At 51.2% G+C, this 134,026-nt stretch overlaps 33 protein-coding genes across 33 annotated transcripts; 17 read left to right on the top strand and 16 right to left on the bottom strand.

The window, feature by feature from the left end:
* Positions 1 to 810: 810 nt before the first annotated feature.
* On the top strand, positions 811 to 2,663 carry J7T55_000236 (uncharacterized protein; the record flags this gene model as incomplete). The annotated part of the gene is made up of 2 exons (XM_053133852.1): positions 811 to 1,159; positions 1,210 to 2,663. 2 exons carry the CDS (start codon positions 811 to 813, stop codon positions 2,661 to 2,663), a joined length of 1,803 nt encoding a protein of 600 aa, XP_052988432.1.
* Positions 2,664 to 4,117: 1,454 nt separating this feature from the next.
* On the top strand, positions 4,118 to 9,015 carry J7T55_000235 (uncharacterized protein; the record flags this gene model as incomplete). Its single annotated transcript, XM_053133851.1, has 6 exons — positions 4,118 to 4,407; positions 4,467 to 5,855; positions 5,951 to 6,197; positions 7,660 to 7,900; positions 7,960 to 8,103; positions 8,162 to 9,015. 6 exons carry the CDS (start codon positions 4,118 to 4,120, stop codon positions 9,013 to 9,015), a joined length of 3,165 nt encoding a protein of 1,054 aa, XP_052988431.1.
* A 1,698-nt stretch (positions 9,016 to 10,713) lies between these two features.
* J7T55_000234 (uncharacterized protein) lies at positions 10,714 to 11,649 on the top strand (the record flags this gene model as incomplete). The annotated part of the gene is made up of 1 exon (XM_053133850.1): positions 10,714 to 11,649. The coding sequence occupies one exon, from the start codon at positions 10,714 to 10,716 to the stop codon at positions 11,647 to 11,649; it is 936 nt and encodes a 311-aa protein (XP_052988430.1).
* A 207-nt stretch (positions 11,650 to 11,856) lies between these two features.
* J7T55_000233 (uncharacterized protein) lies at positions 11,857 to 14,666 on the bottom strand (the record flags this gene model as incomplete). Its single annotated transcript, XM_053133849.1, has 4 exons — positions 11,857 to 11,876; positions 11,932 to 12,115; positions 12,182 to 14,283; positions 14,438 to 14,666. The coding sequence occupies 4 exons, from the start codon at positions 14,664 to 14,666 to the stop codon at positions 11,857 to 11,859; spliced, it is 2,535 nt and encodes an 844-aa protein (XP_052988429.1).
* A 164-nt stretch (positions 14,667 to 14,830) lies between these two features.
* Positions 14,831 to 18,953, top strand: J7T55_000232 (uncharacterized protein; the record flags this gene model as incomplete). Its single annotated transcript, XM_053133848.1, has 6 exons — positions 14,831 to 14,948; positions 15,196 to 16,261; positions 16,544 to 17,020; positions 17,168 to 17,209; positions 17,763 to 17,780; positions 17,894 to 18,953. The coding sequence occupies 6 exons, from the start codon at positions 14,831 to 14,833 to the stop codon at positions 18,951 to 18,953; spliced, it is 2,781 nt and encodes a 926-aa protein (XP_052988428.1).
* Positions 18,954 to 19,314: 361 nt separating this feature from the next.
* Positions 19,315 to 20,116, bottom strand: J7T55_000231 (uncharacterized protein; the record flags this gene model as incomplete). The annotated part of the gene is made up of 2 exons (XM_053133847.1): positions 19,315 to 19,888; positions 19,986 to 20,116. The coding sequence occupies 2 exons, from the start codon at positions 20,114 to 20,116 to the stop codon at positions 19,315 to 19,317; spliced, it is 705 nt and encodes a 234-aa protein (XP_052988427.1).
* Positions 20,117 to 20,424: 308 nt separating this feature from the next.
* J7T55_000230 (uncharacterized protein) lies at positions 20,425 to 21,351 on the bottom strand (the record flags this gene model as incomplete). Its single annotated transcript, XM_053133846.1, has 1 exon — positions 20,425 to 21,351. One exon carries the CDS (start codon positions 21,349 to 21,351, stop codon positions 20,425 to 20,427), a length of 927 nt encoding a protein of 308 aa, XP_052988426.1.
* Positions 21,352 to 21,652: 301 nt separating this feature from the next.
* J7T55_000229 (maleylacetate reductase) lies at positions 21,653 to 23,032 on the bottom strand (the record flags this gene model as incomplete). Its single annotated transcript, XM_053133845.1, has 3 exons — positions 21,653 to 21,987; positions 22,048 to 22,794; positions 23,011 to 23,032. The coding sequence occupies 3 exons, from the start codon at positions 23,030 to 23,032 to the stop codon at positions 21,653 to 21,655; spliced, it is 1,104 nt and encodes a 367-aa protein (XP_052988425.1).
* A 429-nt stretch (positions 23,033 to 23,461) lies between these two features.
* J7T55_000228 (aromatic compound dioxygenase) lies at positions 23,462 to 23,914 on the top strand (the record flags this gene model as incomplete). Its single annotated transcript, XM_053133843.1, has 1 exon — positions 23,462 to 23,914. One exon carries the CDS (start codon positions 23,462 to 23,464, stop codon positions 23,912 to 23,914), a length of 453 nt encoding a protein of 150 aa, XP_052988424.1.
* A 568-nt stretch (positions 23,915 to 24,482) lies between these two features.
* On the bottom strand, positions 24,483 to 25,787 carry J7T55_000227 (uncharacterized protein; the record flags this gene model as incomplete). Its single annotated transcript, XM_053133842.1, has 1 exon — positions 24,483 to 25,787. The coding sequence occupies one exon, from the start codon at positions 25,785 to 25,787 to the stop codon at positions 24,483 to 24,485; it is 1,305 nt and encodes a 434-aa protein (XP_052988423.1).
* A 521-nt stretch (positions 25,788 to 26,308) lies between these two features.
* On the bottom strand, positions 26,309 to 28,610 carry J7T55_000226 (uncharacterized protein; the record flags this gene model as incomplete). The annotated part of the gene is made up of 6 exons (XM_053133841.1): positions 26,309 to 26,594; positions 26,710 to 27,663; positions 27,717 to 27,754; positions 27,806 to 28,033; positions 28,086 to 28,422; positions 28,474 to 28,610. The coding sequence occupies 6 exons, from the start codon at positions 28,608 to 28,610 to the stop codon at positions 26,309 to 26,311; spliced, it is 1,980 nt and encodes a 659-aa protein (XP_052988422.1).
* A 5,256-nt stretch (positions 28,611 to 33,866) lies between these two features.
* On the bottom strand, positions 33,867 to 34,728 carry J7T55_000224 (uncharacterized protein; the record flags this gene model as incomplete). The annotated part of the gene is made up of 3 exons (XM_053133840.1): positions 33,867 to 34,304; positions 34,356 to 34,436; positions 34,480 to 34,728. 3 exons carry the CDS (start codon positions 34,726 to 34,728, stop codon positions 33,867 to 33,869), a joined length of 768 nt encoding a protein of 255 aa, XP_052988421.1.
* Positions 34,729 to 36,171: 1,443 nt separating this feature from the next.
* Positions 36,172 to 37,047, top strand: J7T55_000223 (uncharacterized protein; the record flags this gene model as incomplete). The annotated part of the gene is made up of 1 exon (XM_053133839.1): positions 36,172 to 37,047. The coding sequence occupies one exon, from the start codon at positions 36,172 to 36,174 to the stop codon at positions 37,045 to 37,047; it is 876 nt and encodes a 291-aa protein (XP_052988420.1).
* Positions 37,048 to 38,533: 1,486 nt separating this feature from the next.
* Positions 38,534 to 39,925, bottom strand: J7T55_000222 (uncharacterized protein; the record flags this gene model as incomplete). The annotated part of the gene is made up of 4 exons (XM_053133838.1): positions 38,534 to 39,311; positions 39,373 to 39,496; positions 39,562 to 39,688; positions 39,743 to 39,925. 4 exons carry the CDS (start codon positions 39,923 to 39,925, stop codon positions 38,534 to 38,536), a joined length of 1,212 nt encoding a protein of 403 aa, XP_052988419.1.
* A 1,524-nt stretch (positions 39,926 to 41,449) lies between these two features.
* On the top strand, positions 41,450 to 43,264 carry J7T55_000221 (uncharacterized protein; the record flags this gene model as incomplete). Its single annotated transcript, XM_053133837.1, has 4 exons — positions 41,450 to 41,506; positions 41,562 to 41,819; positions 42,158 to 42,420; positions 42,499 to 43,264. The coding sequence occupies 4 exons, from the start codon at positions 41,450 to 41,452 to the stop codon at positions 43,262 to 43,264; spliced, it is 1,344 nt and encodes a 447-aa protein (XP_052988418.1).
* A 1,403-nt stretch (positions 43,265 to 44,667) lies between these two features.
* Positions 44,668 to 45,161, top strand: J7T55_000220 (uncharacterized protein; the record flags this gene model as incomplete). The annotated part of the gene is made up of 2 exons (XM_053133836.1): positions 44,668 to 44,749; positions 44,818 to 45,161. 2 exons carry the CDS (start codon positions 44,668 to 44,670, stop codon positions 45,159 to 45,161), a joined length of 426 nt encoding a protein of 141 aa, XP_052988417.1.
* A 2,797-nt stretch (positions 45,162 to 47,958) lies between these two features.
* Positions 47,959 to 49,229, top strand: J7T55_000219 (uncharacterized protein; the record flags this gene model as incomplete). The annotated part of the gene is made up of 2 exons (XM_053133835.1): positions 47,959 to 48,025; positions 48,115 to 49,229. The coding sequence occupies 2 exons, from the start codon at positions 47,959 to 47,961 to the stop codon at positions 49,227 to 49,229; spliced, it is 1,182 nt and encodes a 393-aa protein (XP_052988416.1).
* Positions 49,230 to 51,494: 2,265 nt separating this feature from the next.
* On the bottom strand, positions 51,495 to 52,705 carry J7T55_000218 (uncharacterized protein; the record flags this gene model as incomplete). The annotated part of the gene is made up of 3 exons (XM_053133833.1): positions 51,495 to 52,078; positions 52,153 to 52,347; positions 52,405 to 52,705. 3 exons carry the CDS (start codon positions 52,703 to 52,705, stop codon positions 51,495 to 51,497), a joined length of 1,080 nt encoding a protein of 359 aa, XP_052988415.1.
* A 2,038-nt stretch (positions 52,706 to 54,743) lies between these two features.
* On the bottom strand, positions 54,744 to 56,619 carry J7T55_000217 (uncharacterized protein; the record flags this gene model as incomplete). The annotated part of the gene is made up of 4 exons (XM_053133832.1): positions 54,744 to 54,917; positions 55,210 to 55,235; positions 55,731 to 56,230; positions 56,408 to 56,619. 4 exons carry the CDS (start codon positions 56,617 to 56,619, stop codon positions 54,744 to 54,746), a joined length of 912 nt encoding a protein of 303 aa, XP_052988414.1.
* A 521-nt stretch (positions 56,620 to 57,140) lies between these two features.
* Positions 57,141 to 59,655, top strand: J7T55_000216 (uncharacterized protein; the record flags this gene model as incomplete). The annotated part of the gene is made up of 5 exons (XM_053133831.1): positions 57,141 to 57,211; positions 57,538 to 57,593; positions 57,849 to 58,207; positions 58,313 to 58,909; positions 58,996 to 59,655. 5 exons carry the CDS (start codon positions 57,141 to 57,143, stop codon positions 59,653 to 59,655), a joined length of 1,743 nt encoding a protein of 580 aa, XP_052988413.1.
* Positions 59,656 to 60,491: 836 nt separating this feature from the next.
* On the bottom strand, positions 60,492 to 61,936 carry J7T55_000215 (uncharacterized protein; the record flags this gene model as incomplete). Its single annotated transcript, XM_053133830.1, has 4 exons — positions 60,492 to 61,184; positions 61,235 to 61,382; positions 61,601 to 61,696; positions 61,770 to 61,936. The coding sequence occupies 4 exons, from the start codon at positions 61,934 to 61,936 to the stop codon at positions 60,492 to 60,494; spliced, it is 1,104 nt and encodes a 367-aa protein (XP_052988412.1).
* Positions 61,937 to 63,864: 1,928 nt separating this feature from the next.
* Positions 63,865 to 65,220, top strand: J7T55_000214 (uncharacterized protein; the record flags this gene model as incomplete). The annotated part of the gene is made up of 5 exons (XM_053133829.1): positions 63,865 to 64,014; positions 64,073 to 64,150; positions 64,225 to 64,534; positions 64,604 to 64,662; positions 64,723 to 65,220. 5 exons carry the CDS (start codon positions 63,865 to 63,867, stop codon positions 65,218 to 65,220), a joined length of 1,095 nt encoding a protein of 364 aa, XP_052988411.1.
* A 30-nt stretch (positions 65,221 to 65,250) lies between these two features.
* Positions 65,251 to 67,180, bottom strand: J7T55_000213 (uncharacterized protein; the record flags this gene model as incomplete). The annotated part of the gene is made up of 4 exons (XM_053133828.1): positions 65,251 to 65,323; positions 65,979 to 66,413; positions 66,624 to 66,735; positions 66,826 to 67,180. 4 exons carry the CDS (start codon positions 67,178 to 67,180, stop codon positions 65,251 to 65,253), a joined length of 975 nt encoding a protein of 324 aa, XP_052988410.1.
* A 3,298-nt stretch (positions 67,181 to 70,478) lies between these two features.
* On the top strand, positions 70,479 to 70,862 carry J7T55_000212 (uncharacterized protein; the record flags this gene model as incomplete). Its single annotated transcript, XM_053133827.1, has 1 exon — positions 70,479 to 70,862. The coding sequence occupies one exon, from the start codon at positions 70,479 to 70,481 to the stop codon at positions 70,860 to 70,862; it is 384 nt and encodes a 127-aa protein (XP_052988409.1).
* Positions 70,863 to 73,294: 2,432 nt separating this feature from the next.
* On the top strand, positions 73,295 to 75,136 carry J7T55_000211 (uncharacterized protein; the record flags this gene model as incomplete). Its single annotated transcript, XM_053133826.1, has 3 exons — positions 73,295 to 73,790; positions 73,861 to 74,794; positions 74,848 to 75,136. The coding sequence occupies 3 exons, from the start codon at positions 73,295 to 73,297 to the stop codon at positions 75,134 to 75,136; spliced, it is 1,719 nt and encodes a 572-aa protein (XP_052988408.1).
* Positions 75,137 to 75,339: 203 nt separating this feature from the next.
* Positions 75,340 to 76,946, bottom strand: J7T55_000210 (uncharacterized protein; the record flags this gene model as incomplete). Its single annotated transcript, XM_053133825.1, has 2 exons — positions 75,340 to 76,706; positions 76,769 to 76,946. The coding sequence occupies 2 exons, from the start codon at positions 76,944 to 76,946 to the stop codon at positions 75,340 to 75,342; spliced, it is 1,545 nt and encodes a 514-aa protein (XP_052988407.1).
* Positions 76,947 to 77,761: 815 nt separating this feature from the next.
* Positions 77,762 to 78,958, bottom strand: J7T55_000209 (uncharacterized protein; the record flags this gene model as incomplete). The annotated part of the gene is made up of 1 exon (XM_053133824.1): positions 77,762 to 78,958. The coding sequence occupies one exon, from the start codon at positions 78,956 to 78,958 to the stop codon at positions 77,762 to 77,764; it is 1,197 nt and encodes a 398-aa protein (XP_052988406.1).
* A 1,846-nt stretch (positions 78,959 to 80,804) lies between these two features.
* Positions 80,805 to 83,157, top strand: J7T55_000208 (uncharacterized protein; the record flags this gene model as incomplete). The annotated part of the gene is made up of 7 exons (XM_053133822.1): positions 80,805 to 81,030; positions 81,093 to 81,260; positions 81,315 to 81,426; positions 81,583 to 81,985; positions 82,054 to 82,539; positions 82,672 to 82,788; positions 82,993 to 83,157. 7 exons carry the CDS (start codon positions 80,805 to 80,807, stop codon positions 83,155 to 83,157), a joined length of 1,677 nt encoding a protein of 558 aa, XP_052988405.1.
* A 405-nt stretch (positions 83,158 to 83,562) lies between these two features.
* On the bottom strand, positions 83,563 to 85,697 carry J7T55_000207 (uncharacterized protein; the record flags this gene model as incomplete). Its single annotated transcript, XM_053133821.1, has 4 exons — positions 83,563 to 83,926; positions 83,982 to 84,478; positions 84,983 to 85,111; positions 85,257 to 85,697. The coding sequence occupies 4 exons, from the start codon at positions 85,695 to 85,697 to the stop codon at positions 83,563 to 83,565; spliced, it is 1,431 nt and encodes a 476-aa protein (XP_052988404.1).
* A 6,564-nt stretch (positions 85,698 to 92,261) lies between these two features.
* J7T55_000205 (uncharacterized protein) lies at positions 92,262 to 94,814 on the bottom strand (the record flags this gene model as incomplete). Its single annotated transcript, XM_053133820.1, has 2 exons — positions 92,262 to 94,401; positions 94,498 to 94,814. 2 exons carry the CDS (start codon positions 94,812 to 94,814, stop codon positions 92,262 to 92,264), a joined length of 2,457 nt encoding a protein of 818 aa, XP_052988403.1.
* A 733-nt stretch (positions 94,815 to 95,547) lies between these two features.
* Positions 95,548 to 96,828, top strand: J7T55_000204 (uncharacterized protein; the record flags this gene model as incomplete). The annotated part of the gene is made up of 1 exon (XM_053133819.1): positions 95,548 to 96,828. One exon carries the CDS (start codon positions 95,548 to 95,550, stop codon positions 96,826 to 96,828), a length of 1,281 nt encoding a protein of 426 aa, XP_052988402.1.
* A 518-nt stretch (positions 96,829 to 97,346) lies between these two features.
* On the top strand, positions 97,347 to 98,655 carry J7T55_000203 (uncharacterized protein; the record flags this gene model as incomplete). Its single annotated transcript, XM_053133818.1, has 3 exons — positions 97,347 to 97,468; positions 97,997 to 98,410; positions 98,484 to 98,655. 3 exons carry the CDS (start codon positions 97,347 to 97,349, stop codon positions 98,653 to 98,655), a joined length of 708 nt encoding a protein of 235 aa, XP_052988401.1.
* A 21,783-nt stretch (positions 98,656 to 120,438) lies between these two features.
* J7T55_000202 (uncharacterized protein) lies at positions 120,439 to 122,222 on the top strand (the record flags this gene model as incomplete). Its single annotated transcript, XM_053133817.1, has 2 exons — positions 120,439 to 120,538; positions 120,595 to 122,222. 2 exons carry the CDS (start codon positions 120,439 to 120,441, stop codon positions 122,220 to 122,222), a joined length of 1,728 nt encoding a protein of 575 aa, XP_052988400.1.
* Between the last annotated feature and the right edge of the window lie 11,804 nt (positions 122,223 to 134,026).

Here is a 134,026-nt window from a genome sequence, read left to right as displayed (position 1 = left end):
TAACCCTAACCCTAACCCTAACCCTAACCCTAACCCTAACCCTAACCCTAACCCTAACCCTAACCCTAACCCTAAAATATAATTATAAATTTAAAATTTATATTATTTTAATTTTATTAATTTAATAAAATAAAAGTTAAAAGTAAGTTTTAAACTTTTTACTAATATATTTTTAATACTTTTATATAATTTTTATAGTTTTATTATTATTAATTGCTTTAATTATTTTAAATTTTAAGCTTTAGAAAATCTAATAATATTTAAAATCTGCTTTTTAATTCTATATACTATAAGTGCGCTAGCAAGATCCAGGTTCCATAGCAATAGAGTCTTGTTAAGACTCAAGTGTAAGCGCATGTGATAAGATAAGTAGGATACTTGCCCCACTTAAAGTCTTGTTACTGTCGACTGCTCCAATTTAACATCTCATCCTTTATAAATCAAAGCACAATTGCTCACCACTCGCATTTTCCACTTTTTTAGCCCAGAATCAGACTAAGTGCATGAAATGCTAATATTGAGAGCTCAAGATCTAAGTGTAAATACAGAAGTTCATGATGCGCTTCTTGATATCCAGAAATTGGCGCAGCAGACGGCCCTTACCCTCGAAAACATGTCTACAAACGTCGGACACGTGCTTGTGGCCTATAGTCTCACATTCATACCCCGCACCCTCTCGATATTCCACCCTCACATCGCTCTACGAAAAAGATCTGCTTGACCACCATCGATGATGCTCTCATCGGACAGCCATCTGCGTGTTGCTGAGTTTTCGCGTCCATTTCTTTCCCAGGTAACACCTCTGCAGCCATGACTGCTCTCGAAATCACCGGGAAATTACAGAAGCGATTCATGGGCGATGCCGTACTGCTCCACTTGCTGGATCCAGTGCGGGGAAGTCCCACTACGTACGGCCTCGACCGTCATCCCCATGATAACGATGTGTCCCGGGAGATCTTGCTCAAACGGAAATTCCTCGACTCTGTGGCCCTCCTAGCCTCAACACATAAGGATGGAGATAGAGTGTCAGCAGCAACTATTGAGGAAGGATCTCCTGAAGGAACGATCGTCCGCATTGCCAGCAATGCTGGGGTGTGCGATTCGACGCTACTACGTCTCCAGGACTTGGTGAGAGAGCTCAACGATGTATCTGCTACGGGTAAAGCAGTTTGTTCTGCTGACAAAGACAACGGCTAATACCTGTACTAGCAACAACATCAGAACGGAAGCCGGAGATCCTGAGTAAAATTATCAGTCTCGATATACAGAAAATCCGTCACTACTTTGCGAAGCTGCGGAGGGTTCGGTCGGAGACCTCTGACATCGAGAACATCGAAAAGATCTTGCCGCAATTGGCTTCGACATTAGAGCCTGTTGAGGTTCAGCCATTCTCCTTGTGGATGAGCAATCTCGCTGTAATCACGGCAGTCTCAGCAGATGCGTCACCTTCGCAGCTGATGCCTCACATCATGTGGGCTGAGCAAGCAAAATGGAAATACTCGAACTTTCTTGAAACTGTCTTTTCTATTCAAGGAACTCGATTGCCGTCCTGGATATATAATATCTACAAGCTTGGCAGGTACGCAGTTGCGTCGAGAGCGCTGTGTCAACTCGCGACGGAATGTCCCGCACTGTTCTGTCCCATGCGGCTAGACACCGTCCACTCTCCCGCAAAGCTCGCCTTCTCCATACCGAGTACCGAACGGCCATTGAGTCAAGTCCTTCGCAGAGTTGTTGGAGATCGTGAGGAAGAGCTTGCGACTAGACTGGCTGCGGTATGGAGTGTCTCGAACCCCGAAGTGCACTTCAGTGGGGCAAGTCATCTCCGCCTGGCTGTGCATGCTGAGATGCAGCTTGTCAGCTTCTACGATCAAAACCCCGAACTGACACCTTCCTTCCGGTTCATGGGTGTGAGCAAGAAAAGCTGTTACTTGTGTCAAATATTCCTCTTGGGCCATCCCTTATCCTTCACAGTCTCCTCCTGCCACCAGAAGTTGTATCTAACGTGGAGACCGCCACCATCGGCAAAGGCGAAAACATACAAGGCCTACAAGTCGATAGTCACCAACCTTTGTAAATCGATGGAGTCGACGGCGCGACAGGAGTTGCAGGGGCGATTGGGTAGTAACCGATCCATTCCACTGGATTCAACGGCTGGGGTGTCTCTGTCGGGCTTGACAGACTACAACCCGATGAGATCCGAGGCTGCTCCCATCATTTCCTACGACACCCGCTCAACCGATGTATCTGGTTCTGAAGATCATGAAACAGCAGGCGCGCCTCTCATGCTGGACGGTGTTACGTCTCCTAACAGCGACGTTGCTTTCGTGCCAACTCGAACATCAGGTGGCCACAAACTTTGCTCGCCCTCACTTGTCTTTAACGTTGTGCGAGCTGATAGCGTCAGCCGGCGGGACCTCATTTCCCTCGAAGACATAACAGATTCCACTCGGAGGCCTTCGTGGCGGGTCTTTGTTGAGATATTAAGTGGTAGTGATCAATTTGGTGTTTGCTACGACGTGGAAAAGGAGTTTTTGACTGTCAATGACTCCCTGCGGGTTGGAAACGAGCGTCAATTCCACGCTTGCTTGCAATTCTTGCGGAACTTGGACTGCCACAACGTTAGTGTTACAGTACAAACCTATGCATCGCTTGATCAATGATCATTGTGCCTAGGTGAGATAGAAAACATAACGGAACGGTAGCAAAGAGCCAGGCACAAGAATGGAAGCGAGGAGGCTAAGTTCCGTAACTTGTTTCATTACTTTCGCAACATTGCTTTCATCGCTCGAAACGTTTACTTGCATTTCCGAACACGAGACACGTCTTGTTGCTGCCATTATTCGCACATGCTCGCTCGAGGCGGACAAAACTCTCTGGGAAGGATCCTTCGTCAGGTCGGGAGAAAGCCTGGCGCAAAGTGTCGGTCAGGAATTCTAGCGTGAGACCTCTTAGTAGAAAGCAGCTTAACCTATAGTGCAGCAGTTAAGGCGCTGTCTTATAAAATAACAAATTACCTTTAACTCGCACACCTCTCAGGCAGGAGCACTAGGATTCTAATTAGCTACGGCCAGGTTGGATTTTAGCATAAATGTTGAAAATTAACTTACTGTCAGTCGTTAGTGAGTCCTCGTCTCCTGTGGCATTAGCCATTTCCTCCTGAAAGCCTTTAATGCGGTGTTAGTAAATTGTCGAACAAGCACATACCACAGAAGAAGCGCGTGCTGTGCGGCGAGTTCACTACTGTCTAAGTGAGTTCCCTAAAGCGCTTTGAATTGAATTAACAGCGGGCTCGCATGTTGTGTATTACGCAATAGGAACCTTTTGAAACCACTTTGGTGACGCCATTGGTGAATATTGGCTGCGTTCGGCAGGATTTATACCCGGGATGCTTTCGATCCAGGGTTTATACCTCTACTATGAAAGAGAAGAACCTGACAGCCGCCCAAGGTCTAGCAACGGTTCTCGCGAAGGGCTTGTTAGATCTCGACTGATCGACAGATGGTTGATACGATATGATTACACACTTGATTTGGGAAAAAATGAGTGGTTATCAAAGATGGGAGCTTAACCAGTTCAGAAGGATCGTTAGGGCCAAATTAAGATCTGAGGACAAGCTTTCTACTAAGCATTGCCAAGTTAAGGTAACCAGCCTCACGGCAAAGCGGCAGAGACGCAGGGGACGCTAATGTGGAAAACCAATTCATGACATAGACGACAGGTTCATCCGAGCATTGACCTGCCATCTGCGTCCTAAGGTTCAATATTATCGACCGCTAATGGGGTCGGGGTGCCGTGCTAAACGGTTGGCCGATGTTACCTCGCTATCGGGATGCATCATCAGCGTCTCAATAGGGACGTTGGGGAAACGCGGTCATCACAAGAAGCGCGTGTATTCTTATCTGAGCACGCTGCAAGGGAGATGAGCCCGGATCTCTGGTGCCTTGCAGGCAGACGATGGGAGCACATAACACCATAAAATAAGATGTGGATCCAGCAGATATGTGCCTGCATGAGGTATTTCTAATGCGCCATCCGCATCGGAAATTCCACAATTGGGAGCAAGCCAGGTCACTCGCTAACCGTCTACAAGTCCTCCTTTTGGTTCCTTTTGCCCATGACGATGCTCTATCCTAAGCTCATCCTCGCAAGCTGTGCTGCTTCAGCAGCAGCGTATGCGTTTACGGGTGCTTCTCACTCGCTACATGAGAAAAGGTCCGAGATACCAGATGGGTGGACGAGAGCTGATGCTCTGGACCGACGAGCAGTGCTGCCCATGCGCATTGGCTTGAAGCAAAGAAACTTGGACATGGTGTCGGAATGGCTCTCAGAGGTATCGCACCCACAATCCAAGAAGTACGGCCAGCATTGGTCTGCAAAAGAGGTTGCAGAAGCATTTGCTCCGGGGTAAGTCACGTCTCGCCCTTTAGTTGTCGCCTGCCGGAATGATTCTGAGATTTGGATAGTGAGGAGACAGTCAAATCCGTCAAGTCTTGGCTCACTTCTGCGGGAGTAGCGGCAAACCGAATCAAGCATTCGCAAAGCTTGGCTTGGCTTGAGTTCAATGCCACAGCCGACGAGGCCGAACAGCTGCTGAATACGAAGTACTACGTATATGAGCACGAGAGCGGACAACCGCATGTGGCTTGCACCGAATACAGCATCCCATCCTCTCTTAAAGAGCACATCGATATAATCTACCCCACCGTACACTTCGATGTCAAGCCTAGACCTCAATCTCGTCATGACACACAAAGGCGTGACATCACGAAGCGTGAGAAAATCCCGGGCTTGTACAAGGGCCTCGGTGCACCTGGATCCGGATCTCTTCCCAAAGGGGGCCACCGCATCGGTAGCCACCACAAAAACATGTCCGACCTCTCGACTTGCGACGAGTTCATCACCCCAGACTGCCTGCGTGCACTGTATCAATTCCCTGTCAACCGCAAGGCAGCTCCTGGAAACAGCTATGGTATCGTCGAGTACACGCCACAAGCCTACGTGCCGTCTGACCTAGATTTGTTCTTCGCAAACTTTAGCCCCAAGGCTGTGGGCGTGCGACCTATATTCGACAGCATCGATGGCGGTGTGGTCCAGCAGACAAACATGAGCTTCAATTTCAACGGCGAGAGTGATCTGGATCTAGAGTACGCGATCGCACTCGTATACCCACAGAAGGTGACCCTTTACCAAGTTGGCGACCTTGTGGAGGGCGCTTCGTTCAACAATTTCCTCGATGCTATCGACGGATCCTACTGTACATACGAGGGCGGAGACGATCCTACTCAGGACGGCATATATCCCGATGTCCTGCCAATGGGCTATAAGGGACCCGAGAACTGCGGCGGTTTCGCGGCGACTAAGGTGATTTCGACCTCCTACGGTTACAACGAGCACGACCTTACGCCATTCTATGAGATGCGGCAATGCAACGAGTACGCGAAGCTTGGCATGATGGGGATAAGCGTCTTGTACAGCTCTGGAGACTATGGGGTCGCTGGAAACGGTGGTCAGTGCATTGACGGTCCGGGCATCAACGCAACGTACAACAACGGCACCAGTGGACGCTTCAATCCTTCTTTCCCTGGAGGATGCCCGTACGTCACGAGCGTCGGTGCCACGCAGGTCAAGCCGAATGCCTCTATCACAGCAGACCTAGCAACGGGCGTTCAGCCCGAGGAGGCGTGCGAGACCGTCATCTATTCTGGTGGAGGTTTCTCCAACGTCTTCCCCCTTCCAGACTACCAGGCTGGTGCGGTTCATGAGTGGTTTGCTGATTATCCGCCTCCATACGGTGCGGACAGGTTCAATAACAGCCAGCAAACGCGTGCTTTCCCGGATATCAGCGCGAATGGGTGAGTTCTTCGATGACTTTAGATTTCTCTACATGTCTCCCTTGAATTCGCGGCCATGGAACCGTGGGCTGATGTGAGCGTGCTACTCATTCTAGTGCTAATTACGTGATCGCAATCGATGGCACTTTCTCTCTTGTCTACGGCACTTCGGCCAGCTCACCGACTCTCGGCTCCATTCTGACTCTCATCAATCAAGAGCGTCTGGAAGCTGGGAAGAGCAGCATTGGTTTCATCAATCCCGTTGCCTACGCCAACCCAGACATATTCAATGATATCACTGAGGGCACCAACCAGGGTTGTGGTACCGAGGGCTTCTCAGCTGCGCCAGGCTGGGATCCGGTGGTGAGTAGTTCCACGATTATCAATGCTTGATGGTGTGGCCTTGAATATTAACCGGAGTTTCATTAAATACAGACCGGCTTAGGTACTCCGAACTACCCCAAGATGGTGGGACTGTGGCTGTCTCTAAAGTAAAGTGCAAAGCCAATTCCGGGCTTAAGGGCGAACCTAAGAGCACATTCAATGGCAATGAAGCACCAGAAACATGTCTTTGTAAACAAGACAACAAATTATACTTAAATGTAAACGGGGTCCTAAAGCTTGAAGAACATCATGATGAGAACTCAGGTCTCCTATATTATATCCGCATGGACCACACTTGGTTCCTTAAAGTTCATAGTATGTAACTATTTGTTCTGCATCATCGGCACGTCAAAGGCAACTCGTAAATCTTATAAAGGTTGCCCCATGGTTCCACCGCAGCAGGTAACAGACGGTCTCCGAATCCTAAAAAGTAGTTGGCGCGAAACCGGATTGCCTTGGACTCCGTCTTCATAGAAAGCTCACAGCGGGTCAATCGCGAAAGCTTTCTCAAGCTTTTGAAATCTAGCTGGAGTGGAGCGCAGTGAGTATTGTGGAAGAAGTTCGAGAGTGGACGAATGAACACATTCCTTTTATCAAGGAAAGAATATCATTTACAGCATCTACTTGGTTAGATTTTCCGTCGAAAGTATTTGGCTCAACCGCATGAACTTGATCTCTGTATGGTCGGACAATATGAAAGTATATTTACAATGTGCGACGTGTTTGCGCTTAGACTTGCGACTTTCCTATCCGCCGTTTTACGGTTTACTCAGCCGATCAAGTGTTGGCTGATTTCGTACTTGGCAGTCCCACCCTGAGTCAGACTGATTTACATTATACCGCTCAGAATGAGCCGCTGTAATTGCCGGGCCAAGACCGTCCAGATGTCCTGCCTTATCATTTGCGGAGCAATTTTGTTGATTAGTGTATGATTGAAGAACACCTAGCCCCGTGGATCTCGCGATCAAGGATACTGACCGCTATAAGCGGCTTTTTGTACTCGAATTAGACAGAGGGGGACGAGGGGCAGCCTGACCTGGACGATGTCCGGTGCTCGTGATGTATTGTACCCCGCTGGCTGTTATCTGAGAACCCTCAGGCTCTTCGTTAGCACATCACAGGTATTTAGAGCGGTTTCCACCTCAGATGTCGTTTACAGGACAAGTTAAAACATCACTGGAGGCGAATATATAACCCTAAAAGTGAATGTTATATTAAGCCCTGTCGCTCTCGCTGGGCTGTGGCAGACCTTTCCGACCTCATTGCACAGCGCCTTGCTCACCGGCAGCCGACCTTCGCAATAGTACCCTGTGCTTCGCTGCCGTGCTGATCAAAACATGGCTTTGCGGATCCTGAGCAGTTGTAAACTCATTCTCTGCGCTATTGGCCAAGTTTCTACGCATTCTTTATCGTCTCGGCAGTCCACTGACAACCAAACAAGCCCATATTCGAACGCAGTATCAACTCTATAAGCGAGACTCTCTGGCCCATCAACACTGAGATTCACGAGAACCCGGAGCTACAATATGAAGAGTTCAAGGCACATGACCTGCTGACATCGTTTCTTGAGTCTCAGGACAGCTGGAACGTGACGCGGTCTGTATATAATATCAGCACTGCTTTCACCGCTGTATTCCAAGGGAATGGCGACGGCCCAGTTGTTTCATTCAATGCCGAGTATGGTGAGCGTTAAAGACCCCGAACGTTCAACAGGAGATACTGACAGTGCTCATACACGCAGATGCATTGACCGGGCTGGGACATGCTTGCGGACACAATCTGATCGCCATGGCATCACTTGCTGGAGCACTCGCTACTGCTGAGATCATGCGCACGGAGAAGCTAGCCGGTTCAGTTGTTCTCTTCGGCACACCTGCAGAGGAAGGTAATCGACCAAGTCTCTGATTTTCAATACTGAAGTGTAAGCTGACAATTAATTTCAGGCGGCGGCGGCAAGATCAGGCTCCACGATGCTGGTGCCTTTCGAGACCACAAGATTGACATCAGTCTCATCTCGCACCCAGGCGTCGGCGGCGACTCTCCATACATGTCTACCACGTCAACAGATAGATTCGAGGTTGAGTACTACGGTAAGGCGGCCCACGCGGCAGCCGCCCCCTGGGAAGGGGTAAATGCCCAAGATGCATTGATCCTGGCCTACAACGCCATGTCTATGTTGCGCCAGCAGACGCGCTCTACAGATATTATCCAGGGTTTCATCAGCTCCGCCGGCTCGCGGACCAACGTCATTCCCGACCTGTCACAGGCCTCGTTCGCAGTCCGTGCCGTAGACGACGCCGCTCTGCACAATCTCACCGAGCGCGTGTACGCGTGCTTCGAAGCAGGCGCACTGGCCACTGGCGCGGAACTCAACCTGACTATGAGGCCGTACGGGTACTCGAACATGGTCACGAACGATGCCCTCGCGGAATCTTACACCGCGTGGTTCACCGGTCTGGGACATGGCGATGACCTGATTCCCACGGAGATCGCGAAGAATGCCCAGGGCAGTGCAAGTACCGACCAGGGTAACCTCAGCCATGACTTTCCGTCCATCAGCGCCGCGTTTGAGATCACCAATGAGGATGGCAGTGTCCCGGAGACCGGGCCCCATACTGCAGCATTTGAGGTAGCCGCAGGTAGCCGAGCGGCTTTTGACAAGTCTCTGCTGGTTGCCAAGAGTCTTGCGGGGGTTGCTTTGGATGTCTTGACTGTCAATGGTCTACTTGACAAGGTCAAGGAGGAGTTTAGTTCTTTGAAGAAGGTACCTCGCGCGCGAAGGAGCATACATACATGATCGAGCACAAATAGCAACAAGGCGGTACCCAAGAATACAAAGCAGTTGACAGCCGACAGCTGAAGTTTATCTCGATTTTGTATCAAGTGTTTATAAAGTTGATAAAGTAAATGATTAAAGTTTTTACATTTGAAACTAAAAATAAAATAGTTAAAATAAAACTCTTTAAGATTGTTTTATTATTATTTTTTTATAAAAGTTTTATTTATTAGCAAGTCTCTTTTATTTGCTGTTTATTTGCTATAATTGTAAAAGAAACTCCCGGGCGATTTAATACAGCAGAAACAATTTTTAATGAATGATTTAGGGTTAAATCAACGCAACAGTGCTTGAAATGCTTCTATATCCCAAATTTCACAATTCTACTGAAATTCTTCATACTACTTTTCTTTAGAAAACGGCAATGGCTATATTAAACTGGTTAAGAAATAGAGATTTTGCCGCGGCAATGATCAATCGCAGTATCTTTCCTGTTTCCTCCTGATGACGCCCCGTGCTGATTCAGGAACGATGTTTGAAGTAGACCCCGTGGATGTCCAGGGCGTCCAGGAGGTTCAAACTTGAGAAGCCAGCTCTGGCTGCGTCCAGCAAGAGACCAATCCTCACCGCCGCCCGTAACAAGGTCCGGTCCATTTTCTCGATCCGAGTTTCTTGCAGCCAAGAGATGTTCTCTCCTGGAAGAGTTTTATAAGCAAGATCTCTAATCTGGTTGCGGATCACCATCTCCACGTCGTTGCTGATACTTTCAGACTCGTCTTCTTTATGTGATCAGACGGTTGCCACCCTAATGAATGTGTCTTCGATGATGTTATCGGGCCGGCTGAGAAGGATAGAGTTGGGGAAGTGTCCGGCATCATTGTGGCTTCTAGACCATTCCTGCAGGCTTGAAAGCAGTGGCTGTTGAGATTTAGCTTCAAATTTGTCGAGGGCCTCAGGCTCATTATCAGGTCCTTTGCCGCAAGTTTAACTGCGACTTGCAAGAATATTTCTCATAAGCTGTCGATATCATCCACTATTGCAGCGTCTTTAGATTCATGATCATGAAACGCGTTCTGCAGCAACACCCTGTACGAGTCTATCAAGCAACGACTGTCAAGCCTGGAGAACGAACAGATTGCGAAATTTGGTTTTTCGAGCTCTCAAAGCACTGGACGCGTACCAGGGAATATATTTAACAACAACTCAGTATTCAAGGCTACCCTGGACGTCAAGTGAAATACTAGATTTGCCAATCATGACAAAGTTGGCCAATACTTTACTAATGTATACTACGGCGGTTATGGAACGCCTGCATCTAAGATCTTCGAGTTCGCAGAAGGCGATCGCCGCATAGATGCGGGCATCGGCAGCTCTGAAATAACACTAGATATCGGTTGGAATGTTTTAATAGATATTAATTTAAGATGTAAGTTTCAAATTTGTTTTTATATGCAGTTCTTATTTGCTCTGTAATTTTATAAACTTAGATGAGTTATTATATTAAGACATAGTCGTTATTGTCGGCAGAGATCTTAGCCGCTGAATATGACAATCGCGCTGCCTCCTCTGCTCCGGGTGCCAGATTATCCGCACTGATATTTAAAAAGTTAGAAAATAAATAAACATGTTCTTGAAATATCACTATTCAATGGAATATCTTACAGGTCAACCTGATCCAGTGTGATTAATTAATCAAGGCTCTCAAGCTCGGCAGAAACTATGACAGTGCCAGATGGCTCTTCCGGTGGACCGCCGGCCGGTGTCACGTACCAAAAGGGACAAGGTAGGGAGCCTGCAAGCACCAAGAAGTTCTACATCTTTGGTCACAACATCTCTCACTCGCTCTCCCCAACGATCCACAATGAGGGCTTCAAACACACAGGTTTCGACGGACACTACACTGTCCACGAGAGTCTGAGGGTGGACTCGAGAATCGCAGCCCTGCTTGCGGACCCCAACTTTGGCGGCGCATCCGTGACCTTCCCACACAAGTTGCAGGTTGCGGACCTGCTCGACTTTGTGTCCGCGGCTGCTAAAAAGATAGGCGCTATCAACACAATCAGCAAAAAAGACGGAAAGTTGTGGGGGGACAATACCGACTGGTCCGGTGTCAAGTCATGCATTGACAACGCTGGGATAACCGGGCTCGCGGACGCTCCAGCGATTGTGCTTGGCGCAGGGGGTGCGGCGAGGGCGGCGTGCTACGCGCTGGTTGAGCTGGGGATTCCCAGAATCCTGGTGGTCAATCGCACAAGGGCCAACGCTGAGGCCATGATCTCGAGGTTTCCGGAGGCGAGCTTTGATATCTGTGAGACACTCGAGGAAGCCGTGGAGGCGTCGAAAGCCACACCACCGAGGGTCGTGATTGGATGTATACCTGCGGACGACCTCACCGAGGATAAGATTCCTGCAAGACTCTTTGGAGGCGCAGAATCCGGAATTCTGGTTGAGATGGCATACAGACCACCAGTCACGGGTATGGAAAAGGCAGCTGTGAAGCATCTGAGCTGGAGGATCTTCAAGGGCGTTGACATTTTGAGGGAACAGGGCTTTGCGCAATTCTCGATTTGGACCGGAACAGAGGCGCCCAAGGAGGTCATGTCAAGAGCTATGGAAGAAGAGTTAAAGAGACGGGCTATCACTCAGAAACAATAGGGGATTATGTTTTGAGAAAATTATAGAGATACATGCTGTGTCGTTGGACACGTCGTACTAAGCTTCGCATCAAGGAATAGAGAATGCCATTTGACTAGTCTAGAACAACTATAGATACATGCTATAAAGGCCTCGCAGTTGAAAGAAGTTGAATTAAATTAGATGCCATTTTCATAAATGATCGTTCAAAAGAAAAGGAAAATTTCCTTAGGGTCGGGTCACGGCAACTGATGAGCACGACCACTGAAAGTCACGACGTTTGGCCACGACCTAGATGCATACTTTTAAATCTGCGCAACATATCGGTGCGCATCAACTTCTCTGGTGCCTTGCGACCGGTGAAAAGCTCAAATTGAGCAATTCCCTGTTCGGGAAGCACATGTAAGCCGTGAACTCTGATCCACTCATGCCTTCCCAGTTCCCGCACTTGCTTCAACAGAGGAGTCTCGAGGCGGTCGTAGGCTAGCTGCAAGCCTGTTAGAACTGGTGCTCGGGATCTGTACGCATACACATAGAAATATCCAGGACTCACCTCGACGACTACTCCCCCAGTTTTACTTGATAACCATGACGAAGGGATATCGATATCTGGAGAGGGGATGCATGATACAATTATGGTGGGTAGTCTGACAGAGGCTTCCCAGTCCTCGTTTAGAGTTTCAACTACCCTGACGTTCGCCGGGCCGAAATACTTGTCTTCTTGTCGGTCTTGCGACTCTTGCAAAAACACCATATCGGGTCTCGGGACAGAGTATCGCTTTCCATTGTACCTCGCAGCAAGAGTCTTCGCATGTGCCATAGTGCGATTCCATATCCATATGTTTTGCACTCCAAGTCGTATCAGGCTGTATACAGTCGCATGGGCCATGCCACCCGCGCCTAGTACCAGGCTAGATGTCCATGGCTTGACGGCATTCACGGGTGACAGGTTCCGGCGGACCATAGTGTGAACTCCAATCCAATCCGTGTTCTCGCCGTAAAGAGCCAACACCGGCCCTCTCGACGTCCGATCTAGCAGCGCGTTATCGCCAACACTCCGCAAAGGTATGACTGTGTTGACAGCTCCGATCGCCTGAGCATCAGGGCTTAAGAAGTCGATCAAGGGTATGATCTCCTGCTTAAACGGAGATGTGATGCTTGCACCACCAAAGTTCGTAGACTTAACAAAGAGAGCCAGGTTCTGGAGGGACGACGAATCGAAAGCCTGGTACGTATGGGGCATGGCGGAGTATCGAAAGGCGGAACCTTGCATTGCCGGGGAGAGACTGAAAAAGATCCCACGACCAAATATTCCAAATCGCATAGGCTCTAGCGTGAATGAAGAATATAGGGCGTTTTGCGCCTCCTGAACAGTGAAAAGCCCCTCCTTATCTTGGTGTTGAGAGAATGTAGACGCTGTGCATAGAGTGCTGACGACCGGTGATAGTATCGGATTAAGGACCCGAGACTTGCGACCGAGATGGCCAGTATTGTATGCAATGACAGGAGTTCGGCTACCTATAGACTCTCTCACAGTCCTGAGAAATTCTTGTGCTTCGAGGTTGTCAGCCTCAGACAGAGCCGGCTGGCTAATGCGCACAAGATCGCACCCAAGATCTTGGGCTTGAATGACAAGTGAGATGCGGTGCTCGTCCCTCCAACCGCTGGTATTGGCATTACTGTCATGGTAATTGCCGATGATTTTGGTATGTCCCTTGGCTACAATTATGCTCTCGACGAGCGCGGTACCGAGACCCAGGTCAACGGTCAAGTATTCAGGAACAAGCCGCAAGGCGAAGAGCGCAACCTGACAGTAAAGATCCGCCGCATTAGCAGGATTCGAAGTGTCGTATGATGCTCGCGGGGATCCCGAAGGGGGCAAGATATGAAAGATCAAGGGCAGTCTAGATGCGTTCCGAATCAGCCAGAAGCATTTGGTGATGTGGCTGGCTGCAGAGTGATCAAATGATGAAGATGTTCCTGAAACGGTTGAAATGTCTACCCTAAATTCGATTGCGTCAATGAGGCAATCTCGTTGACGCAGGATCGAGGCCATCTGAGGTGCCTGCTCCAACGGCAACTGAAGGGCGTATGTGTACAACTTGCGTTCCAGGGCTGCTAACGCGGTGGGCGTGCGAGCTTGTGCTGTCCAAGCCGCTGCGCGGCCTTGAATGCTATAAACCAGGTGCAGAAAGTCTTTCTGGACCTCCTTCAAGGCCAGTGTCGGTATTTGTGAAGGAAGGCTTGGTTCGCGCCCATTGTAACGCTGGTCTGCCCGACTTTCGGCAAGATTGAAGAATTCAAAGTTGGAAAGAGATCGAAACGTTGGGTTGCCGGCCTCTACTATGCCGGAGACAGTCGTCGCAGGGCATTTCAAATGCTGTGAGATGCCTTCCGAGTCCCTGAGAATGTAGATGACGGGGTGGTCCTTCGCAAAGGTGCGAAGAAGAGCTTGGCCTGATCCATCAACACAGATTGGGCCGCAGACAATGATGGATCGTGTCGGGCTCTGAACGAGGACGTCCTCCAACAGCTTCAGCTCTTGAGCGCGGCAATCGCTGTAACCGTGCTTGGATGCGTAAGCACGTCTTGAAAGGCCCACTGTCTGTTGAAAGATGGTGTCGGTATCGATGAGACGGAAGCCCAGTGAGCTGGCTGCCAAAAGCCCCAAGGTCGTTCGCCCTGTTCCTCTGACAGAAATAAGGACAAATGAGGCGTCGGGCGCGAAACTGCGTCCTGGCATGGCCATTCACTGGGCTTGTTGGCGCTTAGCCAGGAAGTTGTCCAGGACTGCAGCTTCACTTGTCACCTCTGTTCCTCTGTTTGATAGAGGAAACCATTCCCAGCTTTAGATTGGAGCCGACGCGGACAGGTGGGGATACTCGAGCCTCATCCAGTGCGAACTGCCACGAGGAATCTTCCTTGCGGCAGTTGGAACCTGAGGTGGAGAGCACCTGCGTCCAGCGCCCGGGTCCCGCTGTGGCTTCGGCTAAGACCTTTGCCGGTCCTGCAGTGGGGATGCGGTAATCGGGGATCATGGCAGAACTTGGCGCTTCTCCCCAAAGTACTCGGCGACTTCGCCATGCGAGGTAGCATTACTGCGTACAACCACTTGCGATTTCCGAAGGTCTGAGACTGCACCTTTCGGACTGCCTGCCTGCTTGCCTGTCCACGGGATGGACTTAGGGGAACCTGACCGAGCATGTCATCCAGCGAGACGTCTTCGAGAAAGAGAGATGCGGAAACAATTCACGTCGCGGGGAGCCCTAACGCGAAGCGGACCAAACGCTTCCGTGTCTCTATAGCATGTGCAGAGGTAAGTAGACGCTTCCGAGTTTGCGATCGCCGTCAAAAAATGCAGGTGGTTTGGTGATGTCCAAGTCTGATGTCAAAACCTGCTGTAGTGCCGCCGAAAAAAAGAACGCTGTGACGGGAACCAGCCAGTCTGTGGATCCTGCAAATCTCAAGGTCGCGATTGCTCCTACGTACCAAGCCCTAAGAAACGCGGGCTTGCGACAGGCTACGTTAGAGGTCTTGAGATACTTCTTGGGCTGATCTTCCACTCAGTCGAGGGATGCGAGCACTCTATCGTGGCCATATTAAAAGGCGAGTCCGCTATCGCTTCCCCCGGTGGCCGGGAAGAAGAGACTGTCTCGACTGTCAACGTGTTGGTAGATGCATGGCGTAACAGCCCGTCATGGAAGGAGCTGGAGACAATTCTCTCAACGGTCGAATCCGGGGAAGATGAAGAGCTCACTGCGCGTGATCTGCATGACAGGCTCGATGAAGCCCTGAAGAAGTCATTATCTATTAAGGAGGAGTCGGCCACAAGCGCGATACTTTGTGCGGCTTCACCACCCGACAGCCTGGCTGTGTTGCCTGACCACGTCAACACTTCAGATGTTGTTGGGTCTCCTCGAGGGGACGGCGGCATTTGGAACAAGGAGACCGGCGCCATCGAAAATCTTTCGCATGAAATTCGACCTGGAAGATTGGCTAGCCTGTTACAAGATTGGTCTGAACTTCTGGATTTCTATTTCGCAAATACGAACTGTTGGATACCCATTGTCTTGAGGAACGACGCTTTTCGGGCGGCATATATTTTCTCTACCGAGCCTAACTGTAATAATGCGAATCAGTTACCGCTTGGCGACCAGGCCTGCCTTTTATCAATACTGGCCTATGCTAGATATACACAGTGTATTACCATCGGAAAGAACGGCTCTCGGCAAGATTTACAGGATCAGTTCGCCAGCCTCTTCGCCCAAGCCTCACAGCTGATAACAACCTACGAGAGTCGAAGAGAGATTGGCCATATTCAAGCCATGCTGGTCTTCACTCTTCTCCACTACGCCCAAGGAAACCTGGGGCTGGCGTGGTCCTTCGTCGGCAGAGCTGTATACCACTCTGTTGAGCTAGGTCTCTTGACATCGGGAGTCACACAATCGCCGCCTCTGGATGACCGAAGCAAACGAGTTATACTAAGTTGCTTTGTCCTCGAGACTTTGTTGTCAGCTAGGCTACACAGACGGCCATATATGCGGCCCTCCGACGTTCAATCTGTGGGCTTACTCGACGCTGATGGTATCGAAGAATGGGAGCCGTGGCGACCGACGGGTCTATCATCATCCGCGTTAGCCTGCAATCCACCGCGGCCATCCCATCAACCTGCAAGAGTATTGAGCACTTTCAACCTCCTGGTACAAACATCTATCGTACTGAACGACAAACTTCAGTGTCACGCTAATGACACCGAAAAGAAAGCCCCACAAGAACACCTCGATATATTCCACATCTTGCAATCGCAAATTCGTCTTAACAACGTTGTTGCTCAATCAGAAGCACTCGCTGCATCCCCACAAGCACTTAATCTTATGTTAGCTACTCTTGCTTGTCTTTCATATTTGTTTTCCAGGGGCGCCGATGCCGAGTATAGGAACCTCCCATGTTTTAACCCTACTACCCCCGATGTGCACCGGATTCTCGCACGCGTGGCCGAAGGACTCAAGCAACAAGGTGCCGTCACACTTTCGCCCATTTCCGATGTATATCTTCATATGATCGAGAGCAGAAGCAGCAACGTCACACCAACGTTTCCGCCTGAAGGACTTGATCCCATCAAACCCATGCGGGAAATCAGGGCGAGATACAATGAAACCTGGCGTAACCCCAACATGGACCCTCGTGACCCGGCTCAAGCAAGTATGCGCAACGAGGCTGAGCCCATCGCAGTCTCCAATGAACCCTTTGGGGTTCCGGGTGAAAGTTCAAAGACTCAACCTGGTTCAAGAAATCAGTCCTCGGCTACGAACGTCATGGACAGTGCGGCGAATGGAGTCGGCACATATGCTTTCAGAGCTCCAAGCGCTTTAGTTCCGGCCCAGCCGGAAGAGTAGGTGATCCTTATAATACCAGAAGTGAGTTGTGAACTTACTGAGAACAGATTAACTTTCCACCGTCGGTCGCCTCCGAATGATGCAAAATACACGGGTGGTTCATGGTCGCCTCTAATGACCCCATTACAGCTGACAGGCTCCAGCGATCTGTTCAACAGCCTTGTGTCTCTGGACAATGATGACAGGTGCGGGCTTATAGGTCCCTTCCCTCCCCTCGGCGCTAAGAGGTTATTTGTAACTCAAGCTTGTTTGCTGACAGAAAATTAGTAGAACGGTTCTATCACAAGAGTTTGCAGGGAACCTAGGGATGCTAGGGGACATCAGCATGGATTCTATAGAGTTTCAAAATCTTTTCACGGCCTCGTGAATTAGAAATTGGAAACACGCGTACGAACTCCACCAGTTGGCTACAATTTGATGCCAGCTGATCAATTCCGATGGAAACCTGAAAGCCGTTGGACTTTGAAATCCGTGAAGGCCAGGGGCGGTGCAAGTTGAAGTGGTGGGAGGGGAAAAGTAATATTCCGAAGGGATTGCGGAGGCGCAACCTTAGGCAGACATCGATTCGCTCGCTATGACCCAAGTACACCACTGAAAGACCTAAAGTGACCGAGTAGATAAAGTATCACTTCCGTTGGAGGTCGTACGATTGGAGCACAAAGTCTGTCACCGTTTGCAAAAGGTCTTGCCACCCCGCAGAAGCTGCGTGACATCATATCATGATTGACTAATTGATAGTGTCTTGACCGTTCTGCTGTGGGTAATTGCTTACCCGGGAGGCTGTATCATCCCGGCTCTAGAGAAGCTACATAGGTTTTGCCCGGCTCACCTGGGTCAATGAGATTATCAGTCATGCTTCGAGACCTCAGCAATATCGTCAAGCCACGGCCAGAACCAATGGCTACCTATCAACCCGCTATTCTGTCTGCTTCGTTGGGCCGTGCATGGCTTCATGACCTCCACTATAAACTGAATCAAGCTGCTGCAGATGGCTTCAAGGGAGTGGAAATATTCTATGAGGACCTCGAATATGACGCGAGACGAAAGTTCCAGACTGAAAGCCCTAGCCCAGAGCAGCTGATCAAGACCGCAACTGGGATCCAGAGGACCTGTCAATCAGCGGGACTTGAGGTCATCTCCCTCCAGCCGTTCCTCTTCTACGATGGTCTACTTGATCGAGCTGAGCATGATCGACTGATTGATACGATTCATGTGTGGTTCAAGATCGCCAGGGAGCTCAAGACAACCACGATCCAGATCCCAGCCAACTTCTTGTCCGCTGAAAAGCTCACCGGCGACTTCAACCTGATTGCAGATGACCTAAGGCAATTGGCAGATCTGGGCCTCAAGGAAGAGCCCCCCGTGAAGTTTGCATACGAGAGCCTCTGCTGGAGCACGCATGTTGACACTTGGGAGAAGGCCTGGAAAATCTGTAAAATGGTCGACCGCCCTAACTTTGGGCTGTGTCTCGACACGTTCAACATCGCCGGCAGGGTCTGGGCCGATCCGACGTCGCCGAACGGCAAGACGCCCAACGCCGACGCGGACCTGCGGGCGTCCATCGAAGCTATGGTGCGGGAGGTGGACCTGGCCAAGGTGTTCTTCATCCAGGTGGTGGACGCGGAAAGATTGGCGTCGCCGCTCGTCGAGGGCCACCCTTTCCACGTGGATGGGCAGCCCGCGCGTATGAGCTGGTCGCGCAACGCCCGCGCGTTTATCTACGAGGAGGAGGATCGTGGGGCATATCTTCCAGTCGAGGCCGTTACCAGGGCTCTCATTGTCGACATGGGATACGAGGGCTTCGTGTCCATGGAGCTCTTCTCGCGGACCATGTCCGAGGAGGGGAGCGAGGTCCCTAAGCAACACTCACAGAGGGGAATCCAAGCGTGGGAAAAGCTGAAGAAACGCTTGCAACTGGATTCTAGGTAGAACCATAGGGGTGCTAGACTTCCATCTTCCAGCTGGCCAATACTGACAGTCTCATAAATGTCAATATCTCCGTCTTGACGAATAGCAGGCTATGCTCGCGATAGTTTTTGCACCAGTAGCGGACGACCTGTTTGCTTCGATTCCATCGCTCCCGCAATAAGACGGGTCATATAACAGATATAGTAGAATGAATCAAATTAAGCAAATCCTAGTAGGTTTTATCTGGTCTCCCGGAGACCTTCAAGTGTCGAAGAAAATTTGATCAACAGGCTTTTAAGCGATCTGAATTTCACACCTATGTAAGGGCCCCGAGGCCGCCATTGCTACCTGATGCAGCACCTTTTAGCGGCTCTGCCAGAGTCTAGACTTCTATTTCACCTCCTTCCAACCAGGCACGTGCCTGCCTGTAGAGAAGATCGTGCTTGTCACCGGACGCTGTCCCCACGTGGCGCCGATGACCAGGCATATCCTTAAGAACCGAAACACCCATGGTGGCTTCTTGACAGTAGGCCAGTACCTTATACCCATCAGGGTACGATCTGAGCTGCTCTTCGTTGAGCACCGGCACCTTGGCAGGGTTGACGGGTATCAACTTGTCTTTCTCGTACCAGTGGCGTACGAACCGGGCACCCCACCGGCCATTCTTCTTCTCAAAGAAGAAGATGAACCGGCAGTCCGCCTCTGCGTCGACCTCACACCCGTCTATGACGAACCTCTGTGTTATGGTCGCCTTCATCTTGGTGACTGCACGCTTCGCGTCCGGGGTGATGTCGCTCGTGGTCCCATGACACCGGTGCATAATAAATGCTCCATTGTCCATACCGGCTTTCGAGCCCGCGATGAAGTCGGTGTACTTGACTCGCCCGGACCACGTCGTATATACGTGAGCATCCTCGTGAAAAATAGATTCAAAGTTCTCCCACTCGCATGCGTCCCTGCCGCAAATTGATTGTCAGCGTCAACGCGGGACATCACCAACCTATACGTTTTGATTGGAGGTGACAAGGCTCCGTGAATAGCATTTCCACCCACCTGTAACACGGCCAGCCCTCCGCAAGTTCTCGCAACTTGAATCGCTCGATCACAAGGTGATCTGGACCATTGTTGCGCAAGATATCACTTCCTGGCACCCAGCCATCAGGGAGACTGTGCAAGTCGGGCATGTTGGGAGAAGCGCTGCTGGGTTCTGACTGAGGGCTCGAAGGTGATGAAGCCAAAAGACAAAATACACACTACTCTGTGATGCATCAGGAGATTAAAACTTGCTAGTTTATTTGGTATTTTCGAGCTTCGCTCGGCATATCTGCGCATTCGCTACGTAACATTCTGAAGTTGGTGCTGCTCGTGACCGCTTATGCGTCCCGCGATTAGACCCCGAGATGGGCCGAGATGGGCCGAGGTGCTTAGGTCCGGTTGAGGTCTTTCCCGATCTGCCCAACCACTACTCACAAGAATTCTAGCACCGTCCTCCTCAGAAGTTGATCGCGGGGCTCTCTTCGGCAGCCTGGAGCAAAACTTTCCAGGCGCCCTCGCTGTCTAGCTTGGCGGCTCGTTCTTCGCCCGCCCAGAGCCGCCATTGTGTCTCAATTTGGTACCCAATGACGTGCGTCCCCTCCACCGTCGGCCATCCGAGCTGCTCTGCCAACTTCATCATCCGTGTGTGCCTCGGCTTGAAGCACATATCGAGCATGACGCCCTTAGGAGAACGCTTCAGAAAATGCTCCAGGACTGCTGCCACCGTCTTCTCGGCCTCGGTGGCGGGTGGGAAGTCGGGAACGGTACCCACGACATAGTATGGAGTATCGAGGCCTGAAGCCTGCTCCATAGATTTGATATGTATGATGGTCGGCCGTGGTTCGATGCGTGCTGTATCCCTGGACAAGTCCTCCACCTCCTTGTCGTCGCGGTTCAAGACGTAGATGGTCGTCGAGAAAAGCTGCGTACTCAAGGCATACACGGCGGCGCGGCTCGCACCACCGGCACCGACGAGCAGCGCTGGCTTGCCGCTGTCGCCTAGCTTTGGACGTGTGTCTTGGTTGCCCTTCTCGAGGAGGCATCCCTTGATCCCCAGCCAGTCTGTATTCGCCCCCACGAGCTTGGAGTGATCTGTCGGATCGTGGTATACATTGTTGCATGCCCCTATCGTTGTGGCCAGTTCGTCTAGGCGATCGAGACGAGTCATGATGGTGTTCTTGTAGGGCATGGTGACCACCAGGCCGGCAGTGTCCTCCGATCTAGCAACCGTCATCAAATCGTCCAAGGTAGGGCATTCGGTGCTGCAGAAAGTCCATGGTAGACCCAGAGATTCGGCGATGTGGTCGTGCATAGGCGGGGCGATCGAGTGCTTGACTCCAATACCGACAAGATGAAGGGTTTTCTTTCCGTCCGTGTAAGCCATGTTTGCGTAGCTGGACCAAGTCAATGGGGAAATAGAGACTATCTGAAAAATTCACTACGAACTCCACGTGGAAGCACTTGACCGGTGGGCGAATTTATATAAACGGGGGGCGGGGTTACACGAAGAGGGCAAAACGTTGAACCCATTGGACCGTCGGGGAAAAAAGCTCGTGTAAGCCGGCCAGTATACATACAGTGTTTGACGACAAGTTTACTAGTAGACCGTCATGTCATGCATTTATATAATTACATTGCAAGTTACAATGAATTCAACTTTAACTAGTCGCATCTATAGCAGACTGTTACAAATCAACTTTCGCGTCCTCGCCTTCCCAAGCCCGTCTTATCAATTCTCGGATTGGCTCTCGCTTAATCTCTCTGGGATTCTGGTAAGGGTTGTTAACAGCAATATCCGCAGCCTTATCAATATCCTCAGCCCTCATGCCCAGCTCCTTCAGTCCCTTAGGAACTGGTAGCCTCTTCAGAAGATTTTTTAACCCCTCCAGTGCGTCCCCGTTACTATCTGGTAGAGCCACAGAAAGCTTCTGTGCCGCCTCGTACACCTCAGGTGTATTAAAGGCAAGCGCGTGTGGAAGTACGATGGTATGTGTCTCCGCATGTGGCAAGTCGAAACTTGCTAATGTATGACACAGCTTGTGATGCAAGGACATACCCACGCTTCCCAGGCAGGTCCCACAGAGCCAGGCACCGTAGAGCGCCTGTGAACGTGCCTTTATGTCTTGAGGATCTTTCACGACATCTGGTAGAGACGCTGCCAGAGCTCGGATTCCTTCAAGTGCAACAAGATCAATGATCGGATTTCTATCCGGGGAGTAAAGCGCCTCAATAGCATGTGCAATAGCATTGATGCCACTAGTAGCGCTTAAGCTGATTGGCAGAGATGTCATGAGGTCGACGTCATATATGACTGTGCCTGGAAGAATTTTTGGGTTGGAACGTGTTGACTTCCTGCCATCTTCTGTTTCTCCCAAAATTGGAGTCACTTCGCTCCCCGCATAGGTAGTGGGAATGGCGATATGGTGCAGACCAGTCCGAATACTCAGGGCTTTCCCAAGCCCAATAGTGCTTCCCCCGCCAATGGACACCAGGCTATCCGCTACCCGGCTTTTTACGAATTCAAGAGCCTCCATCGTGACAGCCACCGGGGTGTGCATGGTAGCTCTTGGGAAGATTTCTGCAACCTCGAAGTGGCCCGCAAGAATCTCTTGTAAGCCTTTTGCATGTTTCTCCTGCTCAGGAGTCGAAAGAAGGAGTGGTCGAGAAGCTCCAAGACGCTTCAGTTCATCTGGGGTTTTGTTGATGGATCCACTGCCAAAGACAACGCGGATACTGCTCGAGTTGTACGTAAAAGATTCCATTTTAAAGAAGAAGAGGGTGTTCAGGATCAGTTGCTGAGATGCTAGCTGCTCCTTGCCATCGATGGCTGCGGGTTGCGAGCTATGTGTAGAACCTCGAATTTGCACAGCTCCAACGACAGTGAATCCTTGTCCGCAAAGATACTTCGGTCCAATTACGCCGATTTGGTCCCTTAAGGCATATTTTGGCTCGGTACTTTGAAGTCTATATAATCAACTTCTTGTCCGGGTGAGTTCCGGTCAAGCCGGCTAAGACTTTTTGCTTCTCGGAAGGGCCGCCGCACTGCAGGCGTCGAAGATCCGCATTATTGCGGTTTCAAGTGGGGTCATGACTACACCACCAAAGTTTTGGAAAGAGTCTGAACGAGGTAGTGCAGCAAGTCGTGTGATTTCTGGAGATCATTTCCAAGCTACGGTCATTGGACAATACCACGCTTTCAAATGTAGCTTCCTTAATCTTATTCCTGCCGATGCCTAGGCCGCAACAGCTCTCAAGCCCCAGCTTTTAGTACTGCAAATTCACTTTGGATTATCAACATCTATAAAATTAGTCTAACTTTAAAGGCACGAGCCCGAGGAGCATTTTGTGCTCAGTTCCGAGAGGATCCCCGTCGAGATTGCGGCAGACTGCACAAAAGCATTCCCGTAGCCGGAGTCCCGATTTCCTCCTCGAAAATTCATTCATCTCCAGGAGGCACCATGGCGTCAAACTAGGGAGTCGTGATCGCGCCGCTCATGAAAACCCTCACCATTGACAGCATCACCGAGAATGTTCATACAATCAATTCACGCTGCGCAGATGACCGCACTCGCTTCCTGTTGGAGAGACTCGTCAGTCATCTACACGACTTTGCGCGGGAAACACGGTTGAGCACTAATAAATGGATGCGTGCGATCCGTTTCCTCAAAGATTGCGACAAAATTGCAGCGACACAAGGCAGCAACTTATTCTGCTCTCCGACTCAGGACGTGCTCGGCCTCTCGCTGCTGGTGGATTCGATCGACCACCCGAAGCCCCCGGCATCTACCGAGGGAACAGTGTTGGGCCCGTCCCACGTCAAGGAGGCTGTTTCTAGCGACCTGGGTGCGCGGATATCCGACGATCCTGACGGTGAACCGCTCTTGGTGGTCTGCTTAGTCAAGGACACCCAAGGCCTTCCGATCCCAGATGCTGCTATCGACGTGTGAGAAACAGGTTCCAAGGGTTTCTATGATGTCCAATACGTAAAGCAAGGATTAGATGGCCGAGCCGTGCTGAGAAGCGACAGCAACGGATTGTTCCACTTCAAGACGGTTGTGCCAGTGCCGTACCCGATCCCGGACGACGGGCCAGTAGGGTATTTCTCAAAGCTGCTGAAGCGTCATCCTTATCGTCCAAGTCACATGCATTTCATGTTCAAAAAGGCGGGTTATCACCCTCTCATCACGTAAGTTTCAGCACCTACTGAATCCTCAGTGGCTCACAAATGCAGGGCATTGTACCTACGTAGCACCATAACAGAGCTTGCTTGCACAATCGGCATACGGGTTTACCGGTTATTGCCAGGTGTGAGAAGAATGCAGGTGACAGACTTGCAGAGAGATGGTTATAATTCCGATAGAGAACCCAGCATCATTCCACCCAAGCATCAATGTAAGAATGAACCGTGGTGTCACTTCCTCGGACCCTATCAAGTGAGGCTCAGCACGGTCATCATATTCTTGACTTGCTCAATGAGAGCCGAAGAGTCGAGCTTTGTCGGCATTGTTAATCAGCTCATTCATCATCGCTTAGAATACTCCTCACGCGTGCCCCCAGCCACTCCACGTTGCCCCAAAATCCCCAGCTCGCCTGAAAGCGCAGCCAATCGACTAACGCAGTCTCCCAATGCTGAACGAAGACAGCCCAGTCGTACTCCTTCCCGCTAGTCTCCTTTAGTCGTGTCCAATATCTCTTCAGTAGCACTTTCTCTCCGTGTTGCATCTTCAGCTCACGAGGAATTTGACTATCGGCTACAAGCATGCTCAACGGTATTGAGCACGTAAAGAGCTTAGCCAAGTCACAGACACCCAAACCGAGCCCGGTGTACTGGAAGTCGTAAAACGCAACTTCTGCTCCCGAAACACTAGTGAACAAGTTCTCGGATTTGACATCACCATGAATAAGTGTTTGGTACTCTCGAGTAGGCTCCCATCCCGATAGCTTCGGTTCAAGATATGCAGCCACGATCTCAGCGATGGAAACGCTTTCTCCGTTGATGTAACCAGTGATTGGCTTGCTCCATTCGGCACGAGGATTGTTTCTAAGTTTGTTGTATTCTGTTCGGCGTGTCGCAAGGTATGTGTAGCCACCGTTGAGCCAGATGGTCTTATCAGTCGCGTCTTGACCATCACGCCGAACTTCTTCGAGAGGCGGTAACACTAAAGACGAGCGCTTAAACTCTTTCGCGCGTGGCCACCAGAAGCCGTGGAATTCCGAGAGCCAGTCTAATGCTGCGTGCGCTTGAGTCACGGAGAGCACGTCGCGCTTCTCTCCTGCAACGGGGTATTGCACGAGGAGATCGCTCAACAATGTCGCTGTAATTGTTGATCCATTCTTGTTATGTTGTTTAATGCTCCCAAGACATTTAGCAACTGGAAGCGATGGGGGCATCTGTGGAGCAAGATGGCTGTAGAAAAACTGTTCAACCTGATAACTCAGGATTTTCCTGGTGTGACCTTCATCACCTGATTTGGTCGGCGGTGGAGTGACCAGTTTCAATATGTATGTCTGTAATTTTTGTGGTATAGAATTCGTCGAGTTGCTTGTCGATGTCGTACGCGATGATTCCACTGAAGAGTTTCGCGAGCTGTCCGGGGTGGCGGTGACGCGGCAGATTTCGCCATAGCCAGCCCACAATGACTGTATAGTCCTAAGCGATTGAAGCTTCAATCCATGTGAAGCAAGCAGGGACGCTGCGACTTCATCTGGCGACGGGGTTTCAGGCATGAGGACAGCAGACGAAGAGCGGCATTTGAGGCTCAATGCGACGAGGAGTACCAGTGCCGGGATCAGCAAGGAAAGTCGCAAGGGAAATCGCATTAAGCGCGGAGGAAAGATGCCAAGCAAGCACACGTAGAAAAGAGCAGCCAGATTTTCTCGCAATTTGAAAACACTCCCAACTTGAAGTAATAATAGGAGTGATGCCAGATTATTCGTACTTTGTCGAGTATCTGAATTGGATCCGCTGAGGACAGACTGTTTTAATGGTACCGGGCCCTGCAGCCACACTTCAGTAGCCACATTGGTGGCTGAAACATTCACGAATCAAAGTTTTTCCGTTCGTGGAGGCCATTAAATACGATAGGCCAGTGGGCTAACTTGTTCAAGACCCTAAGCCCCGGTCTAGCAGTTCAATAGACGAATAAGCCGTCAAATAACAACATTTGTTAATATAAAATAATAATTAAGAAACTTATTTTTCAAAATAAATAATGCATTGTTAAAGACATAATACTTTATAATTTTTTCTTTGCTTCCTTGGTTTCTTTCCAAACCTCATCTTACTATGCTCCCCCCTCATACTCCTACCCCCTCCCTCTTATTTGAAATGGCTAACGATCCTAATTAGAAAACCCTGACCCGAACTCCGCCGCCCACGTCGGACCCTGTGCCTGTTCCATGTCGCCGGGACCGATGTATGACGGCAACGCCATTACGCCCTGGCTGAGGTCCATCTGACCTAGACCGGCGTTTGCCGTGAAGCCTATCATCGTGTTGGCCGTCTCGTTAGTCGTGAACAGCGAACACAATGTGCCCCAGTCGTCCTTATCAGCGCCGATAGGGCCTGCGATGTTGTCGTCGTGATCATGATCGTAAGCCGTCACGTGGAATGCATCCATGGGATTACTGGGTGTCCAGTCTAACTCTCATACATCGTGTCTACCTTGAAGAAACCAGCCACTAACCCATGAGGCCAGATTACATGGGCACCTTGGGAGCCATCCGCCTCCAAAAATCACACCTCGTTCCTCTGCCTCCCTCCCACGTTCTGGCATCAACCTCTCTAAATGCGTTCTCCAGTCCAGGCTCAACCTTGACAGCAATCTGCCCAAGACCAAATCCAGCATCTGCTGTTGTCGCCGTCCCGCCAGTCTGGTTGAAATTGACCATCAAGTTGTTTCCCCATCTTGGCCAGTTCGACAACACGTCAGAATCAGAGTTATTCGCAACTTCGTTTGGTATATTAGGCGATCCAGTAGTGATGTAAGCACCCCACATGCTCTGCCATGCCTGAACAAACTCGGCACTTTGAGTTGCAATGGACGGGCCGAGATAGCCCGTGATATCAGATCCGTGGAGAGCAGGCGGGCTGGTGTATGTGAAGAGGTATGACGACTTCGCCGAGTTGCCAGTGTAGCCGGTTGCTATCCAGTAGGAGGGGCACTGGAATGTCACTTCCGCGTAGATGGCGTCGGCGCGTTGTTGGTTGCCAATGGCGAAAGGTGACACGTCAACCGCGGTAGGACCGCTGTCGCCTGCCGTTGCGAAACGAGGATTGGTGGTGTCCGTACCATATGCGGAGAGAGGGTACGTCTCGAGCACAGATGCGATGTCATCGTCTTCAAATCGTGGAAGGCTGGCACGCAGAAAGTCGACCAGTGCCTTCTCGGTGGTGATGTTTCTGGGTACAAAGAGAGGGCCTTCGTCTGCATTATGACTGGTCCACATGTGGTTTCCGTTCACTGCCCTCTGGTCCAGCAATTGCGTAGACGGGGCATTTTGGATGAATGATCCATCCGTGACGGGGGCAAAAGCCCATGTGCCGTATGCTGCAGCATTGGTGACGTTGATGTTCGCTCCCTGGAGAGTATCGACATTCTGACTACGAAGACAAGACAGTCTGTCAAAATCGCCTTCGCATCCGCTCAAAGTGACAAACTGCTTGTACAAGGAAGTTGGGAAGTCGTCGTCATACCTGGAATTGTTATCAGTTGAAGAGCAGCAGAACAGTCTCAGAATGTAATTTACTTGTAGTGTCTGGGGAGATAAGGCGAGGAAGCCATGCCCTAAAAAGTAATTAGATGGAACTAGCTGTATAGGCATATGAAGGGCCTCACCTTATCGAAAAGCTTGTCCCCGTCAGTACCACCATTCGCCATAGACTGCAGCATGACTGAGCCACCACCTGCAGAGACGCCATGGATAGTCACTCGTGACTTATCTCCACCAAATAGATGGATGTTCTTTTGTATCCACTCTAGAGAGAATCTCTGATCTAGTAAACCGGCATTCAAAGCCCCTTCTGTCTTCACATCTTCAGACGACAGGAACCCGAAAGCGCCGAGCTGCAAGGCATTAGACATCTTGGAAATCATATCACCCGAGTAGCTTACTCACTCTGTAGTTCATGGAGACTGCAAGAAACTCGTTTCCGTTGGCGTTAATAAATTCCGAAAGGTCATAACTCCCATCGGCCTGGCCATAGCCTCCGCCATGAATCCAGACATAGACAGGGAGCTTTCTTGCTCCCCTAGGAGCATAGACATTCAGAAATAGGCAGTCCTGGTCCTCTTCTGCTCCCAGAGGCGGCCAAGCAGGAATGTTTCCTCCTGCTGCCAATGTTTGAAGGCAGGCGGACCCAAAGGTGTCCGCTAGCACGGTCTGGCCAGTGTATTCTGGCTCAGTAGGGGCGCTGAAACGAAGGTGTCCAATCGGAGGAGCAGCGTAACGAATGCTTCTCCGAGGTTAGCTGCTAGCCAGATGTGCCTGAATCAACGAAACTCACCCTCTCCATATGTTCAAATCCGTGCTGTCATTGTAAGCACCTGTGTATCTCTCGTATCCGAGGTCAACCGTAAGTTGTCTAGGATGGGCGTAGCTAAGCAAGGCGAAACTTGCTATCAGAACTTTTTCGATGCGCATATTAGGAGCTGTTATGTTGGACTCTCCTGGCTGAACAGACTGTAAATTTTTCAATGGTTTCTTATTTCAATGAGCCGGATCTTCAATGATTTTATATTCCACCGAACCGAATGATCAAGTCTTTTCGTGTGGCATAAGCATACTGCGCGAAAACGGGATACATCGAGGAAAGCCACAAGGTTCGTCCATTCTTGGCCTACGTGGACAGTTCATGAACTCCGACCCATGCACCTAACTGGTTCTTCTTCACAAATCCGACTCGTGATTAAGAAAACCTGCATGATGTAGCACTAGTCGTTTGACACAAGACCGACTCAGCGAGGCGCATTCGATCAGGTTTCTTTACACGTGGAGGTCCAAAGCCCGGGTAGGAATGGGGCGGAAATATGATAGACATCGGGCGACTGAGATAGGAGAACTACCTGAACTGAACCTTCCCGTTGAAAGGATTCATTGCTGTGGCTAAGCAGGCCCTAGCTATCAATTTTCTTTAAGTAGAATCGAAAAACGCTGCGGTTTCGATAAAGCTTTATGTCACGTCAATGAGGAATTGGAAATCTGCAACTCATTTCACGGCACAGAAATAGAAGTCGTATGAGTTGTCAGTACTCAGCCACCCCTGCTACAGTATCAGCATATACGAGGTGGATGCTTCCGAATCTATACCTGCAGAAATTCAGGTTCACGTCAGCAAGCCACATTTTATCCTCGTGGCAGCATATGGTTGCGCTTGTCCAGTCAGATACCGATGTTGCAACTGCAAAGACGAAAATCATGCCTGAGTGAGTGTCAGGCAAACAGGTTCAAAGGCAGGGTAATAGGGCCGAAGTCAGTGTGACCAGTGGAACGTGATGATGCTGCCGGCACGCTGCTTAGCGAATGGTCCGAGCGCTTGAGTTTCTAAAACAAGCCCGATTCAATGGCCGCCGTGGGATGCATCTTGTGTCCTATATGAGATGACATCTAAACTAACGGATACGATTGCTGCGGGCACAGAGTCAGTATCCTCAGTAGCCGTTGGCATGTATTGCAGAATTGCCGTTGTGAATTTTACTAGGCTTCAATTCGTTGAGATGTTGGCACAATCGGAATGAACTTGTGACAAATAGGATGTATGCCCAGTCCGCAAGCCGGGAGGTACGCTAGATGACGAGAAGAAGGATTTACTCATTGCATCCTTTCGCGGGAAGGCCGTGTCACATGACGCCATCGACATCTGCTGATACAGACAAAGCATGGGCGTTTGCAGGCACGTGGGAGCCAAATCCTAAAGAGTGTGATGCTTATTGTAATCTTACTTCCGGATTCGAAAATACATAAACTACGTTAGAATCTAGCCCTATTTGAGAATTTATAGTCTTATGTGAGAAAGACGGTTTTTCATGTGATTAAGAATATTCGGAAAAGGTTAAGTTTCTGAAGGGGGTGCTCAAGTGGGGGGCGATACAGTATATACGTGTTGAGGAGGAAAACTGGAGCGTGGGTCCCTACAACAAGGTCAACGTCTAGGACTGCACTCATAGGGGAATATTTCAATTCGACCAACTTTTCCGAACATGGACGTCTGACTTGGGTAAAAAGAGATTTTATTTAGATAAGAGTGAGATGTGGACGAAGCGGTATTGCCGTTATTGGGCGAGAAATAACAAGGTTAACAAAGCTAGGATCCCTAAACGTGTCTTATAACGACATGCGGTAACGGAAATATTTCTCGTGGGAATCATCTCAAGCAGTATCGTTGGAGTCTTTCACTACGGTGTATCACTGCCAGCCGGCAGAGAAGCGCAAAACATAGAGACGCGATTCCAAATGAGTAAAACTGCAGCTCTGCCTGTTTGCCCCCCCCCCCCCAACGCGCGATATCAACAGACAAGAAAGCCCATAAAGCGAACTGGCTACCCTTCAATCCCTATGTTGAATAAGGTCTGAATCATGGGTACGTGTCTAATCCGCGCGGCGCCTGCTTCAATTCGTCGGGTGTGTTCTTTCCATGACTTGGACCCAAAAGTCGGAGATTGAGAACAGCCCGTAATATATTGATTTCCATGGCCTGTAAATCATCCAAAATCAATAATACTCACGATCAGTGGCGTTGCCTCAAACATGTACAAGGAAATGTCCCGAGGACAGAACCATCTGTGGCACATGAAGCAGAGGAAATCATCAGCTCACCTTTCTGGCCTCAACAGGGCCATATCAAAGTTACGAAAAGTCTGCGAGGTTAATACAGGTCAATCAAACATTGCTTTCAGAGTGGGAGCAACCTCGCCTCACCTCAAATATGATTTTACCAAGCTCTATCATGGCTACCGGTTTCCCCAAGCACTGCCACTGTCCATCTCCAAATATCAAGTCGTTGGTCCTGGTCATTGCAACCAGCTTTTCGACATCTTTCTCGAACCACCGTTCAGGTCGGAAGCTCTGAGCATCATCCCCAAATAGTGCCTTGTCGTGATGCATCGCACCGGCCGAGTAGCCAATGCAGGTACCACCGGGAATGAAGACGGATTGTCCATCGACAGTTACTGTATCTCCTCCTGGTGGAACATTTCTGCTGAATATGTTGACCACGGGTGGTCTTACCCTCATCCCTTCCCGTATCACGGCCTGCAGGTAAGGGAGTTGTCTCGCCCGCTCGTGGGAGATAATGCCTGAGGCTGATAAATGGGAGGAATCCCCGGACTGGACCGCCTCGTCGATCTCTCGTTGCAATTTCCGTTGGACACGAGGGTTGGCCATAAGGTGTAAGAACACTCCGCTGATGGCAGAGGATGTTGTATCAGAGCCGGCCAGCACCTGTTCAGCGGCCTCAGTCCGCAATTCGTCGCCGATTATCCCGTGGCGGATGAAGGATGCAAGCATGTCTGATCGGTCATCGGTGGGATCGGCGGCTCGCTGGTCGACGTAACGAAAGCATGTCGCGATCATTTTTCCAAACCCCGTCGGGTCCTTTGGGGACGGGGCAAGGAGCCTCCCAACCCATGGCACGTGGGCAAGCCAGCTCAATCCCAGGGCCATGAAAACAGAGGCCATGTAGAGTCCTTCCTCGCTTGATTTGATAAAGTCTTGGGCATCCCTGTCGCTCAACAGCATGCCAAAAGACCTACCTAGTCCCACAGAGCTGATGACGTCCAGCGTGAAGTATTGCACCTTCTTTGCGCACTCCATAGGAACAATCCGCTGCTCTGTGGATAGATACTTGGACTTAATGAGTTGCACGAATTCTTGAACTCGCGCATCGACCGCGGCTTCGAGATCATGGTTCTCTCGCCCCGAGTACTGTGCTATGATCAGCCAGGGCCCATGTAGGACAAAGGTGTCTCTCACTCCTGGCGCCATTTGCTTCCTCCTCTTTTCATGTTTGGTATTGTCGGTCTGCGTGAACACATTGTCCCGGCGGTGCTCGAAACGCAGGCCCTGGTAATACCAGTCTGACCTTTTATACCCGACCTTTCTGTTCACATGGGTCCAGAGATCAGGAGAAGAAGTAATGAGAACATTCGGCGCGACCCGAGCGATGCGTCCTTTGCGACTGTCAGTTTACGGAGAAGAATAGTAAGCTAGGATATGATCTTGTGGAGCGTCTTGCCATATTTTTCATTAACACTTTCATACCAATCGTGCAGCCTCGGGCCTATCATCTCCTTGGAGTGGAAAAAATCAGTCAGGCCTGTACCAGGAGGCCCTCTGAAATGTCGAAGGCGCCAGTATGTCAATGTCTTTTGCACAATGAGGATTAGCAAAAAGCCGAGGCCAATCAGCCACGCCGAGCTGTAATTTGGCAGCCTCAATCCCATTGCAGTCTGCACTTTCGGAGCTTGTTTTGAGTTCAACGCGAGCTTGTCAAGCGAGAGAATATGAAATTTCATGGGCATGAGGGGATTGATACATCGGCAGTGGAGTCAGATAGGATGACGTGCAGATGCAGTCGACGGAGAAGGGAGACGGCAAATAGAACCCATAAAAGAAGAGCCAAGCGCTCGTAAGCCGGATGTACACATTCTCCTCTCCCGAACCAGCCTGCTGGTTAATATACACGTGAAAACCCCGCCAAATAAGCGGACGTGCGTTTTGCACTTTGCAGGTAGCTGAAGAAGACTCCAAACATAGCCTGCCTATGGTAAGAATTTGAGTTCGGCCTGTTCTCGCCAGTAATCAATATTAGTCCACGTTATGTGTTGAGCAGCTTGGTTTGCGCCGTCGCTGCGTTGACCTGCGTTGCGTCACCAATTGAGACGGCTGCGCCTCACTAACGATAATATTGTCCACATATTCTAGCCTGCCTGAAATGATATAAGATGAAATGGCGAAGAAATAAAAATAAAAGCCTGCCTGGGCACTCATTCGTCTGCTCTGCTCCATAGCCTTGCCTGTAGTCTGTCTTAGCTCCGCTCCCCCTCCCCCCGACTCGGTCAAGCTTTTAATATATTATATACCCATGATGGCTGTCGAGTATCATTCTCATTATATTTCAACGTAGCATCTCAGATTGGGGTCAAACCTATCGTATTTCTGTATTTTACAGTAATTTAACAGTATATATCGACTCTGGACCCCAACTGCAACCCGGCATCATTTGGACCTTCCTTATTGTAACGGATGCTTTCTGTCTCGGCTTGCCAGCGCGGAAAACATAGCTTTACATCTTTTTACAAAATAGTAAATCAGACGTACATGCATGGGTTTTCCCTCCCAGTCTGCTGCTTCATGCAGTCTCTCGACCAATGAGCCCAAGCGTCTCACGCGGACTGTCACCCGACTCTGAAGCACGCAACGCTCGTGTTCTTCATCGAGAACCAATTGACCAAATTTGTGAAATGAATTTCGCGCTTTTCCAATTGTCGCCATATGCGGGATCTCCTTCGTTTCATATTTTGGCTCTGTAGTAAGGTAAGACGCGTGATACTCCTCTATGCCCGCCCTTATCACCGACTATCTCGAGGATAAGGTGCTCTGCTCCAGCGACCATCATATCGTATATGGACACGAACTTGGATTAAGCTAAATGCGAACGGCAATGGAGATGGTTATCGTAGACTTCCATCCCTTGCTTGAGGCATTCCAACATTTTAGCAGGTGGCACATGCACCTAAAACTCCCTCACCGCCATTTAGGTGCCCTTTTCTTCAGTGGCCTAGCTATAAGATGATGCACCTAGAAATCTCTGACGACTCTTAATACTGTATTACTCATTACTCATGTATACACTTTGGCCGAGTTGTCCACCATGACCTTGCGAAACAGCTCCTGGCTAAACTACCGCCGGTATGTCGCCGCCTCTCCCTTCTCGCCAAACATGAAGACCTCGCTCGACTGCCCGCTCGACACGACGTGCGGCCAGTCACTCCCGTAGACGGCCCTACTGCCGGCCGCCGCACTTGCCAGCCGCAGCGATACGCGCCGCATTTTCTCGAGGTCCTGGCCGGGGTCGAGACGCTGCGTGAGGCCAGACATCTTGGTGTATGCGGCCCCGTTCTCGATTAGGTCTATGATGGCCGTATAATTCTCAGAGCCATAGTCAGCAGCCTTGAGGTAGAAGTGGTGGTCGCCGACGAATTTGATGCCAATCTCGGCGTGGGGCCATTTCATCTGCGGAGCGAATCTGACCCATTGCTCCGCGCGGAGCTGCTCGTCTAATTTCCACCTCAGCGGTGCGATCCCCCGCGCAACTATCTCGATGTGCTGCTCCAGCGCCTCATCGCCCGTCAGTCACTTTGTCACCGCGTCCCGCCCGTGGATCCGCACCGACCGCAGGCCCTGCTCGTGCAGCGCGCGCAGCTGCGTGTCGTCGATGTTGGCGAAGTCGAGCACGACCGTCGCACGCGCCTGCCGTCTGCGCCCGTCCACTGTTGGCTTTGAATTAACGTACGCCACACTCTCGAGCACGTTCAGCCGGCCGTGTGCCTTCAGGCATCGCCATGACGAAAACGAAATTGTCGGCGGCGAGCCGTGCCAGCGCCGACTCGACGCTGGATGCCGGGGGAAAGTAGGGAGAGTCCGTCTCATAGGGATGTTTGACCGGGTCGAAGGTGTGAAGTTGCGTATCGCAGGACCCGGCCGGGAGTGGAGTAATGGTTGTGTTGCATGGCACTGCGAAGGCGATGCCTTTCATTACCATGGAATTTTTCCCTCGGTCTATTCAAAGAGAACTTACTGTTGGCTTTATGATTGAGATAACTCGCAAATGAAAGTCTGGCCGCGATCAGACAGAGCTCAGAGGCTGGATGTACTAACAACATGTTGGTGCTTGTGAGGAAGAAAACAAAGCAAGGAAGAAGCGGGGAAATATAAACCATGAAATAATCTCACCTAGCGCCGAATCTGTTTCGACACAGAGGTATTTCAAATCGATCGTCTGTCATATATTCAGTTTCTCTTTAGTCCTGATCGTATCGCATCCCTCATTGTCGGAGTGGGCCCGGGGTTTAACGCCGAGTCTATAACCTTTTTGGAAAATAGATGGTCAATTATGTCAAGGGCCTGATATTCAAAAGGTTTAAGACCGCCCCTCAGCAATATCCGAAAACTCCAGATGTCCACGACATGGCACAGCTAGCGTGCAATCAGATGAAAGAGGCTGATAGAGGGCCAATAGATGTTATCACCTTCCTTTTCTAAAAGAACTCTGAGCTTCGAGGTTAGAAAAAGGCTAAGCATCAAAGCGTGGACCCTAAACATGGATTTTATTGTATGCCGTAGCATGCCAGCACAACCAGGTAGGTGTCCAGCTTCACCTTCTTCCCGCTGAGGCTTAGAGAAAACCCAGGAGAATCTTCCGCTCGTATCTTGTGACCACATTTTAGGATTCGTGAGCGACTTCCGACCCAGCACATTTGGGAGATGTACACTATACAGCATTCGAGACCCTATAGTAGAAAAGGCGGCTATATGATTTATCACAGTTCAACAGCTGCATTTCTGTACGTATTGTTCGTATATTTACATGATCGTAATGTGATAGGGAAACCTATTTAGTGTAGATAATACAATTTCCATTCATGCTCTATCGTTACAAATGATGGCCTTCGGGTTACATTAAAGATGTTATCCAAGCCAGCACCAGTGGGGGGATAACGAGTAGACACATTGCTGATGTCAGTTTATTTAAAAGACTTTAAACGCATTAATTCCATGGGTTATAAGGGAGCCTAGCAACAGGTCATCACAGAGTCAGAGTCTTAGGGGCCAGGAGTTAGTATAGGCGAGAAGACAGAAATTACTTCCGGGGTTCATGCTTGCGCTATAGCGCTGATAACAAGAGTAACAGTACACACGATATGACCCGTGTTTGATGTCCTAAATCTCCTGTCAGGACGGGGGTGGTGATGGAAGTGGGGATTACAGTTTGCTCATCCAAGTCTGTCCGAATCCGGTGCATCCGGTGACGTGAATATCACAAGCGGGGAATTATTTGTTATCATAAATAGGCTGCCTTGGCATTAGAGACAACCTCGGCAATTTTTCTTTATTTTAAGTCAGCGATGTCCTTAATCCTTGGAAATATTTTGTTCGCTTTCTTAGTATCAGCATCTAGGACTTGAAGTCTGCCATCGACCCGATAATGGAAGACCCAATCTTGTATGAGGCTTCTGCGGATAGCAAAATTGCCTATTTGACGTTGAATCGGCCCAAACACCTCAACGCTATTAATGAGCATATGCCCTCCGCGATACGCGCTGCAGTTCGGCGGGCAAACGGTGACCCCAAAGTCCGTTGTATCGTGCTCAAAGGAGCTGGTCAAGGATTTTGTGGTGGTTATGACCTTGCCATCTCCGCCCAAAACGCGACTCGCGGCCAGAGCCAGGGCAGCCAAGACGTCAAAGATGGCTATGACCCCTTAATTGACTATTCATTCATGAGAGAATATACTGCTTGTTTCTCGGAGCTTTTCCACAGCATGAAGCCGACAATAGCACAGATTCATGGCGCCGCGGTCGCAGGGGGAAGCGACATTGCGCTATGCTGCGACCTTGTGGTAATGGCCGAAGATGCTCGCATAGGATATCCGCCATCACGGGTCTGGGGGTGTCCAACAACCGCCATGTGGACTGCACGAATTGGTCTAGAAAAGGCCAAGCGCATGTTATTTACTGGTGACCTAATCAGTGGAAAAGAAGCCGAGTCAATGGGACTTGTCTTAAAGGCAGTACCCCAATCAGACTTGGAAGAAACCGTCCGGTTGCTCACGGATAGAATCAAAACGGTGCCTATCAACCAGAACTGGATGCACAAGCAGGTGATTAATAGTTTTGCCGAAGGGCAATTACAGCAGGCCCAGCGGTTAGCAACTATCTTTGATGGAATCACACGAAATTCACCAGAGGGTATTGCATTTCAGAGGCTGGCGCAGGACAAAGGTTTCAAAGCTGCAGTGACAGCTAGGGATACGCCTGGCCGGACTGAAGAATATCGTACGAGATGGAAAAGTGCCTTATAGGTAGAGCTGTATTATTATATTGAGAATACATCGTCTGTAATGGGATCCTTCACAGCGAGTTAGGTGCTGGTCGATGGTAGCATAATTCAGCGGATTTATGACGCTATGTTCAAGTCCCGACTCGGAGTAAGTCCAGGCAAGGGGTCCACTCGGTGACTGACCACGGAAGTAGTGATTTAGTCATGGTAGAATTCATAGATCTGAAAGGAGGCCTTTACATTAATCCTTACTTCACCTGAGCGAATATCAATTGCAACTTGTCCTATCGGCTTAGTATGCCGCATCAGAACGAAAGCACCATGGAATTGTATCCCACGAGATGTGTCTGATGCAAGCTGAAGAATTCAATCACTATGTGGGTTGTGTTCTTAACTCTCAGCTTGGGGCACAAATGGGGTCACTATATCTGCTTGCGGACGGCGATGATAAGGCGGTTGCAAATACTACAACTTCCATCAATTTCCCACATTCCGTCCAATATAGGGGTTTGGAAATATTTAGTGCCGAAGCGCTATCCAGAAAGGTTTACACTTTGTATCAATGGGACTACTCTTGCAACAGAATTCGGGCCAGTGATCTTGACTGGACGTGGCAAGTAAGCGGCTAGAGAAATCTTCGTGCTGGGAAAACGAGACTAGCTTGGCACGGCTTAATGGGATTTAATGCACTTTACCGACGCCAGTTATAGCAGAGTATTATCTAATGCGTCTTGCGCCCTGAATGTATGTAAAGCTACAAGTGCTACATACAGGTAGGGACTATGATTATAAGCATTTGTGATTTGCCAACAGTATAGAAAGATAGATATAAAAGGAATTGTTAATTTATATGATTTCAAACATGGTTGAACCAATATGAAAAGCTCACTCTTCCACAAAGGCCACATTTACACTTGTTGCCAGTTTTAAAACAAATTCGTTTTTCAACTTATACAATTAACTGACACCTGCGGTATACGTTGGGCTTGAGTTGGTTTTTTTCATCAAGCCTCAGACTATATCTAATTAATCCAAACGTCACAAACTTAATAATAAAAAGGCTGAATTAGTCTGGTAATAATGTTTCTTTTAATCAACAGACAATGGCCCTAAAGATGGCCCGGATGAGACAGCAGAAACAACAAATGGCTAGCTAGCCACGCCCTGCAGGACCACTGGACACAATTTAATACTCCCTGAGCCGCAGAACAAGAACAGTGTACAAGCAACATAACAGAAACAGCACGCCATATCGATTGTTCCAGGCTTAGTCGTTGCCGGTAATACCACTAATAAATTCGATTTCGATTCCTATCTAGCACCATTTGCATCTTGGAAACGAAGCTGGAAGAATGACAAAGTGTCAATAATATACGAAATCCCTTAATCACGTAATTTGGCAGCAGGCTAGCATATATAACGCCACATGATGAGCTCTATTGAGCGCAATTGTCGCGCATTGCACCACCCCTTCAGCTGTTAAACGCAACGTGTCTGCTTGGAAAGCGCTAGAGCCCAACATCAGATACACACGCTTCAATGACACCTTCTCCATTTCCAGGAGGCATCCAGATCTTGTCAACCTTAAACCCACCAGTCTCCAGTAACTCCTTCCACTGACCCGCAGTGCGATCTAAACTTGCATGCAGACCCAACATGACCCAATCTAGACTCGCTGGGTAGAAAGAGCATTTTTCGTCTGGCAAAATGAACTCATTAATGATGACTTTGGAGTATCCTCTCTTCATACATCCGCGCAAATTCTCTAGTATCCTGAGGCAGTCCTTATCAGGCCAGCAGTGGAATATGTGACAGAAGAAGTATACCCTTGCACTTTTGATGGGTTGAGGCTGAAAGAAATCGTACTTCAATCGCTTAATCTTTGGGTCAAGGCTTCGAATATCATCGATCACAGCAGGCAGGTCTTCGAGAACGAGTTTACCCGGAGGTTGCGGGTAGCGTTCATCAAATGCAATCAGATCGTGGCCGCGGGCGCCCCCAACATCAACCAGGATCGGAGCTTCGGAGGCGGGGTCAGAACCTGTGAGGATGGTGTCCTGAATGGGAAACCATTCGACCCAGGACGGCTTATCGCCCCGGACACCTTCCATGAAGGTATTGAAATTGTCGAGAATGGCAGGCTTAGAACGCCATAGTTCAAATGATTCAAGAGAAGTCCCGTGTGAAAATTGAAACAGGCCGTTGTTGGGATCACTAGGGCAGGCCGCACCCCGAACTTCGAGGTATTGGGGAAACTTGGACAGAGAACATACGTATTGGTCCCAGCTGTCAGTTTTCAGTATATTTCTAGCACGATGACTTAGAATGCTAGAGCAGAGTGACTTACAAATGAATGTGGCCTGCTTGGATTGCGGGTTTGGCCAGCGCACAAGTGATCGGGGTGGCTCTATACTCTTCCATTCCAATCTCTTCAACAGTGCCGTTTGTAGCAAGAACACGCATTATACGGACTGTTTTTAGAATAAGTCTCCATGACCGTTTGTTTACATGAAGAAAGGCCAGTGATGGAGCTCACCTATGAGTAGCTTCTCAGCCTTGGTTTCGTCAGAAAGCTGGTGAGCCGTCTTGGGGGTGTTGCTCTCAGCTAAAATCGTGAAAATGCCTAGTTTAATCCCGATTCGGACACAGATGGACATGGTGGGCTACACTTCACTGTGAGAGTCATTACAACTATGATAATCAGGAAGGTATCTTACCAGTAGAGCCAGCTCCAAAGCAGCATCAGCTGGCTTTTGAAGGGCTGCTGTAAGCTGTTGAGATAGATAGAGCGCCTTGGTACGCAGACTCTCATTGAAGAACTCCCTTGAGCATTGCGAATTTGTATTTGCCAAGAGGCAAGATAGCTGTGAGAATATCGAGATAATTATTGCTGATGACATGGCGATCCCATGAAATGAACGAATATTTTGTGAAGAAGAGTGTTTCCAGTTCGCATGCTCAGGTTAGCTGCCCGTTTTTCAAACTTATCACTACTCCGAGCTTTAAACACCGGAACGACATTGTTTTCACACATGATCAAACTTTTTGGATCACCGGTCAAGATACTAATTGACCTTATCAGCTCATTGTACTTGAGTCAGTTCATTGACATCGGAGCTCAATAGGACTGGAACTAAAAGCTTAATGAAAGGCTCGACCGTTCGCTGCATACTTGAAAAACTATTCAAATTGAGTCTGAAAGATTGTGTGCGTGGGTGCGCTGCAGCCAGTGCGCAGCACAGCGCAACCGGCAGGCAACTGTTTATGTAAGTGCCCACAGTTTGTTTACTTCGGCCGCCGCGGCCCTTTGACGGGCTCACATTCTGAGAGAAGGGAGTGCTGACTGAACATTAATTGAAAAATTGAGCACAGCTACTCCTGGTAGTGAGTCCTCTTGTGACACAGTTAAGATATGATAAGTTAGAGGGATGACATTATACAATCAACGAACTCAGAAGCTCGTTCTGACTTTTAAATTATAGAATTATAACTAAAACATTGGTTAAATAATTATTACAAGAGGCACATAACGAGGCAATGCTCTAGAGTCTTGCTTATTACTGTATATTTCTAAAGAAGACCATGTCTTGCCATGGAACAAAGAATAAGAGGGAAGGTTGCCTCCAATGGCGATCAGCTTTTAGGAGCAGAAGGCCTTGGGGCTGCAGGTCTGTGCGCAGCCACCTCCATGCACACGTCTGCCTGCCCGCCGCGCCGTCACACCAAATGGAGACAAAGGGAAGGAAGGTCACTTCTAATAATTATAAAGCTTAAACACTGAAAGCAATGTGGTTACAAGTGGCCTGTGCGCACTGCCTGCCGGCTGCCAGCCGCCAGCCTCCGGCCCGGTGCATTGTAACATCAGAGTGTATCTCTAACCCCCTCCCCGGCCGCGACTTTGTGAACCTCTCAAAGTCTGTCTCCCTCTCTCTCTTTCATTGATCCGTCGACTGCACAATAGGAAGCCCCTCAGTCTGATAAATCGACTCGAGAAAGTAAGCGCCTAGATTGTAGCCTTGACGAACTATTTGTACCCGTGAGTGACTACGCTGCGGTTCACCCACTGCTACGCCAGCAGTGGATGAACGTAGGCAAACCTATCGGTAGGGGTGTAGAAGTCTGGTTCGTGATAAGAACTTAGTTCTGCATTCATGAATCAAGATCCTGGAAAATAATACTGCGGGACTTGATGCATTTGAATTTTATATGGGCAAGGAATTCTGGCTTCCGTGCCTGCCCAGGTGATAGCAGCGACTCTGCCACATTTTGTAATTAATCTAAATTATCACCAAATGGAGCTTAAAAAGTTCGACCTTACGCCCGTGTTTCCTGCCAATAACGGCTGTGTAGATACATCTTATCACTTGGCTGAGGTCCTCTTTTTCACAAGTAAAGTCTCCATCGTCGCGTTCATTGTCTGAACAATGTCCTCCAAACAAGCAAGCATCCAAACCGAGCTGTCATTCACGACATTTCACAATGTGAGCTGCCCTTGAATCAATAACCCAGCCTTTTCACAGAGATTCATCCTTGTAGATTATTGATGGCCAGCGACGTGGCGCCGAACGAGCGGTTCGCGGCGTTAATCCTGCTACTGAAGAAGAATTGTGGGAGGCGCCCATAGCTACCAGAGCAGATCTCGACGATGCTGTCATTGCGGGCAAAAGGGCCTTTGTGTCTTGGTCTCGAACTTCCCTTGTGGAGAGAAGGAAATGTTTGAGCAAGTTCAGGGATCTGATAGAGAGGTACAAAGATGTTCTCTCACAGGTCATCATGGCAGAGACTGGGAAGACGGTCAGTCTCACTTGCTTTTGAAATAATACTCCTTTCCGAAACAATGCGTTCAGTAGTACAAAATGATGAGCTAACGGACACATAAACGATAGCAAAAAATTACAGAAGCTGAGCTGGTACTAACAATGGCTCAACTAAACTGCAATTGTATTTTCCGTCCTTAATTTCCTGTGTCTTTGAAAGTCCTATTAATTGTTTGAGGAATAGTGACCCTTGAAATACCTGAAGAAGTTCTCCAAGACGATGAGACTGTGCTAACCGTTCGACGGTATTTTCCTGTTGGAATTGTCGGTGCCATTTGCCCTTGGAATCTGCCAGTTGGGGTAATGGGCATCAAGATATTCCAAGCCATCATTGCGGGGAATGTAATCATCTGCAAAAATAGCCCATATTCGCCGTATGCGGCATTGAAGTTCTGCGAAATCGCTCAAGAGGCCTTTCCGCCGGGTGTTATACAAATCCTAGGCGGCAGTGATGATATGGGTGGTTGGCTGGTTGAACACCCGGAAGTTCCCATGATAGCCTTCTCGGGACATACACGCACAGGTAAGAAGATCCAGGAAATGGCGGCGAAGAATCTGAAGAGGTTGACGCTTCTACTGTAAGCCACTGCTCTCCCCTCTAATAACCTTATCGTTTTTCAGTGGCACGGCTCTGATTCGCCATAACAAACTTATAGCGCCGGTAATGACCCAGTGATCGTCTGTCCTGATGTGGAGGATATCGAAAAGGTGGCTAAGGAGGTCGCGTTGTCGACGTGGTTCATCTCCGGCCAAGCATGCATCGCCACCAAGCGAATCTATGTCCACGCCGACATCCACGAACGTTTCTTAGAAAGTCTCCTCAAAGCTACGAGACAGACGGTTGTCGGCTTGTGCGCCAACTCAGACGCCTACATCGGCCCCATCCAGAATGTTGACTTATTCCGCCGTCTAAAGCGCCTCGAACAAGAATGCGAGACAAAAGGCTACAACATCGTCCTGGATGGCAGGAACCGTGATTCGGCGAAAAGTCCACAGGCTGTCGATGGCGGGATTGTGAACGGCTCCTTCAATGACTGTCCTGAAAAGGGATACTTCTTCTATCCTACACTCGTCCTTGACCCTCCACCCGACTGCCGCCTTGTAACAGAAGAGCAGTTCGGCCCTATCGCCCCGTACCGACGTTGGACTGACGTTGAAGAGGTAATCAAGGAAGTTAACAGCTCGGAGTACGGGCTGGGAGCGACTGTGTACTGCAAGAGTGACGATAGAGCTGTTGAGCTGGGCAAGAGGATTCAGGCCGGTATGGTCTGGGCCAATTGTCATCCCAGGGCTATGGGACCGGAACCTTACGGTGGGACCAAGCATAGTGGATTTGGTGCCGAGGGCGGCGAGGCTGGCTTGAAGTGTTTTATGAACCCACAAACGATGTTTATGTTTCGATGGAGTATGGTGAAGGATTAATCATCTGCATATTTAGATGGTAGTCTAGGGTGGAACACCGATGAACTCGTTCAATGATTCCCATTTCTACTATATCTCAAGGCATCGTGGTGTTTTGTTTTCTTACATTATAAACAGAAAAGCCAACCGCTAGCATTTGAATATCATGAGCGCGTGTCTTTCCCCAGTTTTCTATTACAAACACCGAAGCTGTTAGTCAACACGCAATGCTCCAGACTAAAGGTTGATTGAGACTTTATGGGATTATATGAGTCTTGAGGTTGTGTTGTTTCTATGTACACACAAGCCCGAGGTTGCTGGCCCAGTACTGTAATATCCAAATCGCTCCTAGCTCACTGGATCAGCGAGCCCGAGCAGCTGTTGCACTGGCCGACAGCGAACCGCGTAAGTGAAATCGTGATTGGGATAGTCTTAGGTACACAAGTAGCATTCCCGCCAGTGTCTCTCACACAACTCAGTGGGAACGTTGCCTCGTACAGCGCAAGGTGGCCCTGACACGAGGCGCCCGGGATGAACAAGATGCGTCCTTGTTCGCCAGGAAGAGCACTTTATGATGCTATGTTAATTTCCATTAGGCTTTTACACACAGTTATAACTGTTCGATCTTGATCATATTTACAGAAAATCAGCTTTTCAGAAGTTACAGGAACGAGGATCAATTTATATATCACTCTGTGTTCAAGCCATGATTGCGCCACACAATGTAAATACAAAATACGCCGTTTTCTGCGAGAGTCGACGCCATCATGATTTCCAGGCCTAGCATTAGCTAGACGCAGGATTTCCTGTCAGCGTCTACCCACCGGCGTTGGCGTCGTGCCAAAGATGCGCAGTAGCCCAAGGAACCAGGGAGGGGACAAGGGGGAGGAAGGCCTCATCCTCCGCCAGTAATTACTGCAACAAGGCCTTCAACGCCGAAGAGGATTATGCTCTTAACCGACCTGGGCATGGTGTTGGTGATATTGTTGGTACTAATTTGTGTTGTTGGTGCTAGTTTGTGCTGTTGGTGCTGCAGCGTTGCGGCGTGGTATGTTTTCACGGAACTGATTGATAATGCATCGTTTGCTTACGGCATACACCGCCGGTGCCTCTGCCGAACTGGCAGTACAGATCATCCTTCGCTGGTATATCAAGCTGCGGGCCACCGCCGCGGTCGTTTGTTGAACCCATCTCGCCACAGCCGTTTCAAAGCCAATACCAGAGCTTTCCACTTTTCCTTGAGCTGCAATTCTTGGCAGCACGACCTCTTTCACTTGCACCAAGTGCGTCTCTGCACCTGCTACCAACCCTACTTAGTGCTTTCAATCAAGCTGGCTCGGCTGTCTCGGTCACAATTCCTCAAACCTCCCGGCCCAACCCGATCCCAAGTTGTCCCCGTCGCCCGCCGCTTCTTCTCCACCAGGATGGGTGCTCCCGTCATTTTATGCGGCAAGACCGAGTCTATCGGCAAGGGTGTCATTGAGACCCTGAAGCCAGAATTCGATGGTATGTTCTCTCACGGCGTCCAATCTTGGCCTGGCGACCCGCTACAACTCGCTGATCCACTTCCGCAGTTATCCACTTCGTTATGACTCCGGAGAGCGGCAAAGAGGAGATTCCTGCTATCTTCCGGGGTGAGATCCCCCTTTCGGCTGACTCTAAACTGGGTTCTAAAGACTACTCACAAAAGCCGGTTGCCGTAATCCTCGGCGGCGGTTATGATGATGCGGCCACTGAGGTGATGATGGAGGCATCTAAGGGCATCCATCCTATCCCCTGGCTGCGACCTGACTTGGGTATCCCTGCTCCGCCACTAGGCCCCGAGTACGGTAACGCGCTGGTTGCACGTATTAAGGAGAAGTTGGCTGCGATGGAGAAGGAGGGCACGATGAAGGAAGAAAAGGTGATTTGGTACTAGAATTACGCTAGTTCCTCCGCATGGAGTACTTCAGCAGTCTCTGGTAATTGAATTGTCCAGGCAATGCCTAATTCGACTGCCAGTCCGTTGTTCATTGTGACTTGCCTCAGATTTGGTCGGAATCTAAACTGGCAGCTCAGCGAAACACCTACGTGGCGGGTCGAATTATCCGCTTGCTCTTCTTGCTTTTACCTATGGATGTAGGTAGTATGAAGGTATGTACTTGCCCATGTGCTCAGGATCAGCAATCCCATGAAGTGCTGATGGTGTGGAGAGAAAAGCTCCCTGGATAGCTGGGACCCATCAGTTCATCGTAAATAGTTTACACCGACCCGTCCAGAGCATTCCAGGTATCCGGAGCATTCCAGATGTCCGGAGCATTCCGGGTGTCCACACCTTGAGCACAGAATAGCACTATCGGCGAGTCCTTCGCCTTGTTCGCACCGTGGGAACCCCAAGGGGGTTGCTGCTGACATCTCAGGAGCGAGGAATTGAGATCATCCGACACGACCATAACTTCACCTATATAACGATGTTGGCGGCATAGTTCAGATAGTTCATTCCTTCCGGCGCCGTTGTATTGTAAGTCACCGCCAACAAGCGCCGAGGTTTGGAGTTTCAATCCTGACGATCTTTTCGCCTTTCAAACACTTCTCATTGCAACGGATTATAGATCATCTACGCCTGATATTGCAGCTGTTGGTTGCAAGTGGGCGCGGCGCAGCGATGGCTACGAAGGCGAAGTGGGGCGTACAGAGGACACACAACTCGCTATTGAATAGCATTGCGTACCATCACGGGAGGTTTGCCCTGTGCGGCAAGTTCCATATGTATCTCTATAGGGGTATAGAACAGCCCACAAAATAATATGAGAGAGGAGTCGCTTCCAATAGTGACCGTGCAAGGGGGACCACGAGGTTGACAGGATTTTCCCCCGGCCCACCTACTATCCATCGTTGTGATGACGGGTTGGATTCTCGACGCAAATCGGCTAGTAGCTGATTAAAAATGCACTCTACTGATGAAGACATATATCCGTGGGCCCATCTTCTGTCATCGATCCTTCTTGAAGGATGACATTTGCATTAGTGCTTTTTCACTTGGCTGCACCTCCTGTTTGCTCTGGCTCAAAGATCGTTTAGCGTGTGGGTTATAGAGGCTCATTCCGAGTTGTCTATGATGAGCTTTGAGTATGTCGCCAGGAACATGTGTTCCGTGATCATGAGATGATGGGCCTGTGGGCAAGTAACATTGCGAATGTCTCTCGGTCGAAGTCCGGGCCTCTACAGCGGCCTTGACCCCCAGCAGGATCCGCGTGCAGGATACTTCCAGCTTTACCTTGGCATATCGGATTTCGCTTGACCGGCGTGGAGCTAAATTGGGAAACCTATAAAATTCGGGCACTTCGATATGAGTTGATACATGAACACAGCGTTAGAATCCACTGCTAGCCCCGCAGTGCCCATACCCGATCCTCTGGATCTTGTTGGGTGTATGTTGTATGGGTTGATATCTTGAGAGTTGTTGCACGATGTAATACGCCCTCGTTTTCTTTTCATCTTGTTATCACTGTCAGCATTGACAATAATATCACTATAATTCACAGTGGGGCGACGAAGTGCACAATGACCAGCTGTCTTTTGCATCAAGATCCAACCTCGGCGATTTGCTTGTGGTATGTAGTCTCCTTCTCTTTTATCCGGGATCTCTTAACCGAGCCCTGTTTGTGCACCACAGATACCCGGCTGTAGGATGAACTTTGCCGTGGCCAAGAAACCTCTCGGGCGGAGTTCAACATCCTTTGGGCTTGCCAAGCTGCTGCCTTGGGTCTGCGAAATTGAGTTGACTAAGGAGGAAACCTGGCCCCGAGATAATCACTCAGGAAATGTCACCCAGCGCTTCTCGCTAGACCGTACTTCTCATCTCGCTGGCCAATCTTCGGGGTTTCTATCACATGGACTTCCGCTTTCTGGAGGACTGGTACTCCACTGAGCAGTCTGGCAGTATGGTACTTTTGATTCAATACTTGAGCGCCAAGAACAAGAGTTCTAATATGAGTATCTTAATGACAGCTTGATCAAAATATAATTGGAAGCCGACGGAGCCCTAAAAGTGAAACCCTGAGAAAATATCATTATTAAGTTATGATCTTTTCCTTTATCTTTTGTTTCTTTATTTTATCTTGTCAACAAGACTATAATGAGAGATAAGATGAAAAGAGAAAATATGGGAGAAGGAAAAGGGCAGGGGGAAAAATGAAGGGGGGGGGGAGCAGAGTAGAGTAGAAGAAATATTATTTCTTTAACCGCTTTAGTATTATTATTTTTATTCAGCTCTATTATTTTTATTTATTAATTCAAATTTACAGAAAATGGGGAAACATTTGTGATCATTTTTCCATTTTCTCTTTTTCTAAAAAAAATATTTGTAAGATGTATGGATAAGTTAGGAAGAAAATGTTTATTAGACAGATGCGTATATTATTCAATTATTGAACTTTGAAGAGATATTATTTAAAATACTAACAAATCATGATTTGATCCAAAACGGCGCGACAGTGCAAGAATATTTCGATACGTACTGTGTATGCGAAGTTATTAATATGCAACGATTTTTGTGCCGAGGTGTCTTTCCATCGTCACTCCGCTTCGGAATGTAACCATGAATATGCTGTATCCTCTAACCAGTTGCCTATTCGTATTTAGTGTCGTTGATACAGAATTGCAAACATTTAAAGCGTGCATTTCTCCGCAGACTTGAGCCTGGTAATTGCTCATCGGACATCTAATCCCGCCAGATGACCGGAATCGCACCGAGAAAGGTCACATTGCAACACCTCAACAAGATCAGACCATGTGTCCGAAGTCTCTCCTGCTGGCCTTAAATGCCGGCGCAGCTTGGGCTTACTACACCTCCTCCGTGCCAGCAGCTTTCAGCTGAAACATTACTGGAGCTACGTGGGCCTACGTGGATTACAGTGATCCAGCTGTAGCTGTGATCCCCGGTACCTTCAACCGATCTATCTTTGAAGCGCCTTTCCTGAGCGAAATTTCCGACGATAAGCAAGCTGCAGCGAATTCTTTCCTCAACAAGACTGATTTTATTGCCTATGACGAGCGTTTCTTCTCAATCATCGGACCTGAGGCCACAGTCACACATTTGCAAAAGCTGACCACCGACAATGTCCATGAAGCCCCATGCTGGAACCCTACGACTCGTGAGCTGCTGTTTACAGAATGGGGACGTCCGAGCCTACAAAACGGCACTCATCGTTGGCAGTACTTGCTCGACGTGGACGACAACGAGTTGCGGAATATTAGCACCGTACCACCCACCACTAATCTTCATGGATGTGTTTTCTTCAAAGGCTCATACTTCGGTGTCACTGATGGGGGATCCAACGAGACTGGGACAGTGATCAAGATCGACCCGTCAACTCTTGAAAAGACGGTGATTCTCAACAACTTCTATCAGCAGCCTTTCGCCGGATTCAATGACCTCGAAATTGATCGCGCCGGCAACTTCTGGATCACAGATTCATGGAGTGCTTGGGGGCGTGACCTCAGCCCGTTCACCCCACCTACGCTTCCATCCGTTTATTTCGTGAATGGAACCAATATGCGCCCTCGTGTCAGCCATATCACCGACGGAAACACGAATGGAATTGCCATCATACCTGATGGATCGACACTTTATCTCCCAGACAGTGGCGCGTCCGAGCACAAGCCAGTCGCTCGCAAAAACCCTTACAACAAACGTGAGATATCCGCCTTCGACGTGTCTGCCACAGGTGGTGTTTTGAGCAACAGGAGGTTACTTAACAACCCGATAAGCTACTTTTACGACGGGATCAAAGTCAGCGGCGAAGGCTATATCGTTGCTGGGGCAGGGGACGGGGTTGATTTCATTGACCCGGTTGACGGTATCACCTTGGGATCGATCCGGCTGGGCGGTGGCAACAACGTTGCAGTGAACGTTGCTCTGGGCGAACATGAGATATTTGTAGTGGGTAAAGGTGGTGTGTGGCATGTAAAGAATGTTGCGACAAAGCTCATTAGGGATTGGTGATGTTTTTCGATTTTATCTTCCACAAAATAAGCAGATACGGTATCGTTATTTGTCTGAACTTATTATACATAACTTAAAAAGAGCTAACTCTCGACTTTTGACAAACAAGAAGTGATAACCTTCGGCGGTTTCCAATAGCCGGTCCCTGGGATCAAAGCTTAACCGACGTGCATATAAATCGATCTCAACAAATGAGGGCTGCGGGGTTGAACGGCCCCTAGCAGTAGCTTATCTTATCAACCATCGTCGCCTTTGCTTTTCTCTTCGATAGGCGAACCTTCACAGAATTCAACAAAAAGTATCTACAGCCAAATCGAGCCTTCGTGCCGTGACGACGTAGGGACCGTCTCAGAAATCTCAGAATTCCTGACCTTCTTCTTACCAAAAACAAGAAAATTTATCCGTTGCCCCGGGAAAACAGAAATCATGGGATTGGCCGATAACGTCGCGGAGGAATGGTTTCCACCTAGAAATGCTCCTACGCAGGAGCAAATTGACACAGTGAGTTTCTACAATATGACACTAGGTGGATACTATAGCACTGGGACCACATAGTGCATAGCATCCCAAGCTCTGACTCTATTTCCAGAATATGGCCGTTGCGTTAGAGGTTCAGCATGCCTGCATGGTCCAGCATAACAAACCCCCATTTGCCTGTATTCTCGTTGCACCGGATCACAAGACGGTGCTTCTTAAACAGCACAATGTTTCCTATATTAGGCACGCAGAATCCACCCTCGCTCTTTCAGCTGCCGACCAGTTTCCCCCAGGCTACCTCTGGCAATGCACCATGTACACCACATGGGAGCCGTGTGCAATGTGTGCGGGAACAACATACTGGGCGAATATTGGAAGAGTCATCTATGCGGCAAGTGTGCAGCAGCTCATGGAGCTAACGGGTCCTAATAATGCAATGAACTTTACTGCAGAGGATAGTTGCGTCCAAATCTTGCAGGGCAGCCAGAAGTATATTGAAACTATGGGGCCTCTGGATGGTTGGAGTAGACGCATTATGGATGATGCGGATTGGTTCTGGAGCAAAACAAAGGCTCGAGTTGAAGCAGCTAAGAATACTTTCTAAGCAATGTGCCGGAAGCAATATCCTTGACTAAGAAGTTTATAAAACGTTTTGATTACTTTATAGAAGCTGCGGAACGCTGCAGTCTTTGTCTAGGAACTGTCGAGATGACGCAAATGATTGCGAAGGAACATCTGCAAATAAATGGATTTCCTTCAACATGTAAAGTAGTACACTTCCGAACTCATTACTGACGTTTCTTACAAATTTGGAAATATCGAACTCTCAACCTGAGAAGCTGTAACGGTGTTGCTAGCTTTACGCTGAACTTCATCTTATGTCATCATCAGAGAACCCACGTCAAAGCATTTATTTGAGTAATGACGGAGACGGTGGACTTAACCCACAAAGTGTGATTGCTCAGGGCCGCTAGGAAATGTTTCACTCGACCCAGTTCCTATAGGTGGTATCGTCAATGCTGGGAAATCGACCAAATTGTAGAGAGGGGATGAAGATGAAGACGCGTGGCATAACCTTTCAGAACGCTGTTCGACCGCATAAATTACGGAAACCGAGAACATATGGTTGCGTTCGAGGAAAACTGGAATACCGGGTCGGTGAACAGCTCTTAGAACCAGGATATGGCTGAATCGGTGGAAGTCCCTATCGCCCTATCACTCAAGAGCATAAACAGAACCCGGAGCAGGTCAAATTGGAAAACTACAGCCACACCATGTTTTATTTAGCACCGTTCTCATGCAGCGGGCTGAGCTTGTAATGCTCGCGGGTGATTAAGTATTCGAACCCTCCAACTCTCACACCGAGCTTGGCTTTGTTCGTGGATGCTTCTAATGGTATGAAACCATGACAAAGGGCAGGTATGAGATCCATCGCAGTAAGCCGGCTTTGGAGTTGAACTTGTACGTTGAGCCGGATCAGCAGTATAGGTACAAATAATTCATTGGCACGAATTTCCATTACAGCCTGCCTTGTCACGAAAACTCGAAGGCTGACCGAGCGCTTTCAGCCCAAAGAATATAAACCCTTACGAACAATATGGTTCTCTCTTTGAAACCACAGAATCCTCATTACTTGAGCATATTGACTGTACAAAGAAACTTCCACAGTACACTGGCACTGATTCAAGCTCGTAGTCTGGCACCGTTGCGTCCACTGCTCGCTTATCAAGACCTGGTAACGAGTGTAAAGAAAAGGTCCAAGTAGTCTAGGGACATATGTCTTCCGCTCTAACCTGCTAAGGCCTTGACAGTATGAGGCTGTGACTCGATCAGGGACAGCACCTCGTGGTCATCCCACGCAGCCACCGTGCGTTCGCATAAGACATCCACATGTTCCTTAGACTGCAAGCCGTACGGACAGATGACCCAGATACAGTTCGCAATAAACGACCTCCGAAATTCAATCATCACCTCCTCATCCTCCACAGCAAAGCGCGGGCCACCAAACCGATGCAGTGCATCAAAGTAGCAGCCCAGCACGTGCATCTCATTCCGACGACGGTCCTCAATACTGAGGGCGCCACACATGAAATACGCCACGTCGTGGAAGCAACTTCCGACATGGACAGCCGACCAGTCGAGCCAGCGAGGTTCACCCTCAGCCGTTAGGTACGTGTTTGCCACGTGCGTGTCGCCGTGCAGAATGGTGCGGAAACGTGGATTGCGAGTGGCGAAGTACTTGTCGTGCAGCCGATTGAACCGTTCACCGTCCATGAGGTCGTTTGGGATGACCGGGCGACCGGGATCTTTAGTAATGGAAGACCAGTCCTTGCATAGAAATTGCATAGACGAGTCGTAGACGTTGGTGGCATCTGGATAAGATTAAGTGGTTACACGGGGTCCAAGCAGAGACGAGAGAAAGAGCATGTTCGACGAGTTTACTTACATGGATGATCCTCCACCTTGGCTCCCCAATACTGACCGTGCAGGCCCGCCAGCTGCTCAACGCCCCTGATGACTTCTTCGACGGACCAAGCTTCGTTTACAGCCCTGAAGGTACATCCCTCGGCGTTAAGGTCATTCATGATCGCGATACCTTGACGCTCACTGGAGCCGGCCCACCAGCACTTGGGATAACCCACTGCGAAATAATGGGTCAGCCGCGCAAATTATCCTGAGAAAGGTCTTTACTACTTACTATTCTTTATGCTGGGTGCCATCTTAGTGTAGAACTCGGCCTCACGCTGGGCGAGGGTGATTGTCCATGGCTGAGCTGCGATCATATCAGGGTCAAAGACGCCCTTCATGCAGATTTGAGTTGGCCTTTCTGTTCCTTCGTCATTGCCACAGTACGAAACGTTGAAGAACAGTTTGGTTTCTGTGCCGTATATAATTCTTGTCAAATCTAGCGCTCTGATCTCGTGCCCCAGCTTGGAACCGAGCCAAGCAGTCGTGATGTCCTCTGGAAGGACGGGAAGTTGTTCCTGGTCGGACGCCATTGCAGCTCGGGGTCTAGGAATGGATCAGAAGATTAAAGAGGAGAAAATCATGGCTGAGCATATTGGTATCACACATGCACTTTGCTTACTGGCTTGCCCCACCAGACTATGGTTATTGGTAATCGGCATCGACCTCTGCCGCTTCCAAGCTCAGATGGCCTGAGGTAGAGCTCGCTTACCACGGATATACGGCCATCGAGCTACAAATGTGGTAATCGATCTCACCCGCATAGCATCAGAGAGCAGCTTTCAGGATGCTGATTGGAGGAAACGGTTTTTGATCAATCGTGAAAAGTCTTCCAACTCATTGGCGTATCAAGAATACGACGAGTCTTTTCTCCCCTGCAGACAGCCCCATTCATATTTCCTAATGCCACTCCAGGCTAACAGGCATATTGTCTGGCCCATGTTCAGCCAGGTCGATTTTGTCGACAAAAAGTACAAAATTCTCAAGATCCGCATCCCGGCCGAAGTTGTGAGTCCCATCTGCCGCAATGGGTGTCCCCCGCTGGCATGTTAATGAGTATAGATTTGGAAAATGGAATTCTCGATAGACTTGGCGTGGATGGCGTTTTTTCTCTCTTTGGCAATCGCTTGCAGATATCACACGATCTTTTGACCGAAAGCGGTATCGCCAGTATTGTGACAAAAGTACCCGTCATGGCAAAGAAATACCTCCTTTAGGAACTTTGCAACAATTGTAGGGCGTTCCATAGATCCATTAGTGTGAATATCACCAAAGCCTACTTGTTGAAACAAAGGATTCAGTTTCTGATAGCATTATAAATGGTTTCGTTATAGGGGCCGTTGATTAGGAGGACGCGGTCGACAGTTAGGCCATGTGCAGCAATCTCTTGATGTTCGCCAACCTTAGGTCATATCGAGTGCCACAAAGTTCACGTCAATTTATATAGAGCGTAAAATCGCATGCGACATTGCTCTGGAAGCACGTTCTCGTGATAGACGTTCTAGAAGCCGCGGTGGGCAGCTACATATTTCTGACTTGGCTGGAGAGTGCGCCGAAATGATTGTTCAGCATATTCCTCGATGACGGCTGGGACATTGGTGCCGCGGGGGGGGGGGGGCTAGGCGGTTAGAGCAGTCAAGGAAATACTCCAGGGTGTTCTCGGAAGCTGCAAGTCTAATGGATCTGTGCAACGGCCTGGACATGAACGTGACCGGAGTCTTGACACTATCACTGGCGTAACGATGGGCCGACAAAGCCACCGTACAGAGGGTTGGGTGAAACCAAGAAGCGTGAATGACTCGGTGCCACGCAAGTGTCTGATATGCTTCTCATTGTAAGACCGGTCAATGTGATTATACATTGCTTAGCTAGACTCCCTGCTACCTTGTGAGTTAAAATACCACGGCTTTAGTGTCACACTATACAAGATTTTGGGTGTTGAACGGAACTCTATTTCCAACTCCTATGACGGTCCTGTCTCCGTTGGAAAGTGTCTTTCACGTTACTAATTATAATATCAAGCTGTGTATATCGTGATAACTCTCTCTTCCTCAGCCAAGCTCGTTCGACCTCCCATACCTCTTCCTTCTCCTCGTCGTCACCAGACTCCAGAGCCGGATCACTCTCTCCCAGTGCAGGCACATACTTCAGAGACTTCCGTTCGTGAGCACCAACGATGTCTCCGCCGAAGACGAGAAGAATAATTGTTGAATACAACGATCGTCTTGAACTGAAGACATCATCTTGACGCCGGTGCTCTGATGGCAGCCAGCCCTCTTGGGCCCAGATGCTAGTAACTCTCTCATCCTCAGGCCCCAAGGCTGCGATCGGGAGTGCAAGCAAAGCCTATCGAAATGGATGCCTCGTATGAGGATGGTAATATTTGACGTTTCAGGCGCCGTTGCGTTGTCCACACAAAGAACCACCTCGTCTCTGATTTGGGCAATGTCCCCAGCTCGTCGGCCGCGGTACGAAGGGAACATTTACCATGTGGCCGATGTAGCACCTCTGCGCACTTGTTTGATTGGCACAGGCAGCCACGAGCGATGAATGTATAGACAACGCTGTCTTCTAGTGCAGCGAGAGGTCCACGTTTAATGTGCTCATTGATGTCAGCCTGTGCATGTCGAGAACCGCAAACATGTGGTACTGCCCGTGCCCGTAGTATACGGGCAAGGGACGGCTCTTTTCTTGGTCAACGAACACCTCTAGCATGCAGTCCTGCTCCTCGACAACAAAGAAGTCCTATTCAAGTACAAAGTCACTGTTGCCGTTTTTGACAGGTCTGTGATGCACATCCTCTAGGGCCCGAAAATTTAACTTCAGCAACCAAATTTCGGTTCGTGACAGCCGTGCTGCGATTTGTAGGCTGATGACGTAACTAGTTGATGGTTTGCAAAGGAACATTGCTGCTAGTAGATGGCCCTTCATGACCGAAGGTGAAATGCGCGAGGAAAGCGAGCGGCATTTGTCACGTATCGATTTAATCTTGAAGTAGGGTGGGCCATTCGGGGTTTTTCGGTGGGAATTGGCTGACCGAGAAAGGTATTGGATTTTGGAGCACTAGATGGGCGTAGCAAAATCAAATCGCTATGATTCCGATTTTGGTACTGTAGCCAAGGAATTTGAATTTACCAGTTGAGAGGTTATGTATCCCCCTATCTAAGCCCTTATTTAATATGAAAGTGGTATTTGAAAAGTTTGCATTCCTCAACTTGTCGCTTCGTAGAATTGAAAAACTGTGACACCGACCTTTGGTTACTTATACGTATGACTTGGGCAAGGCTTCAAGTTGAACTTAGAATGCCTAGAGCAGGTTTCACAGCCAATTAAAATACTACCTCCGCATTTAAATATGCGAGATCTTGCTATATGCACCGCTCTTCTTTCTTTTCGAGAGGACTACCTTCAGCACCGACGTAAACAGTAGACCCGCGACCATAATTGCAAAAATTGATAGGAAAGGCCTCTGTGACAGGCCCAAGAGCAAGGCACCGAGCCCGGGTCGATTTAGCTCCGCCAGCCTTTGCCTGGGACCGCAAGTCCCACTAAACATACGTTCACGATCGATTGGGCACTCGTGGTTGACCTCAAGCGACTCCCCCGGTTCAGGGAACTCAACGCAGCTGCCTTTGTTCGCAGTCCAGCAGCCGTTGCCGTTGTTGGCTTCGAACATGAGCGGGGCCTGGTTCCACTTGGCCGCCAACACGCTGTCGTCCCTACTGATATCAAGGGTGTGCGGCGTGTCCAGCGCCCTTCCGCCGAGGACCATGATGGGCGCGCAATTCATGAACATCTCGGGCACCGACCAACGGCCATACCACGTCCAGGCCATCACGGCCCTGCCGAGCGGCAGCCAGTCCGGAATGGTGAAGTTATAGATGTCAGGCAGGAGTGTGGTGGCGCTATCGCCGTAGTTGGTCTCGGTCAAGTTGCGGATGGGACAGCCCCCTTGGATCGAATGGATTACTCTCCAAGCGGACCTGACTGTTGGCTTGAGGTCGTAGGTCACGGAGATCTGGCAGGACCCGCCTCCATGTGTCGCGCCTCCCATTGCCCTGCAAAGTTGAAGTGACACACACACGTTAGCCAATCATCTGTCTAGACATGCGGTTCGCCAGCACTTGGAGATCAGAAATTGGGTATGCAGGCGATCATGATGGTTGTAGGGGAAGGATCCGGGCAAAGGCCATAGTAGCGAGAAAAGAGGGAGTGGCACGAAGAGAGAAACTCACTGTAAGTGCTGCACTGAGCCTCGCTCCCATATGTTCATGATGCCATTTGGGGCAAAGTCTTTCTCTCCGTTGCATGGCCAGTTCGAACCATCTTTGTTCATCGGACCGTTATCTTGGAGCTGGCTGGGGAAAGGAATTGGTTGCTGCATCAGGGTATGTCCTCCGACCTGTGTGATCAGTGAGGCTACCAAGATTATCCACGGCATAGCCATATTCGTTTGCTGTGGGCTCAAGTGAGCAGACCTACCAGCGAGGTCAGGCTTCAAGACTCCAGGGCCTTGTTTGAATATATACAATAGTCGAAGGAAGAAATGCGTCGTATGACTGTCTCCACCTCGTAAGGTAGCCACCGACTCAGGCCCTGGAAGCGGTGAGGGTAGCAAGGCGTGCTACTCTGCATGAGAAAGGGGAAAGAAGGTTTTCGCCAGGCTATAGCTTGCTCCTTTTAACGCCGGTATGCTGGCCCCAGAAGGCTTAACAACGTGATTACCAAAGGGTAATCAAATCAAACACAAATGAGAGCCTGTATCATCTAACATAATAAGTACATAAAGACGATGCCATTAATATGCGGACTAAGAATCAAGGTCGTGACCATCAATGAGGATACTTGTAGTAAGCACAAATACTTCTTAAATTTCTTTAAGAAAATTGAGCACTGGCGTTCAAATTAGCAAGCTACGTGCTGCTCTTTCGCATCAAGTTTTAAGTTACTGAAACATGAGCAACCTTCATGTCTGAGGAGATCAGGTGCCAAGATGCCTCGCCTGCGTGCTTCGATAGGACGCTGAAGATGTGCACGGTGTATCTGATCAGCGCGCGGGCAAGGCAAAAAGGGCAAGTCGTTTCCTATTACGAGCACGTGCATGCATAGTATAAGGTTCAGCGTGGCTGTCGCGGGATAATCACAAAAAAAGGCTGGTGGGTTTCAGCTCTTGGCTCCAGGCGGTCGGGGTGAAACGCAGGGGACCAGGTCGGGCGTGTCTAGATCTTCACATTCAGCCTCGGTAGATCAACCTAATCTAGCATAGAGCAGTTCATCCGCTCGTTCTAGGCCCCTCGTCCGAAACTTTGTTTCTTAATTGTCGAAGCTCCGATCGCCATTTGCTGACGAGGGTGGGTCCTATCAGCATGGTCATAGATGAGATGCTGGACCCTAGTCTAGACGTCGCTTACACTTCTCGCGGTAACTGTGTTTTGCCAGACAATACAATTGGACGAGTGCGCCTCTGAAATTTCGTCTAGATACCTAAAAATGCTTCTGAGTGAGTGCCTGTCGTCTCAATACTCCTGATAATCTACTGTCGGAATTATTGAGACGGGAAAATGCTCCGGCTTGCATCACCTAGCCTTGGGCATTCAATCCTCAGAATCGCCGCGACTTCAGGAATTCTGGCTGGTGCCTTTACTTTGTTTCGGCTTGGGTATCTAATTCTCACAGTTGATGCCATCATAAAACTCTTTTTGACTTTCATATACACCCATTTGAACTTCGAGGACAAAAGCGAGCGCACCAAAGCCCGCGAGTCCCTGGCCAACAGAAAGAATCTGTCGGTGCTCGAACCACAAGAGCCAGAGGAGCTTGAAGACCTCAAAGTGTCTTTGGTCAGCGTCAATGACCTGACTCTCCGCAATGAGGAACCTAAAGTTGTTGGCTGCGTTGTTGGGTGGCGCGAGGATGAAGAACTTTACGCCCGGTGTCTCCAAAGCCTCATCAGCAGCCCAAGCTGTACCGCTATCGTTGCGGGCATTGATGGCGACGAGGGAGAAGATGAGCGGATGGTCGAAATCTTCCAAAGGGTAAGCTGCAAACAGGCCTGTTATTCTTTGCCCTCGCGCGGCCGGACCATCCTCGGGCCCTGCACAAGCCGTTCTTGTGTTTCTGACGATTTCCTTGACTCCTAGGTCCATCCTGACGGCGTTGTGTTTCGACTGGCTCAACCTCTCTCCGACACTCTGGACCATCTTGCAACCCTGGCCGATATAGAGGTACTCAATGATGAGATTGGGCAAGCAGCCATCATGGAGCGTCTGCAAAATTATCTACGGGATCTCCTCGCAGAAGAGCTACTTCCTAGACATCCTTGCGATGTCAGAGCAATATGCGTTGTTCAGCCGCACCGGTCAAAGAAGGACATCCTATTTACAACCCTAACTGTCGCCACAACTATTGCTCAAGACCAGTGCGCCGAATTGATCTTCAGCACCGACTCCGACTCGATCGTCTCTCCAGGCGCCATACTTAAGATGGCGCGCAAGCTTAAGAGCAACCCAAACGTCGGTGGCGTTTCTGGTCACATGCGATTCTTCCATCCCAGGCCAACATTTATCACGAAAGTTGCGACATCGTACTATTGGTTCCAGCAGGACGTGTATAAGATTCAGGGGGCGATCTTCGGAGCGAACGAATGCCAACCGGGGCCATGCGGTGCATTCCGGGCTACTGCGCTGAACAAGGTGCTGATCCCTTGGTACTGCCAGCGGGTCCTGGGCCGAAAGATGGTATGCTGGCATAAAAATACCCTAACCACCATCTAGTCTAGAATCATGTTGCCAGATTGCTAACCGTTGACCTATGGGGCGCATAGATCACGAACGAGGACAGACACCTGACGACGCGACTCCTTTGGGCAGGCTACAATGTGGACCACGTCCCAGACGCCGTCATATATACTGACACCCCGGACACCTTCTCGGCCTGGGTCAAACAGCAGGTGCGCTGGTCCAGGGGCACCATAATTGAATCGATATGGTATCCGCGCATGGTCTGGCGTCTATCGCCCTGGCACATCTTCACCATCCTCAAGTCCAGGTTGATCCCAATCCTCATTTTCTGCATGGTCCTCAGCTCGGCAATGACTGGCCGGAGGCTGCTCGCCGGCATCATGGACCGCGTCGTCGCCGACATGGTCATCACCGTCGACGTGTTCTGCTGCCTTTCGCTCCAGGTGGCTTACCTCGTTTTCCTGGGACCCAATGAAACACTTATACAGGATCTGATCTGGCTTCTTCCTGCGCTGGTCTGGCTCCTGGTCTTGTCTCCTGGGATAGTTGTCTGGTCGCTGATCACCGTCTTTGATGGGTCTTGGGGAACCCAACCCCGCGCTTTGGCGCGGAAGGCATCCGACAGCTGCGGTAGATCTGATTTTCGACATACCTCAACTGAGGTTTTGTTTGTTCTCTCATGGCTATGCCTGTGCCTTGTAGCTGTTTTACGAGACTACAGCCACAAAGGCGCTGTTGTCTAAGTAAGTGATGGATATCAGGTTGCTGAGTGACAAAAAGATTAAAGAAACGAATTCTACAAAGGCTGTAGAATAAACATTAATTAATAATCCGGTATTACTATCTGTACCGGGCTAGACCTTTACAAACATCAAACTGCGCCTGCTACAAGCGAGCATCTAGAATTATTTCATTGACTTTGTGCGACACTTTCACCACTCGTGCTTGCTTAATAGGTTTTACTGAAACCTAAGAACAAATCACAAACGCTACATTTGACCCATTGTTACCTAAATTGCTCGAAGTTTTCAAGCTATGCAATTTATCAAGAAGGTTAGCTCCAGCTAACAGTCGCTCTATTTAAGTATTCGATTTCTGTGCATGATGAAATTCGAAGTTCGCGTCCAAGCTCTCTTGCTACGATATACGCACTAGTAGCCAAACAGATTGAAATTCAAATCCATAGCCCAAAATCCAGGGACCACCTTATTGCCCGTGCCTCATTCGAATCCAGATGAATGCCAGCAGTCCAGCTATCACAGCTGAAGCTGCACAGATGGTAGGTATAAAAAAATACAATGGAAGTTCATGATTCATTGCCCACAGGGATGTACAGAAGCTAAGCGGTAGAAAAAGAATGCTGATATAGGTCAGGTACATGACGTTATCTCCCAAGTCGTTAGCGTAGAGTGATGTTCTTGTCTGTGAAAGCTCGAGAAGCTGGATGATGTTAGCAATCTTGTCGAAAGTCCTCGCGGTCATATGCTCTTGTGTGAAGACATACTAGTTGACGAAGAGTTTGTAGTTCGTCGATCCTTTGTCGTAGATTCTTCCGTTGGCCGCAGAGTCGGATCCAATGTCAGTCCAGGCACGCGGTCAATGAGAAATGCAACCTTTTACGCTCAAGTTTGTCTTCTTCATTGGGAGAAAATCCCTGCTCCTGCTCCTGCTCTGCCTGCGGCCTCTTCCCGCCCTTTTGCTCCAAATACTCCAATCTCCGACCGGCCCTCGCCTTTCTGAAGTTGATCCAGATTCCTTGCTCTTCGTTCGTGATATTATTGAACAAGGTGGCATCAAGCGACTCAAGCCGCTTTTGAAGCTTGTAGATACTCAGCAGGTCTTCGTTGACATGTTTCCTCCAATACTCCAACCGGCTATTGGGTGAGCGATGAATTCTGACGAGGACCGTTTTATTGAACGCATGGCATGCTTTGGTAGCTCTGTCTAAATTGTCGACCCATGCTTCGGTGATCCTTCTCATCCCAACCTCAGTCAAGCACGTCTGAAAGCGATCCGCATCCCTCAGTGATTTCAAGTTCTTGTTCTCCCAACGAGGTCGATGGCGTCGTTTCCGATTGGCGTGGCTTCGACGCGCTAAGTTGCCGTCTAGAAGCAAATGATTTACATTATCTTCAAAATTGCCGTTTTCCAAGATAATCTCTCCAGGTGCTATAACGAGTGCGATCCAGCTTTTGCAATTCGTGCGTCCCTGGCGTTCTGGACCTTCTGTCTCATCCGCCTTCTCGTCGCCAAGAAAAGGTAGCATACAAATCTGTGGAAGCTATCAGTCAGCTCATTGCGAATGGAATAGATGAGACTCACAGTGAAAGACTTTGTCTCGAAGCATAACCTGTCCGAAATCGAATCCATCGGCATCTGCGATGCGCCGTGTTCCTCATCGGTGGTTTTCTTCTCCTTGGAGCGCCATAAGGATATCGACTGCCGAATTTTGTCCATGTAAGCATCGGGACTTACGGGCAACGTTGATGATTGAACAGTGGTTCGTTTATAGTCAAAGCAACATTTCTTCTCGATTTCAAACTCATCGCTTGTGTGACCCTTGCCGCCGCCGTCATGCTTATTACCAAATGGAAATAAGGCAGATGGAAAATGATGTCGTTTCTCCATGGGCTATGTTTATGTCCTTCAAAATACAGAGGATCGCATTCTTCATTCTTTTTGAAATACCATCGAACATCGGCATAGGCGTTCATAGCCTCTTGGGGCTTTTCAGGACCAGGAAGTGTGCGCAGGACACATTCATTGTTTGGAGTTTCACAGAAACTGTCCCATGATATCAATACTGGAGACCAAAAACGTATTTAGATATGTATTACGTCGATTATTGCTGTCTTACATGAGGGATTGCTCTCCTTTCTTGTACAGCGGTGATGTTTCCCTGCCTGAAAGGGTGACCTCCTCAAACGGGTCGCCAGGTTGTTGTGCACGATAGACGCGATAGATGATATGCCAGTCATGCAGATGTTTTTGGGTGACCATCTCAAGGCCCACATGGGTGCCCATTGTTGGCTGTGGTGACGCTGGATCTGTCATTTCTTAGGATCCATTGTCAAACACGGATGAACGTCGATGCCGGTATGAAAGTTGGGCAAGTTGCAAACATGGAGCTGACGGTACTTTCAGCTTACGCCACGTGTGAGGGGTCAGGGATAGATCTTCCCCTTGCGAGGTAGCACAAAATTACCATCGGTCCTTCGACCGGGCAATCGGTTCCGCACAGAATGATTAGGATCATACCACTTAAATCACTAAACCATTGTGATGCCTCAGAATGCGTGTGAGAAGGCTTAGACTTAAGCGAAGTTCTGAAGCCTGTTCAAATCGTCTCTGCTTATCGTCGCGCAGAAATCAATACTCGGGGAGCCCGTACCTAAATATGATGGCTCTGATCCCGGTCCGGAGGTTCGAAGTAAAAATGGTTGATAATTAAACATGTGCTTTCTCGGACCTGACTGACATGGCAAAGTGTGAGTTTAGGTCGGTCTGATTACCGCTAATCGTGTGTAGTAAATAATTCCGAGCAATCGCGAGGCGACTCTGGTGACGTTGAGCAAATTACAAAACAACAAACGAGTTTTGGGCGTGAAGTGTAAAGATTGTAGATGATCACTGAATCGGGAATGGGTGGATGCATGGATAAATAGCCGTTCAGGCGGCAAGAGCCAGACGTTCTTGAAATGAAGTTCGTGCAATGGCGCCGTACTCAATGATAAGGCTGAACCACCTCTCACTCGCTTTAGGATTCTGCCTGGAAACAGGGGGTGGATCTAATATGACGAACTCGCGTTCGCAGGGATGGCTGTTGTCGTTTCACCGGTTCGTCCCTGGATTTCAAACTCTTGCACCTACCAAATCACGTGATATCCTCCCCTTCATCGTGAAACCTACTTGGATGTCTACCCAGTGAGCTACGTAGGTATTGAATACTACCCAGAGAGTATGGCTTTGAGCTAGGAGTCCACACGCTTAGGTCGAATACCGGTGCAGATGTAGTAATGAAGTCGTAGCCCTGAGCAGGTCGATCCTCTAACTGTCAGGTTCCATGAACAGAAGTCGTCAAGAGAAAATACTTACAGCTAAAGGCGCCCAGGTATCTTCGTTGACCACCTTGTGATATTTATTGCACGTTGACAATCTTCCGAGATCTACGAAAGCCGCTTAAGAAACGAGTATCTTCATAATAAATAATGAAAATTCCTTTTCTGATTCAGGACTAAAACATAGCTCGGTGCATTACGTACAAATTTTAATTCTGAAGCCATCAGCGAACTTTCCGGGAAATCCCAAGCCAAAGCAGCGATAACTGAAAATTGAGAACGTACAGCGAAAGCCCTGGACCAAATGCACTCTCCACTTGCATCTTGATAATGGCCAAAGTTTGCTCATCATTGCTCTCAAAATTGGTGAAAACCGGGCAGGCCACACATTGCTGCAAGTCGGATTGCCTAAGTTGGACTTCCGACAAGACACCAGCCGGCTGCGATAAATGCGGACCGCTTGGCGGCGGAGGCGGCCCGCCTCGGTTCGGGGCCACTGAGTGAGCGCAATACTAGTAGAGGCGGGCAGGGAGGAGAGGAGACGGTCAGGCCTTGGCTGGCGGGCGGGCGACCCTGGCTGGCGGGCGGGCGGGTCGCCCGCCCGCCCATCTCCACCATCCACTCGAACGTGACACCGCGTCCAACATTTGGATGCCAGGCAAGCACTGCCTTTCAGCGAGTAATGGCAGAGCGCTGAGAACTGTACTCTAATAGGGATCTGCAGTCAAAGTCAGCAAGGAATGCGAGCGGGGTCGATGACCGCTGTGCTGGTGCATATATAGGAGGGGTCTCAACAAACATGTTTGAACAGGAGCTATCTCCAAGTCCATCGAGCAGTAATCACGCCAAAGACTTAATCTACCTGTTGCATGAAATACTCACACATCTTTGAATATGATCGAAGGAAACTTGCTCCAGAGGCTAGACAAGGCCATTAACATCGACGTGGACGATGTGAACACGGAGTTCATCAAAACTCTCCGCATCACTCCCAAGAATCGTGAGTTCCCCATCCTTAGGGTCAAAATTCGAAAATCTCTGACAGTTCATTCTGTGCTCGGAAACCTCGAACCAGGTCATAATCACGAACGATCTTCTCAAGCCGAAGCATGCCGGTCTGCTGGATGACTTGATTCGCAAACACGGGCAGGACGGCTGGGAGCGTGTCTATGACATTGCTGTTTGTTCACTTCTCTCCTTTGCCAAGCCTTCATCCATAAGCTGACTGATGGGCCCACACAATTCGGCGTCTAGGCTGTTCACTTGTGTGCTGCCAACATTCCCTACATTAGTGGGCGAGTGCTGGTTCAAGTGTCACTCCGTTTTATCCAAGACAAGGAAGCCGTCATAAATCAGGCACGCTTCTTTGCCAATACTTTTGAGTCGCTAGGTGTCGCCAGAGACCGCTTCGTTATCAAAGTGCCATTTTCTGGCCCCGCAGCTTCAGCCGCAAAAGTGCTCAACGCGGAAGGCATTAGGACCTTGGCCACCGCCGTATTCTCTCTCGAGCAGGCGATTGCCGCATCCCAGTCCAATTGTCTGTTCATTAGTCCCTACTTCAACGGTAAGTTTGTTGGCGAAAAGAAGGCTATAAAGGGGCAAGTGTTGTGGCTAACGACGTGTCGAAACTTAGAGATTGCGACCCACCTGGACTCATCACTCATTCCAACTCCTGAGGATCCAGCACTTGAGGTAAGCTTTCACCAAAACAAGGCAAGACATGTCTCTGAGCTTCCGATTGATCCGCCTTAGCATCCCATGTCAGCTAGGGTAGTCCACATCCTTCACACTTTCGCCGAGGCGTACTTAGCGACTGGTAAGGAGCAGCCCATCATGGTGATTGGCAGCAACCATGGTATTCAGGAGCTCTTCGCAATGGCCGAACTCGGATGTCAGCACGTGACTATCTCTCCTCGCGATCTGGTAGCGCTGCAGGAGACCGCAGACGATCTTGCTCCTATTACTTCGCAGAAGCCGACGCATCCTTACGCAGCTTACAAGGTGGTAGAGAGGCTTCAAACTCTATTAGCTATAGACCCGCTGGCTGGGCCCAGCTGGGACGGAAAGCTGGCATCTTTCGAGACGGACTATTTATCCGACGGTGGTGAGCGGCTGAACAAAGTCTTACAAGAGGATAATGCAGCCCGCAAACGCTTTCAAGATGCTACCAAGTTTTTTCTCGACGCTGAAAATCGAGCAAGGACCTATATTGAGGACAGAATCTCTGCTTTAGCAGAGTCTAGAGCCTGAAATGGTTGCACAACTTATTCAACGGCTGCCTTACAGGAATGTCTGGATGGCAGCGGAAGTAGTGCCTGAATCCATGATGTTCCCAATGTCAGAAGAGCCTTGGCTTTTTTTTGTAGCGTCAGCCAAGCCACGTGCTAATCATTATACAACACATTGTAACCTAAGTTAGCCTCAAATACGATTACATACGCCGTTTTGATACTTGCCTTCCATGAGAAGACAACTTACTTCAAATTGACATACATATCTATGTTGCACCCTGCAGCTGAAAGATCCAAAAGAATATGAGAAATATTTTACGTGACTCTTCATGGATGTTCCATTTTTAATGTCACTTTAGGTAATTCTGATCGCCACGTTAAATCGAATATCGTTGTTTTGATGCTAGTATATACGCTATTTCATATATAGATTTGATGCCGGGATTTGACTTGGCCCAAGGCTCTAGTAGGCGGACTGTACGCTGCAGAATTAGATTTGTATCACTGACCACGCGTTTTAGAACCTCAGACTGGGCCGCAATGGAGAGGATTAGGGCGCTGTTAAGGCAACTAATACTCCTTCATTAGTCACTCTATATGCATATATATATAACAGGGAGTCCGACTTACTACTGTGCCACGATATATGTATATGGCGTCCGGACTGACAATACAGAGCCAGCACTAAGAATAAATGACCGACAGGCATTCAGGCAAATACTGCACTTATCAAGCACCGAGGCAGGAACTTGGTGAAGGCCCTCAGCACCCTCTGACGTTACGTAGATGACAAAGTTTCGGTAGATGTTCTGCTTGGTAGACCAATACCTTAACTCTAGCACCGAGGCATGTCGGCTCTCGCTGTTCCCTGTCCCGCTAATATCCGGTCTGATGACTTCTGGCAGTGAATCGTACCAGCTCTGCAATTGGCGCTCAAGCTCATCACAGACCCTCAGTAGTGACGCGTTAGGGCTATGTGTGCTACGCTGGCGGTGAAAGGATGGGATCTCCGAAGCGGCTCCAGCATAGACTGCAAGATTATCAGCGTGAAAGAGGGCGTGGTGGATCCGATTCAGCAACAACCTCGCTGATATCTCAGCTAAGACATAAAGGTTTTCCGGGCCAGGAGACTCCCCATAATCTGGGAATGGTAGCTTGTCAACGAGCAGCTCGATTCCGCTCCTCGGTTGGTGAAACTCGGCTAAAAGATCACTTGATTTCGTCTCGGTGTTAGAAATGCACCAAGTCTCCAATTTCAATCACTCGGAAACCATACCATTCAAGTGTGAAGCTTACCCAGCTTAGTCGCGTAAGACCTTGTAGCTGCGCATCTTTCAACAGTAAATTCTGGCAACTTCCCAGTTTTGATATCTTTAGCCAAATTTGCTCCAGTGTGACAGTCTGAAGGATAGAAGAACGAACCGATTCAAGACTTGCTGGATACTCGTTGATGCCATGTGCACGAGCCGCCAAGCCATTAATGGATCCCCAGCATAGTTGAAGTAAAGGACACAAAGTAGGAGTGCTTGAGTGACTGAAATGTCACAGTCGAAACATACAGTCCAGCTGGAGAGCAATATTTGGAGGGCTCGGCGAATAAACCTGTCTCCTGCATGATCCGTACCTTGCGCCGCCTCTGCGCCATTGAAATGCTCTAATTCGACCGAAACGAGATGTCCCTGTCGACTCTCCGAGGGATGGCCTATTGGGTCTGAGGAAATCGCGCCTAGGGCTAGAATAGCCATAATCAGGGCTGTTTGGTTCCCAGAATCAAACCCTCGGCTCATGGTTTCTTCGTACTGTGCAAGGAGTTCATTTTTATCAAGGAAAGGATGCAGCGGGTGCACCATGTCAAGAAAACACTGAAGTTTCTTATCCCCGTCAGATCTATCGACCAGGCAGATTTGATCTGAGCCTCCTAGCAATATGGCATCCGTAGGGTGCACCCAGCCTGGTCGAGGTCGCTTGCTCTCGACCATGAAGAAGAACTCTTCCGGGTAAGTGCCTAATAAGCGAGCTGCTTGAGGTAGCACGAGAAGAGTACTTGTGCTTGTTTGGTGACGAAGGGGGATAGTAATAGGAGGTGAATCATCGTGTCTTTGCGGTGGGGTTTTGTCGAAATAACACGGTGATTCACGCGAAGAATCTCCTCGATGAGACGTCTGAGTGTGTCGTTCGAGAGCGATGGGTAAGCTTTGTTCTAGGTCATGTTGTGAGGCTGAACTGGCGAGTGCATCGATCTGGCGTTTCAAATCGCCTAAGGATGTTGCGTGCTCTTCAAGAATTCTCTCTAAATTGTCGAATCGTAGTGAATGTGCTCGTGAGGCTATGCTGTCTTGAGATCTACATGACTACTACGTAAGTAAATGTGCCCCTTGTTGTAAAGCGATTCTCAGCAACACCGAAAAGTACCTTGACGGCTCGGGCTCAACATATTCGCATTGCAGTCCCTTTTCATAGCATGCCTCGCACTGAGGCGTGTTGCCATCGCACTTTCGTTTTCTATGATACAACCACGTAACCGTTAGGGGAGAGTGACACGTAGCAGCGGCTGTAATATTTCAAACCTTTGACGACAAAATGTGCAAGCAATTGCAGCTCGTCTAAGAGCCGAAGCCATGTCTTTGCAATTGGCTATCTACCAATATGCAATGTTGGCAATACTTCTCGTTATGTTATGATCTGTGCAATATTTTGGTGAGCTGAGACTGCAGTGTTGTCTTCTCAACAAAATCCCGCAGAGACTGATGACTAATCATGACCTCATGCTCCATATAGAAGCTCCAGCTTTTGGATTTTTACCTGAACCCTTGACCTCTCTTGGTGGGATAGTGCTTGGGCAATTTGCAGTAGAGTCTTCTAGTTGGTAGGGTCGACATTGAGACCCTGAGCTTCCTTTGCGTAATTCACAGGTGTATCAATAGGAGTATTGCCTGAGTTCTTAGAGACCCGACTTTTGCCAATACCTACATCTTTGATTGTGGAGCTCGGGAAGAAAAAGACTGCTGCCAAGTATCAACTGACTTGCATCGTTAAGGCGCTCAGATTGCTGTAGCTCCTTCGAAATTTCGTAAGATGTAACATTTGCTTGTCCGGAGTAATTGTAGAACCTCTCAGCTGTTTTCGTGAGCTCTCAGCGTAGGAATGAAATTCTGCTTTTGACCAAAGACCTCAGCGCCGGGGTACACACGTGGTGCTCTTGATGTCGAACAAGTTTGACTAATCAGCCAGATACAAATGTACTGTCACGCTATCCAGGCTTCAGCCGGCCTAATCTGGCCTTTTAACTCGCAACACAACAAGCAGTCCTGCGATCAGAGAGGGTCAAAATCCGACCTAAACCTTTGCACTTGCCTACCGGTCTTCTATCAACAGTTTTTCCGGTGTCTTTAGCTATGGAAGCTTTGTGCCATGTCTCAGAAGGCGATTTGTACCATCAATGTACTCATGATTTATCTCCAGAATTGAGGAGAAAGCCCGTGACGGTTTTCAAGGCACGGTTGACAAACGACGTCAGTGTGTTGAAATTTGAGACGAAAAGCTATCGGATCAATACTTTGGTAGAGGGACTAACAAACCCTCAGCTGGTGGAAGGCGATGACAGATCTGGGGAGGCAAGAAACCATTCACTGAATAGCGCAGTCTTGGAATCGATCAATCTTCCCATCATCAGGGAGAATAAGGAGCGCATCGGCCTCGACCGAAAGAGTCTTTTGGAAGTCTACAAGTACATGGATTTAGACCCGTGACTAACTTGAATAGGACAGCTTTCCCGCAGGTCTTCCAGCTGGACATGCTGCACCTATACAGGGGGTAATTTGAACTTCCAACTATTGATCAGCATGTACTACATCGATTGTTCAGTCAACACGAGTCAGGCACAACAAAGACGAAGGCAATGTTGATGCCCGAGGAGCGTATTTTCTACTCGCGATGCTTTGCCGCCGATGTTATGCTGGAGGAGATTTGAACAGCTTCCGTTATCAGTATCCAAGACCCATTTGGTTTGGCCAGTGTTGTGCTCCTGGACGTCATATCTTACATGGAGAGTGAATTGGACAAGCAATGGGGAGTCGAGATAAAAAAAAAAATGAGAACCTTACTGGACACGGAGTGTTTGGGTATGGCTACCATAAGAAAATCTCAGATCTCGACACAAGACACCTCGCTCTTGCTGCAAGGGAAATCGGACTTTCGATCGGCATGGTCAGCTATTGCATCCGCCTGGCAGAACTTGCTGAACGAATTGTATCAGATCTGGAGGCTGAAGTTGAGAAATTTCGCACGGCAACACAGCAAAGTCACCAAACCTCTTTCCAGGCCAGCGGCTGGACACGTTTACTGTCCATGACTTGATCATTGAATTCAAACAAGAAATAAATTGGAACTTCAAAGTTGAGGCCAGGAATCTTGATAATCGGGTCAAAGCGCAATCTACTACAGTAAGTATCTTATTCGTGCTTCTTCAGCCGTATTGCGGCGAAGTAGACTCAGCTCCCTCCGAACAGGTCTTCGCTCTGATTTCAAACCGACATGCGGAAGCGGCCAGGCGTGATAGTAGTTCAATGAAGACTATTTCTGTCATGACTATGGCCTTCCTGCCTGCAACTTTCTTGGCAGCGCTTTTCGCGGTGCCGTCACTTGACTGGAATGGGCCCAAAGTTATCACAGGCAACTTTTGGATATATTGAGCCTTCACTTTGCCGTCCACCCTCGTGGTGTTTCTAGCTTGGAGGGTTTGTAGCCTGGAAGTCCCATTGGAAAACCGTTTTTGTAGAGCCGTAGCTAGCTACAGATTCAACCGGACATGACTGACCTGCCCGTTGGAGGTTTAAGAAGAGGGAAGTGGGTGGGGCGTGCGGTCTTCTAGGAGGGTGTTAGTTTATGCACCATCAATGAATAAAATATTGTGGTACCCCGCAACTCGCATAAATGTTTGATATGCAACCCAAACAGACGCCATTGCAAATTCCTTTGCAGCTCTTTACTTCCTCGACGGCAATTAAGAAGTGGCTGCCCGGAAGCCCTTTTCATAGTAGCACCTCTCCCGCATTTCTTGGAGCCATTCATCTCCACACTCCTTTGAAGACGCACAAGCGAAGTCTTCCAAAGTTCCAAGCGTCTTATACAGATATTTTAATATCTCATAATGGCAGCACCCACTAAGCCTACTCTCTTGTTGTCCATGGTGGCTGGCATGTCCCTGAGAGTCATTTCAAGCTTACCAATGCTCTCCGTGCTGCCGGCTTTGAGGTTCACGTCCCACGGCATCTTTCCATGAACCGGAATCGCCCTCCAAACGCCGATCTAGCGTCCGACACCAACCTCATCCGCTCTTACGCAACCAGCCTTGTTGTTTCTGGACAGACAGTGGCAGTACTGATGCACAACTATGGTGGTCAAGTCGGGACAAATTCTATCTACGGGCTGAGCAGGGAGGCCCGCGCTGCCAAGGGCCAAAGAGGAGGCATTTCCCATTTGATATACATGGCAGCTTTCGCTCTTCCAGAAGGAAAGAGCGTGATTGACAAAGTGGCAGAGTTTGGTCACATAGATCGCATTCCAGTCGCATTTGCCTTTGATGATGACCAGAGCTGTGTGCCCAACTACCCAAAGGAAGGCCTCGTTGGCGAGCCCTACAAATATTGCTCGCGCCCATAACAGATTAATCCTTGAACACATTTAGCGCCTTATTGACAATCACATTGAAAAGCTCATCGTGGAGCTTCAGGACCAGTTCTTACACCTTGATGCCATAGGCTGGTTTAGTCCCTTGCTTGACTTTGATGATCTTTCAGGAAAAGATTATTCGGTCATGATCATTTATTACGTTGCTTTCAGACGTCTATTGAAGCATATCACTGTAGAAAGACCTTCTATGGAACCCATGAGGTCCTACCACATTTGATTTGTCTAAACACGTGAGGACTTGGATAATAATGTCAACGTTGGTCAAAACTATATCTCTCTTGTGTATCTCGCCCTTGATCATGATCGCTTCGTTATTATTCTGCTACAGTGCTCGGTCACCAACTTGCGGGAATTTAGCTTCACAGGTCCCTTCCATAGGCAAAAACAAAAAGGAGCGTATGTAGATGAATCATTACAGATTCATGGGAGCATAACGGCAGACAAAGGAATTGAAATTTTGGATGATGTTGTTCTCGTTATAGTAGTCAGCAGGTAATCCTGCTTCTGCCCTGACTTCAGCTGGTGGCAAGCCCAGCAATACTTTACGGGCTCCGGGTGATCATATTCCAAGTTCTCAATAATGTGTTGTATCATCTGTCTTGGATCTGGAACAACTTCATCTGCTGGGAAAGGGGATTTAGCAACATAATTATCAAGCATCGAAGGGCACACTATACAACTTGGATAGACACGAGCGATGGAAGTCCCAAGCGTGCGGGCAAAATTTTGTATTATCGTGGATTGGAGATCGGACCTATACGAGAAAGAAAACACCGCCCATCTAACTGTACGGTCGAATGTTGTCGTTCGGCGTGAATACTGTCATTGACATTACAACCGTACTGATTGTTAGTACGATAATGGATTGCATTCTTGCACGGCCATTTACAGACATGGTGTGTTAGCCAACTTGAAGGGATGAGCTAGACAGAAGCAACTAGAACTTTACCAAGCCTTGGCGATATCAGTAGAGGTTTGTTGCGAAAAGACATCAAGCACGTATCAAATGTGCGATTCGACGAGGCTTTGACCGGTGTAAGCCAAGGATCAAGAATGGTGAGCTTCCATGCGCGAGCTCCCGAGATCAATGTCAGCCTGCGTCAAGCACACACGTGGGACGGCTAAGACACGCAAGCGACATTGTAACTTTGAATCTGCCAATAAGGCTACGTCTCAGGGTCTCAATGTAGTAATATGCAGGATCACTGGACAGCATGCTGCTTCACCAGTCTCATCGCTCGTCGCTTTTCAGGGTGGAAGAAGAAACACCAACCTCGACAAAGAGCCGTGTCCCGTTTCCAGTTTAACGTAGCGACACATGGCCAGGGGACCATATTTATTTGCAGGAATCAAGCGCGCACACTGCGGTTGTCACGGCTCAATTGTTAGCCCTGCATCCTTCCACATGGCCTAGGAAATGATGTCTTCCTGGTCAGCTCGGGTGAATCCTCCTGTACCACTACACTCAGCTCGAGGTCTGTTCTCCAGCTTGCTTCTGCATCCAGCTTATGGTCTGCCAAGCGAGCTAGAACCTGCTCGCCGGCGGCACAGCAGGGGGGAGAACCAAACTTCGCGACACAGTCACAGACGACCTTGATCATCGCACGTTCTTCCTCCGTCGAGGAATCACCTATAGAATGCTTTGTACGAATTTGTATTTCATATGGTACGCACATTATTAAGTCTCTTCGGTCTTTTACCGGCAGAGCTCATTGTCAACATTTGCTCGTGATCACTGAATTCAGCAGGTATGCCGTGGGGAAACGGAGGTCCCTGGCCGAGTTTCCAAAAAGGGCAATTTGGCACCTGTTGGTTTTGCGGGGGGTGCCCAATCAGCTGAAGGGCGAGCTGGAAGGGGGGTATGGGGAGACAACATTAGTCTCCGATTGAGATGGACCTTGAGGAGATTCCACGAAGGAGGCCAGCTCAGTTGGTGGCGTCTTGTCTGGGGGGAGAGGGGTTTTTTTACGCACCTTGAGCTGGTTCCAGTTCTGGGGAACTCCCACCCGAACCAATTGCAAACCTATGTCGCGCATGAAAGACCAAACAAGGAGCCCTCCATCCCCGCGTCAGACCTTCCGCCCCCCCCCCGGACAGACGGGTAATGAATCCCTGCTCACCAGGTTATCCCTTGGAGACGGCGATCGCTCTATATCTGGCCGTCTTCCATGTCAAAGTCTCGACCTCCGAGATGCTCTTTCTCGTCTCTTGAGTGACCTGTTGTGTCACGCGTCCATTATTTAGGGTCTGAAACCGTGAAACCTACTGCATCCGGGCCGCACTTCTTGGCTAGGGCAGCAAGATCGTTGCCAAAAGTTTGCCTCCATGTGGCATGACCTGGGTGTTCTTTAAACCAACACCTCGCCACTCAGCCACGGCCACAAGCGTTGCATCTTCCTACAATGCCTCTTTCTTCGTCAAAGAGCTTTGAACGGCTTGCCGACGATCAGTACCAGACGGGAAATCAATCACAGTCAGACATACTCTCGAGAATAAAAATGTCCAAGGTGGGCGCAAGAAGAGCACAGGCCGAGATGGAGGTGGCTCGGCCCGAAGCCCCACGGTTCGAAAGGGTGACATGGTACAAAGAGCCTCATCTGCGGAAGCTGTATGCCATGTCCTTGGTGCTCATGATCGCGAGCGCAACGACAGGCTATGACGGGATGCTTGTGAATACCTCACAGCAGATTCGTCGCTGGGAGCAGTACTTTGGATTGGACATCGACGACAACAATAAACTCGGTGTTTTGATCAACATGTTCAACATCGGCTCCATCGTGTCCTTCTTTATCACCCCGTACGTTGCGGATAATTATGGTCGGAAGAACGCCATTATTGCGGGCTGTATCTTCATGATTGGCGGGGGGTGCCTCACTGCGTTTTGCGATGGCTACGCACGTAAGTCATTGGGGACATCTCGGTATACGACCCAAGGAATTTGAGCCAGTGCTGACAATGCGGTTCACAGTCTACATCACGGGAAGGTTTCTCCTAGGCTTCGGCAATTCCCTGGCGCAGATGGCTTCACCCCTACTGTTGACGGAAATCTGCCATCCGCAACATCGTGGCCCAGTCACTGCCATATACAATTGTCTCTGGAACCTCGGTGCTCTTCTTGTGTCGTCAATTGGATGGGGAACAGCCTACATCGACAATGACTGGTCATGGCGGTCTATAACACTCATACAAGTTGTCCCCTCTCTGATTCAGATCACATTTATCTGGTGGTTGCCAGAGTCGCCGCGGTACCTTGTCAACAAAGATCGGAATGAGGAAGCACTTATTGTCCTATCAAAGCATCATTCTGGTGGAGATATACATGATGCTGTCGTACAGTTTGAGTTCCAGGAGATCAAGCAAACCATCCAAATGGACCGAGACGCTGACAAGGCAACTTCTTATCTGGACTTCCTCCGCACCAAAGGAAACAGATGGCGTCTTGCCATCATCATCTCCTTAGGCATCATATCACAGTACTCGGGCAATGCTCTCTTCTCTAACTACATGAACACCATTTACGAAGGTGCCGGAATTACTCTGCAGAGCCAGAAGCTGGCCATGTCCACAGGGAAGACAATCCTTGATCTTGTTGTCACCATCGCGGCAGCCCTTAATGTTGATCGATTCGGTCGCAGGCCATTGTTCCTAATCTCTACCAGTGGAATGGTGGTCGCTTTCGCGGCATGGACAGCAACTGGGGCAATTTACGAGAATTCTGAGCTGACGAATATTCAAAGCGGCTATGCGCAACTATGTTTCATCTGGCTTTTTGGCATTTTCTATGACATCGGCTTCTCTGGGTTGTTGGTCGCGTACGCTCTGGAGATCCTCCCATTTCATCTGCGTGCCAAAGGAATGATGATCATGAACATCACAGTGCAAGCTGTTCTTGCTGTTGGGAAGTATGTCTTCGTTCCCATTCCATTCGGTCATCCAGCTGCTGACATATTTCTAGTCAAACGAATAAGATTGCTTGGGATAGCTTTCCCCGGCACTGGATGTTCATGCTATTCTACACATGCTGGGATGTGGTTGAACTGATCTTTGTATACCTCTTCTACGTCGAGACGAAAGGTCCGACGCTTGAGGAAATCGCGCGCATTTTTGATGGTGACGATGCGGTGGCTCACATTGATCTTAATGAGATTGCGAAAGAGCTCCACGGTGATCACTACGAGGAAGCTCACTTCGAGGCTTATCGACACAAAAAGGGCCCATCGGCCCGAGAACGGTATTATTCATAGCGTTTCGTCATTATTTTATCTTTGAACAAGCAGGGGTCCCTATCTATATATACCTAAAAGCAACTTGGGTCCCTGATCTATCCTGAATAAGTATTCGATGCCTTCTATAAACCAATGATATGCGTACACAGCAGAGTCTTTTCCCATTGCAATCTTTATGCCCTATCTACTTCAGGCATCCACCTCGCAAGGGATGCCATTCTTTAGACACCTCTCATGAAGCCCCTCTTTCTAATCGGAGGCTTCTGTCCCTTTTCCTTAACTAGCTCTTTCTCGCCGCTTTCCGTATCAACCACGTACCGATCTTTGTTCTTCTCTGCTTGCCTCTTCTCGTGCTCACCCTTCCACCTCATAAAGTAGCAACAGAATGGAAACAGGACTGTATTTATTGCTGACCACGCAAACAGGATACCCACATTCAAGCCGATCTTGGAATGTAGATCGAACAACAATTGCCGACTTGCCTCGACGATGTTATGCAGCGGCCAAGCGTAGCCCCAAGCGTAGAACCCTGGCGCAAGATCCAGGCTGTAGAAGCTTGTAGACACATTGGTGATCACCCAGAAGATCAACCACAAAGCTGTCCATGGCTGTCCGATTATCATGGCGACATTCTCGCATGCTAGTCCCAAAGCACACATCCCGACATAATTTACCATCCAGTATACTACAAAAGTAGCCCGACCGTATGCTGTCGCACCCTCTGGCGGAGGCGAGAAGACATGGCTCGCGGGCGCTGGCCAGAAAGGGATCTGAAAGGCAAGGGAAATGAGTGAGTAAGCAAGGCTGATAAAACAATAAGCTGCGACAGTGGCAAACCACCGCCAGATAATGAGCTGCCAGAAGTGCAGCGGTGGGTGCCCCTGGGGCTGTATATACTTCATATGAATGGGAAGGAAAAAGCTGAAGGAGAAGAAGGCCATAATTATGAGGTAAATGAGGCCGATGCTGACGGCTGGAGTGGCGGTAGGTGGACTGAAGGGCCGAAGATCGTAGAGGAGGGGGGTGACACCTGGATTCACTGCTGCGGGTGCCCTGGCTAAATTCTCCCGCGTGAGGCTCTCGTTGGACATGATCATCTGTCCCCACATGGGACCGAACATGGCGCCGAACTCTTCAGTGAATTTTTGCAAGTATGGCAATATGTCGCTCTGCATCGTGGTCGAGTCCCTTGCCGTCTGAAAAATGACCTGCACTGCTCCGGTGGGGTCGTAGGAGGAGTTTCCGGTCGACACGGCCGTTTGAAGTAGAGAAGTGGAGTTAGGGTTGACCACTACGGCAGCCCAGGCGTCCCACCTGTACACAGCCTCGCGCACCTGAAGCGGGTCGTTGCCAAATTGAGATGCGGGCACAGTGGTGAAGCCCAGGGATGGCGTGGGGGAGTTGAAGAGCTGTTCGGTCATTTTCACGACGGCTGGACCAACGACTGGCTCAACGTTGTCGTAAGGGGCGACTACTGCGTCGAAGTCGACGACATAGACGATGATGGATCGTAGATTTGCCTCAACCCGGAAAAGGACGCCCCAGTAGAGTGAGAGGATGGCAAGGATGGCGACCAAAAGTATCAGTACTGCGTGACGTATGTGAGACTCATAACCCGGAGTTTGCGCTGATGGTTTACTAGAAACTTACCCGTGCGCGCCCAGAGCAGGATAACATGCCGCCGGACCTTGTTCATTTGGGGATGCCAAAACCCGACTGAATGGTGAGGTTGCTGTTCCTTGAGATGGCGGAACCCATTGGCCTGGGCGTGTCCCTCGTCCGCCCCTGATGTCGAGTCCACACCATCTTTAGCATCTTGAGGATTCATATCAGCACCGCGGAGCGATCAAAGTGGTCGTCAGGTGCTGTCGAAGTGGACTCCAGTCTGTCTGAGCGTCCTCTCAAACGATCATCCACGGATTGATGTATGGAGGTAGTTAGTCGCCGGGTGATATAAAGTAAACAGAGACGACACTTCAGTGTGTCTAGGCGCGCGGTATGGTGGCACAGGGTATCCGCGAAGAGGTGACTTAAAACATTTCTTGAAGGCACAACGTGCCGTTTGAAGCTGTGAAATCGTCATCCATATTTGACAAATACCTCCACAGCTCGGTTCAATACTACATGGTCGTGCAATATGGGCGCTAGGAAATAGAAAATCTGCGCCAAGTGATGATGTCACTTATGTAGTGCATATTGGCTGCTAAAGCCAGTCTAATATGAGCGGCCGTGCGTGCCAGATGGTCACTACGCGTCTGCGTACCTTGTGGATTCTTTTCGCCCCAAAAGAACCCTTTGACATTCTCCTCTCTATCTCTCTCTTTGCCCTAGTGCCATTCGAATTTGCCTCATCGTACTGTGTGTTTGCAGTGGTGTCCTGATTTTATGATGTTTTCAATTGTTATGTCAAAGGCTGCAAAGTTGAGGGCAGACTAGGTGCACGTCTAATATGTCTCAGCAAACCAAACAGAAACAATCCACAGGACCTCCTGAGGTTGAACATCAATGCCGCAGAGGTTTTCTTAGCCCACGTCCTTCTGGAGAGCAGGACTATATGAACTACAAGTTTACTGTGCCATCGCCGAACACGTGAGCAAGTCGCAGTCTTGAAATAACGTTTTATTGATATCCTGAATTGAGAGGTCATCCAGCTCCAATGTCCAGAATCAGGTTGGCCGTCCTCAAGCGTTGTAAGACCCTGTCCTCCGCGCCTCCAACTTGATCCTCTACAAACTCCTCGAGCTCGACCTTGATGCCAGTGACACGATCTTCTATCCTAACGTCTATCAAATCGTCACTGCGTTGCTCGGCTTGGTCTATCTGCTCATCTACCTCATCCTTGCGGTACGTGTTTGCAAGGTCTTCTGCGATTTCACTCATACGATTATCCACTTGCTCCATGATCTCCGTCTTCATCTTTTGAAGCTCCTTATCAAGGTATGCCCGTTCTTCCTGTCTGTACTGCGCCATCATGTTTTCCACCAGCCTCCTGCATGTGGACTCAACAGACTCTGAATCTTTGACATCGGGTGTGTTTGGGGTACTATCACGTCTCCGCTTTTTGGAATAACCACCCTGTGCCGCCCCTATCTCGGAAGCGATGCCAGGAGCAAAGCGGGTTGCGGACCCAGCATCGCTCCTCGCGGCCTTCTCGAAAGCAGGTGGCGGCGGAGAGGGCGCAAGCTCATCGTAAGATGGGGGTGAAGTTGCTGGTGGAGGTGGGCTGGTGTCAATACTCTGGACTTTGCCGCCCCTACCTGAGTAGAGACCTGCCAGCCCAGGGGCCCAGCCAGGCGCCTTGAGGGATCGTTGGGCGACAGCATCACAAAGGGGCCGAAGTATGGCCTCCGATAGGGTCTGATGTGCCAGATATACATTTAGGCATGTAGCCTGGGCGAGAAGCTTCAAGGAGTCTATGGTGTCCCCGTTGCCTTTTTGCCTCCTTGGTACTAGCGAGACCTGGGGCACGACTAGATCGGCAGGTCTGCTCAGATGAAACCGCAGACATATTGTTGTGTCGCCCAGCTTTTTCCGCGTGTCGGCTGGCACTTGACTGGGGCCATCACAAACGAGAGAGCATATTTGGCTAGGGTGTACGTGGAGATATAGAGGCGTTTTCTTGTTCGGCAGGGCCTTGAGCTCGACCCACGCTCTCAGCTTGAAAAAGGCGCATTTGGAGACGGCATTGACGTGGATGTCAAAAGTCACGAGGCGCGAAGGGTCCTGATCGATTTGGTGGAGTTGGAGTGGCTGGCCATCGGCGCCAACCCAGGTGACGACAGCAGGTACTTTGGAAAGGTTGATGTTGCTCAGGTCTGAGGCTGGCGACGAGTTGGTCATTACGGGGGCCAGGATCGCTGACACTGTCGAAGCTAAATGTCAGCAAAAAGCTCTTGGGCGGGCCCATACCTACAGAACGAGTACACGGCCCGCTTCCATGACACCAAGCACAGCTGAAAGAGAAGCCCTCCTTGTGCCTGAGCACTTAGATTCCCACCCTCCCAGGCTTCGAGTTGGAAGAGCAGCCTTGACTCTGTCCCGTGTTGGTGGACACCAGGGTGCAGAACCCGCAATACCAGCTCGACAATGGCCGCCCGAAGGCACAAGTCTCGCCTCAAGGCGACTCTGAAGACTCAGCAGTCCCTTCCCATACCCAGGGCCGTCCCCTCCGCTGCAGTTCGCGGCCGGTGGGGAGAACCTGTAGCTTGGTAATGGGTGGCGAAAAACAAGTGTCTGCGGGCGAGTGCTGCAATGTGCAATGCAGCTTGACCGTTGTATGTGCGGCATGCGTCTAGTCCCCCGCGAGAAGCGGATACTGAAGAACTGACCCTAATGCTGGCGCTGTTTCGCAGCCGACCACCAGAAATCGAAAATGGTGGATGGTGAAGCTCGAATGTCGATGCAGACGTCTAGATAGGAGATGGTTGCGCGCGATGAGGCAGCGTTGAAGACGGCGCATCCATGATGGCGATGGGTGACGAGTGGAGATGACCGAAAGTCAGGAGGCTGGGCGAGCTGGGGACAGCGCCTAGAAACCCGTGATCACGTGATCTCGTGACCTGGTGTTCCCAGCACAGACCATCTCCCGTACACCTTGGCGTTATCTTCCTGTCCACCCAAATTGTCTCAGTGAGTACATTACTGAGAATTATGATGTTCTATAATATGTAAAATTTATATCGTGGTGGCCAATCTGCTGTAATGATCCAAAAAGGTCTTAAACTTAGCAGAAATACACTAAACGCAATCGAGGACCAGCTGGTAAGATATCGACTACTGTGATAATTGCAACTCAACTGCCGAACAGGGGCTGGGACTGCATCTGGACCCAACATTCATCTTGGTGGGTATGTACCCATTTGCCGTGACCACACATCATCACTTTGCGCGCATGGAAGCTGCAACATCAACGCAGCATACAGGCTCAAGAAAGGGTTGTTGTTTAATCATAGATGCCCTCTCCGGCTTCTATGATCATCATGAAACATTCCATCGTATCTCAAATGGTCGCGGGTTCCGGCACGTGCCCTCCGCTCAGATGACCGTCTCTGGGTATATCTTGTGGAAGCTCAGCAATTTTCAACGGTAAGCGCCGAGCATTGATGCAGTACGATTAATGGCGAGCGCGAGATGCACTTGCATCCGGCGTCGGACCCAACCCCAGGTTAAAGTCTCCTGTTGCTACGTCATCACCACGGGGTCCCCGCAGGAATAGTGGCCCTCTCCAGACCCAGTGTCTATCTCCCCACGATCTTTCATTGGGGCGCTTCAGGGCCGCAGCCAAAGTCTGGGTCAGACCTATGCTATAGTACTACACGCCGCTTAATGAGTATGGCCGCAGCCTCTCCCAGTTTGCCGGCCAGAAGACATACCGCTCAGACGCATCCCCACCTGTCTATTCCTTTTACAGTCCGATGAATGGCCGAAAGTTGGTTCAGCAGTTGGGATGAGAAACTACACCCACAACCCCATGACAATTAGTGGATGGGCTTGAGACCTGCAGCAAATCCCTCAGCAGGACTTCCCAATTAGGATAGCCGAGGGAAGCCGTGCGAAAGGGGATCTGCAGACTACATATGAGCACGCAGAGTCCTTAATTCGGATAGAATCACTGCACGACGGTCTCCGCCGATGTTGCTGTAGCTCTGCATCCTGAGGCTCTGCGGAAATCAGTTTGACCGGCAAGATGGGTGAGTTGCAAAGGCTCAAGGGCTTCAATGTGGCCAACCACTTTGAGAAGCGGGGCCTTCTCATTGCCATCAACAGCATCGCCGCACTGAGCATTTTCTTCTTTGGCTACGATCAAGGTATGATGGGAGGTGTGAATACGGCGAGGGATTATGTCGACTTGATGGGGTTTGGTCATGTTGAAGATGACGGCACCGTCGTCATAACTGACAGTCTACTTCAAGGTATGCTCTGGGAATCCTGAATTTTCCACCACATCAAATTCTCACCACGCGATCTGTTGTAGGCGGCATCGTCTCTGTATACTATCTAGGGACACTCTTCGGGTGCCTCCTTGGTGGCTGGGTCGGCGACAAGGTTGGTCGAATCAAGACGATTGCCCTCGGGGCATTGTGGGCTATCATCGGTGCCACCCTCCAATGCTCAGCCCAGAACCACGACTGGATGATATGCGGTAAGCTTTAATGGCGATGTCGGTGATGCAATGCCAGAGCCTGACCGCATACAGCGAGAGGCGTCAACGGGATCGGCACCGGTATTCTCAACGCCATTGTACCGGTCTGGGCAACAGAAACGGCAGAGCACACGTCTCGTGGTCAGTTCATCGCCATTGAGTTCACGTAAGTTCTCCAAGAACCCCAAGCTTCTCTCCCTTTCTTGATGCTTGGGGCTTGTTGCTCTGGTCTCTGATATACAAAGAGTCAAGCCCCGGACTCCGTGTTCGCGAGATCTGGCAGGACATTAGTTGACCATGGCTAACGAGCTCATAAATGCAGCCTAAACATATTTGGTGTCGTAGTAGCATATTGGCTTGAGTTTGGGCTATCATTCATAGATGGTGGCAAGTCACCCATTAGATGGCGCTTCCCCATCGCATTTCAAATCATCCCGTTGCTCGTTCTCCTCGGCGCGGTCTGGTTCTTTCCAGAGTCCCCTCGTTGGCTCACCAAAGTTGGCCGCGACGAAGAAGCTCGTTATATCCTGCGCCGCCTGCGCGGTACTGATGCCGAAGGAGAACCTAAGGCTAATGCTGAATACCACGATATCCGCAACATCGTTGCGCTGGAGGCTAAAGAATCATCTAACAACTCGTATCTCCACATGCTCTTCGGTATTGGCTCGGGCGAGTTGCACACTGGAAGGCGTGTACAGCTTGTGATTTGGTTGCAAATTATCCAGGTACGATGTCATCTCCGATCCCTTCATATCATGTCCCGTCACTCTGTCACTGACTGTTTCCCTGAAAGGAATGGGTTGGTATTGCAGGTGTCACAGTATATGCGCCAACTATCTTCGGAATTGCCGGCTATGACTCTACAAAGAGCGCATGGATCAGCGGGTTGAACAATATCTTCTACATGTTCGCGACTCTTATTTGTGTCTTCACGCTCGACCGGATTGGACGACGCTGGACTCTATACTGGGGCGCGGTTGGTCAGGGTATTGCTATGTTTCTCGCCGGAGCATTCTCTCGCCTTGGTCAGGACGCAAGCAACGCGGGCGATTCGGCAAAAGCCGCTTCTTACGGAGCAGCGGCCGCATCTTTCGTTTTTATATTCACATCCGTCTTCGGCGCAACATGGCTCACCGTCCCTTGGCTGTATCCAGCCGAGATATTCCCATTGCAGGTCCGAGCCAAGGGCAACGCCTGGGGCGTGTTTGGATGGTCCATTGGCAATGGCTGGTTAACACTTTTGTGTCCAGTCATGTTCAATGCTATCGGCGAAAAGACTGTAAGTCTTGCAGTGAAAAGTGTCACTTTTGACGACTTGTGATGTCCCAAGAAACTGGCGTCTGTCTCACGCAGAGATCTTCCCACTGCAGACAAACACTTTGATCACCATTTCTAACCAGCACTGTTACAGTTATATATATTTGGAGCCTGCAACGTCGTTGCTATTCCCATCGTATGGGCGTTCTATCCGGAGAGCAATCAAAGAACATTGGAAGAAATGGACCTCTTGTTTGCAGCACAAACACCTGTGAGTAGTCTGAGGTCACTATCTTCACTGCACTGGAAAAAATCATTTGCCTACGACACGAGCTTCATGACACGGGTCATGTCTTGTTAGCTTCTTCTACGATGCAGCTGGTGAGACACGCTATGGGCAGCTTGATTCTCGTCACACACTTATCCCTACCCGATAGTTTTCGTGGTGCTTGATAGCTAACTTCGAGTACTATAGTGGGTCTGGGATGCCGAAAAGACCTTCACGAGACTGAAAGCGGAACGACCGGAGCTCTTAGAAACGGCACACCGGGGCGAACGTGCCTTCGACACCGAGGCTGGGGTGATAACCAGTTCCGCGGACAAGGAAGCCGGCGAGGTGTCAACAAGTCAACACGCATAAATCCACACTTTGGAGGCTGAGGCATGAATGTTCATGTACTTTTCGTTTGCGCAGAAGTTTGCGCATGTAGTTTTTCGTGCATCAAGCCTCCAGGGGGCCCAGGTACAATGCCAAAGAAGCAAAAACGTGATAAATTAGAGGATCAGAATGCGGCCAATCCATCTTTAAACCTGTGGTAATAACGCGAAATGGCGGTCCAAATTCCATTCCGTGTGAATCCTTTCATGTAAGCTCAAGATCGAGAAACGAGTCTACAGAATTCTTAGAAACATCCTGCTGAGATTTTTCGGCGAGAAATAACGTCTTGTACCATCAGCAAAGGCTAGTCCACAAGACTTGAAGGAAGCCCTCGTGCCATTTAAAGCCGTAGTCTGCCTCCAGGAATGACTCTGCCGTCAACCTCTTCTATGGCAGCTTGGGCTGCCTCTGGGCTTTCGAAATCGACGAAACAGTAATGATGATTTCCGGGCTTTGTTCTCGTGGATGGATTGGGGACGATTCGTTTGCTGATTGCGATTCTTCATAATTTGCAGCTTCATTAGTAAGTTTTCGCCGCTTTGTAATGTGTATCTCGAGCAGGAAGTCGAAAGCGGTAATAGAGAGGAATACGAACACATTGAAGCCATCGAAATAACCCCTGATTTCCTTATCGTTCTCGACCTGGTTGATCATCTTGCCCAGCCCTCCAACAAACACCCGAGCTGGCGCGCCTACCTTCCTGACCTCGTTGAGATGGTCAAGCGCCCCATAAGGACCCTGCTCTGTTCCTCTAATTTCATGCCAATGATTGCCTGAATCACTCTGCCGTGTACGCTTCCAGTCACCCCATCTTTGGAATGTCGGCTTGTAATCGGCACTTCTCCACCGTGCTTCGGCTCGCTTCGGCTGGCAGGGGCCGACTTTGACCGGTCGACCTTGAAATTGAAGTACCGGCCAAAGACTCCAGGGCCATTTGCGCTCCAGTGCGAGTCTTCAAATCGATGAAACAGTAGCCGGGATTGCGTCCGGTCATAGCGTCGATGGAAATATGGACAGTCTCGACCTCTTCGCCGAACCCATTCGTGGCCAACATCTCCTCGACTTCATCCGGTTTGATTCGATAAAGAAGGTTGCCGAGATAGATGCGTTCTGCCTTGTGCGATCGTGTCCGCGGCTTCGCCCGAGGTTGGCTGAGTGGCATCCCCCTTGAGCGAACCAGCCGTGTGCCGATGTTGCTGCTGATGCGTCTCAGTTGTTGTGTTGCCGGCATCTCGCCAGGCTTGACCAGCGTGGCCGGGGTAACTTGGTGCAGGCGCCGGCTTTTCCTCTCGGTCCTGAGCAGCTGGCGCGCACATGCGCCATTTGTCGTTCTGACGCCAATTACCCGAGTCAGACATAACAGAAGGAACGAAATTTCTAGTGCTGCAGCGGCTGGTTGTTCAACCAAGGCACAAGACATCTGAGGGAGCGCCTCAGAGGTGAAGCAAACGGCTGTCGGTGTCAACTTTTCGTCCAGGGAAATGGGGTGAATCGAAGGCGCATGGACATGGTATCTATCCCATTGCATTTGCATTTAAAAACCTTGACAACCCTGACCAGCATGCTATGCAATAAACGAGTTCGCGTGCAAATGTCGGGGGTTCTCATTGTAGAAATAAGAAGTGACAAACATCTCCAGTCCAGTGTTGACTGTGCTGTAAGGCCATTAACTTGTCGTGTTCACGTGGCTTCACAACCCCTGATTTGAATACAATTATATAATTATTTATAACTCGCACTACTCTCCCCTACATTACGAATTGTCCGTTTCAGCATAATATCTGAATACTCCCTGCTGCCTACGTACTTGAGCGCGACCGCTTGCATCACGAGGTGTGCCCTTGTCGATTTTTGCCCTACTCCTCTCCACCGTGCAAAGCCCGTCATCGCTCTGCGTCGAAGACTCATGCCAATTGTCCTCGGACAGCGCCAGGAACTGCTAGGCTCGAGTGCACATCCGCGAAGAAATCCGCCGGGTTCTGCTCAATGCTAGAAACTTTGAACCCATCACCAGTGTCTACACCGTTTGCTAGAACCCCTGTCTTGAATGGACCAGTGAGACAGCCGACACTGTTCCTAACATCCTTGTTGCCAGCCACTGGCTGTGGGTTGGGAAATGCGATCCTGGGCGGCCCAGATGCGCCGCGCGCGGCTTCGTGAATGTGGGTCGCGGTGGCCGCTGGAGACTGATACTCTCCCCGAAAGCCGTACAGCGTGATGTTGTAACAGATTGTATCGGTTTGCGAGTTGATACCAAAGTTATATGTTCCAGAAGCGCCGGGCAGACCGCCAGTCTTGGTCGTGCCGTTAACGACTTGGTCTGGGGTGGCCTTGACGAACTGTGTTGAGCTGAATTGGAAGACTTGGTCTCCCGCATCGCCGATGGGCTCGATTTTAATACGGAAGACTTTGCCGCCGGTGCTGATCAAATTACCGACGCCCGACCCTGCGCCGCGTTCGGTAGGTGCCGCAAGAGTACCGCACATGGCAGTGAAAATAGTAAAGAGGGTTGATGTCTTCATTTCGAGTTACAGCTTCTTCACGAAGTTGCAGCTAATTAAATATGATGGAGAGATGAAATTGAAAACACAGACTTTGATTAAATGTTGCAGTCAGGAAGTTGGATGAAGGGATGTCTGTTGGACACCTCAGGTATGTTTAGAATTCTGATGGGCTGGTAGAGGGCTATATTTATATACATGCATAGGATGCGATGAGAAGCAGCAAGAGATCAATTTCCGCCAAATTTGATCTAGTCAATTCATCACATGAAGAATTCTTCCAGGAGAGCAAGCACTCAACGCAGCAAGAGATGGCTTGCTCGTCATCTAGCTGCTTGGAAATGCAGTCTGAGAGGATCCAAAAAGGCCTGAATCACGGATGCTTGGAAGCAGTAGCCTTGCTCAGCATACTGAGTTGTCTTGGAAATGAAGCCAGAGCTCGGGCAGAGCTCATCCCGCCGTTCTATTTGACTTGGCGACCGTCTTAAGTGCAAGCGGTTGCTAGCAGCAGTGCTGGCCCCTCGTGCAGATCAGTCGGTTTGTCATCATTGAGTCGGGACTTGGGCCTCTGGACTCTATGAATGCTTTGTCTAGGGCACGGCACGTTAATCCTCGTATTTACTTATGTTTTTGGTAGCGCTGCCGATTATGCTGGGCAACGTACCGAAGAGGGTTAACGTGGCTCGGCGCAGCCGGCACATCTCAAATACCACATGTGCACAATGGTCCTGAACTATTAATTCACTGCCTCACACGAGTCCTTTGTCAACATCATTGCGGACTGGCAGTGGCCCCTGTGTAAACAAGTTGTCTACACTAGCAGCAACCCCGCAGAGCGCAGACCAGAGCGCAGACTGGTTCACCACGCGCTTTTCATCATCGGAGTCCGTTTTTGCCAAGCATCATCTAGACTACTGCTGCACGCATGTGACTTTTTAAGCGCATGTAGTAGCCTTCCCTTCAACCGTTAATAAGATATTGATCATGAATAGACCTTCCAAGGCCATCAGACAGTTCCTCTAGCATCCGAAGATCCGATTTAATGCTAATTATGGCAATGTCTAGCTCCTCGTAAAGAGTCCTGCAATGACGTACGAAAGCGTCCTGTCATAACGACCTTGCACGGAGGAATCATGCCCCAGGCTTCGCTGAATTCTCAAGCCTAATCCAAAGCCAGGGAGCTACAGCAACTCAGAGCCAGACGTCTTCACTTTGATCTGGCTAGGAACGACAAAGTTTGGGTTACAAATCGATTCCTTGTTGAAATACTAGTATTGGAATCGTGGTACTTCTGGCGTGAAGACATTGTATGGATAAATGTCTTGAAACTGTTACATTGTTAGAGACACGGCTGGTTCAAAGTTGAGAGTATTTGTGCAAATATTTGCTTCAAACGTTTTTCTAATGGCTTCGTCTGTATTTCATTGCGCCAAGGTTTATGTGATAAGATTTCGTTGTTCCTCGCGGTAATAAGCACCAATCATATAGTCTGTTGTGGAGTTGAGAATTTACAAATATATCTTTCGCAGATAGAATTGCCTGAGTAAAGGTACTTCTCGGCTCATCCGGGAAAATAATTCAAATCGGTATGCATGTGTGGACTGCTCAATGGAGGAGTAATACAGTGACAACAACAAGTTCATCAATCCAACAAATAGAGAATGTAAATTGAAGGTTTAGAGATATTGCGATGTGAAGCGGGGCGGGAAGAGAACTGTTAGAATTATTAGAAACTTTATTATAATAACCAAAATACATACATCTCACTTGCTACAATGGAACGTCTTGTCCTAATTTTCATTTCTTCTTTAGGTACTGACCCCGAAAGGAAACGTCTTTTCTCAGTTCGCGCTTTACCACCTGAGCCCCTCCATCATCTCCGTATCTTGTGAGTATTCTGTATAACTTTTGTGTCCTGCCTGGTATTTTTCCTTCGCTGGGACAATTTCCAAGTACTTTGTCCAGAGCACATCCTTGTCACCCTCCAGATTTTGATCATTTGCATTCATTATTCCATATGCCTAGTGGCTTTGTATTTGGTATCATTCAAATCAGCAACCCATTCATTCGGCACAGACGGCCTCGCAAACGACTCATACAGTAATTCAGAAAGGTTTCATGGCAACAAATTTGATCCAAATGATATATATCATATTTTAGAACGGGGACCCGGAAAGATTTCGATGACACCATTTGGAAGAGTACAACAGGGGCTTTAAAGCACAGGGTCGAAATGTTTCATTCGACCAGATTACGACTTACGAGTGTGGACCAGCGACTGAACAATATAATCAATCTGGTATGTTCTGTCTCCATCCATCTATTGGTCTTAAGGTCTTCATAATATCACCCAGGCTGCTTGTAAGATCGTGAAAGTTGTTCTGAAGCCTTCCCTAGCTAACGACTTTCTTTACCAAGGCATTCAATCTGTCAACCTCGCACGATAGAAAGATGATGCTAGGCGACAGCTACGCTATGAGAACACTGTCTCTTTGGGCGCGAACCATATTTTGCTTGCCTGGTGAGTGTTTATGCATGCACGAAAAGCATAAACCTTGCATCTTCTGTGCCAGAATAGGTCAATGGAAATGGAGGAGATTGGAGTCAAGTCAAGAAGACAAGCTCTGATCATTGGTATCGCACAAGCTGGCCACGCAATCTACTTCCAACGTACCTAAGCAGCTGTCATAGATGTGTACCCTGTTGGGTGAGAGCTTGTAAAGGGAGACTCGTATATGAGTGTCGCCTTGATAAACATAATATGTTGGTATTCTGGGAGGAGCCTGCTAGTGTTTGTGTTGAATTGCTTTCCCAATCCTTCACCAGGTGTTTGCACTGCACGATAGTCGTACCGCTTCCATCTAATACATGCGAATAGACTTGTTTGCATTTCCATTACGCATGATGTGTCTTTGGGTGTCAGTCTCGATGTATTCTGCTGAAACAGAAGCTGAGAAAAATATTCCAACAAATTCTTACCTCAGCTGACAATACTTTACATCAGTCGGCAGTGACCAGCGCAGCTTGGGCGTTCACGAGTGCGTCGCTGAACCGTCATGATTTGCCGCCGTAAATGATCATTCATGTCGATCCTGAGCAAGCCATCCAATTTGCGGTCGGCCTTCTTACTCATCTCCTAGCTAAATTTGATTCTCGAGGCCGGCTCCCGAGGAGAGAGGCTAGTCTTCGCCCACGGAACCGGATGTGGCGGCTTCAGCTAGCCTATTTGTGCAAATCTATGTGGGAAAGACGGCCACTACATTGGACACACACATTGAATTGTTAGTAATACCCACAGCTGTTTGATGACATTTGAATCGGACCTGAGCGGTGCTAGTGGAAATCGCCGTAACATGAGCCACTTGGCGTGTCAACAAGGATCGCAAATATCGCCAATGAGCCTTGGTGATGGCGGAGATCCCCGTCGTCTCTTCAGAGAAAATATGAGATGGATAAATGTGATGTCACTCGCTTATGCGAAGAGCACTTGTATGGCAGCAGCGCCGTCGATATAAGTAGTGCGAATACACTTGCGTTGCCTTTGAGAATTCCAGTGTCAAGATTCGATGAGCAGAGCAATATCACAATTCCTCATCCTTTCATCTATTCTGCAATTCTTTTATCGCAAAACTCCACAATTCTCATTCAAAATGCTTCTCAAGAACCTCATGATCCTTATCTCAGCCAGCCTCGCAGCTGGCGCTGTCATGCCTACCTCTCCACAAGTGATCGACCTCGACGCAACCGAACTCCAGCGACGTTCTGCCTGTGCCGCTGCTGGTGTTGTCAACGGACAGTGTGGCCGTTACTACCGCAATACCGGCTGCAATGACCAGATCGGATCAGTTGATCCTGGAGTATGTCATTATACATCGCAGGAGTTGCGTCACCTTGTGTACTGACAACCATTGCAGAGATGCAGCGGAACGTGTTACAAATCCAGTGATACAATCTACAGCGTCCGAGCGGTTGGCGATGGTACCTATGGCACCAATTGTCATCTATACTATGATGATAGCTGCCAGAACCAGATTGGGGAGACCGGAAATGCTATCGTTGGTGCTGGGAAGTGCTACACGCCGTCTCAAGGCACTGGTGGCCATAGTTTCCTATGCTGGTACAGGTGTTAAACAAATATTGATATGAATCGTTGAAGGAGAGACTTGGAGTGAGACTTTGTACGCGACTGTCACTCATTTCAGATCATGTTTTGTTGTGGAAACCTCATCAGAAAGAGATCCTGACACACTCACACTATCATTGTATCACAGAGAGCTGAAGCCTGTCATGAGACTTTGGCGAGAGACCTGAAGCTGGTCCATTGAGCACTGAGTTTTCCCTCTAATCTTCCCGCTTGAGGTTTTATCGACTCTGGCCTCACTTAACGGTCCCTACCGCTCAGTTTCCTTAGTTGTGATTTATCACAATACATTTAGTGTATCAGGAAGTAGCAAGGGGCAGCAATGGTGTTATAGTGCAGAGTATCTGACGGTATAACGATACGGCCACTGCGATGCTCTCAAATACAACTGGACCTGCGCCTACAAACGAGGCGGATATCATCAGCGGTCGAGGTGCAAATATCCAGCCTATATGAGGCGGTCGCGGAGCTGCAGACTAGTGCTGACCGTTTGGGCATTACGTCTGCCCCGGCCCCCAGCTTCCAGCGAGGTCCGGGAGTGGAACATTGGATGATTCTTTTTGTCATCCTGTGTGACTCGTCCGTTTCTTTGCACCTGAGCATGCCCAGTTGCATCTGGTGTATATGGCGTATAATTCGCTAATACACAAGCCCCGATGCAGTACCCGCCATGTTGTGAAACCCCATTTGTTCTATACTCCAATCACGGCTAGGGGAACAGAACATCATGTAGATGAAGCTGAATTGCACAGCATGCAGTAATTTCAAGTTCGGAGCTGAGCTGAGGCCTTCAGAAATTGGGTACTTAAATACGTAGACCATTCTCCCCTTGACTCAAATGCTACACGTATGCCAATCCTTGATGAAGTTTTACTTGAAATTCAATTTCTCGCAGCAAACTGAGTCCTATAAACTAAGTTTCAACATGCCCGTCGTGCCTTTCACCTACCGAAGCAATGATACATCTTTCTCTGACTGGATTTCCCTGATCACCCTTGGCCTGGCTCCACTTATAGCCCATGTGGCTGCCGGTGCGCCCCAGCCTTCTTACCTCACACGTCGCCGCACCCCACAATGGCACGACCGAATCTGTCACTATAATCCCACATCTATCCTTTGGAGATATTTCGCAATCACTGACCGGCGGATACGGGCGAGAGACTGGGATGTGGCTGACATAGCAGCTGCTAATGCCCTGTTCTGGACGGACGCTGGCTGGGACGGGTCTGAGAAGATAGCTGAACAAAGCTTGGCCTTTTGTTCACGCCTGCCTGCCCATGCTCGGACTGAGATTGTCTCTTGGGAAATGATTCAGACGATTGCTGTTGGCCTCCAAGCCGCACAAGCTTTCTATAGCATAGTAGGAAGCGTGCTCGGGCCTGCCACTTCAAATTACATTCTTCGAATCGCCCTGGATAACGTATTTCTGCCTATCGGTTGCCTTGGACTCTACAGATTCTGCGCCGCCTTTTGGATCACTGATAATTTTGCCTTTATCGATTTTTCGGATCCTGGGTCGATCGCGGTGGGCCACCGTCGAATACTGCCAGAGAGACAGAACATCTGTGATAGGAACAAAATTGCGGTTCCGGGGAGCCGGATTGAGATGAGTGGGAGACTATCATTAGATAGCCTTCTGGAACAACCAGCGACAGCGGAGCATAAGATTTCTCGTTTCCTTCCAGCGACCCAATGGTCGAGCAGGGTTTTTCGTATTTGCTGGACCCTTCCGCTATTAGCTTTGACGACCTTCTGCATCATCTACGCGGCTCCTTGGCCAATATGGTATCACGGTGCATGGGCTAATTGGTGGATGCCTGCCTCGGCTCTCGCTATGGTTATCTTCTATCTCGTCGTCTTTGGCTGCTCATCATCCATTCTCCTCTACTACTTCATCCGCGGCGTTAACACAACAACGATCATCCCTTGTGCATCTATGCTCTGGTATAAGATTTACACGATCCTCATATCTTGTATGGTGGTCTTAGTCCTTGTTCTGGTAGCATTGGAGACCGCCAGAGCGCCTTGTGGGTCCTATACCGTATGGCAGCCCGAGCATGGGTCGCCTTGTACTCAAACGATATTTTCTGTCGGTCAGGATGAAGAGTGGAACATATTCGGTCTTGCGTACCGGCCACGCAATTCATCATGGACGAGAGATTGGATAGACAATGAGTTTCGTGTGCTAAATGTTACAGGAGTATGTATGATGGATTGGGAAGGGAATGAGACAACTCAGCGGGCTACCACATTTGGCTTATCTTCAACTATTTACGCGATGAATTAGGCCGACATTCAGTCAAGACTGTACACACCGTCGGACCCGGTGAAAAGCATGTGGTCCTTGAAATTGCAGCTGGCACCCTGGAGGAGTATTCTCCTGGTGGGGATGTGTAAGCTAGCTGTTCTAGGTGACAGCTAATCTCGAGAATTTCCGTGGCATTTCACCCATTGTCCGACCAGTACGGACCCTGAGAAAATCCGTTGCCGATCGCAGCCTCCAGGAACTGCACGTCAAGCGCCGGCTGCGACAACAGTTGCGACAACGATGGTTCAGTCCACGGAATCCCCGAGCCCGTCGCCGTGGGATCCAAGTTTTGCGGACCAACTGGCTGGGGAAGTTGAGGTTGGAAGTTAGCATTGCTTGGTGCGTTACTACCACCGACGAAAGATGCTGTCTCAACACTGCTCAGCGGTTCTACCTTGCCGAGATAGGTCACCATAGCCGCTTGTATTGCCTGGACATGATTGCAGTACTCTTGCGCGACGCAGTTTCCGGCCTCCTGCAACTTCTTGAGGAGCCATGCAGCCTGGTCGAACGTATCGCGATCTGAGGCGCTATCCTCGCCACCCAGCAGGCTCGAAACGGCGAGGATGGTCGCCGAGGAGAAGAGATAGTGAGTAAAAAAACAGTCAAAAGTTGCAAAAGACCCTTCCATCCAGGACTGAGTCAGGAGATATGCCGAGTGGCGTGCGCATCGCACGCAGGCTGCAGACAGTGCCACAGCAGTTGCGGGCAAATCGGTCGCAGAAACAGTGACATCGGTGGCATCGGGCTCGACGGTTCTCGATGACTGTATGGCCTGATCAGCCTGCAGACGCAGTGAGTAGAGAAGCATGGGCCGGGTGGCTAGTATGACGCATTGGTAGAATGACAGGCGGAGTGAGACGGCTTCCATGCTATCCTGCCTCTGCCCGGCTTTGCTGATCTGCAGGGATGGCGGCAAGTGCTCATTCCACTCCTGAAGATTGTTGAGTGCGCGCTGAACACGAGTGGGTAGTTGGGTGTCTTTGTGCCGATTCTTGAGACCATAGACAGAATCGACAACGCCGCTAAGTAGGCGAGATAGCTGGATGCTCGCCACCTTGTGCTCCGTGTCGTGACTGCTTCTGCTGCTACGACTACAGCATGTCCCTGGGTCCGCTTCAACCGATCCCAGAACCTCAACATCACTATCAGATGGGTATTCCACCTCAATGACAGCGTCATGGATCACTGGTGGGAGATTCAACAGTGCTGCCCACCGGCGGTCGTAGGCATAGGTGGTCCAGAAGAGCCGTTTGCGGTGTTCCCTGGTGAATAGGTCGGGCAGCTGGTGTTGAGGCACAGAGAGGTGAAGACCCATGATGACAGCCGAGCGCATCGCGGTGCCGACATACATGTAGGCGCTGTGTCTCCTGTTAAGGGCCAGCGAATAGAGTGACAGCATGAGGAGTGTCTCAATGAAGTCGAGCCCTGGACGCTCTTTGAGCTGACCCAGAAGCTTAGTGGCCTGGGCATAGTAATGCACGCTCGGATAACCATCACTTGGCAGTGAGCGGGCCGAGCATAGTTCCCCAAGGGCGAACAGAACCCAGAATTTGGCTCGCAGCTCGGGCGTGCCCCTGCCTGGATTCATGGCTATTTCAGTGCCTTGGACTCCCGTGACCACCTCGCGTTGTACAAGATAGTGGCACCGTGCCAAGTACTTGAGAGCCGCCTCGACGAGAAACCGGGCTTGTGATGGACATGGCCAGGCGACGGGAGACTGGGTCAAGCCCGTCAGTGCCTCATCTGTAAAGTAGTCGAGACGTAGCAGATGGGGTGGCTCAGGTGCCTGAGGATTTGCGATGGTCTGACGAAAGCGTGTGGCGAACGCCGTATCGGCCGTCTCGCCGATGAGAACGGCTGTCTGAAATACATTGCGATTGTCGAACCAGGAACCTTGTGCGCGACTGTAACTGAGGGGCATTGTGCTCATGTCCAAATCCTCCTCGGCTTCCTCGGTCCCGGGTTCTGCTCCAGCAACGGACATGGAAGCCCTTACCGGTCTCGTGCGCGGCGAGGTGTCTCCCTGAGAAATTGCTCCATTGGACAAGACCTCTTGCGACCTGCTGTTTTCTTTGCCAGGTCGTTGTTGCTGTTGCTGCTCTGTTGTCGGTCGAGTTGTCCGATGCTTGCTGTAATTGCTATTGCCATCATTGTTCTTGCTGCTGCTGCTCTTGTTACTACTGATGCTCCCAATATTGTCTTGCTGTTGCTGTCCTTGTTGTTGTTGTTGCTGCCGAAGCTGTTTAATCTCCTCGCAGAGTTTATCCAGGAATCTGACGAACAGTCAAAATCAGCGGCCTCATATAGTTAAAGGTACGTGTGGACAAGGAGATTTAGCTGGAGCATATTGTAGAGTGAACTAGACCAACCTTTGTTTGACCTTGACGGATCTATTGCTCTCCGGATACGAGCATGCGTCGCCTACGTCGCTCTGACGACAACCTTGGCATGGTTTGCCTCCGGAGCATTTGATCTTCTTGGCGTGGCAGCGACTGCATGCTGTGAACTTGTGCATAGGCATACTATGGAGATCCGCGTCTGCACTTAGGCTTCTCGCGTTGTTCACTCCTCCGGGCGTGGTCTTTGGGTCTGTGCCTGCATGAACATCTGCGTTGGCATCGGCGTCGGCACAGGACCCCCGATAGACGGGATGTTGCTGAATCACGCCGTACGCGCGACCGGCCATGTCTGGCTAGAAGCCGTGGAGGTCATGGGTGTGAGTTTCGTGGATGATTCGGGGAGCCCGCGTCGCAAGCTCGACAGGACGAGGCCAGATATATATACTTCGGCGCCGGCGCAAGACGACCGGCGCTAACATTATTCAGGCCTCAAAAGGGGTCGGTCGGTCGGTCCCCCGAGCTAGTGGCCGAGATGCACCGGGGAACTGACACTCATGCCGGATTTGCGATGCCTGTCCTGTTCATAGCCCCTGAGGTTGAAAATTTCTTGAATGTCTCATCTTCTAGGGATAAGATCAGGGCAATAGAGGAGGCTTGTCCGAGCTAGCTTCGGTACCCCAGGCCCGTCGGTCAAGGGCACATCTGAAAGCAAAGCACTGACTGAACACGCGCTGTGCCTACCAGGTAGTTATGTCACCTAGTTCCCATGGTCTGCCGGCTCAGCAACACCAATCATGGATCGCCCGACTCGACGCTCGACAAGAGCGATAGGTTGAGAGTGTGCGCATTTGTTTGAAACTGAACCCAGTCTCGAGCATGAGGGGCGATATCGGTCTTCTAAAGGACCGTGCCGAAGCAATAATCAAATATCATGGCACGGGAGATGTGCGCCGTGCAAGAGGAAATCGTATTAATACGTCTATCCTCGTCCAGGGTCGTTGTGTTCTCAAATCCCTTTGTCGCCAACGTTCCCTATAACTTCTCTGACTAAACACTGGAAACCAATTTAGTTCATACCCCATGGAGTACTTTCACCATGTCAACCCGAATCGTCTCGACTCGGCAGCAGAAGCCCACGCAGCCGAGTGCATCAGAAATCTTGCCAAATGGGAATCTGCTGTCGCCGAGATCCGCACATGGCCCGAATATAGTCCACAGCCATTACACACGCTCCCCAATCTCGCCAAAAAGCTTGCCATCAGCCAGCTTTACGTCAAAGACGAGAGCAAACGCTTCGGCACAGGCCTAGGTTCCTTCAAGGCCTTAGGCGCCCCTTACGCCGTCTACCGGATTCTTGCAGACGAAGTCCATAAACACACAGGCAGTCGTCCGTCCGCTGCCGAGCTGCGTACCGACAAGTACCGCCACATCACGTCCAAGGTCACCGTCTGCGTTGCTACTGATGGCAACCAGGGACGTGGTCTTGCCTATGGCGCTAAGGTTTTTGGTTGCCGCTGCGTCGACTATATTCACGCGCACGTAAGCAGCGGCCGCGAAGAGGCTATGATGAACTTGGGTGCCATTGTGATCCGCATCGATGACGAGTATGAAGCGTCGGTGGCACGAGCCAAGGAGGATGCGCTTTTGAATGGGTGGCATTTTGTCAGCAGTACGTCCTGGACCGACTTTGATCATGGCATCCCCCAAGACGTTATGAACGCATATATGATGGTATTTCAGGAGACGCTCGAAAAGTTGCCTTCGGCCGATGTGGTCACGCACATGTTTGTCTGCGGCGGTGTTGGCAGCATTGCAGCAGCTCTCTTCCAAGGTTTCTACACACGTCACAAGAATAAGGGCATTGACTTGGCTAGCAAGATGCCCAGATGCATCCTTGTGGAACCAATTCAGGCAGATTGTCTCTTCCAGAGCGTCAAGAACGGCGAGCTTCGCAACTCTGCCGGTACACTTGACACGATGATGGCCGGCCTGGCTTGTCGTACGCCCTCACCCGCAGCCTGGAAGATTCTGTCGTGGCTGGCGAGCGACTTCATTACCGTGTCCGACGAAGCTGCGTTCCAGGGCATGAACACACTCGCCACCGCACCAGAGGGCGATGTGCCAGTCGTCATTGGGGAATCGTCCGCAGCGAGCGTGGGAATCATGGTTGCTTCAGTGTCTGACGCTTGTCTGCGCGAAAAGCTTGGCCTGGACGGCAACAGTCAAGTTCTAATCTTTGGTCTAGAGGGGGCCACCGATCCTGTCATCTACGAGCAGGTAGTAGGTTTGTCGCCTGGGTCCGTTTTTCAGGCCCAAAATCGGTTCAAGGGCGTCGAGTTCGGTCACACGTTTTTCAGGTAGAATTGTCTTGTTCAAAAAGACTTTTTAGTCATTCTGCGACCATTCTTCCCAATTCAACCCTTGGTGCACCAGACTGTCTCCAGTATTAAACACGCCAATGGCAGTCTAGTCATGCAGGATCGTCCTTAGTGACAAGGCAATTCTCGCTAACCTGCTATTGTGTTTAAGGCACATCATCAATAGCGATAGAGACTTTGCTTCCTCTTTTGAGAATAGAAATCCCAGACCACGCTTGCTATCTTTGGTCGAGACTCCACCAAGTAGAGTGGGGCCAGTGTTGCCTAGAGTGCCACAACGATTCAAGTGAGATCAAACAAACGTGTCCCGACCCCGGAATCATGTATTTAACTAAAAGTTGGATCATTGATATAGGTCATCTGAATTCTGTCCCAGCATATGTCACAACTGTCAACTCATCACCTAGCTACGCTCACCTGGCCGCGCGTGTCTCGCCCTCAAGAATCTCTACGCAACCACTTGAGCAACCAGCTTCTACACAGATCACCCATCTCAGCAAAATGTCGACTTCGTCACCAGATCCAGGCAAGCCTAATTGCCCGTACCTCCCCGGTTTTGAGGTCGACATTTCGACACACACTGCCCCTCTGCCCTTCGGCGGTGGCATGTACCCCCTCGGATCGTATCCGTGGCTTAAGGAGAAGTGGCTGTATTCTGTAACTCAGACTACACATGTCCTTACTCATCCACCGCTCGAAACACCGGCTTCAGTACAAAAAAACACTGTTCGACTCATTGTCACCAAATCACTTGCAATCGGAAATGCCCGAGGGGCTCAGGTACTTCTCTGTTCAATCATACCCTACGGAGAGGGTGAGAAGACCTTCGAAGCGGTAGCAAAGATATATGATCCGCTCTACTATCCAGCCTTCTCGGAAATTGGCTCTTATCCGTTGGATGTTGTCGGTGACGCCGATGAGGACTATAGTAAAGAAGCTGCGGCATATAGGTGCCTCGAAAGAGCCGGCCAGACAGGTTTATTCGCTCCAGCCTTTTTTGGCTCTTGGACATTCAGCCTCCCGACCTCCTATAAGCAGAAGATTCACCAGAGAAATATTCGTCTAATTCTTATCGAATATATTCCAGGTATTTGTATGAGGGATCTGTTTGTTCAAAATGGCCTAAACCAGTTTAATGCTACACATCTTAGCGAAGAGTATCGCCTAGAAGTACTAGCTATTCTGCTTGATGGCATTGCAAAACAGTGCCACGCAGGGGTCGACCAGCGGGGTTTGTCGCCACGAAACGTGATAATTACACCGCCGCCAAAGCTCAAGGAAAAGCGTCCGCAACGTGTGGTACTCATCGACTACAACATATCGACGGTATATGAATTGACAGAGTACGGAAAACGAACAATTCAGCTGGCGAAATTGCCACCAAACCCTATGGAACTCTTCTGGACTGCATCACTCTCGGATTTGGCTGGTTGGGTTCCGCCAGGGCTGTGTTATGATAGGAGGCTCCAGCAGGAGTGGCTGCAGAGCGAATTTGGTGGCGAAAAGAAGGTATTGTACGAGCCACTTGAGAACGAGTTGGAGCTGCACGAGACTCCTCCAGAGGAGTTGGCAGTCATGCAGTACCTAGGTAGCTGATTTGCACGTGGGATATGAATGGATTGTTTGGTCTCACTGTAGCTACCCTATATGGCCTCTTGTTGTCCGACCAATCACTGTGATTATCAACGACAACGACTGGACAAGAGCGGACAACTACCACGATAGAAGACCCAATAAATTCGACATTGATCCGGCGATCTATCTCGACGCAAAGCTTATTACGAAATCAAACCAGGCTATCAGTTCCTAGTCTGGGATTGGGGCACTAAATTCACTTTGGGAGATAGAAAGCATTCGTCAGATGAAGGCTTTTGAAATGTTCGGTGAAGAAGAGCGGAGAGTGTATGAGGAAGCCATTCGACGCCTGACTGCTGGATTTGCAGCTTGAGCGGTGTTTGGTGACAACGACGTGATTCGAGGAGCAAACTCGCAAGCGGTGTTTGCCTGGCTTTATCACGTCTCGGGGAACTTCGTTGAGCGCCTGCAGGCGAAATAAAACATGGCTCTAGTGTTCTATGCATACTTCGTAGTGCTCACCAAACAGATTGAAGGCGTCTGGATGATGAAGGGGTGGCCAGACCACTTGACATCGAGGATTTACTACGCTCTCATTCCGGCCACAAGGCTCTGGCTTCGATGGCCAATGGAAAGAATAGGATGGTTTCCGACTACTTGATGTTTCTTACAGCTGATGAGTGCCATCCAATGCATCTGGTCCAAGCGACACCAGCCTCCAAGTTCCTGGCCCCGAGGGCAAGACACTCCACCTGGACTGTGCAACAAAGACGGTTTGCTGGAGATTTGATCTCCTGAAGCCACGATCCATGTGAGAGGTAGGTAGGCACAGATGTTTTGCAGCCAACCTGAATGTATCCCCGGGGGGGGGTCCTCACATCGCTCAGGTGACAATTGACGGATCGAGCAACCACAATGGAGCATATCCGCCTCCAGAGATGCAGCTCTTCCACGAACTGTGGTTTTTCTTCGTCTTCAATTCTGGCCCACTCTAATTTGAAATGTAGCAAACCAAGACCGGACGATCGCGGACATGATTGTGCTTGACAACGATCGCGGAGGACGAACTCTTGAGCTCTGCACGTGGGTGTTCAGGCATGGTGCGTGACATAATTTTGTCTCCCAAATGGGAACTGATATGTGGCTGAATGCACGGGGCTTCGAGATCGATTTCTCGTTTCAATATTGACAATAATTCCCTGTTAGTCGTCAAGTGGACTCTACTCATGACTTACTAATGTTGATGACGAAAAGATTACGATTCCATTACTGCAGCAGCCATGGGATAATGATGAAATGACTTGCTCAAGAGATTTTATAGAAACTAACTCTGGTTTATAGATGGCCACGTGAGAGCAGGGCTGAAGATAAATTCGTCACATTTTTGTTGTCATAAATCATATCTCAAAGTATTGTCCCACAATGTGATGGATTTGAAACAACTAGGGCTGAAATAGACATTTTCCATATGCATCTCAGTGGCGTTGTTACTTGACTTTCACCACGTATGTTTATAGGATGCTGTTTACAGACGGTAACATCGTCTTAGACGAGTCCTGATGCTGAGAATAATGCCATCCAAGCAAGTACTTCTCGGTGACTGCAGGCTCATCCTGTGGTCCAAGTCTATCTTAGCCTGGGCACTGGGGTATAGCTTAATAGAGGCTTTCGATTTACAATGTAGCACATCAATCTTACCGTATCAACCTACTTAGACATTTAGCGATACATTCACGTATCTTTTGATCCCCCCCCCCTGTTTTCTCAACCTCAAAAATACAGGTGCGTAACTCTGACGCATTTTGAATACGGAAGATGCGCCTTGAGTCATTCTGAGTGTTGCAGGATGTCCCGGAGCCTCACGTATCGAAATCCTGGTCAGCAGATCAACTTTTAGTCCCAGTCTCAGTCCCGCGTGTTTTATTGCTTCCTAAAGCCACCTTCAGCTTATACATGAACAGAGACAGACAGACGAGGGACGTGTACCCGGACCTATCAAAAACGAAGGATGTCCAAGACCAATGGTCTCATCTCACCATGTGGGTTTTGATAGTCAGCCATCTCGGCCAGACTGGGCCTATTCTATTTGATAAAAGCTCTTAGTGGTCCCCAAGGATTTACGCAAGCCACGAACCTCCAGTGTCGTATGACTTGTTTTTCCTTCTCCATAAGCATCCATTCTTACTTGCCGCCACTTTCACTTGAGAAGCCATCATCGTCCTTAGAGGCTGGGAATCCCACTGGAGACCAGCAATACGGCCGAGACACAAACGCGAGAGCCAACATTTGAAGCTTAAATGCCGTGTCGCACCGGTCTCACTGCCCAGGCTGGCGTAAACAGAATTAGTCTCAGGAATGATTACACAACTGCGGGGCACGTCGGAGGTGTCTTTGATGGCGCACGTGAAAGATTTGTGCCCGATACCTGCATTCCGTTCATTCCGTCTCGCAAACAAGCCCCCCCCCCCCAAAAAAAAACCCCACATACTCTTCTTCATTCCCCTTGACCAGTCCTGGATTGAGGGGCAATCAATATTGCTTTTGCTCCAGAGTGATTACTTGTTCAGGACATCGGCACAGGGGTAACATGCCACGATGGCTTCGCTGGCAATCGAGCACATATTACCAATCTATGCCCGACAAAGGCGCAAATTTTTGCCTCCCAGCAGATTATGATTTGAAATTCGACGGAGAAATGAAAGGGCGCGCATTTCACAATCACATCGCATTTTTTGGTCCATCATGTGGTCATCAATATTGTCCCAAATTCCAATAGCCCTGATGTAAGGCTGCTGAAAAAGCTGTGATACCTCTCCAAGGTCCTTTTTGGGTTTTTAATCAATTCAACAACGCGGAAGGGTGGTTTTGCAGAGAGGGGCTAGGGCCACAGGGTCTCTTCGCTCGATGCCGTGTCTCCCCAGGGTCGCTTGCAGGCTCGTGGCATTGGTTTGCTTTTTCCTTGGTACCCTGCTCGTGTCACGATGGCGCAGGTCAAGTGGACAACCCGCAACAGCGCACAATGGCGCCCTGTAGTTCCGGAGACCGAACAATGCAAAAAAAGGTCAGGGAAGCCACCTTGACGGTGAGCAGCAGGTCAAGCGCTGCCTTGCAACATCTGGAGAATGGCAGGTTGAGCCGCAACCGCTCTTCGGCGGCGTCTCAACCCAGCTCGTCCCTTGTCTCGGCGCCCTTTCCTCTCCAGGTGCCCGTCCCGCCCCGTGAGCTCAGACACACTTGTGTTGAGTCTCGAACACAATAGGCAGCCCCCTCGTGACCCGGCCCGCGAATGAAAGGCTCGTCAGCGCAGTTGCTGACGATATGCTAATTTCGGCCGTGACATGTCTTCCGATTGAGTAAGATACGGCGGGGGAACACGATCAAGAGCGACAGGCTGCTGATCAATGATCCCTATACACAACATACGCGTCCCCCGGTTGCATCCGCTTCCCTGTCCCATGTGATATCCAGATAGTCGGGAGAGCCAGAGTGACGGAAATGCAACGCTGATAGCCCGCTTCCCATCCTGGGACGAGCCAGAGAACAATCATCGTGCAGCCTGGTGCCTCTCGAAACGGCAAGATACGAGCCCCCTGTGACCAACGGGGAGAGGCCACAGAGGTGGGGGGTTGCAGAGCGGCCCAAGAACCACGTCGTGGGCAAAAGTACCCCGGACCAAGACGGTCGAATGCATTTGCAGGACATCACGACTTCCTAGCCCTGCGCAGGAAGACCCTTGGTCAGTCAGCCTGTCACTCCCACACGCTTCCACAGGCTTCACCGCACCAGAGGCGGAGTATCATCCGGACGACATCATTGATCGAGTCCATTAGCGCACCCTGCCTGCTGCTGCTGCTACTGCTGCTGTGCTCCGTTGCTAAGGAACTGACGGCCCAAAATCCGGGAATTCGGGCATCCGATATTTCGATATTCCTCCCACCTCTCCAGTGAACGCCCATCTTTGACTCCTCAATTCGCCCCGTCCAAAACCCCATATCGTCATCGCCGCCCCCCGCCCCGTCTCAATCTTCTCCAGCTGCCGTGCGCCGTCGCACAAGAGAAATGGGATATGGATGATGTGTCAGCGCACCTCCGCCCATCACACGGGCGCCACCCGTAGATTGTGGAGATACACGAGCGCGAAGAATCTCACCGGGGGCGGTCTGCTCAGATCAGTATCAGCACGCCGCCCGCCGATGGCTGCTCAAGTGCTGCAGGGGAACCCCCAATCAAGGTTAAACCTGCATCCTCGAGACTACCCAAAAAGAACTCCCAGGGCTGATTTTGCGACTATGAATTCATTTTTCTGGCGCTCATGACGGCGCCGCCATGTCCAACGTTGCATGTGGAGGAGCACAAGACGGTCGACGGTCGATCATTCACGACGGTGGGCCATAGCTCGTCGCACAAGAAGAATACGGGCGCAGGGTCGGGACCGAGAAGACACACTGGGGTGGATGAAAATAAGATTAAAAAGCAAAAGACAAAAACCATGACCCCATCAACGTTCCCTGAAACAGCTCGAATGTCGAATGGAGAAGGTCACACAGGCTGGGATGTCCGTCCTCGTCAGGGTCAGCTGGACCAAAGTCGTGAAATCCTTCTAGAAGACGCAACACCGCATATCCCGGACCTGCCATGGCAGCTGGGCGGGAACTGCTGTCAGCTCGGATGAACACGCTTGGGTGCAGGGTCACCTGGCGGACTGCATGGCTGCGGCGGGCGCTGGCCTCCTCCATCGCTCCCCCCGTGCTCGAGTCTCGTTTTCCTCGTCCAAGGCATCGTGTGTGGGATGCGTATGAGGAGGACGGGAGGAAGTCGGCCGTTTTACACGAGACGCCACGTCCCGCCTGTGGTTGACCGTGGAGCAATCCAGCGCCAGTTCGGCTTGGTGCGTAGACGAGGGAGCGCCGTCCAAGTTTGGCGTCGTGACTGACGGATGAAATCCACCTTTGTCTCTATTCTGAAGCATTGGCTGCCGTCGTGGACTTTCCTCCAATGTAAGCCGGAGATAGCACGTATCTCCTCTCATGGCTAATCCTTCCCCCAAGGCCGGGGCCCCATCCGTGCGCTGTAAGGTTGACATGAGCTGCGCCTATCCGGGAGGCGGAATGCGGCCGAACCCGCCTACTGGCACGTCGCCGGAGACATTGGGGGGAGCTTTCCAAACGTCACAGACTTAGATCTGTGAGTGCCTCAATATCACACCGCCGCTTCTCTCCTGCCTGCAGGGTGCCAGGTGCAAGGGCAGTAACAGTCGTGGAACTCCAGTGCCTTGGACCAGATGGTGTTCCCAAGTCGCTGGCTCTCAGTAAACTCATCCACGGTAAGTTCCATGAACCTCAACCTGGACCCAAGTACCGTGACTTGGCGGCGGTACCTGTCCTGTTGTTTTGCGTCAGCCTCCCTTCTGAGTCAATTTGTCTCTCTTCCCCATAGTCCCCAAGGCGTCCCCCGTATTGTCATCCCAAAACGAAATCAGGCACCCTCCAAGACAGGAAGGAGGCAAGTCTTACCGTCTACTACCTGAGTGCAATGATCATCGATAGCAGTCCCAGACCGGCAATGTCCCTATCGCTGCAGTCATGTCGACGTCAGGCATCCTCCGGGGTGAGAGAGATGCGCAAAGAGGCAGCTGCTATACGTGGAAGATGATGATTATTCCCCATCTCTGACCTCCCAGAGGATTTGGTAATGGAAAAGAGTTTTGGCATATCCGTACGTGCCGCGCTTTCCTGGGCATGTCGTCTATAATCCTCCCAGCCTACAAGTCATCTGATGTGGCAGCCGTTGCAAGACCGGTGAACAAGCGTCGGCCAGTCAGCCACGTATCTCGCAAGGCTCACAGGGCAGCCGGGGAATGAGGAATTATCGTCCCCACGAGGGAATAGGGGGGCATATCGAGTGTGTGGTGGTGGTAAGGGTGGCGAGGTTTTTCTGACCGTCAGCCTAGAGTAGGATTCCAGGTTCCTCCTCCCCTTGAACCCCCGTGGGGGTAAACCGGGAGACCGTAAGACGAACGTCGCAGTGAAGAGCGGCGGATGCAGAGACGCGGTGCGTGAGATTTTGATGAGACCCTTATTTCCGTCTTGGACGTTCCATTTGCTCAGTTACTCGGTGCAAGGCGCCCCGCGCAGCCCAAACACAGACAGATGATTCGGTGGCAGGATCAGTCATCTGGTCCTTTTGTCTACAGCTGCGCTGGCTGTCCCGGCTCTGGGGTATCATCAGGCCCCCCGCAGGCGGTACCCGCGTCCCCCAATCCTCCTGTCAGGCACACACTGACTGGGTTCCCAGCCCCAAGGCAGCGTGTGTGTACGCCCGCGGGGTAGGCCAGCCCTGTGGCAAAGAGACACACAGGCTGCCAGCTCAGCAGAGCAGGCGACAGATGACCCTCCTCAGCCGGCCCTGGCAGGCCAATCCGAGACGACCTGGAATCTGTCGAGGGCCACTCGAGAGGCTCCTCAGGCAACGGGGACTCGTGACCTCTGCGATAAGCTCAGTCAGTCCACTTGTCTCGTCTCGGGTGTCCTGAGGTCGTGGTCTTCTGCCCATCGTGCAGTCTGGTACGGGTTACTGTGGTCGCCGACTGACCCACCGACTGTCTGAGTGAACGAACATGCTTACTCAACGTGAGTCTAAGACCTTAGGCTCGGGTCGGACCTTTGAACACGCTGGGGCTGAATGAAGATCATGATAGTGAGCACTATCTACTGCGTATCATCTGCCTCCAGAACGGGGGTGAGATCAGCCCATCGAACCCGCCCGCGCCCAGCTCAGTAGATGAGTTGGCAGGAAAGTTGTGTCTCGGACTCGACACCCTCACGAAAAGGCGGGGACCTGGCCAAACTACGCCCTACGATGCAACGATTGATAGTCCAGGAATCCATGAACCAGCGGTAAGCATCGACGTCTCTCTATCGCAACCCCACTGCAGATGGGTGCCTGCAGCGTGATCGATGGCGGATCATGTCCAATGTCGGCATCGAACCGTCGTCAGACTCATCTGAACGGGCAAAAGGTCCCCGTATGACTGCGTGAGAGGTAGCCAGCAGCCAGCAGCCAGCAGCCAGCAGCAAAAACCATTTGACCCTCTCATAGAGGTTGGGTCGCAGGCGCGGGAATGACTCCCAGCGCGGAAACCTTGCTGCTGCGCTGCGGACGCGCCTATTTGACGCCCGCCAAAACCTAATTCCAACCACGAGCCCGCGCAGCTAAGAGTCAGACCGGGCAGACGGGCCAACAGCAGGCATTCGTCCCAAGCTGCTGGGTTGCAGCATCTCCGAGCTTACCGTCGCCCACGCCCGTCATCGAGCCTGTGAGGAGACGGATAGAGAAATAAGAGAGGGCGTGCAGCAAAGCAGAAACAGGACTGACTTGTTCTGCTGCAGGTGAGATAAGCGCCATCCCACCCCCCAAATAACTGCCGTACAGCAAAAATCCCACTGGCCATCCCACGGGGGTGGCACAGCGAGCCGTCCCCGAAGGAAGGATCGCGGGGGTGGTGTGTGCAGGTGGGATTAGGATGACGAGCGGCCTATTTTGGGGGCGGGATTTCGCTGCGCTGGTGTGTCCCTCTCTCCGTCCTGTTTCGCTGGGTACCGAGGCTGGGTTACGTCCCTGGATTCATTTTGGTTTTTTTCTGGGAGCAGCAGCAGGCCAACCGAACTGCGTGCATGCAGTGCAGCACACACCACAGGGCTGAGAATAAACATCCTTGCTACCCCCCCTTCCCTGCCTCCCGGAATCCCATGATCAAGAATTGCGCCAGCGGCTATTCGGTCGGCACTGACACATTATCCAACACTCGCAGGCAGTGATGGGCTGCGAGACATGGGCCGGGACGATCGTAACAACATCCAACCTACCTCGGTGTGCCATATTGCAGATGAGCTGAAAACGGTGTTTGTAATTGTGGTGTATAGCTCAGCCTCCGATTGCTCGCATGTCTCCAACCTCCCTGCCAGCGTTTTTGAATGTATCAAGGACAAACTTTGCTCACACCCTCTGTATCTGTTCCAATTGCGACGACAGACATGCAAGACAGTAAGTAGCGAGTGCAATTCCAAACAGCCCCATTCTGAGGGTGGTCAACCCAACCCTGTGTGTGCTGGGGGAATGTTTGAGAGCTGTTTTTGGGAACCACAGATGACGGCCGGCTGCATGTGCCAGACCTATGGATGAGGGTTCCTGCTCGCGTGCGGCAGAGGTACCGAGGAATGGGCCCGCCCCCCGGTTTCACCTGCTTTCAGTTGGATTTGTACCGGACCCAGCATGTGCATGTTGCAGGAGAGGAAATAAAGCGGTAAATTCAAAAATCTTAAATTCAAAATCCAAATCAGGACGAACAGCACGTAACGGAAGCTGTCAAGGCCTAGCCTACCGTTTCGTGGTGCTGAAGAGCCAGCCCGTCTCGTAATCACGCGTTGCAGCAGGATGGCGGCTTTCTCATGAAGGTTTGTCGGCATCACTGGAGGGCTCCTCCCACCAACAAAGCCGCCCACCTAGCTTCCCGTGCCCAAGTCCTCGTGAAGAAGGCTCGGCAATTCTCCGAGGGCCTGACTGTCTCCCCGTGTGGCCCTGCCGAAACCACCCCGAGGATAGAGCGGGAACGCCCAGACTTTCGCTTGCCTGAGCGGGCTATCACCTACGTGGCAAGGCGGACATGTGCTGGAAAGGCTGCTTGCCGGCGTGACGAGAGGCAGCCATGCCTGATCGCAAGGCCCACGACACAATCGGTGCAGGTAGGTGGTGGTGCGTGTGAGCGTGTTCTGGACGGACACATAAGGTTCAGCCCTTTTTCCGGGTCATCTGAACCTCGATGGCCCTTTTTCTGCGCGCGGCCGAAGCCCGGCAACTCGGCTCGTGCACGGGCTCGGCAACACGCGCGCGTATAATGGATGATCCAGAGCCCCCTTCTACCCAGCTTTGTGCCGAGGACCGAGACCTGGTCGGCCGCCGTTGGGGGGAGGGGGGGGGATGGTTGCCTCGACTCTGGGAGGGAAAAACCATATGGGATTGAGAGAGTCGGGAAATATCGCGAAGATCCCCGCCCGCCCCGCGATCCTCGAGGCGGGCGCATCCCTATCATCCACCATCCCATCGTACAGCTCATGTCAAAGCCGTTTTCTTTGAGGGGCTAGTCGCAGCCGCGGCAAAGACGCACCTGCATTGGCATCTCGGCATCTGGCCAGTAGCACGAGATAGAGTTCGCGTCGTGAGTTTCAGGCTCGTGCGTTCCCCTGGTCATCGTCGTGGTCAACAGATCATCACTTGACAGGCCCCGTATCGAGGGAGATACACCCGGCACTGGGGGAAGGGGAGAAATTGTGGGGTATAGCTTCAGCCTCCGCCGTAAGGACTGGGACACGGTACCCTGTTCGCTGATGTCCTGTGAACATTGAATGAACTCCATCGATAATGCGGGGCGGCGCTTCTCCGGCTGGCCAATGCCGCACTGATCATAGTGGCGACAGGAAAGTCACGACATCCACAGAAAGTCTACAGTACTTTGCCAGCCCTCGAGGCGGCCAGCGCTGGCCAGCGGATCGAACCTCGAAACGGAGTAATAATAATCGAGGTCGAGGCCGCCTGCCTGAGAGGGGCACAGATGGTCAGCTGGACACAGCAGAAACACAGCCTTGCTCATGTTCATGTACGCTCCCCGTGCCAGATTGGCCTCGGCCTGCCCTCCTGCATGGCCCCAGCAGCAGTGGAAACGCAGACTCAGGATGAGAGCCGTTGCGGCCGTTCAAATTTCCCCACAGATCTCGTGAGCTGGTTAGTGGCGCTGCCTTCCCGCAAGCGAGCAGTTAGTTGCCTGGCTCGCCTAGCGATCGCCTAGCGAACAGCCGCCATGTCGCACGTGAAGGAAAGCAGCACGTAATATCTAATGCCTAGGAAATACTCTCTGCCGCCAGCAGCAGCTGCACGGCGGCGCGGGTCTAATACCGGCGTGCTTGCACCGTTCTAGCAGGTGTCAATTCAATCGTTGCTTGGCCGCTCAGCCTGGCCCAGATTCAGGGTCCTCCAGGGCTGGCATTGACAGCTGCAGGGCATCCTCGTGGGCCGATCATGCGGAGCCCGGATTCGGAAGGACGCAAGTCTAAAAGTGCGTCTGGCATGTAGCAAATCCGGCCCAGCGGATTCTGTTGAGCCTACCACCTTCGCGGCGACGGTGCCCCATTTTGGGCTCTATCGCATGAAAGTTGGCGCTACTACCTCGGCGCTTCTCTCTGGAGGGGGTTATGAAAAACTCCGCCCAGGGGAGATAGCTGGGACGAACGAGCGTGGGCGGAAACGAAGATGCCCGCTTTTCGAGGGGTAAATGGAATTTGCAAAAAAGATCCAGATCCGAGTGACCTTGTCCTGACGGCCCGATGAAGGTCGAGTGACACGAACGCTTGTATCTCTGCCAACCCCCCAACCACGTCCCCATTTCGCCGGTTCTTGGTTCGCTGAGGAACCGTTCAAGGCCCAGTTTGTTGATGTCATGCCCCCCAGTCCGGCCCCGTTTCCCGAATGAAGAGGGACCAAGGCGCAGGGAGGTCATTCATGCCTCGCTGTGGCCACGGGCTGAATGTTGCGTAACAAGCAAAAACGTTGAGGGCCCATAATTGAGGCTCAAGAAGAGGGACCGTTTTTGTCGTCTGCACCTGCCCGCTCCTGCCTAGTCCAGACGACCAGGAAGCGAAGATGGACTTGCGAGATAGTCACGATACATGTGGGGACCCCTAAGGGCCTGGACTTTGGGAATCAGGGAGTCCAGATCTGTAAGCAATAGTGGTCGAGTCCACAGTGGCTACATATTTGCGCCAGCGGGTTTAGGGCCTCGATTGGTCTAGAGACGCGAGAAAATGATAGATGACTGCTGTGTGGAATGGAGACCTGTTTCCACCTACGCGCCACGCGCCACGCGCGCCCTCGACTTAGCTGTCTTGAGTCGAAGCTTGCGAGCCGAAGTGATAGGTCAAGAAACCCAGGTGTCGCAGAGGATTCTATCGGCAAAGCTCCGAGTGCTCAGGATTTACTGCCTAGGCAGAGCAGAGTCCAGCCTTTGAAATTTCTCACGCCGATGCATAGTTGGTGGATCTTCTGCCTGGCAACCCTGTGCTGTGTCTTGGATGAAGAAGAGCCTCACCTATCAGCTGACAGCCATGGTGCCTAGGTGCCCAGAGAGCTGGGCCGAGCTAACGGTTGAAAGGGCCGGGGGATCTTTGCAGTGTCGTTGCATTGACACGACGACGATCAGGGTTCAGGTCCGCCGCCAAATTTGGCGTATAGTGCAGAGATCCCAAGATGCCAGTCCGACAAGTGTACCAGGAGATTCATCCTCGTTGCATGGTCCCGTGGTGGGGGTCAGCCCTTTCGGCCGTGTTTGGGCATTCCGCGCAACGCCTAGAGTTCTTCCAGATCCTCCTAGCGGGAAACAGTGGGCCTGCAGTGGTGAAGGGGACCGTTACGACTGATTGCCGACGGAAGAATTCCATCCGACACCGAAGAGCCTTCCTGCTTGGGCTACTTGGGCCGTCCCTGGTGATTGCCAGGCTGGTGAGTTCTAGGCCCCGAGACCACGGATGAGATCGGATTGTCTTGGAAGGGAGCAGAGAGCAACCTTGTAGCTTCTGGCCGTCTGCCAAATGTGTTCATGCTCGACATTACGGCCTCAAGGGCGCCCTGGTTGATTGGACGCAAGGCCAGGCTAGCGGCTCTCCCCCGGATTTTACACACTCTGCTTATTCCCTTGTAATTGATTGAGGGCTTCATTTGAGCGGAATGTCTCCTCCCTAGATCATGAGCAAAACCGAGATTCGGGACTCGGACCGAGACATATGGCGGGGTGAACGGGCACTCGTCACGGTCGATGTTTGCAACGGGCAGCCGTCGTCCGTGCCAGAGCGAGGTGGTTCGCGAACCAACCGAACCATACCTTGCAGTCAAGCGACGAGAGGATCATGTTAGTAGTGTGCGCCGAGACGGCCTCATCTCCCCAGGCGGGACTCTGTGTGCGGCGACAGGACGTCTTGGCCCGCGAGGTGGTTTCCTCGTGCGTACAAAGTTTGTGATGTCTCATTTACAGCTGGCACAGAGATGGTGCAACGCACCCGGCAGTGAAGTGCAGGATCTCGGATCTCATCTCTGTCCAGATTGCAAGGGCGGGAGGGGCCTCGATGAATGCTCGCTAGGTATGTCGGTTGGTTGCCAAACGGCCGTGGCTCAGGGTGCCGCCAACAAGCGAGCGAGCAGTTGTGACGCCCATCAACGTTCTGATACGGCTGCTTGAGACGAGGTCCATCATGTCGGTAAATGAGTGTCGCCGACCAACGACAGCCGAAAGTTTCATCGTGGTATTTCTTTCTTTTCGTACTGATGTCGTCGTTTGGCTACACCTGGGCAGCCTTGCAGCCCTGCACGCCTATGTCGAGCATGTGTCAACATGATTGACGGCCCTGACGGCTCTGACGTGGTGCGCCGTGCTTTTTTACATTGCCACGCAGGGGTACACTTGTCAATCTCAGTCAGACCATTTGATGGTTGCATGGTGACGGCCGTCGACGCTTTTTTTCCCCCGCGAGTACTTGACGTGGTTGAGTCAAGGTGTATTAAGACCTGGTGTGCAGTACCTACTGCACTCGGCAATCGAACAAAAACAAAAGTCGATATTTCTGATCGGTGGCGTTCACGTCAAACAAGTGATGCATGATCGGATCAGCGTTGACTGGCCCCCGATTGGAAGTTCAGGTCGATGCCTGAGAAAATGAGACTTTTTTTTTTGAGTCCGTTTGCTGTCAGTCACTTGGTGAGTTGTGATGACAGGTACAGTAGTGACTTTCCAATCCCGGGTTTTCTGTGCGTCGCAGATGTGCCTGCTGCGTCCTGCATGAACCATCAGGCTACTTCCTCCCGTCTGGGGCCTGAGCGAGCGAGCGAGCGAGCGAGCAGCAAGGCGAGGCACAGCAGGCAATCTCACGGATGTCTCATCCGTTCAGGCGAATAGCGCGTCAGCGCAATCGCTCCCGCTCCCGTCAACGCTGTCAGCACTCAAATACCAAAAATGACAGAGCGTGAAAAAAAAGAGATGACAGAGGGCGGCATGGCGGAAATGTGCCGCCGATATCTCGTTGCCTTGTTTTAGTCGGTGATCGATCTCATCCCATCTACTTCAGCTATACCCTCTCGCCCATCTATCTCTCTCAGCTATCGGCAATGCAGCCTCGTACGTCAAGGGGCTTTCCATTTCAGCTCCGTTTTGCCCACGAACATACGCATATGTACATGTACTAGGCACCAGTACCCCCAGCAAAGAGCACCTCTCCCATCCTCATCCCTACGTGGGTAGGCAAGGCATTAATCACCATTTGTTGAGCGCCGCCGTGCTTACCGCCCGCTTCAATCACCTGCGGTTGAGAATAGTAAGGGGGAAGGGGGGCACGGGGGAGATCAACCACAAACGCGAACAAGCAACGAGAACGTTGATGGATGTCAGCCATGTCAGCCCAGCCCTCGCCCTCCCGGCAGCGGGAGAGAGAGAGCAGCTGGGGGCCAGCTGGGGGGAACGCCTCCCCAGGTTCCCCAGCGAACCGGCCCCCGATCCCCCACACCAACTCGTGCTCGAGGCCTGGTTGCTGATCACCGCGGGACAAGGGTGCGCGTGCATCCGTGCCGTGCCCATCCCCCCCCCCTGTGAGAGAGAAGTTCTGCACGTTCGTTCTTCACGATGCAGGGCAATTGGGAAAAAATAGCTGCGGCCGGGCTGTACGCCAAGAAAGTCAGCATGCGGTCGCCGGACATCACACTTTGCGTGTTTGATGGGGTGGCGACACGGGACACGGGGTTGGCACGGGGGCATGAGGAAATGAATGGGATGGGATATGTGCTTCGCAAAGAGCTGAACGATTGCTTGATCAGGAACCGGTGGTCGGTCCTCCAAACCTTAAGGCAAAGTATGGCGACGATCCCAGGGGCGCATGTCGCCGTGCATAACCTGAAATGATCAATGGGTAAAATGTCAGGGTATGCTCGCGAGTTTTCTCCTCGACGACGATCAACAGCCGTGGGATTGAGCCCCGATACACGACTGCAAAAATAATACAGTATGGCGTCCATCCCTCCCTCCGTACAGCGGCTGCAAAGCAGAGCACAGCGACTGCATGCAGTCAGAGATCTGATACACCCTGGACACCTTGCAGATCGCCACCATTCCAATAAGCCAGCCCAGTTGCAAGCAATCAAACCAATTGCTCACGGCCACTTCACGATCATGAAGGGACGCGTGGGACGCCCTCCGGTGGTGAGGTGTGGCCACGGCTCGCTCCCGGCGACAAGGGTGGTCTCATGTGGGGCGCGGACTCCCGTCGTTGTCTGCCCCCAGATTGGCGACCTGCAACCATTTGGAACCTCGTGGTTTAGATTGGGTTGCCATTGGCCAATCGCACCCAGGCACCCAGGCAGCTGCCAGGAGGGCATGAATGTGCATCTAGGAAGGGAAGGGGTGAGGGGGGGCTCGTGCTCCCCCATTTCTGTCTGGGGTGAAAAGAAAAAAACCACCACCTGACCCCCTGCTGTTACTATGTTTGGGTGCCATTGAGACGGCAGGACAGTTACTTCTTTCTTTCTTTTTTTTGGGCGTCGGATCAAGCTATATGTCACACCGGCCATTACCTTGGTGCTTGGGTGTTATTTTAATTTACGCCTTGGTAGTCATCCTGCGAGGTTCGGGGTAAAGAAGGTGCGGACAAGAGGAGACCATAAAAAAAAAAAGACAAATAGGCAATCCCAAGATAGCAACAGCCTCAAAACTCAAAAAGACTCACACCGTTTCGCGTGGGCTCCTGCCCAAATTTCTCGAAGCTTTTAGGCGAGAGCTCTCCTTCCCTTCCGGCCGAGGCGCCAGACCGAGCTCGGCAAAAAGGGCGTGGGCAAAGTGTGGGGTGGGGCTGCTCCTCCCAGAATGGCGTGCCTGGCCCTGCCTGCCTTTCCCGACAATCTGGGCCGCGGACGAACCTTCTTGAACAAGCAGGAGCAGGATAAGGATAAGCAGGATAAGGAAAGCGAGTGAGTGGATGGGGGTTGGGAGGGGGGAAATGGGGGAAGCGGAGGGGGGGCAGGGTTTGGCTTATCCGAACCCTGGGTTTCCCCTTCCTCGGATTTCCAGACAACCCTTGGATGAGCATGAGCATGAGCATGTGCACCCACTGGCTGACTGACTGCCCGACTGAATTGACTGACTTGACGGACTGCCTGACTGACTTGTCCCTGTCCCGTGGTGATGGTATCCGGCCACACCAAGGCCCAAGCACCCCTTGTGGGAGGCCGACTCGGCCAAATCTAACCAGCCTGGCCTCTCTTTGCCGAAATCTTAAACAGAAATCACCTGTTTACCCACAGTGCCGACGAAACTTCCCCCTTCCAGCCTCTCCTGCGACTGGAGACTCCCCCAATGTCCCTATACACGGAGCAATGTAATAATAATAACATCACAGTCGTCCCGGGAGTTCGGGTGTGGGGAACATGATTGCCTGGGCACAGCATTGCAGCAATCCTGCACGCCGGTCGGTGAGTTGGGAACAGGATCCTATCCTCTTCACCGGTGCGGGTCCAGTCCCGAGCCGTGGGATATTAGTGTCGTGGGTTCTTTTATACATACGGACAAATCGTTGGTCTGGGCTTTTCGGCCGTTGTTCCATCGTGTGACATCGGGGGGACCTGGGTGAGTGTGAATGAACACTCAAGCAGCACCCTGCGAAACTCCGGGCACACGAGATTGGCGATTGCATCGTCAACTTGGCTCCCGGTGACTGGGAAGCACCTTCAGAGTCTCTTTCCAACACCCCAGACATATAGCCCCCAGCCACGTTTCGGAGTGGCATCCCGGCCGGGCTTGCGTTCCTCGTCCCTTTTGCGAACGGTTTCGTTGGAATTGCCCGCACCCCCACGACATCACGGGCATGCGTGCGTGCGTGCTCGCTCTTCGTATTATCGTCGACGGCTTCGGGCTGCTAATTGTCGGGCTTTGCGCTCAATCATGTCCGCCGGATATGTGAGCCATCAACTATCGAATCTTCCAGTTTGCGCTGGGCCCCTCTACCAGCCCAGCCCAGCCCCGTGGCCCCGTTTTGAAATACGCAAACGAGACTTGCGAGCGAGATTGCAGTCCAAGGCCCCCCATTGATTCCCCCATCCCGTCGGCTTCGAGACGATCGAGACGAGCCAGGCCCTGTTTTTTTTGTTGTTGCCCTTTCGACTTTGTTACCCGTTTTGAGATCCATGCTCGCCATGTGATGCACGCTCTCATTTAAGGTTTACCAGGTAACAGCCTTCCTGTTTCCGGCAGTAACCCCCATACCCATCCCTGGGTCCCTGGGTCCTTGGTGCCTCTTCCCCCCCCACCAGGCCGGTCTCACCGGACGAACTGAGCAAGAATCGCCGTTTTTCGATCCAAGTCCGGTGCCTGTTATGTTATGTTCGGGCGCTACGGTGGTATACTTCAGGGTTTGTGGCGCTGCTTAGCCAGCATCGACATAAACGCGACGGATCTCATCTAAACATGAGAAACACAGCGTTATGCTCGACTCGCATGGTAGTTACTAGGATTATCTCTATGATGCCATGCAGCCCTGAAAGCGGTGTGCATCATCATTCATGTATATGTGTATCAATCAAAACTCGCCCCAGCAAAGCAGGACCCGACGGCGTGTCCCGCTGCGCAGGGGCGCGCTGCAGGCTTCGGCCGCCGACGTCACAGGCCCTGCATTTTTACCACTTAGATGCCCAGAGGGCGTGGGCGCCTGGTGCATTTCTCTCAAGATATCAAAAAGACCGCCCGGCGAATCGGGGACACTCACCCGCCGCCGCAAGAGAAGCAAAAAAGCCTGCGTTTTGCGCACGCCGCTGCAGGTCAGACCAGACTGGAAATACGACGGTAAACAGGCGCATGAACCAATCCAGCCACCTGGAACTCCTGCCGAACCATCTCATTTGGCCAAAGGGGGGAAGAAGCAAAGCAAAAATCCAAAGCATACACTACTCACGGGGTCAGGAAGAAAATAGAACCGGCAAATGTCGCCATCGTCAGCCCCGGTGCTGACAGAGACTGACTGATCAGAAAACAACCCCCCAAATGCACACCCTCCCGCCCGAGCGCTTTGCATCCCCGAGTGGGTGCTAATCTCTCAAGGCGTGCCACGTTTAGATCTCGAGGCGCTAGCTGCTACGTTCATAGAAAGAATGCCGTTCGAAGAGTGGAAGGTCGTTGGGCAAAATGGGGGGGGGGGTGGTTGTGGTTGTCCCCCCCCCCCCAGATCCCACGCTGTCACGTCACGCCAGAAACGTGTGTCTATTGCAGGAAGGACGTACGTAGCGAAGGAGCTAAAGAAAGATTCCATTAAAAAATTGCCGTGATGGCTGCATTTACGCAATCTTGCAACACCCCACGGATTGGATCCTGACACAAGAAACAAGGGACGGCGAGGCCTCGGCATCCTTCGAATTTGCTTCGAGAAGGAATCAATCAAACCCGGTGCCGGTGAACGATAAATGGGCAATGATAATGATAAGGCAGATGCATGTCGGCTGACCGGTGAGCGGACAAACCCTGGCCCATGCCATGTCTCCTCGGTGAACGCGGGGGAGACGAGACTAACCCTTGGGGTGCTCGCTCGCTCGCTTCACGTCTACCGATCATTACCCCCTCAATGATCAGAGGTGAGACGAAATGGGGGAAGGGTAGGGGGGCCCCCTAACTCTCGTGGCCGTCTGGTTGCTCACCTGTCTTCTTTTTTGGCTGAGATAGGGCGGTCGAGTCGTTTCATAGATCCCAATCGAGAAACTCCTTCGTTCGGCGGCACAGGCGCAGGCGCAAGCGCAAGGCATTCAGGGAATAGCATCCTGATGGATTCAAGAGGACCCAGGAGGTGAGTTGTCACGTTGCGTGCTGTGGTAAGAAATGGCCCGCGCCGCTGCCCTTCCCGTCGCGCGGGGGTACTGTCAGCTTGCCAATTGCCCTCCCCCCCGGCGGCGGGGGGGCGGGCAATGATAACGGGGGTCTGAGGGCTCGAAACCCTTGTGCGGCCGTGGGTGTTGATCAGATCAGCAAGGGACAGGCGCGGGATGCTCTCGATTGGTGCGCCTGGGCGCTTTTTAACGTCAAGCCAGACACGGTAGGTGGTAGGACGGGAAGGGGGGGAGGGGCCCTAGAGCTGAAACTGTGAGAGCCGTTGTCTGGCAGTTGTGGATGGGGGAGGATGGCTGGATCGCCTTGGGTCAGTGTTAGTGTTGAATATGTTTGGTTTGCTCGCAACGCAAAAAAGCCGATGGATGGGGGCCGCAGGAGGGCTTCTCGCTCGGCCGTCGTCGCATACGAAGCTGAAGCTCGTGAGGCTTAGCACGGGCTCGGGAGGCCTTTTCGTTGCGATAACTGATGCTCCTATCATGTGGTGCGGAAGTGCCAGCGTGCTGAACACGAGGAAAGTACGTGGTGTTTCGAAGGTCCGCGAGAACAAATAATCGGCAAAAAAAAAAGCAAGTTGGACACCCCACTGAGAAACGGCAGTGAAGCTATCAAAGGGTGCAATTGTGCGTTTTTCGGCAGGTTAGTGGTGGGCGTGCACTACTAACATTGCCTGCTTGCTTCTCCCCGCGCTCTCAGCCACGACAACGGTAGGATTCATTCTGGCAGATGACCTCTGCGACCACGTCTCCCCCACTGCACCGTCCGACAGCATTGGCCCAAAACCACGGCCTAGGTATGCCGGATAGCATCTGCCATTATCATCAAGCATGCGCACATGGCTGCCTAACCACAACACAGCGCTTCTAGAGAGGTCGCAGCCGGCGGTTGATCTAGCGAGCCACTGTGGTAGGTGAGTGCACTGATGATCGCCAGGTGAGTGCAATATCAGGCCTCGGATAATCAGACAGCTGTCTGCCCTGTCCGTCCGTCCGCGGCAGACAGGATTTACGCTTCTGATGACGCTCCCGGAATGCTATGCGCGTGTCCCGAGGTCATCTGTCCCCAACAAGGGGCGGGAGTTCCAAGCCGTTTTGGGCTTGTTTCCCCCTTAGAGCCGGTCGGGGCTGTCACGTCACCCATGAGCTGGCCAGCACTGCCTTTTGCCCACTGTCTTGTCGATGGGCGATGCGACAGGTTCAGAGCCTGGGACTGCTTTGCGACGGTTGTTGGCCTCAGCTCTCTCCTTGGTCAATGAATAGCTGCGACATGGGCTGCGTGCGCGGCACAATTGATGCTGCGGCTGTGGTAAGGATAGGGCTCATCTTGTTGGCGGACAGATGAGGATGTGTGGGCAATCCAGGCCCGACGGACCTGGGGCTTGCGTGCTCATGTGCTGCTGCTACTGCTGCGCTGTGTGTGTGTGTGTGTGTGCGCGCCCGCCCGCCAATGTCCCAGGGCTGGCTGGCTGGGGCTGGGCTGGGGCCCGTGTTGTGATGCAAGATTATCCGACAGGACAACAGATTGATTGCGGCACACATCAAAAATAGCAGCTGTGTTTGCACATGGTCATATGGGATGCCTTCAATCAAACCAAAACCCTAAATCTGGGGAAGCGAACCGGTCGGTGCGGGCGCTGGGGCAAAGCAATGCGTTGTCCTCGCGGAGTCTTGTGATGCACTTTTGACACGCACGATGTGCGGTTGAGGAGGCCAGGCAGGGCGAGCGGCGAACGACTTGGGTCAATGATCAGCCATGCGCGCGCAGATCTGGACGCATTCAGGGACGTGACCATCGTGACCGTGACACGGCAGACCAGGGCAGTCAATTCGCCGGGGAATCGGGAATCAACTCCCACCCCCAAGGTGAGTGCGGTAGCGCGTGGGTGACCGAGCGAGGAGTCAGTCACTCAGTCAGGGCAGGGCAGGGCCAGGCCAGGCAGCGTGGCCAGGCAGGGCAGGGCAGGACAGGGCCAGAGGGCAGGGCAGCAGGGCAGGGAGCACTGTGATGAGGCGCGGGATGGGATGGACGGATGGACACCTCAGGCTCGAGCCGGACTGGACTGGGACTGGAACTGGGAATGGGTTGAGGGTCACGGGACGGTGACTTTGAGGCTGTTGATCCGTTTCTGGGGAACAAGAACACAAAGGGCGGGACGGAGGGGCGAGGCACCGTTTTCTCTCCCTCCGCCTCACTGCTGGTTGCGGAACTTGGCCGATCTGGGGGCATTTCCACGAACCGACGGCCAGAAGGGCTGGCTAGGCGGCTTCTCCATTTGGGGCAGTACCCCCAGGCCGCGTTTGACCCGATGGGGAACTCGGTGACAGCTGCTTGGGTGCTTGGGGAATTGGCGAGCTGTCAAATCCCATCATGTGACGAGCAGCGAACGCAAAATCCCTGAGCGGCCATGTGCTGCCTAAAAGGGTTGGCCTCGCTTTTTCGAGCTTGCCCGAAACGGTAGGCCATATACTGCCTGATTTGGATGCTGGCCGTTTGCGATACTGCTCCTTCAGGAACAGTGCCTTCTCTCTCTCCCACGATCGGCCCGTCTCTGAAGAAAGGAATCACCCGTTCTTCGTACTCAGCCCGTTTGGGTGCCATCTCAGACAATTCGAGTTCCCTCTCCCAACGTTCTGGGCCTCAGAGGAGTATCGAAAGTGGAGGATGAAAAGGCAGCAAAGCAGCTCCTGCAAACGCAACGAACAGGTTTCTGCATTTCGTCGTGACTATGAGACCTGAGCAATGGCCGCTTCTGCATCAACCGGCAGAGGACAAACGAGGTCGGCATGCTTTCATCGTGGATACATACATAGGCATCAATGTCGCCAGTGCCAGTGCGCGTGCGCGCGCTCTTAGCCCGTGGGCGGACGGACGGACAACTAGATAGACAGACGGACGGATAGACTAGACACAGTAGGGAGAAACTTCGGTGCTTCTTCTCCGGCTCCATCAACTGCATTGCGTGTTTGATGGCCAACAATCCAACGCTGTCTGAGGGAGATCACATTGTCAAAGGGCGTGGACGGGTGGGATGGGATGAGATGGATGATGATGAGTGTGTGGTGCTGCCCGTCTTTGTTGTTGCTCTTTTCGATGAGAGAATGAATACATTGGTACATAGCCTACTTGTGGACATCCAGAGGTACGTACCGAAAACGGAGTGACCAGGTACATGTCCATCGGTACGTATCGATTCGAGGTACTTTGTACTGGATACGGTACGTACCTGCCCGCTTGCTGTTGCTGTCACTGAATCTGAAAACGTCCCTTTGGCCAGGCCCTGACTTGGGCTGCTCCTCTCTCCCTACCCCCTGCCCAGAGGTGGCTCTTCACCGCACAAAGGTCCATCCCACGCCCAGGGCCCTGGTCAGCCAAAGCAGATCCCCCCCTCCACTTCCCAGCTCCACCGTCCCTCCCCTGTCCATCTTTCTGCTGATGACCCAGGCCCCAAATTCCCTGGGAAGGGGTACCCATTCTGCGCTGCTTCTCCGGCAAAATACAATCCCCAAGTACCCTCTCCCATCATTCCCCGGCTAGAGGTACCTAGACTGCCCCGACCCAACCCATCCAGGGACGGCGTCCATTACATTTACATACCGTCGCCCTCTCCCCACCGTCTACTGCTCATCCTCCTCTTCCTCTTATTACCTACAACCACAACTTCACAACGACAACCTTACCCTGCCGGCGCACTTTACCACGGCTGGTCTACCCAAGAAGCAACATTCACAGACATCTTCCACTTCACTTGGAAGCATCCACCTCAGTCTCCACGCAACTTTGTCGCCCTCACTGCTCGCCCAACCAAGGTCTCACCAAGGCGTCATCGCGCATCGCCCGTCACCAACATTCCCACATAATATCACAGGTTGATATCCACGCTCGACGGCCACTACTCCGCCGCAACCCACTCCAGCCTCGGTGACGATTTGAACTCGAACCTAGGAGTTCATTCCAAAACGAATTGCGCATCCTGCCCTCGCGATTGTGTCGCGACTCGCTCTACCGATCCGCCCTGCCCTGATCGACCTTCAGCGCCTGCTCGACCCCTTCGAGCAACACAGCCCTCGCGCAATGCCCTCGACCCTCAATGCACCTGTATTACAGGTGGATGCCAACCTAATCCACCAAGTCGACACCTCTAACCCCCAGAACCTCTTCAACCTCTGGTGCAGTAAGTCCTCCCTGCGCGCCTCAGATCACCCAACCCGGTCTTAACCGTATCCACAGTGCTCTCCAGGTGCGCAGACGCTCTGCCACAAGGAAGAAGATTGGAGAACCTCGTCTGGAGGTTATTAATGGAAGAGGTGCCCAACGAGAACGCACCTTACGCCGCCACTTCCCTCCCACGAGAAATCCAACGCCCAGCGCGCAAGTCGTCTGCCGAAGACGTCCCCAGACTATCGGCAAGCGTCGACTCCCTCGAGAACGACGAAGCTGTCGAGTTCTCTTCCGACTCATCCCCAGTCGACATCTCTCGACCACGGATCCGACGACAAGATTCTTGCACCAGCACCCGCAGCAGACACATCTCTTCCGAGAACCTCGAGAAGATGGTTTCGTCTATTGTGGAGCAGAAGGAGTCTCTGTCTTCGCCGCTCCCAGAGCTACCTCCCCTACAGTCGCCACCCAAGGAAGAGGAGGCCTTGATGCTTCCTCCACCCGAACTCATCCGATCAGGATCGACGACTACTGAGTCTCCAAGCAAAGATTCAGACGGCCCATCCGAGTGCTCGTCCGCTGCCTCTGCCGACCTCCAAACAGCCAAGACTACTGTCGTTCGCGGGTTCTCGCCTTCATCACGTCCCATCCCCACAGTCTTCACCCCTCCCAGGGCAACATCCGAGATCCCCGCCCCCAAGTCCTCCCCAGCAGCAAAGGCGGTCGAGTCTAAGAAGTCTCGAGCCAAGTTTGTTCTCGGAGGGTCGTCTGAGGAATCTTACAGCGATCACGGCCACAGTGTCGAGACACGGCCTACCCTTGCACCACCAGCACCTAAGAAGAAGATGTTCCAGATTGGAGGCTCTTCAGAGGAGGACAGCTCGCTCAAGAGCGCACTCGCGTCTCCCCGCCATGGCCTGTTGAGTGCACACAAGAAGCAGACCTCGTTTGCCAACAACCTGACGACCACGATCCCCTCCACATCATCTGCCGTCATCGATGAAGATGACGAGAGCTGCTACGACGAGAGCGCTATTGATGATGACGATGAGGACTGGGAGGACTCGAACGAGGAGGAGAGCAGCAAGAACAGTGTGGACGAGAAGACATTCTTCCAGCGTGTCGATTCAAGCGCCAACCTGACCTCGCGTCGATCTCTCATCACCCTGGGCCTCGAGTCGAACCAGCGCAGGGGTGCCGCACCTCACCTTGGCAATGTGGCCTCACAGTCGACCTCTGCCATCTCGCAGCGTGCACGAACTACTTTCAACGGCCCTTCCATGGTGGCTTCCCCGAACGACTCCGATGACGCGCCCCTCATGATGAAGCGAAAGCCCCGTGGTGCCCCACTGCGGTCTATCAATGAGATTCCCCGCTCGTCAGCACAGCCCATTGCGCCTACCAGCAACGGTGTCAGCCAACCCATTGCCTTCTCTCCTAGGACGACCCGCCGCAACATGATGTCAACTGAGCTCACCGAGTCTCTACGCCGTCACCTCCTGTGGGAGAGGTCACAGAAGACCTCAACGGCTAATGCGGTCCTTAAGCGTCGCCACACATCGCAAGACGTGGCCAACCTGAGGCAGTACCCACAGCAACCTCACATGAACCGAGACAACAACGACATCAACGCCAGCAGCTGGGACCAGGACTTCACCCGGGAGGCTTTCGCCGGTTACCATACCAAGGGCTGGTAAATTCACTCGGAGACTTCGCTGCCCTCCCACACAATCGACACTCGACATCTGCATATACCCATTCAAAAGTGATACCCAAAAAGGACAGGAAAAACTGGACTTCCACATCTTCGGCACACAAAAGAAATGTGCCCTTGTACAATTTCACCGAGCAAGCATTGCGAAGCGACATGCTTTTAACGACATCGAAGCATGACTGGCGGCGTTTTGCTTTTATTTTTACACATTGATGTACCGCGCCTCTAATCTGGGCTGGCCGGTCAACACATCTAAAGTGTGCTGTGTTTCCTTCTTTCATTTCAATCATGATACCACGGTCTCCGAATCGCATCAGTTTTCTTGTACATGAGTACCGGCTACTTTGATTTCTTCATGATACCCTCATGATGGGGTTTGGTCCAGGGGTGGGAATTGTTTTTTCGTCATCAGGTCAGCAGCAGGAAGAAGTGTGTGGAAGGTGTATTCTATTACGGTCCCGGTGGTACAAAAATCGGATGTTGGGCAACCAACACATCTCCTCGAGCCGATGGACCAGGCAGGAAGCGAAAGACAAAAAAGAGGGTCTTTCTGTGAAGCTACAGTGCGTTCTTTTGCTACGCAGCACAACAACAAAAAAAAGGAGGGGACAAAACCCAAAAAGTTCGAGTGGAAGCACACCTTCAAAAAGGACGACCTCGATTAGTTACGAGGCTTGATTAAAAAAATATTAAACCTGATGAACACTTCATGACAATGTCCCAATGCGTGCCTTGTACCTGATGACTTGCTTGCAACGTGATCTACTGTTTCTGACATGAGCTGATGGGTTCTTCTGTTCAATGGTTCCCGATGCATTTGGTGCTGACCGCGGCACGTACGGCCCAGTTCCGTCGCAACGGGAGAGGGGGAGACAACGAACCAACCGTCTTGCTCCTCGGCTCCCACACCCCTCCGTGACCCTGACCCCCCTCCACCCCTCCCCACTCTTTGTGCTTACTAGGAGAGCCGTGCTTAGCAAAGGACAACCTGATACATAGGGATGAACGCGGAGCCGCATGTTCCAGGTTCACGTGGAGCAGCAGAAAAAAAATCCTCTGAAAATCACAGAGATTTTTTTTGCCCACACACGTGTACCCCATAAAAGAGCCGTACGAAGGGCCGCTGGAAAAAGCGAGACAACTTCTTGGATAATCCACTCGGCTCAATCAATCACTCAAACAACCCAGGCAAAGGGGAAATAAGTGCACCGCCCGCCGGCGGAAGGGCGGGATCCGGACTCTTCCCTCCTAGGCGTGTCGGTCGGTCCTATTTGGAATGCCAGCTAGTACGGCCTGCCTTTGCCCACATGCCTACGTGTGGTACGTACCGTACCGTACCGTACCGTGACGGACAATGCACACAGGGAGAGATGAATAAGAAATGGGCACGCGCTTTGTTTAGGTTTTTTGGGCACTTCCAGTCTAATGACCGACTCCGTATTTCCCCTCCCCCTTCTCCATGGCGTGACGACCACAAGACGCGGACCGGTGTGTGGAGGAGGACAGAGCCTGCCTGTGCTCTTTTCTGCGAAGCTTGGGGTGTTCCGCTGCCTCCTCTGTTACCGTAGCTTGGGAAATGCATGTGATTGATGACTGTACAGCGCTGCAGCGCCCCGCGGAGGGCTTTTAGCTTGCTGCTGGCCAAAACCTTGCTCGGGGCACATGCTCGCGGCTAGTGTATGGAGGGGGCTTGGGGGGAATGGGGGATGATGGGGCGATGTGTTGTGTTGTTGTGTTGTATCACCCCAACCCAGACGAGACGCGCTGGCGGGTGAGGGGTGGATGGATGGATGGACACGACGCTGCGACCATGTGAGATGGCGCGAGTGATTGATTGATTGATTGATTGATTGATTGACTGACTGAGCGAGCCGGGAGGAGTTGCGTGAGTTAGTTAGTGAGCGCAGTGCAGTGTGAATCCCAAGTAAGTAAGAGAATGATACGGTATCGAGAGCCAGCCAACCGGCTCGGCCGCGTCGGCTTGCCTGATTGGGCATGATACGTCGAACTCTATCTCTCTCCCTGCACATAGTAGTATGTGTATCCTCTGTGCGTTCGTCCTCTGTTCCCTCTCCAAAACGCGGTTCTCCATCGGCGGTGTTTGATGTTCGGCCGGGCTGGCGGGGGAAAACGAAACAAAAAGACCAGTCTCGCTCGCTCGCTCGCTACCTTGCTGCACGGGTCTACCTGGGGGGTGGGCTACTGTTGCTCTGTACCAAAGTCTTGGGGCCACATCGTGCATTGCGTTTGCGTTGCGTTGCGTTCATGCTTGCTAACCTGCAGTAACCTGGAAGTTCCCGCCATCTCGCAGTTTTACGCGGAACAACTCGGCGAAGGGCGGTGATGGCCTTGGGATGGGGCCTTCTGACACTCTTGTATGACAACCTGTGGATATGTTGCCTGCAGTAGGGCTGGGCGATAGCGGTCCAGAATTGGCGCAGTCTGGTCTGTTTACGGCACAGGGCAGCAGCTCAGCAGGTCTCTCTCAGGCGATCCCTGGGCTGAGGCTAGGAACGGAACCGCAACGGCCATCGACCGAGATCCCACTATGTACAAACCAACCCCCCCCCCCCCTAAAACCAAACCAAAAAAAAGCCCCGATATCCCACATCCGCCCGGCACATCGCACACCCATCTCCACCGTATGGGTCTCCGTCTTGGTGTGTTTTTGCCTTCCGGGCGGGAATTAGTTGTAAATCCAAACTCGGTGATGGGTGTCCTAGCAGTGTGTTCCCGGGAATAACCTAACCCAGCGGCTTTTTGCGTTGCGGGAATGCACTCGCGGAGCGTTCTGGCCACAGAGAACACGAGGGGAGCTCCTGGCAGCTGCGGCGGCACCACGGAGCCAGTCCGTGAGCTGTCCGGGCCGGCGTGTTAGATCTTGATGCATCCGATCCTCACACGTATACCGTGCCGTATAACACACATCGGATCATGGAATTAACACAGCAATCAAGCCACCTTAACCACGTAACCTCCCCCCCCCCTTTACCCCCTCCTTCCGTATAACCGGGATTATAATGCCAAACGGCCGTCGTGCAAGGAGTCCAGCGGACAAGCAGGCCCAGGTCGGAGCTTCCAGTATAGGATTTCGTTGGTGGCTGATGCGCTGACAACTTTTATCTTTTCTCCTCTCCCTTGCGGACTTTTACACAACAGAAATCAGCAGAAAAGTGGACTTTGTTCAAAAGAGGAACCCTCTTCTTCCCAGTTCCAAGGTTCGAGTGATTTGTCACCCACACAACGGACACGAACCAAACAGCTCGCACGCAAACAAACAGCAAACGCACGTTCCCGTCCCCGGTCCGGTCGGCGCTCCGTGACACGGACCGTGTTGAAATTCGTCTGACATTGCGTCTTTGCGGGAGACAGCGCCGACGTTCATGCCGGCCACCCGCCGTCAGCTTCTAGAAATGAATATCGCGAAAATCGCGTGAAGCTCTTTCATCGTCAACATGGCCTGGTGGATGCCCCTCTGTTCGCGGGTTCTGCGAGGCTCCGGCACTCGACTGCGCCCTGTCTCCAGCTGGTCGTAATCGTAAATCTGCCCTGTCCCTCCCCTTACGAGCTTGGATTAAAGCCAACAACTGGTGGGGTTGAAAGGGGGTCCACACAAGCATTTCGGCTGCAATGCCATGTGGTTTTCCTGGGAGGGGCAAGCCACCACCCCTCGGGCTGGGGCTCGTTCTCGCAATCTGCCAGCTTGGGGGGGGGGGGGAGGCAGGGCCCGCCCCTTTGTGTGTTGCCCGCCGAATACCCCGATGGACGGGCGGCCGGATCGATGGGTGAGCTGGGCTTTCCACTCACGTCTGTCGGTGACGATGGGCTCATGCACGCCCACCCCTTCAAGATTGAGGAGCCCACCACGGCCGCAAATCACCATGGGAAAATGGGTTGCCTCCCGGAAATGAGCCATGTCGCGTGTTTTGCCCTCTCACCGCCGCTTCGAGAAGGGAAGGGCAGAGGGACAGGAGGATGATGTTGCATGAGCATGGAGGCTCGGCCGGCCACGCTGTCTCTCGTCTTTTTTTTTTTGTCTCTCGGCCCTCTGCGCTGCCGGTCGTGTCTCATGGGGACCCAGCAGAATGGGCGGGATATCAAGCAGGGCGGCGGGGGAGGAGAGGGCCATGCGTTGGTCAATGGTGGGACTTTCTTATTCAATCTGGCGACGCTTTCCCGACGTGCCCGTCCCGACGTGCATGACGTGCCTGCTGCCAACAGTATCCATCCTCCCTTTTCAGCTTGAGCCAGGGGTTCAGTTCCAGCCGCAGGGGCCAGGGAGGGCCTTTTTCAACATCGTTGTTGTTGGTGCATGTGTGTTGTCACGATGCAGCAACAGCCATGTCGGTGCCGGGGTTTTTGCTGAAGAAACGCCATCGCAATATACGTGCAGCCTCGTGGCAGATCCCAGGTGAAGATCCAAAGCCAATCCGCCACCTGTCTCGGGCCAGGCTGCCAGGCTGGCGATCAATCCGGGGTTACGAACAACGCCAGCAACGATGATCGACCGCTGACTTTGGGGGATCTGTCTGTAGGCGTAGATCATCCCATGCACAGCATTCTCTACTACTTGTACAGCAAAGTTTGACGGCGGCCAGCACGGTGCCGTGTGCAAAGTCTATGCTGCAATACTACCTCTCTGTCTTTGAGAAGACCTTGGGGAAGTTCTCGGCCGTTAGAACGCAGTCGTGCAGCAGAAAAGCCATTGCAACGCAGAGCACGCTGTGCAGTGTTGGGTGTTGGAAGCTCAACGCGAGGCTCGTTGCATCGCTTAGCTAGCTGTCTCCGGGGCGGCGCCCACTGCGCCGAGACCAGGCTCGTCACATGGCCGGCTGGACTGCAGCGATGCTTCTCTAATGCACATGAGTTGGTGTGTCTCGTTGCAGACAACTCAGTGAAAGAGTCCATCTGCTGTGGCTCCCACCTGACATCGCCTCCACAGAGGCGGCTTAGCATCAGGCATTTGACAATTGGGTATCAAAAAGCACAGCACCACCAGTATGGCGTCACGTCCTTCCTGCCTTGGCACGCTCAGGGCGTAAGTTTCCAACAAGATGTCACTTTCTTCAGCAAGTTCGAATGTCAGCGGTGTATTTCCGCCCGAGAGGCAGGACGGGGATCTGTCCCGGGCGGGCGTTGTTGATCATGCTCCCGCCCTCTCCGTCCATCCATCCATCGGTGTGACAGTGACATCACGGGAAATAAGGTAAGCAAATGGCGGGCAACACCCTGTGGTGTTGAGAAGGACCCTGAATTTTGGCAATGTGCATGTGAGCAGCAGATCTGTTCCAGGCCCAGGGCTGATTGGGGGGCCACAAGACGAGCCAGCTGAGGGTGAGGGAGGGGTGGGAAGGGTGTGTGTGAGTGTGAGTGTGAGTGTGAGTGTGTGGTGCAGGCTCCGGCTCCCGTCACCGGCGTCCCCGCATTCAAACCATCTGCGCCGCTCGATGCGTTGGCTTTGCCGGGAGCCCCCTTCACAGGGACAACACACGAGACTCCAGCGCAGGGCGACACATAGGTGTTCATGGTGTTGCTCTCGCAGCAAGTATCTGTGTGGGGGTGGGCCACCACACACATGCTGCACCCGTTGCTTCTTCTCTCCCCGCGAAGTGAGGCGATTCAAGGCGGATTTCCTGGAGGCAGCGGCGGCATGACGGTGAACAGCTTGCTTGTATGTATGTATGTATGTATTCATGCATGCATGCGTGGTGATGCAGTGGCTTGTAGGCAGGTATCCCCCAGACGAACCGGTCGAGTCGAAAGCGGTGATAGACCGCTCCCGTTCGAGACGACTCGCACTGCTCCTCATGCCCTGCGAGCCGTTTTGGGGTTTGCTGGGGTTTGCTGCTGCTGCTGCTGCTGCTGCTGCCGCGAGCGTGAGGCACGTACATCATGTCATGTACTATGTAATTTAAATATGTATATGTATATACTCTATGTACGATGTGGATGTATGTAAGGGACAGGAAAACGGCTCGTCCTATGCCAGCACCGTCGGTATCACGGTAGGATTGAAGGGTCAATCAGCTGCCCGTCTGCAGTTTGTGGTGCTCTGCATTGCGAGGTGATATTGTCTGTCTTGGGAGGGAGGCATCACGTTGGGGTCTGAGGTCACCTTTTCATCAATAGGCGTAGCTCTGGTGCGTAGTGTATGTGTGTAAATGTGCGATGAATTGTGCGACGGCTGCCGGTGGTCGATAAATTCGATCAATTGATTGATGCACTCAATTTACAGAACCAGAACGGTGGGAACAAAGAACGTGCCATGGTCTAGGTTCGTCAACCTTGAGCCCACTTAATTGAGTTAATTGACTTAATTGACGTGCTGGTGCTTGTGCAGGAGGAGATACTCCTGGTCGTGCCTTTGCAGGTTCGTTTCGTCTTCCTTGCCATCAGCCCTTCCCGACGGCGCCGTTTCCGTCAGAAGCAGTTGACAGCACCTTTCTGGTTGGATGTCATTGGATCAAAAAAGTCTTTTTCTTTGTGTTGGAGTGGGATGGCTTCGATGGCAGGTGTGCCCCGCCCCACGCCCTTTCTCCTTAGCCTCTCGTGAAACGGAGGTGTACATGGGTACTTGGATACCTGGGTACACATGATCAAGTACCGACGTACATACAATTCAATTGAGTTGCCAGACGGCCGGCCAGAGACGGAACCACAGACAGGGTGGTGACTGATAAGCCCTGCCTGGGCCTAGCCCCTCCTTATCGTGCAGCTGGCCGTTATGCAACGGCTTGTCTTCAACACCACCACCTGGGCTGCCTGGGCACCACCCATACCATACTACCACTATTGCTAATTCTCCCCCAAAAACCCCCCAAACTATTCCCACTCACACCAAGTAGCCCAATCTCACCGACTTTTATGACTCTTGATGCATCTGCAGCTCCTGCAACCATCCTCCATTCCGGCCGTTCCAACCCAATGGTGATGCTCCCGGTTTCATCCACGACCGTCTTTTACCAAGACGTAACAGATACTCCGCCCACTTTCTCAACAGGACTTCCAGGTCGACTCACTCCGCTTCGCCTCGCTCCCCTGCCTCCGCCGCTACAGGTACCAGCTCCCCAGCTCCCCAGCTTCCCAGCTTCCGGGCTGCCATGCCTCCTGTGTCAGAGCCCAACGGATAGATGCACATCTCACCGCTTCTCGAAGACGGGCGCTGCTGCTGGCCGTAACCGAATGTGTGGCTGAGGGCACTTGACAATCTTCCGCCGCACAGCAATGCCGCACACACAGACAGCCGGCGTTTAGTTGGCATTCACCGTCATCAGCCGTCCTGCTTTTCCGTCGGCCCCACGCCGATCCCGGAATCAACCACCGGAGATGTTGGCGCCCGAAACTTTGTGTGCCCACATTCATCACCTCTTGATGGGCTTCCAGACAGCCAGACCAGCACATCGTCTTGGTCCTATGCGCTAGAACGGGATGGTCAGCAGCCGCCCTTAGTCTCCTGGAGCAGCATCAAACCCCCAAGGCTCATTCCGCTCGAAGAGCCCCCGGATGATGATTCTGCCGCGGTGCACATACCGGGCAAAAGTGTGTAGTGAGAGGACAAGAGTCACAATCACACAATCGTACCGTCACAATAGACAACGCAACAAAGAAGGTTGCCTCCCAAATGGGAGGTGCTCTACCGGGAAGCCATATGCCGCTGGATATCACTACCTAGTTCAACATCCGTCCTGCTTCCGCCCTATTTCCCACCAGAAGATAGTGGTGTCACCAATTCTACATTGGCTCACGGAGCAGAAAGCATCTTCAACCAACGGCTCGTATCGTTGGCGTGTGTGTGCTGAATCCGAAGGTCCAACATCCCGGGCCGTCACTTTCTGTTGGGGAATGACTGCCCGCCGCCGGCCTGTCAAACCATCATCCGCCGTCTGTCATTGGTAGCGCTTCTCCAACACACAAAACCACTGGTGCTGACCGGCAGTCCATCCGAACCAATATCACGGGTGGCGCAACATCGTCATGCAATCACATTGGATGCATCCAACTTCGACCAGCTGTTGGGCTATTGTCTGGTCCCTTTCTCATGTCTACTCGCTGACAGCCTCCCAAATCCATACCAATAACACATGGACCCGGAGTTGTTGCAACTACTGTATCGGGGACGACGTTCGGCTTCTGCTTAGCGGACATGATTCGCAACCGATCTTGGTGGTGTAACAGTGTTCGGTCCGTGGCTGCAAACTCCTTGTTCCTTGGGGTCAAAAAGGTAAAAATCCGCATTGGGCTTGACCGTCTCGTGTGAGGGCGAGGTACGGCTGACAATCTGACTCTGCTGTCACACTCCCACACCTCGTCTCACCGGCTTGCTTCCCCAACCAATCCAAGCCATCGGTGTCGGTGTCTTGCAGCTTTTCGCGGGGTGACCATGCTAGCAAATTTTCTAGAAGGCTTCTAGTGCGGACTAGAGAAGCACCCATCACGAGTCATTCTGAAGGTAAAGTCTTCCGCTTCTCACGGAGGCGTGGGAGGCTCTGCTCAAGCTTCGTCTGATAGCAGGATGTCGTCATGTTCAGTCCTTGGTGGCGTTCGCAAGTCATGTTGAAGCATCATGTGGGACGAGGTTTTGAGAACCCAAAACCCACGGAGGGCGATTGGCGTTCCAGCCCCCCTTGAGTCGTGAAATCCTGAGCGTCGGATGCACCACGCAAACACATACACCAGTGCAGGGACATTGTTGCCAAGAAAGCCGTTCCTGTCTCTCGAACAAAGACATGCCAATATGGCATTCCATGTCGATCCACACGTCATCCGGCTGTCAGTGTGATTTCCTCCCTCACGGATGGTCTCAGGTGATATGGCGATGGACGTCAACTCCATTGTTCGAACCTCCTAGTATGTCTGCTCGGGAAGCTCCGCGCTAAAAACCTGAAAGCTTGCTTTCGGATATTCCTGCAGAATCAGGCAAGCAAAAACGACGCGAAGAGCGCACGACTTTAGGTCGTGAAAGATCCCTGGCGGCGCAAAGATGGCAAGCATGCTGCCATGACAAAAATACGCATGCCGAAGCGCTCACCCTTCTGCCTGTATAGAGCTTCATCTACGGTCAGAGGAAGCCTCGAAACATGAACGGCCCGCAGATGTTTGATAAAATCGAGATGAAGATGTCAAACCACCCATCAGAGCCGTGCTATTTTTTGCCGTGCTTGGCGGAGGTGTTCAGCTGTCTAGGAATGGTCTGCCGCTGACATTTGCCACAGGCATCGGACCGCGTTTGGACCCCAATGCCAGAGAGAGCCGATAAAGTCAAATTATCCGATGTAAAAGAAACAATTTATCGAACTGAAAACAGAAGGGGACGCCATGTACCGCACGCTAGAACCCCGTGTTCGTCCGTGAGTTCGCTGGGTACAAGATTCACGTTCAGACCATCCCCAGATTTTGACTGAAACCCGGGGCAGTGGCGTCGGCGCCTCTCCGCGTCCACCTCGGGAGCAAATTCGCGAATGGGTTAACGGCGGAAAACCGTTCACGCGCAACCAGTCGGATCCGCGTCACTAGCGAGTCAGCAGGAATCGTCGATTTTTGCCACTAGTAATGTGAGTGCCAGGCGTGCCAGGCTCGAGCCAGGCACATGGCTTAAGACGCAGGGAGGCACATCGTGACATCAGTTCCTTTGTTGAAACTATACGGGCTGCAATTGAGTTTCCTCAGTTGATCGTCGGGGCCTCGCAACGTGAATGGCATGATTCGAGATCATCAAAATTGATCTTCATGTCTTTGATACACCACGGCTGGTACAGATACATAGGCTCGGGTCATGACGCACACGGTTGTCAACTGGTAGGGCTGAGCTCCAACTAGCTCAGCGCAAAAGGGGGATGGGTCGCGGCCAAAACGCGGCGCCCAAAGAGTCTACCGGAGCCTAGCAGTAGTCGCCCCCAAGTCGCCGAAGCTGTCACGGCAGTTGGGTCCTCGAAACACTTGGTTGCTGAACTCGACGCAACGGCTTCTTCGACGCACACACACACAGACCGCAAGCAATAACACAGACAGTAAAACCCTAGGATTAACCGATTGACCCGCTCCACCGTTTTGGTCGGCTTCCGACGACCGTTTCCCTCCCCCCGGGTGCGACTTGGAAGGGGCTGGTGGGAGGGAGCAGAGAGGCTCCAGATTTAGCTTTCAGGGTCCTTTGCTTCGGAGTCTCCTGATCCCAAGATGACGTCGTCACCCTGTGCCGAGTTTGAGGGCGCCCGGTGGTCGACAATCAGTTTCCCGGTTTACCAGATTTCCCAGATCCTAGATTCGAGCGAGATCTTGGAATCGCCCATCAACTTGAGATCATGGGGACCGTATCGACTGCGGGGTCCCTAGCCCCAGGGCTGTGGTGGGTGGTGGGACCTGGTTTCTGGGCCCGCCAAAACCCCCCTTGAGGTGGAGACTGGGAAGAAGCTGGTTATGTCACCCCGGGCCCGGCTCACGATGCCTTCAATCTCGGGTCGGACTTTGGCTTTGCTGAGGGAGCCACATTTGTGATGACGTCTTGACCCCCACCAATACCCTCCACGCTCAGCCATCTCCACCCCGACATATCGCGACCCGTCGGCTAAAGCTCAGCTCGGCACGAGGTCTGTGTACTGAACAACATGCCTGCGGTATCGTCGGCTGCTGACCCACTCGCCCTTGGCGAAACGGCGAGAGGGCAGTGAGAGAATCCGGGGGCCCTGAGCCGCGCCCCCTTTTTCCCCACCGCTGGAGCCTATTGACAACTACTCTCACAATAAGGCGAAACCAAGACCTGGGGCCCCGCGCTGGAAAATTGCGTCTTGAGCCCCGTGACGTGGCGGCCGAGTGGAAGGACATTTATCCCCTTAGCCCCAAGATATACTTTGACAGGCTGATGAGCCTAGCGAGAGCAGACAAAGGCGAGTAAGCAAGAAAATCTTGGCGGTCACGATGGACAGCGGGATCTTTGTCTAGCGATACTAGATGGTTACTTGGGGCCAAGCGTCTCCAATTCCGCGGGTGCAAGTGTAGTTGCGGGTAAATATGGTTCCAGTCGTGAGCAGGCTAGCAGTTCATTGTTGTCAACTGGTAGTATGTATCTCTGGAGCGGAAGGAGAGCTTCTCTACCCAGCTAGGGAAATTAGTGCCAGACGGACCAAGACTCGACTTGTTTGTGGAATAATATGCCACGGACAATATCCCGCTCTTAGGTTGGCTTTGGCTTGGGTGCTTAAGCTGTCACTGCCTTGGGAGCTCTATCAAGGTTTCGAGGCTCGCGGGCCGACGCCTCGCCAGACACCGCCGGCCTGAGCGAATTTTCTGCATTGGTTCATCAGAATGATATTCTAAACTTTATTCGAGATTTACATGCTGGTCTAACTGGAGTTGAGTTTTCGTGTCTGGTTTGAAGTGCTCTGCAAGGGCTACGGTGGAAAGTTAGAGGCTGCTGATAGTCGTACCAAGGCTGTCACAGAGAGAATGTCGACGTCAGTCACGGGGCAAGGCTACGCAAGTACAGCACATTGGCAGTCTGTGAGGTGCACGACACTTCCAGCCTTGTCAGCATAATCTAGCTTCGCCGAGGTTCATCAGTCATATATCTCCACGCATATCTTGTTAGGTCGGGTCTTGAATTGTCATGACATATGTGTTACAAATCTATTTCAGAAGACTCGACTTGCGAGTTGCCTCGCATAATAACCAAATTTTGTGCAGTCGTATTACTCAGACACGATCCTCGTGTTGATAGTGAATAATCATCTCGTAGTCATCTCGTAGTCAACCCATGTGCATAGGCTAAGTAATAGCTTAGTAACAGGTATAGCG

The sequence above is a fragment of the Diaporthe amygdali genome (genome assembly GCF_026229845.1).
Source record: "Diaporthe amygdali strain CAA958 chromosome Unknown NODE_39_length_394161_cov_64_078529, whole genome shotgun sequence".
Lineage (NCBI taxonomy): Eukaryota > Fungi > Ascomycota > Sordariomycetes > Diaporthales > Diaporthaceae > Diaporthe > Diaporthe amygdali.
This window is presented reverse-complemented; position numbering and strand designations above follow the sequence as displayed.